The sequence below is a fragment of the Ovis canadensis genome, chromosome 3 (assembly GCF_042477335.2).
Source record: "Ovis canadensis isolate MfBH-ARS-UI-01 breed Bighorn chromosome 3, ARS-UI_OviCan_v2, whole genome shotgun sequence".
NCBI lineage: Eukaryota > Metazoa > Chordata > Mammalia > Artiodactyla > Bovidae > Ovis > Ovis canadensis.
In genome coordinates, this window is record NC_091247.1 from 198,786,258 (window position 1) to 198,930,436 (window position 144,179).

At 38.0% G+C, this 144,179-nt stretch overlaps 1 protein-coding gene across 1 annotated transcript; it reads right to left on the minus strand.

Annotated features, from left to right (window-relative positions):
- Positions 1–38,183: 38,183 nt before the first annotated feature.
- Positions 38,184–93,077, minus strand: ETNK1 (ethanolamine kinase 1). Its single transcript, XM_069581252.1, has 8 exons — positions 92,478–93,077; positions 78,372–78,631; positions 66,299–66,439; positions 61,459–61,601; positions 52,614–52,697; positions 50,650–50,810; positions 44,213–44,286; positions 38,184–43,895 (listed from the first exon to the last, which is right to left on the minus strand). Exons 1-8 carry the CDS (start codon positions 92,631–92,633, stop codon positions 43,823–43,825), a joined length of 1,092 nt encoding a protein of 363 aa, XP_069437353.1. The 5' UTR covers positions 92,634–93,077; the 3' UTR covers positions 38,184–43,822.
- Positions 93,078–144,179: the final 51,102 nt, after the last annotated feature.

Genomic DNA, 144,179 nt, shown 5'->3' on the forward strand with positions numbered 1-144,179 from the left:
AAGAGTTAGACGTGACTGAGCGACTAACACTTAATACTTAAAATTAGGTTGGTCAGATAAAATAAGCTAGTTCCAGGACATTTGGAGAAATCAGAGCTAAAATCCTGGTCTTCTAAAATCTTCCTGTCAATCACTTTAACTCCAGTATGTGTTTCCCATTTGGTAACATGAAGGTAGTGTAGCTAAGGTAGATTCAAGGTAGGTTGCCCTTGAACCTCACCCATGCTTAGGCTTTTATGTAAATGAACCTCTTAAAATAGTTGAAGAGTCAAACATCCATTTAGTTCAATTGAATTCTAGGACATTTTTTAAAAATCAGTACAAGCTACAATAATTCATGTTATTAATATTTGATCATTGTATCTTTTTTCTCATTCTTCCTTTTTTAAAGCAAATATTGAGATATAAAAGGATGCAATAAACACATTAAGTGTACAATGTGGCTAAGTTTTATCTATGTATAAACCCACAAAACCATTTTTACATTCAAGATGATGAGTTTTTTATTACCCCCCAAATATCCTCATGCCTTTTGTAATTCCTATCCCTTTCCCATCCCACCTACCCCTGCAGGCAAGATCTGCTCTGCTCTGTCAATATAGATAGTTTCTTATGCTCAAAGTTTTATCAAATTGACTCATATTATATGTACACAATATCTGGCCCCTTTCACTCAGCATAGCAATTTTGAGATGAATTCACGTTGTTAAATCTATTGCCCATTTCTAATCGGGTTATTTTCATATGATTGAGTTATGAGAATTTTTTATGTATTGTGGATACAGTGCTTTAGCAGCTATATGCTTTGTAATTATTTTCCTCCAGTCTGTGGCTTGTCTTTTCAAGCCAAGTGGATACTTTTAACAGTATCCTTCAGAGAGAAGGAGTTGTTCATTTTGATGAGGCTGAATGTATTAATATTTTATTTTACAAATCATATTTTTGACATATCTAAGAAATCTTTGTCTAACATAGTCTCACAAAGGTTTCTACTTATGTTTTCTTCTGGATGTTTTATAGTTTTAGGATTTACATTTACGTCTATAATCCATTTTGAGATTTTGAGCTAACTTACATATACACTACAAGGTTAAGACTGAAGTTTGTTTTGGTTTCTTTTACATATAGATATCCAATTATTACTATTATTATTTATTATTTTGCATATATGTTTCCAGTTATTCTAGCATCATTGTTGAAAAGACTATCCTTATCCATTGAATTATCTCTGCATCTTTTTCGAAAATCAATTGTCCACATGTGTGGGGGTCTATTTTTAGTTCCTTTTGTTTCATTGACCTTTTTTCCTATCCTTATGCTATTACCATCGTTTATTGGTTAATGTAACTTTATGTCTTGAAATTAGGTGATACTAGCCTTCTGATTTTGTTCTTCTTCTTCAAAGTCATTTTGGTTATTCTAGATTCTTGTATTTCCTTGCAAATTTTGGAGTTAGCTTGTCAATATCACACACACACACACACACACACACACACACTCACAGGCTCTGTGTGTGATATTGACAAGCTAACTCCAAAACTCACACACACACACACACACACACACACACACACACACACTCCAAACACTCACACAGAGCCTGTGAGTGTTTGATTGGGTTTGCATTGACACTATGGATTAGTTTGGAAAAAACTGACAACTATATTTCTATATACTTGCAACAAACATTCAAAATTTTAAAATGAAAGTTAATACCACAATAGCATCAAAATATTAAACACTTTAAATATGATAAAAGATGTGAAAGACCAGTTCACTGAAAAGCACAAGAATTGCTAAGAGAATCACAGACCTGAATAATCAGAACAATGTACCTTGTTCATAAGTCAGAAGACTCAACATTGGAATGATTTCTTCTTCCCTTTAATAATGGAAGCAACTGCATTTTTGCTTATCTTTGACTATGTTCTGCCTAAAAGAATCTGAGCAGAAAAACTATGTGTAACTTCTGAGTCATATCTTTTTTGATTTCCATTTTTTTCCTTCCTTTGGGTCAATGAGAATGAGGATAGAATTGAGGGCAGTGCCTCTGCAAATTTAGTCTTCTGACCAGCAGCATCAGCATTACCTGGGAGCTTTTTAGAAATTCAGGTTCTCTGTCCTCACCCCAGACATACTGAATCAGAAACCCTGGTGTTAGGGTTAAGCACTCCCTGTTTAAAAAAAAAACAAAAACAAAAACAAACCCAGGTGGGTCTAATGCAGGTTAACATTTGACAGCTACTGCCCCCTGGGAATGCAAAGCATCAAATAGGGTCTGACTGGCTGATATCTTCACTGAGCAGAGTTGCCCACTCTCCCTGGACCACCAGCCTATCTCCGTCCTCATATGTGATGGAGAAATAAACTTCTTTTGCTTGAGACATCTGTAAATTTTTGCTTGCTTTGTGTGTTTCTGAAATACCTTTTTATTGGAGTCTCACTGATGTAGGCATTTGTAATTTTTGTCTCTTTGTTATACCAATTTAACCCATCCCTAAGTAAGGCCCCTTCTTGCCTCCCTGTGATATTCTCCTGTCCTTGTGTCTGGGAAGTTTCTCTTTTAGGATACACTGTTTATCTAAATGCTATCAAGAGCATCACTTCATGTCAAGGATTGTATTTGCAAGGATTGTACACCAAAGAGTACATCATAATAATAGGCAGTGCCTTTCCTGTACACATCTTGACACTTGGAAAAGTTGGATAAATAATAAAGCTACATAAAATGTTATATTCAAAGATATAAATTATCACATTCAAGTCAATCTTAAAAATTTAAATATGAAACATGCATTTTCCTTTTTGCATAATTTCTTCTCTTTTTCTCTAACTTTGATGAGGAACTATGAGGTTTTTTGCTTTCCCTTCAAAGTATTAACTTTTTTTTCAATCCATTACTATCATGTAGGTACTTTAGTCATCACTAACAGCAAGAATTATCCTGAAGACTTGTTGGAAAGAATTGAGAAGGTATGAATAGCCCTAGTTGCTAAAAGTAAAAGAAAAACTCTTTAAATAATAGTCATACTTGACTGTTAATCAAATCTTCAAGCAGGAAAAGAAGAATTATGATGTGGAAAAAATTTTAGTATTATTTTAATCATTTAGGTAGGTAGGTGACAGGAAGATAGATATAAAGATAGACAGATAGATAACTTCCCAAAATATAGTGAAATACAGTCAATAACTTAATGGAAATTTTTCAATGATTCATCATGAAGCACTTCTTATGATGCTTGAAACAGCCTGTCAAACAACTTGAATACTTCCTGGTGACAGGAGATTCAAGTGTTCACAGCTCATTCAATATTCTACTTATTTGTGAAGCACCTACTCTGTACCATGCAGCCTCTTCAATTTTTGAACAGTTCTAATTGTTTTAAAGCTCTAACCCATACTGAGATGAAATCCTCCTGTAAAGAGCTTCAACACAGCTCCAGAGAAGAAACACACTCTGCTGGGTGTTGGAGAGAAAGACACAACTGCCTCCAGGGAGCTCAAAATGTCATGTGGGCAGGGGCTGGGGGTCGGACAGTGGAATAATAAACACTGAGTTATGTGGGGGTTCCCAGGTGTCTCAGCTGTAAAGAATCTGCCTGCCAGTGCAGGAGATCTGGGTTCGATCCCTGGGTCAGGAAGATCCCCTGGAGAAGGAAATGGCAATCCAGTCCAGTATTCTTGCCTGGGACATCCCATGGACGAAGGAGCCTGGTGGGCTGCAGTCCATGGAGTCACCAAAAAACCGGACATGACTGAGCGACTAAATGCAGATGTACAAAGTGCTCTGAGAAGCCAGATGCAAAAGCCACCACTTCTGCCAAGAGCGTGGTCAGAGGACTCCAGAGAAAGCATGGTATTAGAAAAGGGTGAATGGGACTCAAAAGAGAAAAAACATTCTAGTTCGAGGAAGAGTATGAATACAAGCATGGAAGCCTAAAAAAGCATGACTTACCTGAGAAACTTAGAGTGGCTCAGTAAGTCCGGAGTAAAAGTTTGTGGAGCAGAAGATAGGACTGACAAAAGTTGGTAAGAAGCAAGTCAGGAAAACACTTGTTCTTCATGATAAGAAGTTTGAATTCCAGGCTTTGAGGGAATCAGTAAAGAATGTTAAATGAGGTCTGTGACAACCTGGAGGGGTGAGGTGGGGAGGGAGGTGGGAGGGACGTCCAGGAGGGAGGGGACACGTGTATACCTATGGCCAATTCATGATGATATATGGCAAAAACCACCACAATATTGTAAAGTAATTATCCTCCAATTAAAATAAATAAATTGAATAATAAAAAAAGAATGTTAAATAAGGAAGTAACATGATTGGCTTTCATTTTTCTTTTTGAAGTTTTATTAATAAGCTTTATTTTAAGCAGATATGGTATATAATATCCTAGATTTTTTTTTTTAGTTTTTATTTTATATTGGAGTATAGTTGGTTTACAATGTTATGTTAGTTTCAGGTATACAGCAAAGTGGTTCAGGTATACATATATCTATCCTTATTCAAATTCTTTTCCCATTTAGGTTATTACAGAATAGTAAGTAGCGTCCCCTGTGCTATACAGTAGGTTCCTTTGTGGTTATCTTTTTTAAATATAGTAGGGTGTATATGTTGATCCCAGTCTCCTAATTTATCCCTCTCCCATACCTTTTCCTTTTGATAGCCATACGTTTGTTTTCTGATGTGAACAATTGCTCTGAAGCACAGGATGAATCTGAGAAAGGAGAAAACATAAGAATAGAGAAAAAGTACTGGGCTTCCTTGATGGCTGAAATGGTAACGAATCTGATGGCAATGCAGGAGACCCGGGTTAGATCCCTGGGTCCAGGAAAATCCCCTGGAGAAGGGAATAGCTACCCACTCTAGTATTCTTGCCTGGAGAATTCCATGGGCAGAAGAGCAATCTGAGAAAGGAGAAAACGTAAGCAGAGAGGAGACCTGTACATGGTTTGTTTCCTCCTCTTTCTCTCTCCGACCCTCTCTCTGTTCCTTTCTCCTGAAATAGTAAATATGTCTAAACCAAGGTCTACCAGTGAGGAGAGAGATGAACCAACAGAATTCAGAGATAAAATAAAATCATCATCAGTACTTTCCAACCAACCAGATATGGGGATTGAAGGAGTGGGCTCTAATTCTGCCCCCTGGAGCATCACAGAACTCTTCATCCATTTGAGAATAATTATCACCTTCTTTCCCTCATCTCTCAGACAAAGTGCTCCTTCTCTTTGACCCAAGAACGGTAAAATGCCATTCCCCAGTCTCACCATCCTCCAATGCTTGATTAGATAAAGAAGGTGCCTTTTCTGAAATTTCTCAACTCAACAATGTGCTCAAAACTCAGTGAACAAATTAATGCATTCTTCTTCAGCCTATAGGTATTTACACCAGCCAAAACATCTCCCTCGCTGTTCAGTTGTCAAGAAAATATACTAATGCTTCTAAATCGAGAACAAAAATAAAATCCCTCAGAAATAAAGTTTAACATTTCATATTTTTGGCACTTAAAACATTCTTCTATTTGTGCTATCCTGAACATATGACTTGCAAAGTGAAGTAGCCGTAAATCAGGCTACAGCACCCCTCCTCTCAGACATTTGTCAGGAAAAATAATTAATACGCTGGCTAAGAGAACACTAATAACAGTGCATTGCATTTGGTCCTTATTCAACAATGGCAAAGAGTTCCAAAGCAAAAGACAAAGAAAATTAAAATGATCATTATCCCATACCCTGTTCTACTGATGAAGCACATTCTTGATGCTGGCAAAACTCCTGGACCTGATCTTTATTTTTTAACCTACTGATTCTTTTCCATCAGTGACAGGTTTGTTCTGCCACAAGAGATGCATTTCCAAATTGGCCTGAGGGAGACATGTGGGTTAGAAACAATATTGTCATTGGCCTAGTTCTGGCAAGATGGGTGGAAAATCAGACAACTGTTATGTTTTGCAGTTGTGGGCTAATAGTGCCCTCTGTTTTCCATTTTTGCTCCCATCAACAGAATTACCAGATGGCTAAGAAGCCACTATAACAGAAGTAATGTTCCAATATAGTGGGGAAAGACCAGCCCAATAAATACCCTGACATTTATCTAGTTGCAATTAGCAATCTTTGTGTTTAAAGGTTTTTAAAAAGAATACATAACAGAAACCCTTGAAGCTTCACTCCTTTCACCAGAATACTTGTACGTTGTTTTTTTTTTTAGAGCAATAAATTCATTGCAGATTGCAGCATTCTCACCCATCCTCCCAAATGCCAAACCTTATAACCCAACAGACCACAGTCACTTAAAAGATTTGTAATACTCTTCAAAATGCCTCCAGAGATTCTGAGTCAGTGGATCTATGATGGAACATAAGAATCTGTAATTTCAAAAAATCTTTCCAGATGATAGGGAACCATTTTGAGAAGTCTAAGGTCTACCTGTGGGAGAAACTTTTAACTCAGGCTGCTGGCCAGGGAAGTAATCAGTTGGGTGATTTTCAGTTCAGACATCCTCTGATCCTACCTCCAGGTTTATTGGTGCCTCCTAGTGGATGGAGAGCAAAGTACCCATGGTGAGTGTGTTCCCTGAGAACCAATGATTTTTAGATGAAAGAGTCATGGAACTGCCCGGAGGAAAAATAAATAAAGCTTCCTCTCTTAAAATGTGAACATGTAAAACTAGTAGGACTCAGTTAATAAAACCACTGTTTTCTTCACCACCACCTTCGAGTTTGGTTCATTCCATCAGGTTAATGCTTCATCTGCTCCTGAAAGAAATTCTGGGAAGATGAAATTCATTCTTCCAGGCATCTTCAGATAAGGAAACCATTTTGTGTGAAAGAGTCTCATCTTTTAATTATAAGTCAAGGGGACTTCCTAGGTGATACAGTGGTTAAGACTTAGTCTTCCAATGCACTGGGTTCGGGTTTGATTCCTGGTTGGGAAGCTGAGATTCCACATGCCTCCGGACCAAAACCCCAAAATAGAATACAGAAGCAATATTGTAACAAGTTCAGTAAAGACTTTAAAGATGTCCACATCAAAAAATGAAAAAGTTAAGTCAAAAGTGCATAATTCAAAGCTAGAATGTTACTCCTCCCCAACTTGTACTGGTACTCCCAAATGAGGTCTGCACATTTAAACTTTTCTCAATATCTTCTCTTGTTTCTCCCCTTCCTCCACCTCATTCATTCAGCTTCCTCTGCCCCAGGCAAGACTACAGGTGGACTTGGGGTCAGAAGAGAGAAGGGAGAAGTAAGGACTCTAGAAAGTCTTGCCTGACTAAAACCATATCACCTGCCACTGGCTCCCTCTACTGGCTGCTGTGGAAAGCATGAAGGGTCTTTGTGGAGCTCCTGCTATCATTGAGAACTCTCACCTGCAGAACTAGAACAGATTTGTTCTGGTTCATGGCTCACAGGTCCTCCATCAGTTCCCGACTTCTTCTGCACAATTAAAGCCTTTCTTTTTTTTAGCTGACTATCTTTTGTTTTTGTTTTGATCGATTACCATAATAAGTTGATTTAACATTTATCATCTTATGCTGCTGCTGCTAAGTCACTTCAGTCATGTCTGACTCTGTGCGACCACATAGACGGCAGCCCAACAGGCCCCCCCATCCCTGCGATTCTCCAGGCAAGAACACTGGAGTGGGTTGCCATTTCCTTCTCCAATGCATGAAAGTGAAAAGTGAAAGTGAAGTCGCTCAGTCATGTCCGACTCTTCACTACCTCATGGACTGCAGCCTACCAGGCTCCTCTGTCCATGGGATTTTCCAGGCAAGAATACTAGAGTGGGATGCCATTGTCTTCTCCTATTATCTCATATATATGCCCAAAAATGAATATGTTTTTTCCTCATGATGAGAAGTCTTAAGATCTATTCTCTTAACAACTTTCAAATATACCATAAAGCGGTGTTGGGGCTTGCCTGGTGACTCAGGTGGCAAAGAATCTGCCTGTAATGTGTGAGACCTGGGTTCAATCCCTGGGTCGGGAAGATACCCTGGAGGAGGAAATGGCTACTCACCTCAGTATTCTTGCTTGGAGAATCCCATGGACAGAGGAGCCTGGTGAGTTCTAGTCCATGGGGTTGCAAAGAGTCAGACATGACTGAGCAACCCACACATTCATAAAGCAGTGTTAAGTATAGTTGTCGTGTTGTACATTATAGCCACAGAACTGGTTTACCTTTTAACTGGAAGTTTGTGTCTTTTGACCTTCATCCAATTCCTTTACCCAGCCCTGCCTCTGCTAACTGCAAAACTGTTCTCTTTTTCTAAGAAAAAATTTTTTTTCTTGTTTGTTTGTTTAGATCCCCCATACAAGCCAGAGCATACAATATTTATCTTTCCTGTCTGGCTTATGTCCAAGGTAAAAAGCCTCTTGATGAAAGTGAAAGAGGAGAGTGAAAAAGTTGGCTTCAAGCTCAACATTCAGAAAATGAAGATCATGGCATCCGGTCCCATCACTTCATGGGAAATAGATGGCGAAACAGTAGAAACAGTGTCAGACTTTATTTTTGGGGGCTCCAAAATCACTGCAGATGGTGACTGCAGCCATGAAATTAAAAGACGCATACTCCTTAGAAGAAAAGTTATGACCAACCTAGATAGTATATTCAAAAGCAGAGACATTACTTCGCCAACTAAGGGCCGTCTAGTTAAGGCTATGGTTTTTCCCGTGGTCATGTATGGATATGAGAGTTGGACTGTGAAGATGGCTGAGCGCCAAAGAATTGATGTGTTTGAACTGCGGTGTTGGAGAAGACTCTTGAGAGTCCCTTGGACTGCAAGGAGATCCAACCAGTCCATTCTGAAGGAGATCAACCCTGGGATTTCTTTGGAAGGAATGATGCTAAAGCTGAAACTCCAGTGCTTTGGCCACCTCATGAGAAGGGTTGACTCATTGGAAAAGACTCTGACGCTGGGAGGGATTGGAGGCAGGAGGAGAAGGGGACAACCGAGGATGAGATGGCTGGATGGCATCACGGACTCGATGGACATGAGTCTGAGTGAACTCTGGGAGGTGGTGATGGACAGGGAGGCCTGGTGTGCTGCAATTCATGGGGTCGCAAAGAGTCGGACACAACTGAGCAACTGAACTGAACTGAACTGAATACCCTCAAGGTCCATCCAAACTGTCACAAATGCAGATTTTCCTTTCCATGACTAAATAATATCCCATTGTATATTTAAGCCACAGATTCTTTATCCATGCGTCCACCAATGGACACTTAAGTTTTTCCATGCCTTGGATACTGTAAATGATTACAGCCTTTCCTGATGAGCTCTCTTGCTCTCCCTGCCCCTCAGAGCTTGGGCAGGATTCAAGGCAGTTCAAGGCCAGCTTTCTTTCTCACACATGGCCTACATCTGATCCCCTGAAGACTCCTGTGTCATTCGCTGTCCCACCATCAAAGCAGGCACATCGAACGAAAGAATCTTGCTTTTAGGTGCTTCAAGCACGTATCAGACATCAGTCAACCATGTTTCTCCAGCAACAGGAAAATAATGTATTCCTTTGAAGTGCATTTTGCTTGACATAAAGCAAAGAAGCCTTCCCTCTACTTCATCTGCATGAGGAAAGAGGATGGGCAGCATACGAAAACCCCCTCTAAAAATCCTCTTATCTCTATAACCAGCTCCTCTCAGTCTCTCCAGCTTCTTCCATAACCCAAGGTAGATGATCTGCAAAATCAGTCTATTGTTGTTATTCAGTTGCCAAGTCATGTCCGACTCTTTGCGACCCCATGGATTGCATAACTCAAGCTTCCTTGTTCTTAACACCTCCCGGAGTTTGCTCAAACTCATGTCTATTGAGTCAGTGATGCCATCCAACCATCTCATCCTCTGTTGCCCCCTTCCCCTCCTGCCTGCAATCTTTCTCAGCATCAGGGTCTTTGCCAATGACTCAGCCCTTCGCCTCAGGCGGCCAAAATATTGAAGCCTCAGCTTCAGCATCAGTCCTTCCAATGAATAATCAGGGTTGACTTCCTTTAGGATTGATTGGTTTGATCTCCTTGCTGTCCAAGGGACTCTCAACAGTCCAAAATGTGTTTAAGTGACCCTGCACCCCCCTCCTTGGCAGGCAGTATTTCTAATTGTCTTGAGTCCTCAGATGAAACAGCCATTTACAGAGTCCCCTTTTACATTTGGGCAGCTTAAATCTTAGTCTTTTAGACTGCAAAACTGAGAAGGGCAATGGATTTCCAATAGAAGATCTGAACATGCCCTGCATTCAGTTGGCTCTTTGACATTTGAAGTCTGGGCAGACTGGCAGGTCCCATTTGCCAAGGAGCAATTACTTCTGTAGTAATTAGGTCTGAAATCATGTTGCCTCTTTGAATCAAAAGCAGTTATCTGTGCAAGATAACATTCAACCAGTGCAAACAGAAGAGTAAACAAACAGCCAGTGTTTCCTCAACCAGACACAAAACTAAACTTCATAGCACATAGAGATTCTGAGAGTATTAAACAATACAAGACTATAATCCTAAGAATACCAAAGGGATTTATCGACCAAAGACAAAATCTAAAAATATAAACTGATTATTTCTATTATAATAGGAAAAGAACAGAGGGACAAAATAAGAGGAAAAGGAGAAAACTTAAGTAGTAAAGGGAAAGCAAAAATTTAGATGTATCAACTATTCTGAAGATCGACAGTTTGACTGTCTTGTTTTACATAAATAGTAGGGACTTCCCTGGTTAAGACTTCACCTTCCAATGCAGGGGGCCTGGGTTTGATACTGAATCGGGGAGCTAGATCCCATGTGCTGCAACTAAGACTTGGCACAGCTGAGATAAATAAATAAAAATAAATATTAAACATAAATTATTTAAAAAAAAAAAACAGCAATTCTGAATTGCTAAGAGAACTAAAAATTTCCCGCCTCCCTTTTCTATTTTTATTTTTGGTCTGTGTGAGATAAAGACAAACAAAAGGACAACTACAGTTTTCACTCAAGCAACAAGCATATCAGCTTAAAATGAACAAAGATAATGCAAATTGGCAAAAGCTTTTCATGCAAAATGAACCATCAAATCCCAGGACTAGAAGCATATAAACCCTTGGCATTATTCAATGGATGTTTATTGACTGTTCATGCAATATTAAGCTTAGGGCAAAGATGGCAGTGGGGAGTGGGTTCTTATGGAGTGGTTAAAAATAAAAGTATGAGAGAGATCTTCCCTTTAAACTTTTTATCCTCATTAAAAAGTAATTCTTACAGGTTCAAATCATTGCTTCAAATCCCAAGACATTCAGAACTGCATGTAAAGCCATAATTTGTTTCAGAAATAAATTTCAAGACTTCCCTCATGGTCTAGTGGTTAAGAATCTACCTGACAACGTAAGGGACATGGGTTCAATCCCTGATCTGGGAAAATTCCTCGTGCCACAGGGCAACTAGGGCCATATGCCACAATTACTGAGCCCGTGTCTTCAAACTGGTCCACAACTAAAGAGAAGCCACCACGACAAGAAACTCACACCACAGCGGAAAGTAGCCCCTGCTCGTCCAACTAAAGAAAAGCTCCCATGCAACAACAAAGACCAGAACAAGCAAAAATAAATTAGTTTAAAAGATTCACATCGTCCATAAAGTTTTTTTTAATAAATAAATTTCAAATTTGCTAACAAACAAAAACAGTTATCCCACCCCCAAATAAAACCCACAGCAAACATCAACACAATAATGAAAACTGTAAAGCATTAACTTTAAAATTAGAAAAAAGGCAAAATCCCTGATAGCACCAATTCTATTCACATCACACAGGATATTTGAACCAGTAAAACAATAAAGAGAAAAGATGTAAAAAACATGAGAACTGAACAGGGAAAATCAACAGCCAGTATATGCTTATATACATTTGTTGTTGCTGTTGTTGTTTTGTTCCTAAGTTGTGTCTGACTCTTTTGCAACCCCATGGACTATAACCTGCCAGGCTCCTCTGTCCATGGACTTCTCCAGGCAAGAATACTGAGTAGGTTGCCATTTCCTTCTCCAGGGGATCTTCCGAACCCAGGTGCAGTGAGGAGATCTTTTACCCTGAGCCACTTGGGAAGCCCAACACTTATATACATAGAAAACCAAAAAAAAAAAAAAAAAATATATATATATATAGCTAAACTGCTAGAAATATTAAGAGATTTTTAACAAGGTAGCTGGATATAGGATTATTAGTTTTTAAATCTATATTAAAAAGTCAATTGTACTTTTACACACCAGGAATAAACATTTACAATATATAACTTTAAAAGATATCACTTAAAAATCAACAATTAAAAAAAGTTGTATAAATAAATTTAACAAAATCTTTGCACAATCTCCAAGAAAAATATAATACTTTACATGAAAGATGACTTATGAGAGCTATACCATGTTCATGGGATACATGAACATAAATATACTGTAGCCATATCAGTTATCCTTAACTTATTCTGTATATTCAATTTTATTCTAATCATAGTTCAATAGGTTTTATGGAACATTAAAAGCTAATTTTTACTCATATGTAGATTGATGGGTAGATAGAGAGATAAAGTTATTTAACAAAGCAATATAGCAAAAATTTATTATAGAATCTAAGCAGTGCATAGTCCCTTAAGCTGCAAGGAGATCCAACCAGTCATCCTAAAGGAAATCAGTCCTGAGTATTCATTGGAAGGACTGATGCTGAAGCTGAAAATACAATACTTTGGCCACCTGATGCAAAGAACCAACTCGTTGGAAAGACCTTGATGCTGGGAAAGGTTGAAGGTGAGAGGAGAAGGGGATGACAGAGGATGAGATGGTTGGATGGCATCACCAACTCAATGGACATGAGTTTGAGTAGGCTCCAGGAGTTGGTGACAGACATGGAGGCCTAGTGTGCTGTAGTCGCTGGAGTCACAAACAGTTGGACACGACTGAGTGACTGAACTGAACTGAACTGAACTGAACTGAAGCAGTGTGTTTATGAGTGTTTGTTTGCTACAAAGCTCTTTCAACTTCTTTTCATTTTTGGAACTTTTCATAATAAAATGTTGGGAGAAAATCATATGTAAATGTCAACAGGTAAGAATAGCCCAGAGACTCCTAAAAAGGAAGAACCAGGTGCTTTAACACATAGGAAAAGTTTGAAAAGAAATTATAATAATTAAGAGAGTATGGCACCGGTGTGGAAATAGAAAAACAAATCAATAGAATAGAATAGAAATCAGGTATTTATGAAAACCTAATTTATTTCAGATCTGACCTTATAGATCACTGGGGAAAGGGTGGGTCATTCATTAAATGGTACAAGGAAAATTGGTAAGCATATAGAAAATAATTTAAATGTTAACAACAAAACTTTAAAACTTTTAGGAAAAAGTAAAGAGAATATCTTTAAATAGCTTTAAATTAGTGAAGGCAAAAAAGATGTATAAAAAAACCATTTGCAGAAAAGATTTAAAACAGATGTTAAATATATATATTTTATATATTATATATAATATAAAGGATACTAAAAGGATAAGCAAAACATTACTGTTATTGTTCAGTTGCCAAGTCATGTCCGACTCTTTGCAACCACATGGGCTGCAGCCCACCAGACTTCCCTGTCCTTCACCATCTCCCGGAGTTTTGCCCAAACTCATGTCCATTGAGTTGGTGATATCATCCAGCCATCTCATCTTCCATTGCCTCCTTCTCCTCCTGCCTTCAATCTTTCCCAGAACAAGGATCTTTTCCAATGAGTCAGCTCTTTACATCAGGTGGCCAAAGTATTGGAGTTTCAGCTTTAGCTTCAGTCCTTCCAATATTAAACATATAAAATTTATGAAATGTTTTTCTTTCTACGCCAATAGCTCTCTTGTGAACATGGTGAATATTTTTGAAATCCACCGGACTTTCTGTAAGAAGTGTGGGAACACCAATCTCACAAAATGACACAGTACAAGAAGGGCAAAGATCCTCTGTATGCCTGGGGAGAGCAGCCTTATAACAGGAATCAGAGTGGCTATGGTAAGCAAACTAAGCTGTTTTTCTGGAAAAAGGCTAAAACTACAAAGAAGATTGTGCTAAGGCTTAAATGTGTTGAGCCTAATGCAGATCTAAAAGAATGCTAGGGGACTTTCTGGCTGTCCAGTGGTTAAGACTTCACCTTCCAATACAGGGGAGACAGGTTCCACCCCTGGTCTGGGAGCTAAGATCCCACATGCCTCGGAGCCAAAAAACTAAAACATAAACAATATTGTAACAAATTCAATAAAGACTTTAAAAATGGCCCCCATCAAAACGAAAACTTAAAAAAATAAAAGAATGCTGGATATTCACAAATGCAAGATTTTTGAAGGGGGAGGAGATAAGAGGAATGGCCCAAGTGATCCAGATCTAAGCTCTATCTTTTATTATAGAGACAAAAACTATTGAGGTTATGCTCACTTCATTTGGTGGCTTTGCTCTTTGGGGAGGAAAATAGTGTCATAAACAAAGTTCTCCTTGTGAGGAAATTTATGTTTTAAAAAAGTATATGGAGTGGAGAGATGAAGATGAATTTTGGAATGAGCATATCAAAAGCCACAGATGTCATGGTAATGATCTATTTTTTTTTTATTGGGTGACATATACGAATATATGTATTCCAATACTTTGGCTTCCTGATACAAAGAACTGACTCATTGGAAAAGACCCTGATTCTGGGAAAACTTGAAGGAAGGAGGAGAAAGGGACAACAGAGGATGAGATGGTTGGATGGCATCACCAACTCAGTGGACATGAGTTTGAGCAAGCTCTAGGAGTTGGTGATGGACAGGGAAGCCTGGCATGCTGCAGTCCATGGGGTCACAAAGAGTCAAACACGACTGAGCAACTGAACTGATATATGAATATTTCTTTATATTTATAAAACTGGACACATACTATTTTATATATGATACAATATGCAAATTAAAGATTTTAAGTCAAATGCAGAATGCTAAAAAGCCTAATGTGTGCTGTGCTTAGTCGCTCAGTCCTGTCCGACTCTTTGCAACCCTATGGACTGTAGCCCACCTGGCTCCAGTGTCCGTGGGGATTCTCCAGGCAAGAATATTGGGTGGGTTGCCATGCCCTCCCTCCTCCAGGACATCTTCCCAACCCAGGGATTGAACCCAGGTCTCCTGCATTGCAGGTGGATTCTTTTACCATCTGAGCTACCAGGGAAGCCCAAAAGGTCTAATAGGAAAGTAAAAATCTAAAAAAGCTAGTCAAAATAGAAAGAGATCAGTAAACTCTTAAAATCCTAAGATTTTCATGTCTCTCAACTTTAAAGGAAATAAGCCAAAATAAAGGTGACGCTGGCTTATACTTTAGTAAATTTGGTAAAGCATCCATGAAATATAATCTAGAGATTTCAAAACCACACATGACTTCATGAAGTTCTTTTTTATTAGCCTTCTCAAAGTTTACGAATTGTAGCTAAGTATGTCTTTAGTGGAAATTATGACCAGATATCCATCCCTCCCTCCCTCCTTCCATCCTTTCTCTCTACTTCTGTATTAGTTTTGGTTTCCTAATACTATATAATAAATTACAAAAAGAAAAACCCCACAGAAGCTTAAAACAAGTTTATTATTTCACAGTTTTGGGTCAAGAACTTAGTCACAGGCCAACTCCTCTGCTCAGAGTCTTGCCAGGGCAAAAAAGCAAAGTGTGACAAGAGCTGTGCTTTCAGCTGTGACTGAGTCCTCTTCCCTGCACATTCAGATTGTTGGCAGAACTCAGCTGCTGTGGTTATACCACTGAGCTCTCAGTATTCTTGCTAAGTGCTGGCTCACGGTCATTCTCAGCTTCTAGACGCTGCCCTCTGGTCCTAGCTACACGGCATTTCTATAACTTGCAGCTTACTTTTCAAAGCCAGCAGGAGATATCTCTCTCATGCTTCAAATCTAACTTCTTTTAAGAGCATACCCAATTGAGCCAGGCCCTCCTGGGATAATCTCTCTTTTGTTTAATACAAATTCAACTGACTGGGGACGTTAATTACAGCTGGAAACCGCAAGTTGTTTAAGATGTCTGAAGCATAGAATGACAGGTGGCATTGAGTGGGATAAAATGAAAGAAAAAAGTTAAATCACTTAAGACATTTTAAACCAATTATGGAATGTGGTCCTTATCTTAGCAACAGTTAGAAACCATGAAAAGTGAGGGTTTTTAGGAGCAAAAATGTTAGACTGATGAGATCTGCAGTTTAGAAGAATGATTTTAGGGGGCAGTAATAATGATGTGCTTAGTGTCATGTCCGACTCTTTGGGACCCTATGGACTGTAGCCTGCCAGACTCCTTTATCCATGGGGATTCTCCAGGCAAGAATACTGGAGTGGGTTGTCAAGCCCTCCTTCAGGGGATCTTTCCAACCCAGGGATCGAACCCAGGTCTCCCGCACTGCAGGTGGATTCTTTACCATCTGAGCCACCAGAAAAACCCAAGAATACTGGAGTGGGTAGCCTATCCCTTCTCCAGGGGATCTTTCTGACCCAGGAATCAAACTGGGGTGTCCTGCGTTGCAGGTGGATTCTTTACCTGCTGAGCTTCCAGGGAAGCCCAGTAAGAATGATAAAGAGAACAATTCATTTGAGCAAGTATTTGTTTTGTGGCAAAAATAACTCTAGAAACTAAAATGAAATGCATGCTCTCAGAAATGCTTTAATTTGGAAAAAACAATTTATTATAACCAGAAAAAAAGTCACATGCCCTTCCTCCTCTAACCTACCACAAATATACACAATACGATTTTTGAAAAAATAGCTGAGAGACAGGAAAGCCAAAATGCAAAAAGAACAACCTTTAGGGGAGAAGCACACTGCAATCCATACTGTATCTTCATCTGCTGTTTCCAGGAAGGGTAAAATTTCATCCTTACATATCCTTGAAGTCAAAGGGATACAGAAAACTTGGCCAGTTACAAAAGTCATTGTGTTCACAGGATAAGTTGTTCAGGAGAAGGAATATGACTGATGGCAAGATTGAGTGAAACTTCCCCTCCCCCCATCCTTTGTTATTTTAAGTAATACACCAAGCGTTGGGAGAGGTCAAAACAGAGGCGTGGCCAGTGCACAGGTGAGCTTGCCGACAAACATCTCTTGATGAAGGGAGGAAAGAATATGGCTCTTCAGAGAGAAGGGGCACATCCTGGTCATAAATTTATCTCCATCCGTGGCATTCGATCACTTCTCAGTCAATGTGTCAAAGGGCTTATTTTGTGATTGGAGCATCCCACGTGTATGATAAATTGCCAGCATCAGCTCTTGACTGACTTGTAAATCTCAGTCCTTTTCGGGGATTAACGACTTGCTAAATTCATTTATCAAAATTAAAACTAGGTTTTCGGAATGTTGCCCTCCAAATCCCAAGAAACTATAAAAGATTAACCTTTTGCAGATCCTTCCAGACTGAACACCAGTGGGTAACATCAACGCAAGTGATTAATAGGAGCTTTCTAAGATCCGGGGGAGATGCTGACAGCCGTTTCCCTCACATGACAGCATAAGTCATCTCCTAATCAACCTATGAAAACACACACCCTGAAACTCTCCATACTAATGGAACACATCCAATTAATATTTAGAATGTCCATAGGAGATCTGCTTTGCATTAGTACCAGAGGTTTTTACAAGTGTATCAGACCTCCTCAAGGCTGTAAAACAGAATTCATTAACTCAGTCTCTTTCAATCACTCCAGAAGCAACAGTAGCCGCAGCAGAATGAAAGTCCAATCCAGAGTGAATTAGCTTCCAGAAGTCGTAGCTTCTCTGTGATGCTGTTGTTCGTTTTTAAGCTCATTAGTTACCACTTTTATCTCACTGACCCCTGCACCATCCAAGTTGCATACAGCCTGTATATTCGCCATGGAGAGGCACACTCCTCTTCGTCTTCTTTCTTCCTCGTGTGTTTACAGCCCGTGGTGCTATCTTGGGGCCTTAAAGGCATTTCATCCAAATATCCACATTTGCACAAAATGTTCCGACACCTTCCCAGTACAATCCGTGACATTTTCCCTCCTCTCCCTGAGAGGCGTGTGCTGTGAACCTGCTCCTCCTCGCGTGTGAAATGGCAGCTGGGCTTATTAATGGTTCCCTCAGATCCTCCACCTCCCTTATTCCTCAAAACAAACTATGGCTCAGTTCATAACGGGTCTGAGAACACCCTAAATAAAGTACCACGGAGACTTCGTTTCCCACTAAAGGGTACAGGTTAGACCCAGATGGAGGTATAAAACAGTATGTGTCCTATCAAAGTAGTCCCAGATTCCCTTAATTACACTTTATGGAGTTGTTCCCTTTGAATCCCCTAAACCAGTGGCAAGTGATCTTTTCCTTTTCCCTGGGGAGCTGCAAACTCACACTGTAATCATTTAAATGGGGATCATACAGGTTATGCTAAAGTCATTCATTTTATAAACATATGGTATACCTAGCAGTACTGAGCATGTATGGTAACCATGCACCGTGTGAAGCAATTTATATGCATTATTTCTACCAATCTTGACAATGATTTTGTTGGAGACTGAGGCACCGGGAGTGCCTGTAATGTGTCCAAAGTCACTTAAATAGAAAGTGGTTAGATCATGAGTCAGACTTGGTCCCAGAGCCCAGGCTGTACTTACTATTCTCCCTTTCGCCCTGAGCGAAGCTCTGAAGTAGGTCCTAGAGTCATCATATTGAATGCACGAGTCACATGGATGGTGAAGACAGTATTTCTGCCCCACCTCCACCTGGGGCTTAAAGTCCAAGAAAAACATGTCAAAATCTATTACAAAGTTAAGAACAGAATGGTGATCCAGCATGGAGAATGGAAAAGCCAACTTAGGCTAGAAGATTCCCCAGAGGAGTGGCATTCAAGCCGTAAACATGAAGTAGGATATCCATGGGTTCCATCCCTGGTCGGGGAGGATCCCATATGCTACAAAGTTAACTACGCGGTATACCACGACTACTGGAGCCTGCATTCCTACAGCCCGTGCTCCACGACAGGAGAAGCCACCGTAAAGCAAAGAGTGGCCCCCAATCACCACAAGCTCAGCAACAGAGACCCAGCCCAGCCAAAAGTAAATAGATAAAAAAACATTTAAAATTTGCACCAGAGCACATGGACTGGCAGGCCTAAAAACCTTTCCCCTTGAGTGGGGGATCTTTGCGTAGGACAAAACATACTCAGTACCATGAGGTGGTCCTTGCTAGGAATTAGGCAAGAAACTATTTCAGGATAGTGAGATTGGAAAGCAAAGACAAAGAGAATCAATTTATGATAACAGAAAAATAGTGAAGAACAAGGCAGAAGATGGAAAGAATCCACCTTAGATTTTAAGGATGATGGTAAAGCCTTGAAATGCAAAGAAAACTTGTTAGAGGCAAAAAAAGAGATGATCTGATCTGTACTGATAATTCACCTGAGGTTGTATACTAGCTCCACCAATTACACATTCGTAATTTTTGTGTGTAATTTTTTTCAACAGCGTTCAGATAGATGCTCAGTAACAGGAACAAAGAAAGCAAGTGGTTAGCTTCAACTTAAATTTTAGTAGAAAATTACATAATGCTCTACTACTCATTTTAAAAATTGAAAGTGATCACAAAAGTCTAGACTATAGGAAGGTATAGGAAAAATAAGTTTAGTTCCCCCAAGAAACAAATCATGAGTTGAAAAAGAAAGAGAGAAATAAAGCAGGAATCCATACAGTGAGAAAGTATAAAGAGAAAAGCAGCCATGACAATGTGCGATTTATTGGATACTGATTCCAACAGACAAATTATAAAGTTATATTTTATAATTGGCATGGGAGCATTGGAAATGTGAGCATTAACTGGATTTTGTAATATTAAGGAATTACTAACATTTGGGGAGTGATATTGGCACTGTGGTTTTGGTTAAGTGTCCTCAGGTTTGAGAGACAGATACAGACATACTTAACACAAGAATCTGGTATGAGACTAGAGCTTGCTTCAAAGTAACTTGGGAAGTGGGAGTGTGGGTGGGGATATGGGTAAAATAAGATTGGCTATGAACTGATAACTTTGCAGCTATATGATAGATACATAGGGATTCATTATACTATTCTGTGCATTTTCATATAAGTTTCAGGTTTTTTATAACAAATTTTGTTTAAGGACAAAACAAGATTCTATTCAATGAATAATGGGAAAATTGCATTGCTTCTGATGATGGTCAGTTAGGGAGATAATGAAAGGGAGGAAACAATTTTAAGGGGAGGATACACAAGTCAGAAAATGACCAAAAGATGAAAAGGACTGGAACTCAGAGACATGAAGGCATAAATACAAACAGAAAAAAAGGAAGCAACCAAGCCAAAAGACAGACTTGTGAAATGACATTACCACCTTGTGGTCTTTTAGGATATTGCTCCTAACTACTCCAGCCATGATGCTTTTTCATACTTTGTGGGGATGTCACACCTACACTTGTACCAGGTGTAACGGAGGTAACAGCCAAGCCTAAGCTTCGGTCTCGAGGTTTCTTATTTGTGACCAAATTTTGTTGACTCTCCTGATATTTTCAGGCCATATCTGACTTTTTATCACAAGGTTCCCACATTTGTTACGTTTTATTGTCCTAAGTTTCCCACTTTATTCATTCAGAGTTAGCACCTGATTTGGTATTTCCGACTTTGTAAACAAATCTTTGTTCACCTCATCCAAATCCTCTGCAGTTCGTTTTTGTTAAAAACAGCTTTATCGAGATTATAACTGATATCCAAAAAATTGGACATAATTAACATATATAATTTGATGAGTTTGCAGAGATGCATAAACCATCATAACAATCAAGGTGATAAACATAATCATCACCTCTGTTTATTACAGCATCTATTTGCTACTCTAACTCCAGCCTAATCTTACTTTTTTTTTTCAATATATAGTAACACAATCTTTTCTGGTTTTGTTTTTTAGTATTTATTTATTTGGCTGCTCCGAGGGCTCCAGAGGGAGACGGGCTCCTTAGCGGTGGAGCATAGGCTAATTGCTCCACAGCATGAGTGATCCTATTTCCCCAACCAGGGATCAAACCCGTGTCCCCTGCATTGGAAGATGAATTCTTAACCACTGAACCACCAGAGAAGTCCCTTAATCATACTTTCTAATGCCTCCATCTCCTTGAGCATCATACTCACCTTTCTCTCCCCTTTTCCAACTCCACAGAAGTTGTTTTTCTTGCAGTATGTGACAGAACAGCACAATGTAGTCATTGTGTGGGAGCAGCCCACAGACAAAGGAAAGCATTGGAAAATGTGGAAGCAAAGGGATTCTACAGCTAAAATGGCCCCATAATACAGCTATTTGACCCAAGGAAGAACGGTCCATCTCATACACAATAGCCAAATAGCCCCAATGCTATTACTATCACATGGTATTATGTTTTAAAATTTTCCCTCCTCTCCATCCACATTCCTCCTGTGTGAGCTCCTGCTGCTCTCCCTGGCATGGACTCTGCCAGCTTCCAAGCCAGCCTCCTTACTTCCACTAGCCCCTCCTGACCTTCCACACTGCCTCCAGTGACTTCTCCAAAATACAGGTTAATCCTGGACTCTCTGCTTAATACATCCCACTGTTTCCTAATGTCCACAAGAAAAGAATCCTAAGCTCAGACAGCCATGCTGTTTCTAACCTCATCCACTGCAGTGCCCTCAAGGCACACACACTGCCGCATTCATGCCAGATTGCTGGCTGTTCCCGACAAGGCCACTGTATATGTGACACTCCCTGTCTTGGCACTGACTGTTATCCTTGTCTGATAACCCATGTTTATGCCTGGTTAATTCCTAATCTTGATTTGTCTTCACTCAGACACTGAATTGGGCTTCCCAGGTGGCTCAGTGATAAAGAATCTGCCTGCCAGTGCAGGAGATATGGGTTCGATCCCTGGGTCAGGAAGATCCCCTGGAGGAGGAAATGGCAACCCACTCCTGTATTCTTGCCTGGAGAATCTCGTGGATAAAGAGCCTGGTGGGCTACAATCCATGGGGTCACAAAGAGTCAGATGCGACCAAGCACACGCGCACACACACACACAGACACTGAATTGAGACTCAGACCTAACACGGCTGACCTCACTTCCCAACTGAGTGCTCCTGTAGCATCTTCACACTATTATACTTAACTCACTATGTGGTGATGATGATGTGTTTATTGGTATCTCTACAGCCCTTCTCATTAGACTCAAGAGGAAGATAACTGGAACTGTGCTACATGAATATAAGCTTTCTTAGAACTTAGCACAGTGCCCTGCAAGGTGTGGGTATGCAATAAAGTTTGGCTGCCTTCTCCTCTGCAGCTCTCTGTGGGAATCTGATCTCTGAATATAGAGTGGGTGGCCAGAGCTTTAATGAAGAAAAGAGATACCACTGGGGACTTATCAGATTGGGTATTTTTTCATGATAATTAGCCAGTGTTGGAGAAGGAAATGGCAACCCACTCCAGTGTTCTTGCCTGGAGAATCCCAGGGACGGCGGAGCCTGGTGGGCTGCCATCTATGGGGTCGCACAGAGTCAGACACGACTGAAGCGACTTAGCAGCAGCAGCAGCAGCCAGTGTTAGTAAAGATTCTCTTAAAGTTCAGCTAGGAAGTAAAAAAATTTGTTCAAGCCTTGTAGAAGTAAATACAACAAACTATATCAAACTTGTGCATATCATTGCCACATGTAGGAACTGAAATTGACAATATGCACACAAAACTCCATACAAGAACGTTTGTCACAACAGTATTGATATAGCCTAAAAAAATCTGAGAATCCAAAATGTCAAAAATAGAAGCTTAACAAAGCAAACTGTGGTATAACCATATGATGGAGTTCTAGGCAGTGCTTGAAAATTATGTAATATGAAATTTACTCTTGAAAAGCAAAAAAAAAAATGCTAGTTATAAGACTGTGGTCAATTTTATAGTGCTTGCGTGCGTGTGTGTGTACATTTATGTGTGTATACGTATGTTTGTTTCTATCATTATTCATCATCAGTCATCACTCAGTCGTGTCTGACTCTTTGCAATACCATGGACTGTAGCCCACCAGTTTTGTCTTTTCACGGGACTCTCCAGGCAAGAACACTGGAATGGGTTGCCATGCCTTCCTCCAGGGGATCTTCCCAACCCAGGGATCAAACCCACATCTCCTTTGTCTCCTGCACTGGCAGGCAGATTCTTTACCGCTGAGTTACCCAATGCAATAGACATGGTACCTACATACATTTATACACAAACATAAGATAGCCATGCAGAGTGAAAGTTTGGAAAATATATATAACCAAAATGAAAATAGGTTTATAAGTACTTCTCTGTACTTTCTGATTTTTCTCCACTGAACAGGTATTGCCATTATAATAATACAGGGAAAATATAAAGTTGGTTTTCTTTTTAAGAGAAGAGGAAGAAGAAAGGAAAGGCAACTGAGTCCCTGAAGCCATCAGGAGGAAAACTGAGGAAGCTGACCTGAATGTAAAAGAGCATGTGAATCTTAATAACACAGAGACCAGTGAAATTTTACAGAAGGTTAAGCCAGTTGGTCATATGTGCCTTAGTGTCAAGTACTTAGATCAATATGTACTTGAGGTCAGTGTCAATGAATGAAAATATTGGAAGAGAAGGGAACTGGAAAGAGGAGGTGATATCTGTCAATATTCTGGGTCAGATTATTCACATAACCCTTCTTTCCTTGGTTGTCCCGGCCCACCTCTCCACTCCTCCTCTGTCCTTAACACAGAGACTTGGAAAATACTAGAAACTTCCTTTACTCATGAAGAACAGGCAGGATATCTGTGGAAGCAGCGAATCAAGAATATCTAGACCATATGCTTGCCCAGTCTACCCAGAGTTGCTTCACTAGACTTGGGCCTCTCACCGCTAACCCAGAGCTCAGTGGACACAGTTCAGTGCTTGGAAATTTATTTAAACTTAGGTTTCATCAAAAAGGCCACACTGTTTGATTTACATAGAAAACCAATAGAGAAAATCTCCTGTCTTGTTAGACTGGATACCAAGTATTCGTTTTGAACGGCTTCCCAGGTGACACCTGACAATGGAGGAGACAAGACAGACCTGGGTTCTATCCCTGGCTTGGGAAGGCCCCCTGGAGAAAGGCACAGCAATCCACTCCAGCATTCTTACCTGAAGAATGCCCACAGAGAGAGGAGTCTGGTGGGCTATCATCCATAAGGTTGCAGAGTTGGACACAACTGAAGCAACTCAGCAGGCACACACATTCATTTTGAAAACTCTTTAGTTTCTTTAAAAAAAAAAAATTAAAATCATACTAGATGAAACAGGAAGTTGAAGTTTGTCATGGTTAACTCTGTGTTAACCTGATTATGCCAAGGGATTCCCAGATAGCTGGTTAAACATTATTTCCATGTGTGTCTATGAGAGTGTTTCCAGAAGAGATTAATTAGCATTTGCACGGGTGGGCTGAGTACAGCAGATGGCCCTTCCCTATGTGGATGGGCCCCACCCGATTTGTTGAGGAAGGCAAAGGAAGGGAAGTTGTGTTCTCAGCTTGACCATTTCAGCTAAACCACCAATCTCTTTCTGCAGTCAGCTGTCCTGGTTCTCGGACCTCCAGACCCTAGATGGAAACTTCATCACTGACTCTCCCTCTCAAGCCTTTGAACTACACTATCAGCTTTCCTGGGCCTCCAGCTCATAGATAGCAGACCATAGGACTTCTCAGATATTGGTTCTGTTTCTCTGGAGAACTCTGACCACAGTCATTTCATAACAAGTATTTTGCTTTTCAAGAGAATAACTTTAAATTTCATGTTAAATATTTTTTAACAACTGCCTAGAATTCCATCACATGGTTATACCACAATTTGCTTTGCTAACTTCCTATTCTGGCCATTTTGGGTTTCCAGATACTTTTAGGCTATATCAATACTGCTGTCACAAATATTCTTCTGTTGAGATTTTTGTGCATATTATCAATTTCAGTTCCTACATGTGGGATTCTGGATTTAATGATATGTCTATGTTAAACAGATTTTTTTGTACTTACTTCTATAATGAGTTTCCCAGGTGGCTAAAGTGGTAAAGAATCTACCTACCAACGCAGGAAACTCAAGAGAGATAGGTTCAATCCCTGGGTCAGGAAGATCCTCTGGAGAAGGAAATGGCAACCCACTCCAGTATTCTTGCCTGGGAAATCCAATGGACAAAGGAGCCTGGTGGTCTATAGCCCATGGGGGTCACATAGAGTTGGACATGACTTAGCCACTAAACAGCTTCTGTAATATTTGAACAAATCTTTACTTCCTAGCTGAAGTTAGAATCCTTGCTAACACTGGCTGCTGCTAAGTCACTTCAGTCGTGTCCGACTCTGTGTGACCCCACAGATGGCAGCCCACCAGGCTCCCCCGTCCCTGGGATTCTCCAGGCAAGAACACCAGAGTGGGTTGCCATTTCCTTCTCCGATACATGAAAGTGAAAAGTGAAATTGAAATCATTCAGTCATGTCTGACTCTGTGTGACCCCATGGACTGCAGCCTACCAGGCTCCTCCATCCATGGGATTTTCCAGGTAAGAGTACTGGAGTGGGGTGCCATTGCCTTCTCCAGCTAATGATCATTAAAACACGTAGAGATAGCAAGGATACACTAATTTTAATGAACTTTGGCTGTGAAGTTGAAAGAGAAGGATGGAAGTAAAGGGGAATAGACATTGTTACTATTAGAGAGGAAATATTGAACAAAAGGAGAGGACACAGAGGGAGGCACTGGTATCCAATGAGACGGAGAGCATCAGAACATGTCCACTTGTGAGGCTGCAGAAAAGTAACTTATGAGAATGGGTAATATTTGTAGTTTTGAAGATAGAATGTGGTGGGACTTTTTATTTGATTCTGTAAAATTAGAGGCAAGGATCAACTGCTAGAGGGAAAGGAGTGTACAGGAGTGGAATAGCGGGTTGAAGCCTGGTATATTTTTGGCTAATGTCTTCTAGGAAAAGATATAACATCAAACATGGTGTTCTCTGGGAAGCAGACACTGGGACAGAGCTGGGAGTACAAAGGATCATCGGAAAGACACCAGTTAAAGAGCAAGGGTTTCATACCAGTGGCTCAGAGTTTTCTGTACTATTGCACATTCAGAGGAAGCAGATGCAACTTGGCAGGTAGTAATTCATGCTAGCAAGCCCACACATCACAGCCTTCATCACTGCTGATGTGGCCGCATCATCTTTGTGCCAATTGTGCTACCCTTAGGAAGGCCACTGACTCAAAACGCTAACATCAAATGGTCAAGCCATTTTAACTGCTTCGTGGTTTGGTGTTTCTCACATGGTGAATTCTACCTGGGGCATGGCTAATGTAAGGAAGATCTTTATATGTCATGTCCACTCCCATTTATCCACCCATATGACTCTTAGATCTTGTCACCAGTCTCCCAACATTTTTCCTTTCCATCTCTGCCCAGCTCATCACTGCCATTAGTCCTGATAGTGTAACTTCCTTCCACACAAAGTGGATGGCCTAATGTACCACCCACTGGGTTTTCCTCACCATAGTTTTTCAAGGCCACCTTGAGTGGAGCAGTAACTCAGCTGCTGCCCACATCCAGCTCACCTCTACAAACCATGCCAACCAGTCTACCAACCAAGCTGAGGCTTTTCCCCTTTCCTCCAGCTGTTTTACAGGTCCTCCCACAAGGCCATGGGTGTGCCCTGGAGGAAGGGCAATGGTGCAAACATGATGGGTAATGTAGAGGGTAGGTTATCAGCTCATTCATTCTGCTTAAATCTTTTTGGTACTGCTCATGTTTGGTTCAGACATATTGTTTTCAACCTACAAAGGAGTACCACTGGGTCCACCTGACTTTATAACCTAGTATGACCAACGGATCCAGATCATGATGGCTATTTTGAGATGCATGGTTCCTTGGGGTCCCATGTTCAACTATTCCATCTCTACTGAGGACCAGTAGCTCACTAACAGCTATTATCAAAAGGCAGTTAATTCTCTGCTGCACAGGGCAAGATTTTACTCCCAAACCTCTAGATCCCACTCTAGTAGAGGGCTCAAAATAATGCTTGTCTCCAGCTATCAGTGCCAAGGTGGACCCTATGTCCAACAGACATTCCAGGTATTCCTATTCCTCCTGAATACAGTCTCAAGGGCTGTCATTCCCTTTGAATAATGATTGGAGAATCATTGGTATTAATCATCTACTTACTATGGTGATGTAGTGACCTTCTCCCTGAGGCCTTGACCAACTCTTTTGTAAACAGAATCCAGATTTGAAAAGTGGCTGACTGAAAATTGAGCAGGAGTTTTATCCTGACTGCCATCACCCTTCTGTCCATCTGACTTTGCTTTTATTTACATATAGCTTGCTAATCTCTTTTGCCCTGAGGGATGCTGTTTTCTATTAACCATTTCCACCAGAGCCAATCCCTTATATGTTCAGGCCTTTGAGCAAATGTTTCTTAAGGACCTCTGTCTACATAAATTGTTGTTGTTTTTTCATCACTAAGTCGTGTCTGACTCTTTTGCCACCCCATGGACAGTAGCCCACCAGGCTTCTCTGTTCATGGGATTTCCCAGGCAATAATACTGGAATGGGTTGCCATTTCCTACTCCAGGGACTCTTCCCAACCCAGGGATCAAACCCACATGTCCTGTGTCTCCTGCACTGGCAGATTCTTTACCAGTGAGCCACTGGGGAAGCTAGGTTCCAACGGTATTACAAAATTCACAGGTCCATGTGAAGTACAGTGATATTAATGAAAATTTAGAATAATGGGTAGAGAAGAGGTAATTACATATTATTTTTCTATCCAATCAGCACATGTAATGATTCTTTGCGGTGTCCATAAATATCCTCCTTGCCTTTAGGTCCAGGAACCACCTTTTAATGTTCTTTATTGTCAAATGCACCACTACTGGCTAATTTCTTATCTCCCATGACAAGAAAAATGTAGCTCTTCAGAGTGCTTGGGAACCAAAAAGATATTCTTGCCTCTGCCTGCAGTTCCTCTAGACCATTTTTTAATGATGTTACATTAAATACTATTTATGGTACATACATACTGATGATGATTTTGCATCATTCTTTGTAGTTTCCATGAAGAGTGGCTTCCAGTGACTCTCTCAAAGTTGCTCTGTGCCTTTTTAAAAAATTATTCATTTATTTATTTATCTGGCTGTGCTGAGTCTTAGCTGTGGCATGTAGAGTCATAGTTGCAGCATGTGCAATCTAGTTCCCCGACCAGGGACTGATCTCCAGATCCCTGCAATGGGAGCATGTAATCTTAGCCACTGGACCACCAGGGAAGTCCCTCTTGTGCTTTTTGATGATAACCACAAATGCAAGTCTTGCTCATCTCATTGTATACAGGAAAATATCATTTGCTAAAGTTAAAGTTATCATTTGGAGTTTTATAGCCAAAATATAAAATAACATACCTTCAACCATGTCTTCTCTTGAATTCTCTAGGCTGGATTCCAAGAATATGGTTTCTTTTAATGTTGACCACACTACTGCCTTTCACACCCTACCACCAGCTGGGAGAATAGATGAGAGACCCACGGGTGAAGAAGGAAATGTCAACTCACTCTGGTATTCTTGCCTGGCAAATCCCATGGACAGAGGAGCCTGGTGGGCTACAGTCCATGGGGTCACAAAGAGGACTTATTGACTTATCGACTAAACAACAACAAAAGTGGGTAGAGTAAGGAAAATTGCCTTTTTTTTTTCTTATCTGCATGAGAGACGTCTGTCCTTCATCTGACATGATGTCATGTGACTCATGTTAATCAAAGACAAAAGGGGACTTCAATTAGATGTACTTATTTGCATCACAGAGCAATGGTCTTCAAAGAAAAGAGGCAGAGTGCAGTCAGGAGAACTAGGAGAACTGCCTGAGCCTAAGAAATGGAGTAACCACTCTGGGTATCAGTGGAAGAAGGGTATGCAGAGTAAAGAATGTTTAAAAACATGCTCACTGCCCTGGGGTACTGTAGACCAGAGCCAGTACCATGGTCAAAACATATAGCAAATCAAAGCATAATTCCACATGATCAATCCCAGGAGTCAGTAGTAGACCACTGGTAACCCAGAACCCTAAATTCATTCTGGTCATACTCAAATAAGAGTCATTTCCAAACCAGAATGTCAGATCTATTCAGGCAGTGTTCTTGAATGATCCATTGGTGTGCTACGTCTGACTGATACCAGAGAGTCAACTGTTAGCCTCTCTTCCCAGCTCTACACTTAGTGACATCATATTAGTAACCTAAAATTGACTGTGGAGAGCTTATCTATACCATGGGAGGCAGCAAACATTTCAGGGCTTTCTTGTGAGTTAGCTAGTTGTTAAACTGCTCTTAAAGGCCAAGCTACATTGGAGACTATGAGACTGTAGGAGCATTAACTAGCAAAATTGTATCCCCCAACAGGGCCAGCCCCAGAGGCAGGAGTGGATGAGACGGAATTGGATATATTGAAGCCTAAGGATTGGCTGGATGATGGTGGGAGAAAAACAGAGGTGGCCAGTAGGTGAGGATGCTGGTTGGAGGGCCTGAGGTGGCATGCCAGAGTCTAAGCTAGATAAAAGTAACAGGCCAGAAGAAGGACATTTGGACACAAAAGAGGTCCAAGTTCTGGAGGTTTTAATGAAGGAAGAGAAAAAGTAAGGTGGAAAAAAAAGAAATGAAAAAAGCTAGATAAATAAGAAAGTGCATTTTCAAATGATAAATTAGGCACAGCCCATGACCATCCAGATAGGATGCTGATATGAAATGGAAATGTTAAAATTTGAAAAGGCTAAAGAACTTTCAGCCTGGGTTGCTCAGGTGACATTCTCAGGTGCAGTTAAGTTCTGACAGCAGTGGAGATAAGAGAAAAGACTGTGACTGAGACCCTGAGGCCCCTATGTGAATATGCGGGTATGGCCAGAAGAATAGAAAATGACAGAAGGAGACAGTGAGTATGGCATAGTTTATGAACTTCACATAAGGCAAGTGTTTGCTGGAAAGAAACAGTAGTGGGAGGTTCAGGGCTCTAGCCACATAGATTCATGAAAGAATGGGCAACCTTTGCTGTGGGGACTTTAAGTGGTACCACAGATACCTTGTGCCACAGTGAACATTTTTATATACTTTTTCTAAACCCCACCCCAACATACCCACACCCATTAATACCTACTTGCCTTACCTACTTACAACATTAAAGCCTAAGATATCCTAAATTCCTGCCATCTGTACTAATCAGCTCAGGCTACCATGACAAAATACTGAACATGGATATATTCAAGTGGCTTAAACGATGTTCATTTTTTTCACAACTCTAGACCATGATCAAGGTGCCAGTTGATTAGGTTTCTAATGAGAGGTCTCTTCCTGGACAGTAAATGCTGTGTGCTCACAAACCCTTTCCTCAACGCATGAAGAGAGTAAGCAAGTTCTCTAGTGTCTCTTCCTATACAGAAGCTAATCCTCTCGGATCAGGGCCCCAGCCCCGTGAATTCATTTAACCTTAACTACTTCTTTTGAGGCTCTATTTCCATGAGGGGGGTTAGGATTTCAACATGTGAATTTGGGGAAAGGCATTCAGTCCTTAAAACCATTCAAACGCTAGGCAAAAATGACTTATTTGGCAAGAACCTATGTAATATCTCAGAAAGAAAAGACTCGAAGTGGCACTCAAAGCCTGAGACTTCCAAAGACAAGGTACCTCCTTGCAGTAGCCAGGAGGCTACAGGGAGATGAAGCTACAGGGAGAATAAGCCCCTGTACCAGCCGCAGTTCAAGTAGGGAGCACGGCACAGGAAGAGCAGGGATGTGCCACAGTGCAGAATGATACCGGAAAGCCCCAATTCCTCTATGTAAGCTTTTCAAACCATCAATCCTAAAGCAAATCAACCCTAAATATTCATTGGAAGGACTGATGCTGAGGCTGAAGCTCCAATACTTCTGCCACCTGATGCAAAGAGCTGACTCATTAGAAAAGACCCTATTGCTGGGAAAGATTGAGGGCAGGAGAAGTGGGTAACAGAGGATGAGAAGGATGGCATCATCAACTCAGTGGACATGAGTTTCTGAGAAAACTCCAGGAGCTAGTGAAGGACAGGGGAATCTGGAATGCTGCAGTCCAGGAGGTCACAAAGCACTGGACACGACTGAGCAACTGAATAACAAAATCTTTACCAAAGTATTTTGGTTATTGCATTCCAGTATTTTAGAATTAAAACAGACTCTAGAGGTAATCTTATTTAATCTGAGAAAAATGAGAAAATGAAGCCCATAAAACTCCTGGTCATTACTGGGAATTTCTGCCATGCAAACAGCATCTTTCCACCATGAAATACTTGCCCTCTAAGTTTCTGGTTGTCTCAAAAAAAAAAAAAAAAAAAAAGATACTCTGAGTTGACAAGAAAAAAGAACAATAACTAAACTCCACTCAACCTATCCCAAGACTGGCACTATTAGCAACACCCAGTAAACAATACCCACTTAGCAACACCCACTAAGTTTTTTAATGGCAAAAGATAAATGAGCTGTTGTAGTCAACACAATCTCAGGTAACATGAAGACAAAGAAAAAAAAAATACTCAGCTCCTCTAATCAAGAAGGAAACTCACTGGCTAATGTAGCCAAGTGGTTGTTTTCTTTCTTGTTGACTTTTTCTTTTGAGACTATTTCAAAGTTGGAACTCAGAGATCTTTTTTAGCAGGATTGCTTTAAGTTGTTAGGGATGTCACAAGACAGCCGTTTACAAGGCACCTACACAGCCTTCTGCTTCTATGTGAGAAAAAAAAAAAACTGCAAGAAGCACAATCAAATTTTAAGTTCTTTTCAAAGTGTTACAAAGAGGGAAAAAGACAACAGTTTTGAGTTAGATTCTTGAAATGCTGTGAGATTAAAAAGGCAATTCTTATTAACTAGATACTAAATATATATAGTTTATATAAAAGACTAAGTAATCTTCAATTATTATAAAGATTCACAATATAAAGAGCTGAGAAAGACCAATGAGAGAAACTGTAGTAGAAATTTGGATGTATGATTCATGAACATGTGTTAAAGTAATACAGGAAAGATACCTGATACATCAGTGTAGTTTTAGGTTCATTCCTCTTTTGTGATATTCTGGTTGTGCTAAGAAGGCAGAGGAGACAATCCAATGCAACTGCCCAATCTTTAGGAAAGAGTAGATGGCTCCCCACATAACAAATTATGAATGATGGATGCGTTAAAAAAATAAGGTTCTGGTGTAAGTCAATGTTTTACTGACATTTCTGTGATTTTATGAGAAAAATAATACAGATTCTGACTGAAACTCAGAGAGTGGAAAAAAATCTTTCACTGCTTGTTTTAATGTTATTGGACATGCATTTTTAAAAATACACACTGGGTGAGGGGGCTTAAACAGCTGGTGGGATGCTAGATTCTAAGAACATTGAATTCTGGTCATCTGTAGGAGAATCACAATCATTAACAAAATATTTCTCCAAACTGGGACTCAACTAAATAAAAAATTAAAACCAAGCCCTACAGAAGTATATATTTTTTTTAAAAAATGGATTTCTAACTTCCAAAGGAGTGAAGCACAGCTTCCCTAATGAATTGCTTTTCCGGTATCACATCAACTGAGAAAAAGCTATTCTGGAGAGCCATTTCCATGGCTAACCTCTCTCCAAAATCAAATACTGAGTTTTTATTTCACTTAGTATTTTTTGCTTAGAAATATTTCCTAATTATTCAATACTTTGATTCATTCATTCAAAAAATATAAATTGAAAGGTCCATATAGTCAAAGCTATGGTTTTTCCAGTAGCCATGTACAGACGTGAAAGTCAGACCATAAAGGCTGAGTGCCAAAGAATTGATGCTTTTGAATTGTAGTGCTGTGGAAGACTCCTGGAGTCCCTTGGACAGCAAGATCAAACCAGTCAATTCTACAGGAAATCAACCCTGAATATTCACTGCAAGGACTGATGCTATAGCTAAAGCTTCGATAATTTGGCCAACTGACGCAAAGAGCCGACTCATTGGAAAAGACTCTGATGCTGGGAAAGACTGAGGGCAAGAAAAGGGAACGACAGGATGAGATGGTTAGACAGCATCATTGACTCAGTGGACATGAGTCTGAGCAAATTCTGGGAGACAGTGAAGGACAGGGAAGTTGGGTGTGGTGCAGTCTATGCTGTCGCAAGTTGGATACAACTTACTGACTGAACAGCAAGAATAAGTCCCATTAACTACCTAGCACAATGTAAGGTTATACCATAAAGATAAATAAGGCTAAGGTTGTGAAGGCTTGTTAAATATACTCAGGAAGGCAAACACGTAACCAGACAATTATGGATACATTCACTAATAAGAGGTATTCTGGACAAAGCAGTGAGGTGGGCAAAAGGGCTAGAAGGGATGATTGCACAAGCATGGGGTGGCTTTCTGGAAGCGATACTTCCAAAGTAGTCTGCAAAGAGTTTTTAAAAGCTTTAATAAAGCCAAGCATTAACCTGGTAAGTGGACAAGCAGCACGGGGACAAATTCAGGGGTTTTTCAATAAGACTGTTATTCCCAGCACTATGAGCAGATAGATGGGTGCTGCCCTAAAAGTATAAGGCAAGAGGTGGGACGAATCTGAAGCTGAAGAGCTGAGACCAAACCAAGGAAGTCTTCAGCACTGTTTGGAGAGCCATTTTAAACAGTGAAATTGTCAACGAAATGCACAAAAATGTGAAAAATGTGGCACTAACCACATGACGAAAAGAACATTAACAGTATGAGGGCTGAAACAAAAGGCAGAGTATCAGCTTATTCTGCCTCAGCTGGGAATTCACGTGTCAGGGGAACTCAAACTTTTCATTACTCCGCACATGTCCACAGAAGACAATAAGAGCAGCCCGAGAATCACTGGGCATATAAACAAATTTTAACAAGTAAGCAAATTTGCCAATATGGAATCCAGGAATAATGAGGATAAATTGTATGCACACACACACATATATGTGCACATAAATACATATAGCTCTGTATAACACCACACACTGACAAGAGAATATATTAATACCTTCTTCAAGAACGTTTCCCACCCTGGTGGCTCAGACGATAAAGAATCTACCTGCAATGTAGGAGACCTGGGTTCAACCCCTGGATCAGGAAGATCCCCTAGAGAAGGGAATGGCAACCCACTCCAGTATTCTACTGAACAACTTCAAAACAGTCTAATCATGTGTAATCAGGGACCCATAAAGAGAAGATAGAACAGGTCTGAACTAATACTCAAAGAAATAATGGCTGAAACTTCCCCAAATTTGGTAAAAGACATAAATTTACAGATTCAAAATGGTCAAAACCCAAGCAGGATGATAAATAGAAAGAAAATCACATCAAAGTGCATTACAACCAAATTGCTAAAAACCAATTAAAAAGAGGTCTTGAAAGCAGCCAAAAAACAAAAAAGAAACATACTTTTTCTTCATTCATTTCAATGATGACTAACTCATCAGAGGTAAAATTAGTTTTCTTAGGAAATACAAGTATTGAAACATTGAGGGGTAAAGATTTGTGGGACTTCCCAGGTGGCACTAGTAGTAAATCAACCGCCTGCCAATGTAGATGTGAGACATGGGTTCAATCCCTGGGTTGGGAAGATACTCTGGAGGAAGGCAAGGCAATTCACTCCAGCATTCTTGCCTGGAGAAGCCCATAGAGAATGGAGCCTGGCGGGCTACAGTTCTTGAAGTCTCAGAGTCGAACATGAATGAGCGACTGAACACACACACAAGCAAAGATTTATGTGTGCAAATTACTCAACTAATTCACAAAAAGAAATACCACAGAAATAGGTACAGCAAAGGAAGTACAATATTAATAGGGGAACTCTGGAAAGGATGTATCAGAGCACACTAAACAATCGTCATGACTTTTCTGAAAAAAGCTAAGTGTTGCTCAGTCGTGTCCAACTCTTTGTGACGCCACGAACTGTAGCCTGCCAGGCTCCTCTGTCCATGGAAATCTTCAGGGAAGAATACTGGAGTGCGCTGTCATTCCCTTTTCTAGGGGATCTTCCCAACCCAGATATTGAACCCAGGTCTCCTGCACTACAGGGAGTTTCTTTACCGTTTGAGCCACCAGGGAAAGCACTATGACTTTGCTCAGTTCAGTTCAGTTCAGTTCAGTTCAGTCACTCAGTCATGTCCGACTCTTTGCGACCCCATGAATGGCAGCACGCCAGGCCTCCCTGTCCATCACCATCTCCCAGAGCTCACTCAGACTCACGTCCATCGAGTCCGTGATGCCATCCACCCATCTCATCCTCGGTCGTCCCCTTCTCCTCCTGCCCCCAATCCCTCCCAGCATCAGAGTCTTTTCCAATGAGTCAACTCTTTGCATGAGGTGGCCAAAGTACTGGAGCTTTAGCTTTAGCATCATTCCTTCCAAAGAAATCCCAGGGTTGATCTTCAGAATGGACTGGTTGGATCTCCTTGCACTCCAAGGGACTCTCAAGAGTCTTCTCCAACACCACAGTTCAAACGCATCAATTCTTTGGCGCTCAGCCTTCTTCACAGTTCAACTCTCACATCCATACATGACCACAGGAAAAACCATAGCCTTGACTTAGACGGACCTTAGTCGGCAAAGTAATGCCTCTGCTTTTGAATATACTATCTAGGTTGGTCATAACTTTTCTTCCAAGGAGTAAGCGTCTTTTAATTTCATGGCTGCAGTCACCATCTGCAGTGATTTTGGAGCCCAAAAAAATAAAGTCTGATGAGTTTGCTAGTATTTCCTAATTCTGTCCACTGATGGAATTTAGAAACAATAATGCCCCAAAATGGTAAAGGCCTTAATTTCTAAATATCCTCTAAAAATTAAAAAAATGTTAAGGCTCCTTAAGTATTTGAACTGAGGGTTGGGGCAGGTAAAGTACAAATCTAGCTTGGAACACCTTATATTGCCAGAAAAGGAAGTGCTCTAGAAATGATGTGGACAGTATTGAAAGAATACAGCCAATACAGTGAAGGAGCTCCCAATCACCAAGCTGAAACTAACTGAGCACTAGAACAACAACAACAAAAACTACAGCTCACAGAACATCCTTGTGTCCTTACTGGTTGGATAAATAAAAGTAAATAAACAAAGGTACTTCTTTCCCTTAAGAGTAAAATTCTAACTTATGAATGTAGAAGGAAAGAGGGCAACAGAAAAGCAACATCATGCAAATGTCACAATACTGTCTCAGGGCAAAAACTGCCCATGGATGCTAAAATTAATAGCAAAAAAACCCCAAAAAATCCTGCACAGCTTCAAAAACCTGGGAGACATTTTAATCAAGTAACTAAGATTAAAACCACTAGTAACATGCATATCAATATATTATACCTCACATAACTTCCCAGGAAGCTCAGTGGTAAAGAATCCATCTGCCAAAGCAAGAAACCCAGGTTCAAACCCAGGATTGGGAAGATTCCCTGGAGAAGGACATGGTAACCCTCTCCAGTATTCTTGCCTGGGAAATCCCATGGACAGAGGAGCCTGGCAGGCTACAGTCCATGGGGTGGCAAGAGTCGGATATGACTTAGCGACTATAACAACAACCTCATATGACACAATGAAAAGGATATGTTACTATGGTACTCTTAACAAAAATACATATCTATATTTTCAGAGTAAGGAAATAAGAAAAACAAATATGAAACATTTGTTTGGAGAGGCAAGGAAGAACTCTAGAAAGTTGAATCAGATATTGGAGCTATCAGTATGGATTCAATCCTAAAGGAAATTAACCCTGAATATTCACTGGAAGGACTGATGCTAAGTTGAAGCTCCAATATTTTGGCCATCTGATGTGAAGAGCCGACTCATTGGAAATGACTCTGATGCTGGGGAAGACTGAGGGCAAGAGAAGGGGGCAACAGAGGATGAGATGGCTGGAGAACATCATTGATTCAATGGACCTGGGTTTGAGCAAACTCTTTTAGGAAACAGTGAAGGACAGTGGGGACTGGAGTGCTGTGGTCCATGGGGTTACAAAGAGTTAGACACAACTGAGCAACTGACTGTGTGGATCACAATAAACTGTGGAAAATTCTGAAAGAGATGGGAATGCCAGACCACCTAACCTGCCTCTTGAGAAACCTGTATGCAGGTCAGGAAGCAACAGTTAGAACTGCTGTTAGAACAGCAGAACATGTTAGAAGAGTTAGAACATGGAACAACAGACTGGTTCCAAATAGGAAAAGGAGTACGTCAAGGCTGTATATTGTCACCCTGCTTATTTAATTTATATGCAGAGTACATCATGAGAAACGCTGGGCTGGAAGAAACACAAGCTGGAATCAAGATTGCTGGGAGAAATATCAATAACCTCATATATGCAGATGACACCACCCTTATGGCAGAAAGTGAAGAGGAGCTAAAAAGCCTCTTGATGAAAGTGAAAGAGGAGAGTGAAAAAGTTGGCTTAAAGCTCAACATTCAGAAAATCATGGCATCTGGTCCCATCACTTCATGGGAAATAGATGGGGAAACAGTAGAAACAGTGTCAGACTTTATTTTTTGGGGCTCCAAAATCACTGCAGATGGTGACTGCAGCCATGAAATTAAAAGACGCTTACTCCTTGGAAGAAAAGTTATGACCAACCTAGATAGTATATTCAAAAGCAGAGACATTACTTCGCCGACTAAGGTCCGTCTAGTCAAGGCTATGGTTTTTCCTGTGGTCATGTATGGATGTGAGAGTTGAACTGTGAAGGCAGAGCGCCAAAGAATTGATGCGTTTGAACTGTGGTGTTGGAAAAAACTCTTGAGGGTCCCTTGGACTGCAAGGAGACCCAACCAGTCCATTCTGAAGGAGATCAACCCTGGGATTTCTTTGGAAGGAATGATGCTAAAGCTAAAGCTCCAGTACTTTGGCCACCTCATGCAAAGAGTTGACTCATTGGAAAAGACTCTGATGCTGGGAAGGATTGGGGGCAGGAGGAGAAGGGGACGACCGAGGATGAGATGGGTGGATGGCATCACGGACTCAATGGACATGAGTCTGAGTGAACTCCGGGAGATGGTGATGGACAGGGAGGCCTGGCATGCTGCCATTCATGGGGTCGCAAAGAGTCGGACATGAGTGACTGACTTAACTGAACTGAACTGAACAACTGAACAACTTCAAATATACAAACAGTTATATGCGAACACAAAAGCTTTTGCTACAAAAGGAAAACTACAAAAATAAGCTGAAGTCACAAGATTTATGGATACAAGCAGTTAGAACCCAACTTTATTGTTACAACCAATTTTTATTTACAGATTATAAATCTCTTCAAAAAGATACATTCCTTCATTTAATCAATGGTAAAAGGCCTTATTAAATAGAAATAAAGCCTAAACATCACTTATATTTAAACAGAAATACAGATTCATTAAAAGTTTGTGAACATATAGCAAAAACGCATTTTTATTTAAGAAGTTACATGAATGAGGCTGTTTTTAATTTTATTCACTGGCAACCCCATTTTAACCACAGAACAAATTTTACTTAAATTAACAGCAGTAAAAATGTAAAAATTAAAATTGAAACATGAAAATGAGCAACAAAAAACAGGAAGTATCTTCATTACCAAACAGATTACAAGTTCTCAGACACTCAGATACTTTCTGAGGCATATCAAATACACCTACCTCAAACGTTGCATTCATTTGAGAGGTATCAATACATTTTCAGTGCTGAGACTATTTGTAGCACTTACAGTATTTACAGAGCAGCATTATACTACTATGTTTCACATTTAATAAACACAAATTTAACCTTTATGCCACAATTTCCCAATTCAACATACAGCTAATGCAATGACAGTTATTAATTTAGTTTTTTTCTTTTGAAACCGATAAGGACATTATCATTTAAGAACATGGAATAATGCCAGGTCTTCTTTCTTAAAATAATAGTATGTTTTAAAATCCAAATACTTCAAATCATGGAAACTTCACCCAGCTATACAAAGGCTCCTAAATAGAATAGAGTTTAAAACTCTCCTCTTTGCAAATTCCACCAATTTACAATTACTTTAGAACATGGAAGTAACAAGAAACTTCCTCAGATTACTGAACAATAAAAACGTCAGTGTGTCACTACATAAATTAGGTAGCAGCACACCACATCCATGCAAGTGCTCTTATTTCTGCCACTGCTTTTTTTGGGGGGTGGTCCTTCTCCAGTTCATAGGATCTAGCATTCATGGATATCATCAGATCTTGGTCTCTCTCCCAAAGTCCCTTCGTTAAGAGTTATGAAATTTAACTAATGGTACAATTCAAATTAGCCAGCTTTTTCTTACTCTTCATTAACTAGTTCAAATATAACACATAATGTTTTCAGTGTTTATAAACACCTTGTGTTTTGTCAAAATGAGTAATGGTAATTAATACCATTAATGGGCAGGATGTAAACAAAAATATCTCTACATTTAGGAATTAAGAATTTTACAGAGCAACTTTTTTCATAACTAGAAAAGTCATAGGATGCATAATGAACACAGATTTTAACTGGCTGTTTGATAACATCAGTAGCATAGTAAGTGCATTAAGTATAGGAAAGAAGAGAAAGCAGATTGTAGGATAGAACCCTACTAAAAACTTGACTTCTGAATACCTCAAACTCAAAAAGCTATTTTCTACAAGCACTACCATTATTTTTTCTATTCAAATGGTTGAAATCTGTCCATTTCAAATTACAATCCAGAAAGGAAAATTTTAGTGTAAAACCTGTTCAAAAAATCCAATTCATCATGTAATATATCTTATTAATTTCAGTTTTTCAAGTACTCAAGTAATGCAAACCCAAGCATTTTCTTTTAGAGCAATGCATTTACACACTAAACTTCCAAGATGGGGGGAAATTCATTTAAAATAATCACTACATTTTTCTGTCTGAAGACACCAAACCCAAGACAAAACACTGTAATCACACAAGTGGTATGTAACAGAAAAAAAGGCGGTTCCCTATAACTAATATCTTTTGTTTAAAAAAGAAACAAAAACAAATTGCCTTAATATGTAACTAAGTTTCCAGTCAAACATATTCTAAAATCTAACGAACTATATTAGAAAATTCAGAGCAAATCAATTTTGAAATAAGGATTAAAGTTGCTTTAGGACATCCTTATAATTCACTTTCCTTGGTACATAATAGTTACTAGCGTTTGCCTTTTGTGTTGAGTGATGCAAGTTGCCGTCAATAACAAAACTTTCCTCCTAGCATAAAGCATTGTTAACTCTATTAATTGAACGACTGACTAATATTAAAAGCTTGCCTATATCACTTTGGAACGCAGTATAAAATGCTTATTAAAAGCAATGTAAAGCAGAAAAGCAAAACGATAGTTTACTCATTTACATTATGAAGGATTTTGAAAATGGTACAGAAAATGTAAGAAAGAAATACCTATATAACTTTAAAAGTGGAGGTTTTTAACTTTTAATTCAGAGTGTTTAGGGGGAATTTTTCCTTTAAATCTGGAAGCTTTCATAATATGTTTATGAAGTTAAATACTCCTAGTTCCACAAAAATGGAATTAGCAGTCATTAAAAGAACAATTCTATCTTTTTCTGTATTTTACAATCCCCTAATGAACAATTTCATACTTAGAGAAGCCAACTGAGATATGCTTAAGTTGAACTAGAAGCTATTATTTATCATCTCCCTTGTACCTATGGGACTTAAGAATCATATTGAGATATATAATAATTGAAAGTGTTTTTTTTTGGTAGAGAAAAGTTAACAGCCTTGAAAATAGAAAAGGGTAATACTTCAGTTTGCAATCATTAAACTGCATTTTTAATTTGCTTTAGTTTAGAATCATGACTCAAAGAATGGAATTCTTACAGGGTATTAATTTAATGCTTGCAAGAATCTAACCTCCAAAAACTAATAGCCAAATAAAGAATGAAAAAAAGTCATATTAGGCACTGAGAGGCTAAACAAGTAAGTACTGACGTTAACAAAAATGGATAACCCTATTTCCAGTTCCTCTTGTTATCCCACTGTACCGCCCCATCTGTTGGTTATTTCCAGTCTAAACCAAAGAGCTGGATCATTCCCTTACAGAAAAATGTCTACAAAAGGAAAGAGAATGCAAAAACAATACACAATCTCATATGCAAGATACAATTCACACTAATTTACAAACTTTTATTTACACTGTTTTATATACATTCCAGGCAGACCTAGTTGATGAGTTTTGTGCTCATATTGATCTCAAATGATCACGTGAACAGTATGATTTACTACCACATCTCTTTAATTCCCAGAAAGTGGTGGTAGCATGGGGTCTGGAGGGAAAAAAGTCAAGTATTACTGGTCAGGTAAGATCACATAAGTAGGTAAGGAACAAAGAGGAAAAGAATTGTGGAATTCTGCTTGTTTAAGCATCCAGGCCACTATGGTCTACTGACTAACAATGAGTATACATGAATGCCACTTCTCTAACAACCATTTTCATATTTACAAAATGAGCTTACTATCAGTTATTAGGTAAGGCATTCAAATTCCTTAACATAAAAAGGCAAAAGACATCTCAGCAAGCCACAGGACAAATTTTAAAGGGATGTTTTCCCTTGAGAATCCCTTAAATGGTCAATTCAAAGGGAAGCAATTTTGAATTCAATTATTAGGCTGAAGTATGATCCCCAAAACCTGCAAAGGAAGTGAGAACATCATGATACCCCAAAGAGTGGGAGAAATATCTTAAATATCTTATTTTGTTCCCAAGATCCACTGCCTAGGGCTAAAGTGAGAGTCTTTATTCCCCTTTACATTCACTTCCTGAATCTCTCTGAACCACTTACAACGGTGTCACAGCAAGCAGCCATGCACAGTCTACCAGCAATGGCTCAGTGAATCTATTCAAAATAGTCTGAAGAATATGGAAGGAAGATAGAAAAATGATCTCCTCTCCGACTACTGTTCTCCAAGATATATACTGTTGCACTTTTAGGAAGTCAGAAAGCAAAAAAAACCTCGAGTCCTACATATTCTTCATTGTTCTAAGAAAATGTTCCAGCCACAGATGAAAATTCCACCAAAAACAATTTCTCAAGTTCACTCTTAACATTCTATAAAAAGCTATTAACTGTTTAACTGGTTCTTTTCCTTTAGTTAATTAGGTAAAATTGTACTGATCCAATGATAATACGGTTTATAAAAACAGAAATGAACATTTGCAACGTTGGGGAGGTAGGAAACAAATCGCAGCTAACACTGTTACAGATTCAGACAGATTTTAAGATTCTAATCATGTAACTAGAATTTACCATTTTCAATGCCTGTGTTTCTACTTACTTTATCAGTTTTAAACATCTTGAGCTAATCCAAGTATTTTAAAGCACTTATCTGAGAGTATAAGTCATTTGGAATAATACATCAGACTCCCCAGATTTCTCAGAGGATAAATTTGCAGTTGCATATTCTGAATATGCAGATTCATTAAGACAACTTTGTACATGGGCACTTATGTGACCAAAGTGTGCAAAGCTTCTCAGACTAATTTTCTAAGCAAAGTTAACCATGACTGCTCAACTCCACACAGCAGTCTTCAAAACTTGAAGTTTGCTTATCTATCCCAAAGACACAAGTTCCTTCCAAATAATAACTGTCATCCTCTTACAGACAAAACCAAACAAAATCAAAAGAAATCAAAACAAACAGAAGCCCTCCTACCATGAGTATTTTTGCTTAATTCACACTGTTATATCAGATTTTAAGTGTACAGGATTGATGTTCTAAATGTTCCTTATTTAATTCTTTTAACCACCTCAACTTATTTCTCTGAAACTACATGTTATCAAGTAATCATTTGCTATCATTCTAAAGACACAGAAGCGAAACTAAAACATAAAGCCACAGTGTAAGGAATGAATCTGGAGAAGTAAAAAAGAATTAATCTAAATGACATTTTCTTGTTCCCAAATATTATAAGCATTCTACCTTTGTTTCAAAAATTAGTAACTGCTGTACTAGCTACTATTTAATAACAAACAAAATACAGTATATCCCAATAAGTGAAACAAAATTTTTGGTTAGAAACAAATTGATACAGTAAAATTTTAAAAACAAACTGTACCTACAATGACCATACACAGTACATGGAAACATTATTTAATGCAGATTTTGGTAACAAAACCACCATATATCTATTCCAGGATTATATGGTAAATGTTAATATTTATTCTGCCAGACTATGTAAGAAGAGGGAAATTTAAATTCTAAGATGTTCCCCCCTCCAAAATGCTTTCCAATTCTTCAGAAAGTCAGAAAGATGTACCACTATCATAGACAGTGTATGTATTTCATTCTCCTAAACAGATATTTGTCTATGAACATTCTAAGTTATCTAAACCAGTGTCTGGCATTTCAAGAGTAAATGATTCATTTTACTTACAGTGTGTCAGAAAGGTTACTCTAAACATCAAAAATGTTTACTGAAATTAATCTTATTAAAGTAAAACATAACAAAAAAAATATTTTCTCTGGGAATTTTTCATTGCTTACACTAAACAAACAGATGAAACAGATGAAAGCAGTCACAAAATTCATGTTAAATTTATAATAAATAATTCACATATAACACAGATTAAATTATAAAAGGATTAAACTGACATCTTTGTATCTTTTTGCTGATTTAACAAACTTCTAACCCACCACATACTGAAAGCAGTAGGTATATTTCTTGACACCATTCAGACTATTTAAAAAATAAATTGGTTGTTAAGAGGCATAATTTGTAAAGCAAGAAAACCAAATTAAAAGAATTTTAACAAATATTGACTTTTTGGAATTTCTTAAAGATCCACAAGCACTGTTCAGCTACTTAAGAATAATTAAAGTCTTCTTTACTCAGGCACTTTTAATGCAGTAACCTCAGGCTTCATTTTAAAGTACTGGTTAAAACGAACAACTGCATACCTATCAAGAAAAGAGAGTAACAACAGAATTAGAGCTAAAAACCTTAATCCTTCATTTTCACTCACCCTTCTAAGTTGTTTTAAGTTTTAAAATCTAAAAGGACGTATTTTTAGTTTATTGCACCACCTACTGGACACTTTTCTAATACTGAGAACATTTAACAGATTAAACCAGATTTCCTTGCAAGCCAACTATTAAATGCATGCAACTCTTGTAACATCTGACTAAAAATAATAACTACATGTCCCTTATGGATTCTAAAATGAATCCAACTAGAGTAGAGACAAATGTGATGCATACAATAAAATTAAACTTACCCAAGGAAATCAAAATCAATAGTGGAGTATTTGGCTTGAATCAAAGCCCACAATCCCCAAAAGAAATGAGAAGCCTAAAAGAAGGAAAGAAAAATCAAGAATTATGATAATTGATTTCTTTTTAAAGAAAATATGAAATTCTAAGTTTTTCCTCTTTCATCAACTCCATGCATATTTTCTTGATGCCTTTTTAACACACAGTATCTACAACACAGGTAATACTGCAGTGCACAATTCTCTGCTGCTGCTGCTGCTGCTGCTGCTGCGTCGCTTCAGTCGTGTCCGACTCTGTGTGACCCCATAGATGGCAGCCCACCAGGCTCCCCCGTCCCTGGGATTCCCCAGGCAAGAATACTGGAGTGGGCTGCCATTTCCTTCTCCAAGGCATGAAAGTGAAAAGTGAAAGTGAAGTCACTCAGTTGTGTCTGACTCTTAGCGACCCCATGGACTGAAGCCTACCAGGCTCCTCCATCCATGGGATTTTCCAGGCAAGAGTACTGGATTGCCTTCTCCGGTATAATTAGGAGCTGCACAATAATTTTGTATTTATGCTTTACTAAAATCTATTTCACTATTCACTTAGTGAATCTAAGACTTCACTTCCCAAGAAATATTTTATTGTAACCAGAAATACTATAACTGGAAAAAAATTACTAGCTGTGTGGCTGTAAACAACTTAATTAACTCCTCTGTTTCCTCATCGGTAAAATGCAGGTGTGATCATTTATAATAAAAAATAAACATCTGATCTACATCCACTGTTTCTGACTTTCCTAAGCATAAAGCAACTGGGAGCATTTTTTATATAATATCTGGTCTTTTGTCGTTGGTTCCTAAAATAGTTCCAGAGCCATAAAAGTGAAAAGAATGTCTGGTTATTCTTAACAAGTCCCTTTCAACCACATGTTACTGAGGTATCGTTTGAAAAGATGCTAAACTTGAGGGCTGGTTGCCAGGGGGAACCAACCAGGTGATTAGATGGTTGGAACTTTCAACCCCATCACCTCCACACCTCAGGGGAGGGAAGAGGAGCTTGAAGGCTGAGATAAATCAATGCCCAACGATTTAATCAGTCTTGCCTCTGTAATGAAGCATCTATTAAAACCTAAAAGGAAGGGGTCTGGCAAGTTTCCTAATTTCACAAACCACAACCTATGCACATGCTTGGGAAGGGAGGGGGTGGTCTACCCTAAACTCCACGGAACAGAAGTTCCTGAACCCAGGACACTTCCAGATCTCACTCTACCACACTTCTTCATCGAGCTTTCTTCTGTATCCTTATAATATCCTTAATGATAAACTGGTGAACATATGCAAACATTTCTCTAAGGTCCATGAGCCACTCTGGCAAATTAATAGGCCCCAAGGAGGGAGTTGTGAAAACCTCCCATTTATAGCCAGTTGGTAAGAAGTACCAATAACACCCTAGACTTGCAAGTAGCATCCAAAGGGGTGAGGGCACAGTCTTGTGGGACTGAACCCTGAACTCACAGAATCTGACACTACCTCCAGGTGGACAGCATCAGACTTGAGTAGAATATGTAAGACACCCAATCACTGCCTGCTGAGAACTGGAGAACTGGAGGGGGTGGGTGGGTGGGTGTGTCTGTGTGTGTGTGTGTGTCTGTGTGTCTGTGTGTGTATCTGTGTGTGTGTCTGTGTCGTGTGTGTCTGTGTGTGTGAAGGGGAGAACTACCTCAGAGCAACTAACAATAGTATTTACACCTGGCATACAACAAACATCCAATAAAATGTTAACTATTATAATTACACAAAACCAGAATGACAAAAATGAGGAAGACTTTAAAAAAGTCTTTCTATCTAAGGATATGTCTCAGGTATTGAAAGGTGAATTATGAAATGCCCTCCTTTTGAAAGTCTAAGTCAGCGGTTCTCAAAGCAGTCCATGGGTCCATGGAAGATTCTGAGGCCCCAAGCTATTTTCACTATAATACTAACATGTTACTTGTCTTTATGATCCTGTTTACCTTTGCAGTAATGGAAAAGCAGTAATGGGTCACACTCCTGGTTCCTTAACATAAGCCAAGGCAGCGGTACACCAAACTGTACTAGTATAATGGTCTTACTCTACCACCACACACTCGCAGTACAAATACAGTCTCACTAAAGAATGTACTTTATGAAGCCATTAAAACTATTAATCTTATTACATCTCCACCCTTGAATACATGATATTCTGACATTCTGTGAGATGACACAGGAAGTACACACAAAGCACGGCTGATGCCTACCCAAAGTATGAAGGCTGTCTCAAGGTAACACACATATGATTGAGTTGTGACCTAAACTTGCACAATTTTAATGGAATACCATTTTTACTTGAAAGAACAACTGACATATGAACTACTTATTAGAACTGAGTATTTGGCAGACATTTCTCAAATACAAAAAAAGAGAACTTGTCATTTCAATGAAAATAACTGACAGTATTTGTTGCCAATGATAGACTTAAGACTATTCAACCTAAATTAGAACATTGGAAAATCTGTGTTCAATTCTGTGAGATTATCAGCTTCTCAATAAAGTGCTTATTATTTTTCTGATACTAGCAGTGACATAAATGTTATTTTTCAATATATAATGAGATGTATCAACTTTGAGAAGATTATACAACTTAATAAATCCATATTTTCCAATTAACTAATGAATGACATTAAAATTACAAAATCACACACTGGTATAAGAGGCATTCAAAGTGTAAGATAAACTAACCAAGTTTAATGTAATAGAGTAGAAAAGTTAACTGATATGCTCAGATTAAACATTACTACTAAACTTTAAGCAACTATTACTTATTGAATTTTGGTGAAGCATCAAAAAAAGAATATCCACAGTTCTCTGAAAAGGCAAAATACTTCTCTTTCCCCAAAACATATGTGTGTGAAACAGGACTATCTCCACACACTTCAGAGAAAACACATTATATGAGATGAAATGCAGAAGCAAATATGAGAGTCTAACTTTTGTTAAGCTAGACATCAGAGAAATTTGTGAAAGTATAAAATTATGTCATTCTTCTCACTGAAGTGTTTTTTGCTTTGGAAAATAGTTATTTTTAATTTTTAAAATGCTGTTTATGTTAATCTGAGCTTTTTAAAAATATATATATTTAGTAAATATTTTAAATTTGTTTTAATATCCAAGATGGTAAATATTGGTCACCTAAAAATAACATCAAAACAGCTCTCCCCAATGTTTCAAGCACTGTTATCAACCGTATTTCTCAATTTTTATTCATACAGTAATGTAAAATAACTAAATGATTCTATATTAGAGAAGCATTATACACAGAACCTCACTTATTTTGGTAGGTTAACACCTTTTACAGGCTGAAAATGAAAAAAATATATTTATATTAGTCTCTTATATGAATAAAAAGGAAAGTAAGGGAACAGTCCATTTATTATTTGCATTCTCAAAAATGGAGAAGTGAGAATACTGAAGTACAACTAATATAATAATCTACGATTCTATGATTTACTAATACTATTTGTCTCAGATTTGGAAGTTACAGATATGTACGTCTATCAGAGGGCATTTTAATTCCTAGGCTACCCACATCTGTTGCCAAGAAAAATTAGAAGCTTTATATAGTGAACAAATAAAATAAATTCTCAAACTCTTCTGAAAACCTCATATAATTTTAATATATTATATATAAATAATACATATGTATAAGTTTATAAATATATAATTATACAACATAACTTTACTTACAAAGAATCTGAAGTCTGCCAACAATGTGTCTAAAAACTCATCAGAGCTTAAAAAACCCAGATTAGCTATTTGGTTTTATAATGCAAATACCTACTTTTGTTTGTCATCATCTCAACATTAATTAATTACAGTAAACAATCAATAACAAGTGAAATCTTTTAATATTTAAAAGTCTGACCATGCCCTGAGGAATAAACATTTACCAACCATTTATTTCGGGGCTTCCCTGGTGACTTAGCTGGTAAAGGATCCGCCTGCAATGCGGGAGACCTGTTTGATCCCTGGGTTGGGAAGATCCCCTGGAGAAGGGAAAGGCTACCCACTCCAATATTCTGGCCTGAAGAATTCCATGGACTATATAGTCAATGGGGTTGCAAAGAATCAAACATGACTGAGTGACTTTCACATAACCATTCATTTATTTAAAACCTCTACACCTCGATCTTATTACTCAAACCTCTTTTCCTCCCTTATCAAAACAGCCTTACAATGCATGTCAGTGCTGTCTTCTTCATGACAAGTGATCAGGGAAGGAGAAGGAAAGAGTTTTTAAGACATATTCATAAAGAATAAGAGGAACTTGCCAGAAAATACAGGGAAAAGGGTATCCTAGGTAGAAAGAAGCATACAGGGTTAAAACACCTCGGAGTGTTTAGAAAACATGATGACTCTGCTAGAGGAGGAAGTGGGATGTGAGAAATACAGTGGGAAATACGAAAATCTGTAGATGCTATCATTTGTATGTCACTCTGTAAATCATAGGGAGCCATAGAGTACAGAAGTGACACAGATTCATAAATTAGATTCTAGTTATTAGAAAGATCACTTTTAAAATGTACTGTATGAATTACAGACAGAAAAAACCTAAAGGTGAAGAGACAAGTAAAGACTAACGTAGGTGAGAGATTAAGTCCTTAATCATAGGTCATGCAATTAAGGCGATAAGGGGTGGACTTCACAGAATTTCAGGAACCAAAAAAAAAAAAAAAAAGAACCTGAAAATAGAAAAGTGTGAGAAGAGGAACACTTGAAAGATAATTCCTTCTTTCCTGGTTTCAGAATACAACAGAATACACATCATTTTAATTAAGTCAAAACAGTACAATGAAGAATAAATAATGGGAAACAGGACAAGATGCTGAAAATAAAATTCAAGTTTGGACACATTGTGGTCAAATACTAATGAAACCCTGGAGAGATACAGTCCAGATCTGGAGCTTGACAGTGGGAGGAAACTCAACTTGGGATCATTAAAAGAAAGGGCAGTAAAAGCCAGGGAAATATATATAAAGTAGGGAATTCCCTGGTAGTCCAGTGACTAGGACTAGGCACTCTCACTGCTAAGGGCCGAGGTTCAATCCCTGGTCAGGGAACTAAGATCCCCACAAGCTGTGTGGCACTGCCAAAAAAAGAAAAAGAAAATGGGGCAGAGCCCAAAATCTGAACACTAGGAAACACTAGAATGCAAGAGAATTAGAGGAAGTATAAGAAGAAAGAAGAGCCAGAGAAGCAAACAAGCAGGAGAGCACAAAAGAGAAAAACCAAGGGAAAATGGTACCACAAAAATTAACAAATAAAAAACTGAAATCAATGGGAAAATATACTGTCAAATGCTATGGACAGATAAAGTAAGATAAAGACTTAAGAGTTTTAACTGGATTTAGCAATTATGCCATAATTGTTAAGAAAACCCTATATTCTCTACTTAAAGACCATGCTTAAAAAAGAACAAATAGAAACAGCAGGCATCCTAGGACCAAATGGAGAGCATGTCATTAATGTTCTAAAGCCATCAGAACAGTAGGTAAAGAAGTCACATTTCAGCACATCCTCTTAAAATGTATTGTGAATGGCTCTGAAGAAACGCTACTTTTAATACTATGGAAACAGTACACCCATGAGCCACCATTAGAGTCTATTTGTAAAGACTACATGGCAAATAATTCCCGTGTCAACTGTAGAGAATTGTATTAAAACTAAAAAGACACAGTAGCTAAAAGAACTGCAACCCAATATTCAATTTGTCTCAACACCTTAGCTGAAAGCTCATTCTAATGGCATCATGTCATTCTCAAAAGATAATTTAAATGAATTAAATTTTGAAAAAGTAGATGCATTTAGAGTAGAGAGGTGGGTCTTGAAAATAACAGAGCGTTAAAATACCAAAGATGTGGGAAATAACTGCTTATCAAAAGGTCATGAAGACACAATACTGTGCAGTTATGAACGCAGTTCTACTGGTTCTTCCAATCTACTTTTAATCATGCTAACATGAGAAGTTCATGTGATGATTACATGTATTCTGGAAATAACCTCATTTCTCATAAATCTATCCTTGATTATGTGTTTTAATAACATAAAGAAAGAGAATTCGGTATTTTTAAAAAGTGCTTCACACTTTAATCCTAACTCTATCTCAAATCCATTAACTGAACAAATAATTTTATTGAGCACTTAACCTGTAGTTTGGCATTGCTGTTCTAGGGGCTGGGGATACAGTAGTGAATGAAATAAAATCTTTGTCTTCAAAAGCATTACAGTGGGGGAATTTTAAACACTCTTGTTTTGTCATTATTTTAAACAATTAAAAAGTTCAAAAAACTCAAAATAGGAACTGCTTAAAAAATGATGGAAAACTTTTCTTAAGCTATTAACATTGTATTAAGAACCTTTCATTAATTTCTTAAATTTAAACTTACCAAAGCAAACTGATTGACTTGAATGAAGAGTATTTCTACTTCCTTTTCAGTAACTTCAGTCCCAAAACCCTTATATTCTTTGTAGGCTTCAAGATAAGAACGCAGCCACTGGCCCTGTAGTTCTCTACCTGGATAAAGACTATAGTCTACATCACTCACACCTAAAATAGAAAAATACAGTGAGGTTTTTTAAAACACATGACATATCTTTTACTTTAATAATGTGCACCATCTACCTATTTTTTTCAGAAAAAAATTATTAAATGTCTCCATTTTTTGCTGAAACACTAGATATCATTAAGTAAATACCATTTATTAAGTAAACCAATCATAACATATTTCTAATTAAATTCTAATACACCATAATCAATTTTCACTGCCTCAATTTTTCCTCAAAATGTGAAGCCTGAACCAACTACCATTAGGTGTCACAAATCTTCATTTACCTCAGTACCTCAGGAGATTCTTATGATTCTTATGCACACTAGCATCTAGAGCATTTTCTAGAACTGTGGCTTTAAAGCGTCTTTAACCATTACTTCCAAAGTAACAAATATTTAAGTGGATAGACCTTTATATTTTTTGTTTTTTGGCCACGCAGCATGTGGGCTCTTAGTTCCCCAACCAAGCATTGAACCTGCACCCCCTACATTGGAAGCATGGAGTCCTACCTACTGGACCACTAGTGAAAACCATAAATACATGTTTATATTGAAGCCTTACACATGCACCTGATACTGTATTTCATGAAACAATATTTACCCTAACTACACCTTCCAATTCTGATATTTTCTATTTCTTTTGCATTCTTTGCTTTAATTAATTCCCCTACACATCTGATCTCATGATGTGCAGTTTGAAAAATACTCATCAAGTTCCTAGTATTTTGCCTACCATTCAAGTTGATCCTAAGTTGATCCAAACTTACTTTTCTGGTCTTATGACACTGTATTCTCCTTCATGGATTTTATATCCTACAGGAATAGGTATATTCACCTTGAAGATTTCTTCCTTCTTCCTGCAGTGCCCTCCTTTCTATTTGCATATCAAAATTCTATCTTTTTCAATTTTTTTCTACACAAAATCATAATAAGATCACTGAAGCTTCCTCTTTTGTATCCTCACCAGTGAAGCATATTCATGGTGATAACTCTTTTTATGCACAACTACTCTCCCTTCCTATAGATAAAGAAATAAATTCTTGAGCTTTTTAGTTAGATGACATTCAAAAAGCCCAGGTATACAATGGAAAGTCAAAGTCATTCAGCTATATCCAACTGTTTAGGACCCCATGGACTGTAGCCTGCCAGGCGCCTCTGACCATGGAATTCTCCACTTGGGCTTCCCTGGCGGTTGGCTCAGCTGGTAAAGGATCCGCCTGCAATGTGGGAGACCTGTGTTTGATCCCTGGGTTGGGAAGATCCCCTGGAGAAGGGAATGGCTACCCACTCCAGTATTCTGGCCTGGAGAATTCCATGGACTGTATAGGCCATGGAGTTGCAAAGAGTTGGACACGACTGAGCGACTTTCACTCACACACAACGGAAACAGCAAAGGCCTTTAAATGATTAAAAAAAAAAAAAAAGAGTTGGTTTCAAATCTTAGTTCTCTGCATTTTACCATGACCTTGGTGAATTACTTTACTCATCTGTAAATTGAGAACATGGATTGTGTGTAGAAAAAATTAGATGAGATTTATAAAGCAACTATGTCAATTCTTAAAAAAAAAAAAGTAAAAGCCACAATTATTATTTTTCTCTTATTTTCCTTAAGAAATTAAGGAAGAGGTCATCATCGCTTTCCTCCAATAATAAAGAAAAACCATAATGGTCATGAAGAAAATTAAAATTGTTGCTCCTACCCCCAAGTTGATCTTCTGTAAAGAACAAAAAATTCTAAAAAGCATCCTTTCAAAGTTTTATATGCTACCTCACTAGAGGAACATGTTCTCTGCTGGATTTTACCTGCAAATTCATTGAAATGGTTTCCAATATCATATGCCAGGTAGTTGTATCCAGAATATTCATAATCAATGAACTGTACATCACCTATGTGAGACACAAAAACGAAGACATAAGAAACCACATACAGGATACGAAAATCCCTATGCTATTTATAACTAAATAGCTTCCGATATTTTGTCTCATTGTACGTGCTTGGTTACATGCACTTCTGAGACAATACAGGGTAAGGCTGTGAATTTTATGGCAATGAGCTTTACAAAATTCCAATTATGTACATAGGTCAACAGCTTCTTTGTGGACATCAATGTCCACTATACTAAATAAAAGTCAAAAAATACAGTAATTCTCCACATTCAAACAAAAGCAAATATGTATTTAACCACATGGGGGCATCAGTTACTTAAAAATTCAAGTTTAGTTAGAAATGAAAACTACCTTCGGAAACAATAATTTATGCAACTTTCTCAAAAGATTAATATATATTCCAACAGTGAGTTTACCGATGGAAAAAATACATAGACTTTCAAAGGTTTGAATTCTGTGAGTCCTGCACTTAAGCTATAACACTTGCTGATTAACAGAACCTCTTTAAGGTAAGATAGTTGCTATCAAACTCTTAAATATTCTTGAAATGCTACATAATTAAGGTTTCCAATAGCTTACTTGAGCAGCATTAAGGTGGTCATTTTATCATTTAAAAGAACAAAGGTAAGCTATTTTTTCTTTTTGAGAAATTTTTATATATATAAACTAAAAAAATTCCTATTCTAAATTAGTGCTTTATATATATATATGCAAATTTTATTATAATTCTTCAGACTATCCTGTTCCATTTGCCCAAGGGACAAACTCTTGCTTTGGAAGCTTCATCTTTGAATATTTAGTTAGAAGATTTGGCTCAACACAGATATAGGTCCTATTCAAATGAGGAAAAGACAGGGAGGGAGGGAGAGAGAGAGAAACATTACGAAAAAAACATCAAAATGGGTCACTGTCTACACCAGGGGATCACAAACTCAAAAGGCTCAACAGTTAAAATGGACACATGAACACAGATGTAAGGCTGTTAAGAATAGTTTCTAAGCTGCTGATATTGAGAAAATACAGAGCTATGTCTAGTTACACTATCTTTTAAAACATCAAGCTGAGGTAATAAACTTCTGGTTTAAACACACTGGCTTTTCCCAGAAGAAAGAGCCTTTTAACTATCATGTGTTGCTATAAATTTATATGTTTAATCTTGGACTGTATGTTGATCATATTCCAACCCAAAAAAGAGTATTATATGACCAAAAAAATGTAATAGCAAGTGGAGTATTTTACACAAAAGCAAAAAATATATATATAATTGCATTTAATATATAATTCAAAACTTTCATAATAGTCAAGTCTAGAGTAAAATAAGTGAGATCATCAAAGTATTAAAGTCCACTTACCAAAATCTATATGCATATTGACAAAATAAGGTTTCTAAGAGCTGGTGACTACATAAACCACTGCAACACAACCAATTCATATTCTTGGAGAAGCAAAAACTATCCCACAGAAAGTCTTAAAGTTAACCAAAGCACTTCACTAACCAGCAGAATGGGAGGACAGAACAAGCTTTAACCAAATCACTTCACCAATAAGTTGCAAAATGAAAAGTCAGAATATATTTAAAAATTTTCTTCTAGGTACCCTTGGGAATGACAGGGTAAAGACCACCATGATGACAAAATACTTTGCAGCCATGATAAAAATTTCATTTTCAAAAGTTATTTAATGGCCAGGAGAATTACAAATGTTATATGAAAAAAGATACAAAATAGTAAATACAGTGATCCAAATTATTAAAATATGCCTGAAGAGAGAAGGAAAAAAAAGAAACATAATACATAGGGGGGAAAAGATGGTGGAAATAAACCAAAACATTTTTATTGGTTTCATTTCAGATGGTAGACAAGTGACCTTTTTTCCTTTATTCTTTACAATAAACATTACTTTAAGGAGAAAAAAAATGATAGTTTAAAAAGATTAGGATGAAAGAGACTAAATATAATGATTTGGGAAATACCTATCTACCCACCCAGACTTCAAAATATGAGGATTCCAGAGGATTTACCAAGTTGTCTCACTGAGTCAACCAAACAATTTTAATAAACAATTTTTCAAATTACAGCTGTTGATTGTTTTAGCTCTTTAAATACAAATTCTTGTAGAGCTCATACAAACTGTTACATGCCAATAAAAATACACAGCCCAGTCCCGAAGCTTACTTTAGCCACATAAACAAAAGCTTCAATTTCAATTTTCAAAATCATATTTAGAATTTGGCAAATATAAATAAAACAGCAGGTAAACCATGCCTGCTTATAGAGTATATACAATTTAAATAAAGCATAGATCATTTTAACAAAAGTTAAAATCTGTTTCAGTATGAAAATTTTAGCAATGACTTTTTGTAGTAGCATTAATTCATTAAAACTAGCCTTTATTTTTAAATGCTATGTTGAGTTTATAAATAATGAAATTTTAAAAATAAGAAAATGAAGCTAACAAGATACAGATGAGGCTGTTACCAGGCTCCGTGCATGTGAACAAGTGATGCGATAAACCTCCAGTCAGTGCGTTTAAGAAGCACGGGTGCGCCGCCACATGGCAGCAACAATGGCATACCTAATCTGTAGCAGATGAAGAAAATTTGGCAAACTCACATTTTACAAGACACAAAGCTTAAAAGGAAAAAAAAATTTTTTTTAATCTGCATTAACTATTCTTTTCAAACTACTGCAAACAAAGTGGAACTCAACCTTAAATTTAATCTTCTGCAACAAAGTAGAATTAAAGAGGCCTGCTTTCCTTATTTTGGGTGCCAGAAAAATCAAATTACTGGAAAATGCTTTCCTACAAGAAAAAAAACATACCCTGAACTTTTTTCCTCTACAAATTTAACTTCTGAATTCTAAAATTTCCAATTTATTTAGAGAAACATCCACATCACTATTAAAAACTAACAGCTCATATGGCATGACTATCTTGTTTTCTCAAAAGCTTTTTCTTTTATTACTATGTTTCTTTATCTTCACAGTAATGAAGTCCACTCTTACTGAGTTAAATAAATTGTTCAAATCTCAGTACAGTTTAAACAATATTTAAAGTACTTTAAAACCAAAAAAACGTTAATTAACTAAGGCTATATAATTCACACAATCCATTCATTTGGACTCCTTTACTTGTTGTTGTTAAGGAAAAAAGGATTAAAAGCAAAATAACCAATATGAGAACCTGAAAATGGTTCCAATTCACCCTACTTGCTCTACAGAGTTATGTAAGACAGGAAGAGAAGAGAGAAAAAGTAACCACGATTACACTCGAGTTGGCAAAATGTTTTCTCTCTTAGGCAGAAAAAGGAAGTATTCTATTCTGGGAAAGTTTCCTTTCATCTCTTTCTCTGAAGTCCAGTAACTTTACCCTGGACATGCACACCTTCACCACAGCACTCATCGTTCTGAATGCAAACATCCGTTTTCTTATCTGACTCCTCCATCGTTTCCTGGAGGGGCAGTTGGAGGGGCAGCAGGTCCCTTCCACCTTTCTTCATGCAATCCACAGAGCAAACCCTAGCACACAGGAAGTAGTCAAATGCTAGTGAAATATTAATAAATGGAAGTTTTGCAGAGAATGCTCAGACACAGTGATAACACATGTTTAAATGGGAGCAGGGGAGATAAGTATGAAACACTAAGGAACAAAGTATGGCATTTCTGACATTCTTATTCAAGTATATGGTTGAACATATAGCGGAAGTGAATGTATGAGTAAAGAAAAAAATCTAAACTAGTAACTATTTTAAGTAGCTCTTCCTTAATAGTTCAAGTTTTTACAGTCCATTTAAGTTTTTTATTAGGTGAATTAGGGATATTTTACTTTTTGCTAAATAGTGATTTAGACTACAAGGTTTAAAACAAAGTTAAGACTATCCTTCATAATAATTCTACCCTGGAAAATATACGCTAACAAATACGGTAACAAATTTTAATTTAAAAATAAAACAAAAAAAACACTTTTGTTAAAAATCAATAAAATAACCACAACAATGCTTTTTCATGAATAATAATAAAGTGAGTAAGAGTTAGAGTCAATCAACTCTAGAGTCGATCAATGGGTGGGTGAATGGTAACTCACCCATTTTCTAATTATATTGTTTAAAACTCTGAAGAAGAATCTAGCTTACTCTGTAATTGCCCAAGAAAGCTTTGTTTCCTAAATAGTTATACATTAGCTTCCTGCATTTGCTGACAGAAAAAAATAATCAATGGCAGCCATTTAAAGTTACATATTAGGTCTTAAGCTTTTTATGAAGTTTTTATGAACGGGGGGCTTCCCTGGTGGCTCAGCTAGTAAAGAATCCACCTGCAATGCAGAAGACCTGGGTATGATCTCTGGGTTGGGAAGATCCCCTGGATAAAGGAAAGGCTACCCACTCCAGTATTCTTGCCTGAAGAATTCCATGGACTCTTATAGTCCATGGGGTCCCAAAGAATCAGACATGACTGAGCAAATTTCACTTTATGAATCAGGGAAAAGAAGAAACAAAACAGCCACCAGTAAACATTCTGACAGAGGATTAAGACATGAGACGACAAACTCAAAAGCTTTAGCGATTACTTCTGTCAGCAGCTAAAGGATTAGTTGAAATTAAAATACGAGATTTGAAGTCTGTTAATAAGCAATATTGAAATTTGTTCCACTTAGTATAAATTATTTTTAATTAATTGCTGATTAACTTAAAAGAAGACTGATAAGTCTTATCATACAGTTCTGGAGCAAGAGTCACTGCTTTTGGTTTTATCATTATATAACAAATTCTATCATCATATCATTAAGTATACTTTTCTTACCTTTTTAAGATGTCATTTCACTGAAGCCAAGGAATGGGACGCTGTTTTACCAACCACCTAATTCCTGGCACTGACTAACATTTCAAAAATCTTGACAACTACCATCAACTTCAGAAAGGAAGCTTACTCTTCTCCCATATTCCTGAGTCCTGTCAACTGACATGATGAAAACAAGTAGAAGCAGGATTTCTTCTGTGATGCCTACCAGTTCCTGTAACATTCACAGGTGAAAATGCCTACAAACTGCAGAGTACTCATAGTCTGTGTTTGTGTGGATATAAGTACAGCACACATATATATACACATTTTTAACTTTAAATTAATCACTCGAATTATAGTTAAGATAAAATCTGTAAATTGCATTTAAAGACAATCTGAATTGTCATCTTATACTACTAAGCCATAAATCCTTCTGGCTTACAGTTACCATTTTTACTTTTTCAGAATCAGATACACTTTGTATAATACATCTCCTATGAACATAATACAGGGGTTGGCAAACAATGTGTCCTCAAGCCAAATTCAACCCAGTGCCTAACAATATATGGCTGTGTTTGTGCCACAACACAGAGCTTAATAGTGGAAACAGAGACTATAATAGGGGATGAAAAGTCTGAAGTATGTACTACATAGCTCCTTACAGAAAGCTCCTTACAGTTTGCCAACTCTTATCACAGTATAATAGTTGCAACTGAGAGCTGTTAAGCACCTAGTCTGGTGCAATATGTGTTATATGCCTCATCTAAAATCTTGTCAGGAAGCATCTGGAGTAGCTATTATCTCTAGTCTCAAACAGAGCAAATAAAAGTTCTAGACTATCAACAGTATAAGCAGCACTTCCTAGAGTCTTAAGCCCATCCATGAAAATTTTTGTTCAGATGGTCTTGGATGGAGCCCAGATACCTACATTTTCCCCAAGTATCCTAGGAGATTCTGGTGCAGACAGTAAAGGATTAAATATAAACACTTAATGAAGATAAAGACGACTTCTTTAACACCACCTACTTCCATATGTGATTGAGCAGGGATCTGTACACAAGAGTGTTTGGTTCCAAAATCTATATTCCTTTTGACTTCTCTTTAAAGTTACTTAAGAGTCTGATTACTCTTTTAAGAGTAATGTATCTGCTGATAAGAGTTACTTAAGAGATTTTTAATCTAGTTATACGATATAAAAATCTAAGTTATTATAGCTGAAAAGTACATGCAGAGACCAACATGATCCAATATACATTCATAAAGTTTAAAATTTGTACTTTCAAGAAATTAAGAGTCTGAAATACACTATATCTTATTACTTTATATATATCATAGGTGGGTACAAAATGGTGAAGCCCTGAGCTCAAATCACATGAATGACTTATCAAGTGATAACAAATCAAACACATTTGTGAACATACTATGTAACTTAATCATTTATTCTATGTAGAAACCATTTTAATTCTAAAAGACTTAAAACTTGGAATTTCAGATGCTACAAGGCAGTAAGGTAAAGAACTCTGCAGTCCATGCTTCTAATTTCAATGAGCCTCCTGATGGTACAAGTTTAAGTACTAATGATATGCTACTGCTCAAATACATATATTCTTTGCTTATTAAATTCACTAAATTTATATAATTTACCTTTTTTAAAAGTATGAGGCAAGTTACTTCTCCTTATAACTAAAGACAATATGTCATAACCACATTACTTCAAAACCATTAGCTCCTAATTAAAAACAAGTAAGATAATAGCAGGATAAGATAATAAAAAATAAAAACAAGCTTCTTGCCACATTTTCATGAGTTTCAGATTTTACCTGAACAACATTCCAAACATGTTTTCTTAATGCTTATGTATCAACTAATCACATAGAAATTGATTTTTTTAATGGATGCCGCAAAGTCCAAAGTAGCCTTCCTAATGAACAGTATAAAACCATTGATAAGAAAAAAAAAAAAATTGTAAGAAAATATAACAGAATATTTTCATAACTAACACACAAACATAACCACAAAGACAAGAAGAAACAAATGGTACATAATAGACTCCTATGACGAAGCGCAAACTCTAAAAACTGTATCAACGTATTTACACTTGTTAAACTGTGAGCTTTATTCTTCAATGTAGGGAAGAAAAATTAGACACAAAAGTATGATTTAGGTAACTCCTGGTAAAACAAAAAATAAGAAGTTTGAACTTTTAAAGCCAGGATGAAGCATAAATATTTTATTTGAAAATAGGATAACTTTTCATATCACTAATCAGCAGTTTAGATAGCCAACTAGTTAAATAAAAAAGCAAAAATTCATGTTTTATACCTAAAACATAGTAATCTGATTTTTTTGGTCCCTTTTATTTTAGATATCAATTAAGTTTGTTTGGTGAAATGAATATGCAAAAGAAACTTATAAAATAAAAATGTGAAAAGTTAAAATTATATTCCAAAGGAAATAAGAGATTCTCTTAATTAACTTGCAGTTAAAAATAAAGCTGAGTGTCCACTTCAAATGTCAGATGAAGGCCCTTACTTGAAATTCCATTATATAATATAATGTGTTATTAGGTCTTGCACTGAACTTAAAAGATAATACATCACTTTAATGAATAACTAATATTCTTGTTTCACAAATGGCATTGAGATTTGGTTACTATTATACAATGTAGTACATATATACTGTAACAATTATAGGTAATAAATGGATAACAGTAAATTAAAGGACACTGTCAAGTACTTAATGTTTTAGGGTACACTGGAAGTTTTTAAAAAATATTATTCCATAGACTTCAAGACATTCAAAACAGAGATGTTAGCTCAAAATTTTTTTAGACTCTCTAATCCAGATTAAAATATCAAATATAAAAGGGACTTAAGCATGTTTTGAAAATATTGGCTTCAGTCTACCATCCTTGACAGTGTTCTTTTTCAAGCTGAAGTCAGTTATAAATATTACAAGCTTTTGCATTAGAACACTCAACTTATAATTAGATAAGAATGGTCACAAATAGTAATTTGACATAATATGACCACTTAATCAGAATTGTTTGGCTTCAGTATCTTCAAAAAGCACACTTATAATTCAAAATAATCTTCCAACTGTAATATTTATCTTCAAAACTGGTTTCCTACAAAATGCAATAGCTTCAAAGTTTCAGACAGACTTTTTGAATTAACACTAATCTTTCAACCAAAATTGTATCTTTTAAATTTCAGTGTAGTATATTGAAGGGCATCTACCATTTTAGCAACCAAACCTCAAACCACTTTATCCAATATTATACAATCATGTGTTTCTTAAATATGAAAACATAAGAGAATTTGAATACAGCAAGATAAAAACAATCCCCAAAAACATTTCACCAAAATGTATCACTGTCCTCCTCAAAAACTGTTAAGACAATTTACTAAAGTGTCTTGATTATTACTTCAGTAGATAAAATTTCAGCAACTACAAAAAAAAATTTCCTCCATCTGTGGCTTATTTCCTTAGCATCAAAATATCTAACAAGTCAGTAAAATAAACAGGTAATAGGAAACCTGGATACATTTATTTTTAATACTCTATCCACCCCCAACACTCAGAATATTTCTATATTTATAAAACAGTGCAATGTCAGTTGTTTTTCAATAACCCTCATTACAAGCAGGTGCATTTTCAAACCACAAATTACCAAATATTTACAATTAAATTTATAAACAGTCGTGTCATCATTTTTCACTTAAAACTCTAACAGAAACCAAAAACTATTTCTAATAAACCAATTCTAAGAAACATATTTTATACAACTATGCAGAAAATATATATTCCTAATATAGCACAGTTACCATGACTTTGTAACCAAAAGAAAACACTTCAGTCTTCATACATGTTTTTAACCCTTACATTTGAATTAAATTTATTGATTGATACCAAGATCAAAGGACTGTTATAAACACAAAGGAAAAAAAAAACTTTACTTACTGCTAAAGTCAGATACCTACCTTGTTTCTCATTGTAGATTATATTCTTACACAACAGGTCATTATGGCAAAGCACAACAGGTGAGCCCAGGTTGGAAAGAATCTTCTTCATCCAAGTCATTTCTTCCTGAAGAATCTGAGAGCTTGGGATATCACTTAAGAACCTTTCAGTTAAAAAAAAAAAAAAAGTTACATCTTGTTTATATTAATGACAACATGTTTTTTTAAGCTTCCCTAAGCAACTCCGGGAGTTGGTGATGGACAGGGAGGCCTGGCGATTCACAGGGTTGCAAAGAGTTGGAAACGACTGAGCGACTGAACTGAACTGAACTGAAGGAATAAAACCTTTTATTTTCTTTTTGGTCACATACAACTTTTTTCCTTTCAGTTTTAAGATATAATTGACACACACAGCCCTATTGAAGGTGTACAAAATAAAATTTGACTTACCTACATAATGAAATGATTACTACAATAAGGTTAGTTAAGTATCCATCATCTCATACAGACACAAAATAAAAAGAAATATTTTTCTCTTGTAATGAGAACTCATGTTCTTAACAACTTTCATATATAACAATGTAACAATATAACAAAAGTTGTTACAACAATATAACAACTTTCATAAATAACACAGCAATGTTACTTTACCATGTTGTATATTGCATCCCTAGTGCTTATTTATTTTATATCTGGAAGTTTGAACCTTTTGCCTACTTTCATGCAATTCCCCCTTCCCCACACCCCATCTTTGGTAACCACAGATCTGATCTCTTTTTGTCTGAGTGAGTTTGTTTGTTTTTGAAATATAAATGACCTACAATACTGTTACTTACTGGTGTACGACACAGTAATTTGGTATTTCAATACATAACAAAAAATCTATTTTTAATAAGTTCTTTCTGTTTAAATGTAGACTTCTGAATTAAAACAGGCCAATTATTCTAAGATTGGAATAAAGAAAATCCATTATAAACAACTTTACTATGAATAAAAAGAAACTGAACAAGACACCTAAAATGCAGGGCATAAAAGTAAAAAGTACATCAATACAAAACAGGGCAGGGAAGAATATACATGTCTAACAGCTGACATTTACCAACACTATTCTTCTCAATGTTTTATATTTATCTCCACTCTACAGATGGGGGAAACCAAGACACACAGTTTAATAAAAAAAGTTTAAGTATTTAAAGTCACAAAGATAACCTATTAAAGAACTAAAACATCTATCTCAAGCTTGGAAGGGTGAATGTCATATAAATTAGTTAAAGTCACATTTTAAAGTCAACAGATATATTTGGGCTTCCAGGTGGCTCAGCAGTAAAGAATCCACCTGCAGTGCAAGAGCTGCAGACTTGGGAAGATCCCCTGGAGGAAGAAATGGCAGCCCTCTCCAGTATTCTTGCCTGGAGAATTCCATGGAGAGAGGAGCCTGGCGGGCTACAGTCTACAGCGTTGCAAAGAGAGACATGACTGAAGTGACTTTGCATGCACGCATGCAGATATTATCTATTGCTGACAAATCAACTCATTATTATATGATAATCATCAACCATATAAACATTATGATACTATCATATGATAACCATATCATAGAATATTCATCTTTACAGAGAATTGCCTCAGTAGTTAGACTGTGAAGGATGAGAGTTTGACAAGAAGGATTGGTGATTATGGCTTTTTATCCTGTACTCTTTTCTGTACTATATATTGTGCCATATTTGTAATAATAAAAATACAATGGAACAAAAATAGTGTGCTGCTATTAATTCCTCAATAGCACCATCAGGCTTACAAAATTGCTGTTCCTCCTCTTCTTCCCTAAAGCTTCAAGACAAGTTCTCTTCATTCTTTCTCTATACAGTCTCTCAGATTACCCCTTTCATTTTACAATACAATAAACAATCTGTATCAGAGTTTACTTTAATGAATCTGCCTATTCACTGTTCTCCCAACTGCTGCATTCTCTTCTACACATAGCTTCCAACAGAGATCCGTAAAATGGTGTAATTTTTCAAGAATTTACTTTAAAAGTACCGAGTTGAATGGAAATAATAGGACTCAAAGGATTATTAATAATCACAATCATGTACAGACAAAAAGGAATGAAAGGAAATATGAAAAATATTTTTAATATTAATTATTTTTAATACTTTAGTTGTGTATTTTCTATTGGGGCAAGGATCTTTCGTTATCTACCATAGGGCATCTCCAGATTTATCACTAACCTCAAGAATTTAAAGTAACCTCTGAATAATAAATTTTTAAAATAGCAGCTAACATTTATTTAGCACTTAAATGCACAAGCACTGTTCTAAGATATGTGTATATACTGACTCAATCCTCACAAAATCTCTAAAACGTAAACATCCTACCCTTGTTATTTCCATTTTACAAAAAAGGAAACAGGTAACGTGTCCAGGGTTACACAGCAGAACTGAGATTTGATCCCAGGCAGTCTGGCTCCAGAGTCTTGTACTCTTAATCCATACAATATCATACTCCCTCTCAACACTGCACCACTGCCAGCTTCATTATTTTAAAGTGACTTTTTTCCTGAAATCTTTCAATAAAATTGTTATTTCAAAGGTGGATTTTTTTTGTTTGTTTTTATGTGATCATTTTCTGAATATCCAGCACCAAGGACAAACTTTCAGATGTCTGTCTCTCCCAGTTTACAGGGTACAATATCCCTGTCCATTCAGAGTCTGACAAACTGTGTGCAAACAAAGCACACACAGAGTGGGCCAAACTAATCTTTTGAAATAATCAACTTTAATTTTTTCCTAATGAATTATAAAAAATAAAACAAAACAAGGGAAAAAAAATCCATAGGTCCTGCTTACCTCTTCGTTCTTAAAGACTTCCTGAATACAAAAGTGGAAGTCTTCAGGTACATTTTAGATACAAAGACAAAGTAAGATTTGCAATTTCTCTACTAGTATTAATAGCATTATGTAAAAACATGCTCGGTGTAGTTTCTGAGGCATGTGTCACAGGTTATTTCAGAGGGTCCCAGCAGGACTGTGCTCTCTTTGTTAGGAGCAGTCAAGATGGTAAGTAGGAAGACTGAGCTCACCTGCTCCAGCAGACACATCAAAATTACAACTACCGACAGAGGTACTAATGAGGAGAAAGACCAGAAGACTAGCACAGAAGACTTTTTAAAGGTAGAATGGAGAAGTCACAGTAAGACAAGTAGAAGGGGCAGAGATGCAGTACAGTGAAGACCCACACCCCTGGGTGGGCAACCTACAAATGAGAGTATAATTACAACTGCAGAGGTTCTCCACATGGAGAGACAACAAGCCGCATCTCTGGCTCCCTAGCCCAGGAATCCTACACTGGGAAGGCTGGCTCCTAGAACATTTGGCTTTTTAAGGGCACACTTTCAGGAGAACCAGAGGGCTGTGGGAAACAGACTCCCCTCTTAAAGGGCAGATACAATATCCCACATACTCTGGGATCCAGGGCAGAAGCAGTAATCTGAAAGGAGCCTGGGTCACACCCACCTGCTGATCCTCAAGAACCTCCTGATAAGGCAAGAGGCAAATGAAGCTCCCCTGGGCTCACAGGCACTGGCAGCAGCCATTCTGAGAGCTCATTCTACCAGGAGGACACTGGTCCTGGCAACCACCACTGTGGAATCCTCCCTCTAGCTCAATGGCACCAGGACCCAGCCCCGCTCTAGCTGATAAAGTTTTAGGACACCCTGGGCCCCTACCGCAGCCATCCAGGGATCTTGCCCCACCCACCAGCAAGCTGATACCAGCTTCCAGGACACCCTGGACCCCAAAGCCAGCTGTGCTTGAATCAGCCCTGCCCACTGGAGGTCTGATACCTACTTGGAGGAACCTCAGGGCTGTGCAGCCAGAGACCCTGGGACCTGACTCCACCCAACAGCAGACCAGCTCTAGGCCCAGGAAGCTCCAGGACCTGGGCCCTGTCCACCAGAGGCCCACACTAGACTGAGGATCTGTAGCCCCACAACCACCGACCCCAGACCCAGTTCTGCCCACCAGAGAGCCAGCCTGGCCCCCTTAACACTGCTGTACATTATACATGAAAAGTTAAGAGAGTAAAACCTAAGAGTTCTCATCACAAGGAAAAAAAAAATTTTTCTATGTCTTTATTATGAGATGACAGATGGTCACTAAACTTATTGCAGTAATAATTTCGTAACATATAGAAATCAAACCATTATGCTGTGTATCTCAAACTTACTCAGTGCTGTGTGTCAATTATATCTCAATAAAACTGGAAGAAAAAAAAACTTGTTTAGATTCTAAATTCTGATTTACATTTATCTTTATAGGAAATGAAATATCTTAGTTACTTTGAACCTGAAGTCCTACAAAATCTGAGACTCCAGTAAAAGAACTTTCAATCTCATTATATGAGATTTTAAAAGTCACAATAAACTAAGACAACCCAAACCTTTTCACACTTCAATGACTACACTGCCCCAATGTAGATCTCTAGGCCCATTCAAAGCAGCCTTCCTTTGGACAGAAAGAATTGCTTTAAAAAGGTCTCTATGGTCAATTCACACTAATATACCCAATAACAGTAACCTTTATATTATGTTTACTGCCAAATAAATGTTCTATATTTGTTTCTCGGCTCCCCACTTCCCCAGTTTTATAGGGACTGATTTTTTTTTTTTTTGAGCTGACTGGGGAAGAAAGCAGATTTCTGTAGTGCCTTCTGAGAGTTAAATGAATTATTGCTTATTTTACTTAAATGCAAAGAGATAAACAAAATCAGATTTTACACACCTTACAGTTATCTTCGAAACCCTATATATATATAGCAAAACAATGTAAAACATAATTTCAAATGAAAAAAGTAATTCTACCTTTTATTAATGTCTTCATCTGCAAATCCTGTGGGAATGAGAGAAAAATATTTTCCCATCTTTAGCCACAGGTTAGATTTGGGAATCCAGCCATTGTGTGCATGAATAGCATGGATTTTAGCAAGCTGACGAGCTATTAGCCTGTTTAAAAACAAAACAGCATAAAAAGGAAAGTGTTATGCACCATACAGTTCATATTTACTCAAACTAAAATAATTAGGGTGCTTTTATCATATAACATGATATCTTTTTACCTTACATAAGATTCAAAATAATATGGCAAGTCAACTCTCACTAGAAAAGGTAAACATTTAAAATATAAGTAGGAAGAAATACCTAAAATTAATATAGCAATTATAGTTCAAAAGGGATTGAGTGGCAGACTATTTTGATTATACAATGTCGGCAACCAGCAGAAGAATACACAACTATAAATGATTTCAAGGCACACATTAGACATTAATTACCAATACATTTAAATTACACTGAGTCATATTAATTTTGAGCCTTTGAAGTCACTGAAGTTAAAGGGCAAAGAGGACTAAAAGGTAAATGGGCAGGCAAAAAGGTTCTATGAGTTAATTTCTGAAGGGGGGTGTTAACAAATTCTCTGAACAAATGTTAGGATTTTATGATGTCAATTAATCTTGATATAATGAAAAAATAATGTGAAGCTGTGTATATTTATGTCCACACTATCTTTTTATCTGTAGAACCTAGTACAGCAAATGCTAATGGAGGAATAAGCATACTACATAGAAATAAGAACTAAATTAATATTCAGTCCATAGAACTGTAGGTAAAAAAGTGACAATAATCTATAAAAAAAGAACTTAAAACTGGCAAATCTTCAACATTACAATCTAATGTAACATCCCTCAAAGTAAAGTCCTAGGTCTTAAAATACAGCACCATCAAGGAATTTCTGAAGTTCTACCTTGCATCTACTGAATCACAAACTCTAGGGGTAGGCCCTAGCACTCTGCATTTTAAACAAGATTTCCAGGTGATTCCAATTCACTGTGTAATTTGAGAAGTACTGACCTAATGTTCCAATTCTGCTTTTGAAGTCACTGAGGTTAAACAGCAAAAGAGACTAAGGTAAAAAGGTAAGTGGTCAGATTAACAGGTTCTGTCACTTAATTTCTATATCTTATGTTAACAAACATTAGCTGGACTATGTACTAAAATTGATCTTTGGAAACTTAAAGAAAAAAGAAAAAAAAGCCTGGGTATTACCCCAGAAATTAAATGGTTTGGGGTGCAGCCACGGCATCAAGGTATTTTAAAAGCTTCTCAGATGACGTGAATACGCAAAAATCACTTTAAGCACACAGGGAATCTAGTATTGTAGTTATCGCTCACCAATCTGTGATAAAATAACAGTTTTATTATGTTTTCATACTATAGTGAATATTCTTATCTACTTAGTTTTTAATAAGATTCCTGATTTACCTTTGGAAAACCTTCCATCCCTCTTACTTTTAGTTCATGTGGTTCCTTCAGAGCTGATCTCCATCCTAACCCCCTATCCCAGCTGCACCACTAACTTCAGGAGTGAAGAGATATCAGACTTGCCCAAAGCACTCCATCCTGCATGCCAGAGTGATTGGTTCAGGGTATTTTACCCAAGCTCAGGCTAAAAGGATTTGATCCGAAAACTTCTACTGAAGCTACTGACTTTGGGTGAAGCCAGCAGAAAAAGAGGAACACACCCTCACACACGCATACACGCACACTGCGCAAATTGATTAGATAAGTCTGCAACTGCTAGTAATTATAACTGTCACTCTTCAGAAAAGTTTGCCAGAAAAAAAAAGCTAACATACAATAAAATAGACAGCAACACTCCTCATGACAGACACTATTAGAGCCCCTGGATCCACCCATACTTGAATTTAGTATTCTCAGATATAGACACCAACAAATTCCTTCTTTGAGCCAGTCTGAATTTTCATATTATTATCCTCAATAAGAGTCCTGATGCGGCTCAGAAGTGTTTAGTCATTACTGCAAGTGAGTTCTAGTTTTACTACAAGAAATATTCAATGCTTTGTTTGAAAGAACATAGCATTAAAGAACCAACCAATTGACTAATATTCTTCATCTTTCCATTTAGATGATTTAATTCAGCTGATTTTTGATGTTTGACGATCTGAAAAATATTTCACAGTGGGGGTAATGCTTAATGCTTGTAAGAAGTAGACAATTGTTACTGGTCTGACAGTACTTGAAGCAACAAAATGAGGCTTATGGGACATAGCCCTCACAGATCTGTCTTTGATGCACAATGCTGTAACTGAATTCACTGTTTCCCTATTGATTCTCCCCTGTACCCAGATAGAGAAATTGGTCAGTTTCGCTTGTCTTCAGAGCACTACTGGACTTTACTATCGAATTAAAAATGAGTAACAAAGTATTTGTAATGCTGTTCTTTAACCTACCTAAATTTTTAAAGAGAAACCTCCTAATATTGTTACTCTTAAGCTTAAAGATTACATGTAGATCATATCCAGCCAGTTCTTCAGCCTAAAGACGCTGCAAGTGTCATGTCTGACACATTCAATATTTTTCTTCTCGTGAGACATTCAATATTTTTCTCCTTCTACTGTTTTCTATTTTGAAAAAATAAGTATGATGAGGTTTCACTGTAACTGAGTAATATTTGCTTTTGGCCTTTATTTTGATGATTAAGTTATGATTCTACCTATGGATGTTGAAGTTATTTAAAAGGAGAGGCAAAAGGTATCTTATCTGAGAATATCTTTTGCCTTTAAGGCACTGCATTCTTGTCTAAAATGGAAAACTTTGCTAATTTGAGAATAAAACTAAGTATGCAACCATGTGAAGAATAAATCGCATTTTGATAAAAAAAAAAAAAAAAGAATCCTAATGCATTACCAAAACATTAAATCCATGATCTTTTTAGGTATGTGCGTTTTGGTTCATACCTCTCAAATTACCAAATAATCATTTTTTATAAATAATTATTGCTTGAATGACCTTAAGACCACATATTCTATAAGAATACAGAATAAAAAAATCTATTTTTATTATCAATCTCTCATACAGTATTTGCATTAAAAAGCTAGACCCCCTAAAAGTGCTATAAATAAACATACAGCACTTTAAGCACTAAGAAACTTCATTAAAAAGACTAAGTGATAATTAAAGTGCAAATAAACACACATATATATTTATATACACGTGCACACAGGTATATGTATACATAAACTGGTTTTAAACTTTAAGCGAGGGAGTTGGGACAAGAGGTCTGAAGAAAAGTAATCCATGTTACACAAAACTCAAGGAGAAATCTATATCAACAGAACATTATGACCTAAAACTGTTTACCCAACAAATGAGACCAATGATTTCGGAGAAGGGTCAGGTATTAGAATAGATACTTAAATTTTTATTTGCTGTTTTAAAAATAAATAATAATGTCATTTTTCATTGTTTTACCCCAGAGTTTATATGAGACTGATTTGAAAACCAAAAAACGCAGTTTTCATAAGTTCTCCAAATATAAGTTATTCAGCTACGAGTAACTGAAATGACAATTCTACGGTAAATAGAATGGTCATAACTCCAAAGGGCTCTTACATGTTAACAGAATCTGTTGAATAGCTGCTATGAGAAAAGCACCTACTAATTTGAGAATCTTGACTTTTTGGGCAGAAAGATGGCTAACTAGAGCTGGGCCAGGATTTGAACTGATTATGTGATGCAAAGGCCACGGTCTTTCCACCACAGTATACTGCAATAACACTGCACAGAATTAGCAAATCACTGCATTTCTGAGTCTCTGGCTTCTAACAAGGAAAGCCAAATTACTCATGTAATCTTAAAATCTCTCCTTCATATCTAAGAAGGGATTTCTGTAAATAAAAGAAAAAAATTTATATAAACATCCACTCAGTTTAGAGATTTAAGTTCAATAATGACAATAGGAATTTCACATTTTTATTCATATACAAGGCTCCTATAAACTAACTTCCCATCTAATATCAATTTCCTACTAGTCATAATAGAAATATTAAATATACATGATCTATGGACTAAAAGAGGCAAAGTTTTCCAAATGATACTGATTTTTATCAAAAATCAGCAACTATTTTCATCTTTGAGTAAATTTCTGAAATTACAAGTGAAATTATAAAAATTATTTTATGTGAAATTTTAAAAATACTGTTAGATAATGAGATACATATCTACCCAAATGGAAAACAAACTATTAATTACCAACATACAAGAGCAAAATTAGTATTTTCAAAAAAAGCTATATCAAAACTTGAGAGCTAATGATTAGTATCTTCTAAAGTAAATTATAGATATCTTTGTCCTTTCTAAAGGTGCACTGTCAAAATAGTATTTGATTATATAAGGGACGATGTTAATATTAAATGATAACATCATGCTTATATAACAGGTAAAAATATATTCAGAATATTATTTAAATGTTTTATAGCATTTTCCTATGTAATTTTTTAAAAATAGCAGCAAATAATAATACTATAGTTGAGATTGCTTTATTAATACTACTGATCAATACCATCACTAGGTTATCCTACAAGAGGCAAACACCATGCCTTATTCTTCTCTCTTAGCATTCAGCACTAAAAGGAGGTACTTAATAGATACTTGATGAATAAGAATCATCATCTTGGTAACAGATTCAGGGTACATTTAGAAACTTACCACAGGATTCTACCAATATTGGAGTTATCCTCAGGTGGATTAAAATCTATCCTGGATTTTTTTTTAATCTCATATAATAACAGTGGTGCCGAAATTAACGCAGAGCTACAGAAAGACAAAGTGACCATCCATTTGAAACACTGCCTGTTCTTTGACAAGACGTAACTTGTATAATAAGTCTTTTTTTTTTTCCTCAAAATTTAGAATTCAAGCTAATTTCTACAGGTCTTAGAACTACTGGTCTATCATCTCTGTAGCAAAATTAACAAGGAAAGGAAGAAAATCTATTATACAAATATCCTCATGGAAATAACAAACATAGTTGAACTGCAAGCACAGCAACTACATACTTAAAAACCAGGCTTTGCTAAGAGGTTTTAAAAATTAAATAAGTCCTATTTACAAGCTCCATACTCATCCGAAATTTTTAATAAATTGGGTCTTGAAAAAAAAACCAACATGCAATTTGTGAAGGATGGCTTTGTTAGGAAAATTTATGGTTCTTCACCTGTAACTGAATTCAACACATTTGCAGAACACAAAATCAACACATAAAATATGCTGCAAATCTACATTATCAATGAACAACATTCTTCTCAAAAAGGAGATTAAGCAAAACAACTCCATTTACAATAGCATCAAAAATAAAATGCTTAAAAATAAATTTATCCAAGGAGGCAAAAAAAGTTCTATACAAAACATTGCTGAAAAAAATTAAATACAGAATTAAATGGAAAGATATCCCGTTTGTGGACTAGAAGACTTAAAATTGCTATAATGTCAATACTAGCCAAAGTGATTTATAAATTCAATACTATCCCTACCAAAATCCTAACAGAATTTTTTACATTAAACAGAAAAAAAAAAAAAAAACCTAAAATTCAAATGTAATTTTAAGGAATCCCAGACAGATTAAAATCAAGTTAAAGAAAAAATAATAAAGTTAGAGGTCTCACATTTCCTGATTTCAATACTTATTACAAAGCTACAGTTATCAAAACAGAGTGGTACTGGCATATCACCAGACACACAGAGCAACGGAATAGAGCCCAAAACGAAACCCCCCAGTTTATGAGCAAATGATTTTCAATAAGGATGCCAAGACTATTCAATGGCAGAGGACAGTTTTCTCAACAGATGGTGCTAGAAAAACAGAATATCCACATGTAAAAGACAGAATTCCTTAATCCTTTCCTTAAATCATACATAAAAATTAACCTGAAGTGGATCAAAAAAATAAATGTAAGAGCTAAAACTATAGAACTTTTAGAAGAAAATACAAGGGAAAAGCTTCATGACGCTGGACTTGCTAACAATTTCCTGGATATGACACCAATAGCACAGATGACAAAAGTAAAAACAAACGAACTGGCCTACATACATCAATTTTTTTTTCCCCCAGACGGGCAGGTGGCAGGTTAAGTGAGCAAGAGAACTTACATATAAGGCTTGTCTTGGGTAGCTGCAGGAGAAATACATCTACCTGCCTGCCAGAATCATAGACGTTTATACAGAAGTCTTAACGGAGTTCAGTAATGTATGCCATCCAGACAGTCTCAACAACACCCCATTCTCTCAAGGCTCTAGCCTCGAAAATAGCTTCCACTGGGGGAACAGTGAGCAGAGGACACATTCCAAGGGCAGGGGAGGGGGTGCTGCTGCTAAGTCACTTCAGTCGTGCCCGACTCTGTGCGACCCCATAGACGGCAGCCCACCAGGCTCCCCCGTCCCTGGGATTCTCCAGGCAAAAACACTGGAGTGGGTTGCCATTTCCTTCTCCAATGCATGAAAGTGAAGAGTGAAAGTGAAGTCGCTCAGTCATGCCTGACTCTTCACGACCCCATGGACTGCAGCCCACCACGCTCCTCCGTCCATGGGATTTTCCAGGCAAGAGTACTGGAGTAGGGTGCCATCGCCTTCTCCAGGGAGGGGGTGAGGAACCTCCTACTGTGTGAGTACAGCCCAGGGGGTCAACTGGTGGTCACATCCCCTTGATGACCTCTTCCAACAATTGCAGAGGTTGTTAGTGATCAACAAAACAATCCACGTACATCCAAATTTAAAACTGTGCATTAAAGGGCAAAATCAACAGAGTGAAGAGGCAACCCATAGAATTAAATAAAGTATTTTTAAGTCATATATATGATATGGGGTTAATATTCAGATTATCTAAGTACTCTTACATCTCGACAACAAAAAAATAATCCAATTAGAAAACTGGAAGAGGACCTGAATTGACATTTCCCCCAAGAAGATACACAAATGGCCAACAGGCATAAGAAAAGATGCTAAATGTGACTAATTTTTAGGGAAATAGAGATCAGAATCACAATGAGATACCATCTCCTTATAATTGGGATGGCTACTATCAAAATAATAATAATATGTCAGCAAGGACTTGGAAAAACTGGACCCTGTGCACTCCTGGTGAGAATGGAAATTGGTATAGGTGCTATGGAAAACAGTATAGCAGTTTCAAAAAAAATTAAAAATAGAATGACTGTATGATCAAGCAATTCTGATAATATATCCTAAAGAACTGAAAACAGGGTCTAAAAAAGCGTTTGCTCACCCACATTCGTAAGAACATTATACATAACAGCAAAAAAAGTAGTAATAACCCAATGCTCATCCATGAATTAGTGAGTAAACAAAACATAGCCTACACATACAATGGAATATTATTCAGCCTGTAAAACAAGGAAGGAAACTCTGATACATGCTACAACATGGATGAAGACATTAAGCTAAGTGAAATAAGCCAGTCACAAAAAGACAGAAGTAACACTAATATAAGGTATCCAGAGCAGTCAAATTCATACAGACAAAAAGTAGTATGGCTGCCAAGGGGGCAGTAGGGGAGAATGGGAAGTTGTTGCTTTTGTATATAAAATTTTAGTTTTGCCAGACAAAAAGAACTGTGGAGACCGTTTGCAAAACAATGTGAATGTACTTAACACTATGCAACTGCATACTTCAAAATTAAGATGGCAAATTATGTTACATGTATTTTATTACAATTTAAAATAAAAATGTTAAATAATATAAATGGTCATAAAAAAGAATACAGTTCTTAAAAAGACTTGATTAGAACTCAATTATTTTCTATTGGCTAATTTTATATACAAAAAGAAAAACAATTAGGTAATAAAAAATTAAGATTTCTTATTTTCACTATGAGAGATGGTCCTTCTATGTAGTCTCAATAAGATAAGGTTTTATTGCACTAACATCAAGGCAAATGCTACTTTAAATTCCATACTCAATAAACCCAAATGTTTGAAAACCTCAAGGCTGCAGAGAATTTCTTCAAATACCTACTAATACTCACTAGTTGCTCCTTTCTTGGAAGCTTTTTAAAAACTGTAACAATAACAGGCATTTTTTGAAATTGAAAAAACAGATCCCCAATCCTACCTTCCCAACAGAATTTATTTTTTAAAAACTCCTTTCAGTTTTTTACATAAACAAATTACTGATTGTAGCCACAGTTTAACTAGTAAGCTGATTTTTTCTTAGTCCTACATCAGACACTTTGTATGTTTTAGACAACATTCAATACTAACATAACATTTATTTGTGCTAATGTACCTTTGTTATATTCAAATATGAGTTGTTATCACATAACCAAGCCATATGACTTTCTTTTATGACTTACTATATATTGCCCTACGGATTTCCAAAAGAGAACATTACCAATTCTATTTGCAACCCACAGTTTACCATTTTCACTACAATATGCTCAGCACTGGAAGTTGGTATTTTTTAGTTATGTTTATTGATAAATGTGCAATAACTCATTTTAAACTGCACTTCTCCCTGTATGTCTGATGCTGAGTGGTTTTAATTACACTTCAGCCAGTATTCCCAGCAAGAGGTAAATTTTAGAGAAATACCAGGTAAGAAAATTCCTAAACACTTTAGAATTTAAAAAATAATAATAATAATTAAAGATTTCTGCAATATTTGACTGCTATAGAGAAATTCAAATAAAAAAGGTCATGACAAACTTGCATAGGCTGAGTTACTAGTTGAGTATTAGCATGATGTAATTCGTCTTTACCTGTCATCCCCCTCAGACTCCTCCATGTTCTGCATCACCTTTAAGGTCCAATTCAAATATCATCTTAGTTAAACACTGCTTATTTCCCAACTATGCCACAGTAAATTAGTTGTACTTTTTTAAAAACCTTTTCTACTCCTCTGTGTATACTATTTAGCTTATTTTTCCCCCCAAGGCTATTGTCTATCACAGACTGTATTACTAGTAGAGCAGCTGACTAAATTACTTTTCCTCCCCTAGGTTAGATTAAATATAAATATATTCCAGTGCCCGGTATATCCAAAGTAGATTCTCTTTATTATAATCATAATACAGGCAAGTAGATACGTCTGGAGAAGTCAAAGCAAGGGAATACTGTGGACTTTGATCTATGGCTCAAGACCCTTTCAGGAAAAGGTTTGCTGAGATTAAAACTATTTTCATCAAGTGTTATTTACCTTTTTTGTTCTTTTCTAAATGGGTGTAGAGAACAATATTGAAAAGTTACATGAAATGGTCTGATGTTGTCATCATGTTGACTGACAGCTAAAAGAATATGCACTTTGGTAATCTTCCATTCTAAAAACTTTGTTTTAATTTCTAACATAGTTCAGTCCAGTTCAGTCACTCAGTCGTGTCCGACTCTTTGCGACCTCATGAACCATAGCACGCCAGGCCTCCCAGTCCATCACCAAATCCTGCAGTCCACCCAAACCCATGTCCATTGAATTGCCACCCAACCATCTCATCCTCTGTTGTCCCCTTCTCCTGCCCTCAAACTTTCCCAGCATCAGGGTCTTTTTCAAAAGAGTCAGCTCTTTGCATCAGGTAGCCAAAGTATTCGAGTTTCAGCTTCAGCATCAGTCCTTCCAGTGAACACCCAGGACTGATCTCCTTTAGAATGGACTGGTTAGATCCCCTTGCAGTCCAAGGGACTCTCAAGAGTCTTCTCCAACACCACAGTTCAAAAGCATCAAGTCTTCTGTGCTCAGTTTGCTTTATAGTCCAAGTATCACATCCATACATGACCACTGGAAAAGCCATAGTCTTGACTAGATGGACCTTTGTTGGCAAAGTAATGCCTCTGCTTTTTAATATGTTGTCTAGGTTGGTCATAACTTTCCTTCCAAGGAGTAAGCATCTTTTAATTTCATGGCTGCAATCACCATCTGTAGTGATTTTGGAGCCCCCAAAAGTAAAGTCAGCCATTGTTACCACTGTTTCCCCATCTATTTGCCATGAAGTGATGGGACGGATGCCATGATCTTGGTTTTCTGAATGTTGAGCTTTAAACCAACTTTTTCACTCTCCTCTTTCACTTTCATCAAGAGGCTCTTTAGTTCTTCTTCACTTTCTGCCATAAGGGTGGTGTTATCTGCATATCTGAGATTACTGATATTTCTCCCAGCAATCTTGATTCCAGCTTGTGCTTCCTCCAGCCCAGCGTTTCTCATGATGTACTCTGCATGTAAGTTAAATAAGCAGGGCGACAATATACAGCCTTGACGTACTCCTTTTTCAATTTGGAACCAGTCTGTTGTTCCATGTCCAGTTCTAACTGTTGCTTCCTGACCTGCATACAGGTCATACCTGCCTCTCAGGAGGCAGGTCAGGTGGTCTGGTATTCCCATCTCTTGAAGAACTTTCCACAGATCCACAGAGTCAAAGACTTTGGTGTAATAAATAAAATAGACATAGATGTTTTTCTGGAATTCTCTTGCTTTTTCAATGATCCAACGAATGTTGGCAATTTGATCTCTGGTTCCTGTGCCTTTCCTAAAACCAACTTGAACATGAGGAAGTTCACGGTTCACATATTGCTGAAGCCTGGCTTGGAGAATTTTGAGCATTACTTTACTAGCATGTGAGATGAGTCCAATTATGCAGTAGTTTGAGCATTCCTTGGCATTACCCTTGGGATTGCAATGCAAACTGACCTTTTCCAGTCCTGTGGCCACCGCAGAGTTATCCAAATTTGTTGACATATTGAGTGCAGCACTTCCACAGCATCATCTTTCAGGATTTAAAATAGCTCAACTGGAATTCCATCACCTCTGCTAGCTTTGTTCATAGTGATACTTCCTAAGGCCCACTTGACTTCACATTCCAGGATGTCCGGCTCTAGGTGAGTGTGAGTGATCACACCATCGTGATTACCTGGGTCATGAAGATCTTTTTTGTACAGTTCTCCTGTGTATTCCTGCCACTTCTTAATATCTTCTGCTTCTGTTAGATCCATACCATTTCTGTCCTTTATCGAGCCCATCTTTGCATGAAATGCTCCCTTGGTATGTCTAATTTTCTTGAAGAGATCTCTAATCTTTCCCATTCTGTTGTTTTCCTCTATTTCTTTGCATTGATCACTGAGGAAGGCTTTCTTATCTCTCCTTGCTATTCTTTGGAACTCTACATTCAGATGCTTATATCTTCTTTCCTCTTCTCCTTTGCTTTTTGCTTGCCTTCTTTTCACAGCTATTTGTAAGGCCTCCTCAGACAGCCATTTTGCTTTACTGCATTTGTTTTTCTTGGGGATGGTCTTGATTCCTGTCTCCTGTACAATGTCACGAACCTCCATCCATAGTTCATCAGGCACTATGTCTATCAGATCTAGTCCCTTAAATCTGTTTCTCACTTCCACTGTATAGTCATAAGGGATTTGATTTAGGTCATACCTGAATGGTCTAACATAGTAAATACTGATAAATATAATTCACAATAACAAAAACTCTTTAGGTGCTCAGTAAACTTTAAAAGTTGTAAAACAGTCTTGGGACCAAACTGTTTGAGAAGTTTAGATCTAAACTGTAAATGAACTTGCAGTTTTCAAATCAAGCCCATTTATTACAGTTTTCAAGAGCAGAAAAGAAAATTTTATCAATTTTATATTTTTAGAGCATTTCCTTATAAAAATACAATACACTGAATTAAATACTAGAAGTTTAAAGAGTAACAAAGAAGTGTTAACAGTATTAAAAGGATCTTAGTGAGCAATAACTCTGAAACTATGAGCAACTGAGTGACAAAGCTTAATAAGAAATGTGTTATGATTTGATTCAAGCACTATTTTTAAAAAATTAAGGCAAAACTTTGACCTTCTATAGCAAGCTAATCTAAAACCTCACACTCTTATTTCTTTTGCAGAGTTAACTATCAGAATTCAGATAAAAAGGAATGCTTTTTCTTTAGCAAAAACAAAACAAAATCCGAACAAGAGAAAGTTGCTAAATTAACCAAATAGTTGCTTAAAGAAAGAAAAGGCAGTTTCAAAAAACATTTCCTTAGTGCACTTAAGTTTTCAAAAGGATAAATTACTTAGGAAAAGAAATGTACCTGAAAATGGCAGGGTTGCAGACATGCTTTGGATCCAACGCTTCTCCCTGTATAAATTCATAGCACAGTCCATTATTGAAGGTACAGTAGAGCTGTGGTGCACAGCCATGAGCCTGCAACACTCGGAAACTCTTCACTTCCTCATCACGGTCGACTAACAGCTCAGTCTTATTGCCATAAATTCGCACCAGGACGACATCCTCCATTGTATTACCCACATAACAGCCAATAAGTTTATTTGTGATTCCATCAGTGAAAAGCTGCCCCCAAAAAAAGAAAAAAAAAAGGAAAAACAATTATTCACTTTTAAGGAAGGATTAGGAGATAATTTGAAAAACATTAAATACTAATTGAAAGAAAATGTCTACTTAATTTTTGAATATAATTTTGCCTAACATGTCTATAACTTTAATTCTAGATGTAAACAAACTGGAATGCTGCTGTTTAATATGTTGTGTGGTACAACACACACATTCTTTCTCTCTCCTATGTCTAACAGATTGGAAAATCTCTGAAGATAGGGAAAGTGGCTTTCTTGCTAGCGTAATATATGATATAAAAAAGTCTTCAATAATGTTCACAAGTTTAAAATTACAAACATAATGTACCATAATTTTTATTATGGTAAATCTCCAATTTATAAAAAACTTAATTTTAAATGCTATTTTCAAAGATTACTTAACATAATATACACTATAAATTCTTCTAAGTATTCAGGTTATAATAATTTAAACTTGAATGCTACAGCTAAACAAGCAGCAGCAGCACAATCTTAATTAGATGAAGATAGAGAAGTAACTAGAGATTTCACAGATATTTTCTAAAAGGGAGGTCGGGGACTTTCCAAGATTTTTTTTTTTTGCTGCACCGTGAGGCATGAGGGATCTTAGTTCCCCAACCAGGGACTGAACCCATGCCCCCTGCCATGGAAGGGCAAAGTCTTAACCAACAGACCACTAGGGAAGTCCCCTCAGGAGTTTTAAAGTCCTTTTTCAGATCTGAGTATAATATTATATTAAAAAGCAAACAGATGATTAGCAATATTAGTTCTCTAAGTCTATTCAAAAACTGCAACTTTTGTCTTCCTCTACATTAATTTGACACTCAGTTCAGTTCAGTTGCTCAGTCGTGTCTGACTCTCTGCAACCCCATGGACTATAGCACACCAGGCTTCCCTGTCCATCACCAACTCCTGCAGCTTGCTCAAACTCATGTCGATCAAGTCAGTGATGCCATCCAACCATCTTACCCTCTGTCATCCCCTTCTCCTAAAATTGACACTAAAACTTTCTATTTACCCAATTATAACTCAGAGCTTTTGGAGGCTCTCGGGTGGAATAAAGGAATAAAAGTGAAAGCAAGTGTTAAGGACATTTTTCCCAAGACAACTGGGAAAGAACAAGAATAATGAACAAAGGATAAGTTTTAAATGTATACACATTCAACTAATGCCTGAGAAAGACGGTAATCATTTTTATTTTGATAAGACTGTTGTAATGATAAATGATACCTGAAAAGGCTTAAAGATCTTCAGGTGAAATTTGAAAGAAGTATTTACTTATCCTTATTCACCTAATGTAGGTAAATTTAATGAGCTAATGTGAAAAGATTTATTTTGAATATCTATGTTTTGAGGGTATGCAGAGACATACAAACTGCTTTCCACCTAGATTTCAAAAAGCTGGTAGGTAGGGAAATAATGACAAGAAGCATATGCCCTTATACTAAATTCCAATCATCATTTTCTTAAAAACTATGTTGCAAGTTTGTTAAAACTATCAACTGGCACCCTACCCCAGTACTCTTGCCTGGAAAATCCCATGGATGGAGGAGCCTGGTGGGCTGCAGTCCATGGGGTCGCTAAGAGTCGGACACCACTGAGCGACTTCACTTTCACTTTTCACTTTCATGCATGGGAGAAGGAAATGGCAACCCACTCCAGTGTTCTTGCCTGGAGAATCCCAGGGATGGGGGAGCCTGGTGGGCTGCCATCTATGGGGTCGCACAGAGTTGGACACAACTGAAGCGACTTAGCAGCAGCACACATATTACTCTGTAACTCCTCCAAATATCATATAGAAATAAAATATTTCAATTATTGAAATAATTAATGTTCTGAAATGCTTATGATGAATGACACTCCATACTTCTCAAAAGCCAGGAGTAAACTCTATGTTTTCCACATCCTCCCAACAAATACTTAGTAAGGACTTAAATACTGGCTTCCCTGGTGGCTCAAGCTTCTGCCTGCAATGCGGGAGACCTGGGTTCGATCCCTGGAGAAGGAAACGGCAACGCACTCCAGTATTCTCTCCTGGAAAATCCCATGGATGGAGGAGCCTGGCAGGCTACAGTCCACGGGGTCACAAAGAGTCGGACATGACTGAGCAACTTCACTTTCACTTTAAATACTAGCTTGTCTTATCGATCTGCTACTGCTAAGTTGCTTCAGTCGTGTCTGACTCTGTGTGACCCCATAGACGGCAGCCCACCAGATTGCCCAGTCCCTGGGATTCTCCAGGCAAGAACACTAGAGTGGGTTGCCATTTCCTTCTCCAATGCATGAAAGTGAAAAGTGAAAGTGAAGTCGCTCAGTGGTGTCCAACCCTTAGCGACCCCATGGACTGCAGCCTACCAGGCTCCTCCGTCCATGGGATTTTCCAGGCAAGAGTACTGGAGTGGGGTGCCATATTTATTCTTTCACTCTTGCCTATAATAAATTTCTTTAATTGTGCATGCTATATTGTATATTTATGTGTACACACAGAAATACACATTTAAGATGTACGCACTTAAAAGGGCTAGAAGTGGATAACATTACGGATAAGATTATTGAACAATATACACACATTTAGAAGGATGACATTGAGTCACAACTCCAATGACACTAACCCTAACATACTCTACTGTACAAAATAGCTACAAATTTACAATAAAATGATAGTCACAATAAATTCCTGGGGCAAAAAAACATTACTTCATTTATAAGAGTATTTTGCTTCCCTGATGGCTCAGCTGGTAAAGAATCCACCTGCAATGTGGGAGCCCTGGGTTCAATCCTTGGGTTGGGAAGATTCCCTGGAGAAAGGAACGGCTACCCACTCCAATATTCTGGCCTGGAGAATTCCATGAACTGTACAGACACAACTAAGCGACTTTTACTTCACTTCTTAAGAGTATTTTATGTAAAGTATCACTTAATTTATATTTATGTATAAATAAGGATAGAAATGTCTACAAAAATATCCAACACAAATATTAGGTAGTTTAAATCCTGTCTCTTGTTTCCCTGTTTTAAACTTTTTTCTTTTGGATTATGCGTGTTTTCTTTTTTTTTTTCCTTCCACAATCAATCCAGTTTAAATGTGAAAAAGTTAAATTAGTGAGAAAAACAAAAGGAGCCCAATAGCTAGGAACAGACCCAGTACATACAGCAAGGCCTTGAGATTCAGTTGAACATAAGTAATTTCACAGAACATCGGTATCAGATGAGACCACTCTGTGACCATAATGCATCAAGACAAAAACAAAGCCACTCTGTAATCATGTGTGAACACAGATAAAACTATGAATTTTTTCCAAACCACAGAAATCACCAAACATCCCCCTGCTCTGGCTAATATGAGGAAATGCTGTTCCTTTTCTAGTCACAGTTCTGACCCTGCTTCATTCCTCCAGTCCTCTAGGTAAGGTAAGTTACCCACAGTTATAGACTTGCCCCACTTCCTTTCTGACAGCACCCAATCCACAGGAAAGCCTTGCTTCCTTGAAAGTGAAAGTCATTCAGTCATGTCCAACTCTTTGCGACCCCATGGACCATATACTCCATGGAATTCTCCAGGCCAGAATACTGGAGTGAGTAGCCTTTCCCTTCTCCAGGGGATCTTCCCAACCCAGGGATTGAACCCAGGTATCCTAGGTTGCAGGTGGATTCTTTACCAGCTAAGCCACAAGGAAAGTCCAAGAATACTGGAGTGGGTAGCCTATCCCTTCTCCAGGGGATCTTCCCAACCCAGGAATCAAACAAGGGTCTCCTGCATTGCAGGTGGATTCTTTACCAACTGAGCTATCAGGGAAGCTTCCTTGACCCCTCTCCTAAATTTTTATGCTAAGTCCTTTCTAACACCCACATAGCAAGAGCCCCACCATTACTCATGGAATAAGTCTTCCTCGAGTGCAAGGAGTAATAAATCTAATTTGTTCAGCTATTCAAATGACCTCTTGATGGAGATATCTGGCTTTAAAGATGTATGGATGATGCTTTTTCACTCTTGGATGGTTCCTACCTCATGCATAAATCAACAATTAATTCAAGGTACTTCAGCTTTCCAAAACAGACAAAAATATACTAGGTATATGCTAGGTATGAGCACTATATCAGATATATACTAGAAATGTAAAATTCCACCTCATTGGAGGGGGTACAAAAACAATAGAAATCTCATGGAGCTCCTTTTCACAGGGTTTATCCTACACTATTTGTCAAGTATTTAAGATAGTACTAGTTCAGAGAATGAGATTGGAGCAAGACTGCTCTACTTGACTGTAAATTCTAGATGTGTCAGTCTATAAGTTGAGTAATCTTGGGCAAGTCACTTAACTTGTATCTGCTTTATTCATCTCATGTTTAATATAAGCAATTAGAATCTACTTTATAGTTTTAGTTTTTGTTTTTTAATTAATATGTTTTTATGAGAATTAATAGCTTCTCTTGTGGCTCAGCTGATAAAGAATCCGCCTGCAATACGGGTTCAATCCCTGGGTTGGGACGATCCCCTGGAGAAGGAAAAGGCTTCCCACTCTAGTATTCTAGCCTGGAAAATTCCATGGACTGTATAGTCCATGGGATCGCAAAGAGTTGGACACGACTGAACAACTTTCACTCATGAGAATTAATGACTTAACATATACAAAAGCACACACAACAGTTTCTGACACAAACTAAGCTCTTATCAAGTATGCAGATAACCACATATTTAAATTTCAACACAAGACAGCAAAATGATTCATAATGAGATCATAAAAGTTAATAATTATGACAACATCTATGTTACAGATTAGCCCCTAGACTCTATGCTGCTGTACTGCCCAAACCTGTACAGGTTGCCATTTGAAGTAACACAGAAAACCTGTTGGTGAAAAGAAATTACAGTTTAATGACACCTTAGAAGTTAAAGTGACTATCAATGAACCTGAAGACCTTCTTTAGACCCCCAAAACATAATCCAATGCCTCCTTTCAGTGCGTGACACTATCTTGCAATGAAAAACTCTTTATCTTAGCTACCACGAAATTTCTTTAGTCCCTAAGATGATTAAGAAATCAAGCAGAGTTCTGATATTTATTTATGGTTTAAAATGACCAATTAATACTAAATTCAAATGAATAAGCTTCCACAGGCCAAGATAATGGGAAAGACAAGTTTCAATTATTCTTTAAGATAATGACTACTACACAAGACCAGAAATTTAGAAAGATGGAATTAATTTGTGTCAGTTCACTGTTTTGTAGAAGAAACTATTGTGATTCCACCATCTTCCAAAATGACAGAATTAAAAGCAATGCAAAAAGAAAACAAAATACCATTTTCATGGATCTAACTGGCAAAAAATTTTTTAATTTAATATCAGAGATTGGAGAAGATATACAGAAAAAGATACTTTACAATACTTTTTGAGGAATAAAAAATTACATAAAGTGAGAAATACCATGACAGTTTTATGTCAACTTGGATTGGCTATAATGCCCAGTCATTCAATCTAACATTAATTTAGACGCAGCTCTGTAGGTATTTCGCAGACTTATTAACCAGATAACTTCAAGTAAAAGATCAATCCCCATAAGTCAGCCTCATTCGATCAGGTGACGGGCTGTTAAAGCAAAACTTAGGTTTTCCTGAAGATACTCTGCCTTAAGGCTACAGCATCAATTCCTGTCTTAAGAGTTTACAGCTTACCAGACAATGCCATACAAATTTCAGATTTACCAACCTCTACAACTGTGTGAGCCAGTTCCTTGAAGTAGATTTTATACACACACACACACACACACACACACACACATATGTGTGTGTGTATGTTTTTTTTCTTTAAATTTCACTAAGAATTTATGGATATACTTAAAGAAGTTACCCAAAATATATGCATAAAAGTAGTTCACTGCAATACTGATTTTAATATCTAAAAAATAAAAACAAAATTTAAAAAAGATTACATACACTGACATAGAGATATTGAAGATATATTATTTTAAAAGCACCATATGGAATAATTTAATTATATTTACTATATTTATAAATGAAGGTAGATAATGTATGCTGGTAAATCCATACATAAATTATTTATGCTGGTAAATAATCTGACAATTTTACATAAGTCAAAAAAAACTGTTCACAAAATTATCTTTGAGGAGAAGGACTTAGTGTTGAGGGATTTAAGTTTTTTACTTTCCATTTTATAGCCTTATTTATGTTTTAAATATTTTATTAACAGCATGAACCATTTGTATTTATTAAACAAAATCAACAGGGTTAGATAGTATTCTTTTATGAATGTGATGAATGCCTGTGTGTGTGTGTAGTCCGCTCAGTCATGTCCAACTCTTTGCAACCCTATGTACTATGGTTCGCCAGGCTTGTCTGTCCATGGAGTTCTCCAGGCAAGAATACTGCAGTGGGTTGTCAATTCCTCCTCCAGGGGATCTTCCCAACCAAGAGATCAAGCTATATCCTGTGTCTCCTGCAAAGCAGGCAGATTCTTTATCTGCTGAGCCTTTCTAATTTTCCTCTTTATACTCTTTAGAATTCTTTTTAAAACCTCACTTTAATAGTAATTAAGTCACATGATCAAATATTATGTTTCTAGCTATCAAAAATTGTGGTCAATACCATAAAAACATGAAAATATTTACAACGGACATGGGTTTGAGCAAGCTCCAGGAGTTGGTGATGGACAGGGAAGCCCGTAGTCCATGGGGTCACAAAGAGTTGGACATGACAGAGCAACTGAACTGAACTGATATGAAGAACAGGAATATAAAAGTGTACATAAGATTCAATAAAACAACTATGTAAAATATTTAAGGGAGAAGTAGATGGTAATAAACAAAATAGAACAGTTGATTGTTTAATAAAATATGAATAGGAAGTGGGGGTTTTTTGCTACTCAAAGTTAATATTGTGTTACATCTTTTCAGTAAAACTAAATTATTTCATGATTATACAGTTCTTTATTTAAAAAATTTACACATACAGTATATTTTCTCAGAGTACTAGAAAAAATGACTAATTCAATTCAAAAATATTGTCCTGTTAACTTTTTTTAAACTGTTATTGTGATTACCACTAGAGGGAGGGAAAAGTTAGGAGCAGAAAGGGAAGTGGGAGATATTCTGGGTTACTGGTTAATATTTTCTCTTTCCCTGAGCTAGGGCTACAAAGGTATTTGTTCTACAATAATTTACGTTTCATTTTTTCCTGTAGGCTTGTTGTATCTCACAATTTTTAAAAGGGTGACAAAATTTTATCTATAGCCCATAAGATGTATCAGAGTAAAACAACTTCTAAGAAAAAACTCGGGGGACTTCCCCTGGTGGTCCAGTGTAAGATTCTGTGCTTCTACGGCAGAGGGTTCAGGTTCAATCCCTGGCCAAGGAACTAAAATCCCACCTGTCACATGGCAAGGCCAAAAGATAAAAAACAGTGACAGAATCCTGAAAAATACAACCTGATTCCTTACATAAAGGCCTTTCATTACTGCCCTATCTTTGTCAGCCACAAAAAGAAACACGAAACAAAACAAAGCCCTTAAGCTTCCCACTTCCTCCCGGACCTGCAAGCAATTAACAAGCCCTGCACATTTATTTTCTGAAATGTCAAATCTATTCCTTATTTCCAGCTTCAAGGCCACTGTCCTAATTTGGATCCCTGCACCACTTATCTATACTAACATAACAGTCTCTTCTCAGTTGTCTTTCACATTTTTTAACGCAACACACGGGAAAAAAACGTATTTATGGCTTAATTCAACGCATATATTTTATGTAAAACTAAAACAAGCTTCACAAGAAATATTTACCCATATTACTTGCAATGCTCTCTGATCTATCCTATCACATCTTAACTCATCTTTTTAAACTGTAGTTGTTTCAATCCACTATACTAATTTAGCATCCTCTTAGTAAGCAACACCAAGAGTTTCAAAAATAATATCCTTTCTAAGTGATCTGCTGCTGCTGCTAAGTTGCTTCAACCATGTCCGACTCTGTGCGACCCCATAGAGGGCAGCCCACCAGGCTCCCCCGTCCCTGGGATTCTCCAGGCAAGAACACCGGAGTAGGTTGCCATTTCCTTCTCTAATGCATGAAAGTGAAAAGTGAAAGTGAAAAGTGAAAGTGAAGTCGCTCAGTCGTGTCCGTCTACCAGGCTCCTCCATCCACGTGATTTTCCAGGCAAGAGTACTGGAGTAGGGTGCCACTGCCTTCTCCGTTCTAAGTGATCACTCACTTTCCAATTCAAAACATTTTCTTCAATGGATGCTGCCTAAATAGTAATCTGCCACTTAATATGTAACATACTGCTTAAAAACATTCACCAACTTCCCATTACGTCCTAGATAATAAAATACCACCCCCTAATGAGGCATAAATACTTCATATTTAACCTCTGCCTTATTTGGAAATCACTTTGTACACCATTCTACCCAAGACACTCATAGTCCACAAAACACTCATAGTTTACGAAAGTGGTTTTTCTTTGCCCAGAAATACTTCCCCATTCCATCTCCTATCTTTCCTTCCAAGCTCAAGTCAAGGTACCCCTTGAAGCCTTTCTGTGAAGCCTTTCCTTCTCCATTCTCCCATGCCTACCTCTGCTACAAGAAATGCTGCTAAAAATTAGCATTATGCCAGCACAAAAAAATACATGTCAAAATTACTGAATTTTAGGAGCTTACAATTCTTTTATAACAACTTTCTACTTACAAAGGCTGGGGGGGGGGTGAGCCGGGGATGGGGGGACAGGGTGAAGTAATAAAACTGTTTATAATTTTTTACCTATTTCATTTAATTCTCCTGATACTCTACTCTTAGTAGTAAAGTAGTAAAAGTAGTAAACGAATAGTAATTAAAATTACTATTTGTTGTAGTGTAGTAGTTAAAAGTGAAAGAGGAGAGTGAAAAAGTTGGCTTAAAACTCAACATTCAGAAAACTAAGATCAAGGCATCTGGTTCCATCACTTCATGGCAAATAGATGGGGAAACAATGGAAAGAGTGTCAGACTTTATTTTGGGGGGCTCAAAAGTCACAGCAGATGGTGATTGCAACCATGAAATTAAAAGACACTTGCTCCTTGAAAGAAAAGTTATGACCAACCTAGACAGCATATTAAAAAGCGAAGACATTACTGTGCCAACAAGCATCCGTCTAGTCAAAGCTATGGTTTTTCTGGTGGTCATCTATGGATGTGAGAGTTGAACTATAAAGAAAGCTGAGCGCCGAAGACTGATGTTTTTGAACTGTGGTGTTGGAGAAGACTCTTGAGAGTCTCTTGGACTGCAAGGAGATCCAACAAGTCCATTCTAAAGGAAACCAGTCCTGAATATTCATTGGAAGGACTGATGCTGAAGCTGAAATTCCAATACTTTGGCCACCTGATGAGAAGGACTGACTCATTTGAAAAGACCCTGATGCTGGGAAATATTGAAGGCAGGAGGAGAAGGGGATGTCAGAGGATGAGATAGTTGGAGGTATCACCAACTCAACGGACATGAGTTTGAGTAAACTCTGGGAGTTGGTGATGGACAGGAAGGCCTGGCGAGCTTCAGTCCATGGGTTGCAACACGAATGAGCAACTGAACTGAACTGATAGTAGTTAAATTCTGTTTTGTACTATGCTACTATTTTCCAAGGCAGATAATAATTTCTTTTTATAGAGATTTTTAAACTTGCCAAAGGTGGTAAATGGCTGACATCAGGATTTGAAACCATCCTCTTTCCACTACACTACACTGAGGCCTCAAAGAGTGGTGAAATGGTTGCTCAGTCCAAGACATATAGCTATTAATACCTGAAAGTGAACTAGCACATTAGACCCCTGACTTTGTGGTCACACATTATCAAAATACATGGGAGCCTATCAAACATTACACATCCTTCACAGGAGCCTATTAAACATCCCATCTCTCTTAGTCATAGTTAAAATACTCTTAGGTGTTATCACCCACTCAAATACTTTCCTATTAGATAGTAATGATTTTAAAAGAAAGCAGAAGTGAATCCCTTTTCCAGAATAATGTCACATGTGAAAAAAGTAATGAAATTATATTTGTAAGGAACTTAAGACAAAATCTTTCTATGAACCAAAGATTTAATTTTTAAACAAATTACTAATATTGCAGAGAAATGGCTTCCCTGTCTAAATCATAATATACAAACTGCAGTCCATGGGGTGACAAGGAGTCAGACGCGACTGAACTGAACAAACATAAACTTTTATCAAAGAGCAATAATTTCTGAGTACTCATCCCAGATCTGGAAAAGGCAGTGGCACTCCACTCCAGTACTCTTGCCTGGAAAATGCCATGGATAGAGGAGCCTGGTGGGCTGCAGTCCATGGGGTCGCTGAGAGTCGGACATCACTGAGCAGTTTCACTTTCACTCTTCACTTTCATGCATTGGAGAAGGAAATGGCAACCCACTCTAGTGTTCTTGCCTAGAGAATCCCAGGGACGGGGGAGCCTGGTGGGCTGCCGTCTATGGGGTCGCAGAGTCGGACACGACTGAAGCGACTTAGCAGCAGCAGCAGCATCCCAGATCTGCCAGTACTAACTTCAAATTCAGTATCATGTAACTGTAAAATACATATTAGTCTACATCTATCTCACAGGATTGCTGGGAGAGTGTATGCCAAAGTGCTTTCTTTACAAACAGTAAAATATTATTAAATAAAAAACTCTGGTGTATTGTTTTAGACCCACTCTGCCTACTCTAACATACTACACTCCACAAAGCTCACCACTCCTTTTATACCGCATTCTTTTAATTTGGCAGAGACAGGGAAAAATAATTCAACTTTTTAAAGCTCTAGCTAAAATGAGACATATTATCCCATATGTCCATAAGTTGTGAGCAAAGATGGGACCCTCTATCATTTTGAATGTACTAACATCTTTTTTTGTCTGCTTCTGGATTTTGTAACGTGCTCTCAAAGTTCAGCTGGCAAGACTAAGTGCCAGGTAAATAAGTATTATTAGAGTAAGCTTCTAAGGTATGTTTAAATAATATTTTATATCACATAAGAATTTGAGAAAAAATCTTTTAAAAAATATGTGCTATTATTATTGATACTTGTTTTACTCTTTTAACTATATGTGAGGTATGACTTTTATCTTTATACTTCAAAGGAAATAAAAGCAAATCTCAAAAGAAAATATTTCTGTCCATATTTACTATAATGACCTAGAATTTGGGAGTCAGATCTACTAAACTGAGAGATGAATAACCATCAACTCAGCTTAGCAGTTGTCCCAGCTTCTGGATCAAAAGCTTTGCTTGCACATGGAGGGATTAGATTTCTAAATAACAATCATCATAAGAGCAAAACAAATGGTAGTATTTACCTTCATTTACAAATAAGCACATTGGAAGTTTGGATAATGAGTACAAAGGTCTCAAAGTCAAAAGTTGATACACGGGTTTCAGGTAAGGCTCAATCTCAAGTACTTTCAACAATCAGAAACAGTCTACATGTTAATACATTTTATCCTTTTTTTCAACCTATATCCTGGCTTTACTTCAAAGCTGCTAATTCGCTTCAGTCGTGTCCGACTCTGTGCAACCCCATAGACGGCAGCCCACCAGGCTCCCCCATCCCTGGGATTCTCTAGGCAAGAATACTGGAGTGGGTTGCCATTTCCTTCTCCAATGCATGAAAGTGAAAAGTCAAAGTGAAGTCGCTCAGTCATGTCCGACTCTTTGCAACCCCATGGACTGCAGCCAACCAGGCTCCTCCGTCCATGGGATTTTCCAAGCAAGAGTACGGGAGTGGGGTGCCATTGCCTTCTCCACTGAGCTATATCTAAAAAAATGATAGTACCCATCTTAAATGGTTGTCTGAGGGATTAAATGATTTTAAAAAAACACCTCATGTACCTCTGAAACTCCAGTCATCAAAGCTTCAAACTCTTAAGTCTCTGCTTAAAAAGTAATACAGCTTGTCAGAACCAGAGTTTACCAGAAAACGGCAATGTCTTTAATTAATATGTTTAATTAATAATTGACGGCCAGAACATAACTTATTTTAATAAATGCAAAAAACTAGAATAAGTTAATAAATAATTAAAGAAGTGTAGAGTTTCAACTTGGAAGTTTCAATTAAACTAATTTTCCTTAAAGAAAATATGCTGTTATTGTTCAGTCACTAAGTTGTGTCGGACTCTGCAACCCCATGGACTGCAGCACGCCAGGCTTCCCTGTTCTTCACTATCTCCCAGTTTGCTTAAATTCATGTCCCTTGAATCGGTAATGGGATCTAACCATCTCATCCTCTGCACCCCACTCCATCCTCCTTTTACCATCAATCTTTCTCAGCATCCAGGGTCTTTCCAATGAGTCAGTTTTTCAAATCAGGCAGCCTAAGTATTGGAACTTCAGCATAAGTCCTTCCAATGAATATTCAGGACTGATTTCCTTCAGGATTGACTGGTTTGATCTCCTTTCAGTCCAAGGGACTCTCAGGAGCCTTCTCCAACACCGCAATTCAAAAGCATCAATTCTCCGGTGCTCATCCTTCTTTATGGTCCAACTCTATTTTTTTTTTATTACACATGAAAATCACTTTTGATTCACTATGTCCTACATATCTGGCTAACAAACACCCCCTTAAATTTTCAAAATTTTTGTCTGATAACTTGTTTTCAAAACATATGGGTCCTTTTAATCTGCTCAAAACTCTTCCAGACAGTAAGAACTGAAGCCAACATTTATGAAACTGAAGTGTCAAGGACTGTTCTGGGCCCTAGGGCATTATTCATGTTTTATTCATTTTTGTATAGGTGACTACTTTAGCAAAGCACCTGAGATACTATTAAGTTAACTTTGCTGAAATAGTCAACAAAATAAGGCAGATGATCTGGCTACTTCAACTGAATACTCTTATATTATTGCTCAGATTTGAAACAAACCTTAAATATGCCAGCCTTTAAAATTACTTTGTGTTTGCAAGGGAAAAGGAGGTTCATTTTCGTATATAGTACCTAAAACTGCAAAAGTTAAAAAGAAATGTGCTCAAAATACATTTCCTGTATGCTGCATCATAACTTATTAAAAATAAGTTATTCAAAAACGCATAGGTTCTCCAGGACTTTTTCTCCCAATTTCTATGAATACAGTGGCTCCGAGAAAAGAAATATTCACAAGCCACCTATCATTCCAACATCAGATATTGTTAGGTTCACTCACATGGTTAAAACCTTTACAGAAATACTGATACAAACAAAATAACGTGTGCAGGGCCACCTAAGAACCCAATCTGATAATGCATGATGACCATGGTCATTACTTTGGGAAACAGGGCTGTCGCCAATCCCAGGATTTGAGAAGATAAAACGCAGGGTGAGCATCAATGGGTTACACCGACGGGGGGAGGGTTGGGAAGGGAAAGGAAAAGATCAGAGAAAATTAATTACTGCATTATTTGTGAAACGAGAGGCGACAGCGGCTTAGGCCGACGGGCGAGGACCCCTTGCAAGGGGAGTGGAAGGGGTTCATTCCGCAGTCTTCTAGGATAGGCGAGGGGGAGGAGGGGCGAGAAACAACAAGGACCTTCCTGAGGTGCAAGGGGTGCGTCACTAACGTAGCCGCTTCGGGAAAAAGGAAATCTGCCCTCAGGACAGCCTCAGTAGGCAATGATGAAAGGGGGAGTGACCTTCCTAGGTGTGACGGAGGAAACACACGGTCACTTCCCAAAGAACGGAACGAGAAGACGTTCCCGGAGATCCTCCTGGGGCCCCAGGGACCGTAAAGGATGGTGAGGAGGAAACCCCCCACTCCCATCCCCCCTGGGCCGCGTCAAGGTCGGGAGAGACCCGGGGCTAAGGTGTGGGCGTTACCTGCAGAGTCACCTCCTGAGGGTCCCAGTGCGGCCGGAGGTGTTGCAGGAGGCTCAGGGCCCCCTCCCGGCAGCGCTGCTCCTCCTGATCTTGCACCGTGACGTCCAGCTTGGGGACCTCCGGGGAGCCGGGCGGGACGTGGATGTAATTGGCCATGGCCCAGGCGACGGCAGAGACTACCACAACGACGACGGCGACGGCGACCACGAGAACGGCGGGCGCCGACAGGCTGCTGGATCCTTCCGTCCCGGGGCGCCCTCGCGGGAGGGCTGGGGGCGTTCAGACTGACAGCCGAGCGGTAGGAGAACCGGTGGAGGCGGCACTCTCGCCGACCCGGGTCTGGACAGCGGCTGAACTGAGCGGGGAATGCTCACGGGAAAAAAATTCCTCTCGTCTGCGCTCGGCCGCCGGCGGGCGCGGAGCATGCCGGGACTGGCCTGACGCTGGCGTCACGCGCGGGGCGGGGCCTCGGCTGCGTCAGGCTCAAGGCCCCGTGTCTAGCTCTGAGGCACAATGGGCCTGGTTCCCAGGGCTCGGTTTCTCGGCCTTTATCAGACTCTTCCTGGCGTGCTGTTACTCGGAAACACGCGGGGCTCGCCTTCTGGAATGAGGCTGAGCCCTGCCAAGCCCCGGACGAAATGCACTGAAGCTTTAGCTCACCTTTTTTGGGGAAGGGGTGGGTCTTGGTATCTGGGTTTGAGGTAGAGTTGACTTTTTCTGGAATGCCAGGGACGCGTCCTGAAATAACCCCAGGGTCAGCCTCTGAGTTTGGCCTGAGTTTGGGCAAGCTGAATTAACTGGGTCGCCTTGATCTCGGAGCTGCTGTGTACTGAGGTCCACATAGTTGGGTTGACAACTAACTTACCATCAGCAGTATACTGAGCTCATGGTATACTGGGACAGTTAAGATAATTGGGTAAAACGGAGACTGCACGTCAAGATGTATTTTTAAAGGTCGGTTATTTGACCGTACTGAGAATTATTTAGAGTCAGGAGGAACAGGTTATAGTCTAAGATGAAGATGGAAGGGAAGTAATTCTGAGGCTCAGCGATGGAGTGCTGGGTGGGCCTGTTAGTCTCCTGGTCTTATATCAGCTAATACCATTGCTAAGAGAATACTGGAAACTGGGTAATCCACAAGTAATTTACTGGGACTTCCTAATTTTCCTTATAATGTGAGGAAATTGGGTTTAGATTTGACCTCTTAATCTTAATCTGTATTCTCTGCAACACTTGGTAAATGGTGAATATACTTGTTAGTGGTGAATTACATCACTAACAACTCAGCTTAACAGTCAAAATGTTTAATTATCTGATTAACATCAGTTTACATTCTGATATTTCAGAACCCACTTACCTTTGTAAATCACAAAATAGCTTACTTTCAGTAAGGGGGCGGGGGGGGGGGGGGAGGCCGGGGGGGGGGGGGGGGGGGGGGCTTGTGCGCGTGCCAAACTTCATAAACTAAAAACAAGAAAAAGAGTTTTATAGACAACAAGAAAGTTGATTCAGCATATTCCAAACTTAGTCTTTTTTAAATCATATATTGCAAGAAACGCTAAATTACATGTTCTTCTTGTTTGGGTGGAAATAATATACTAATAATTTCACATTTCAAGTAGAATCTATTTTATTTTTGTATAATTCGTACTTTTATTAAACAGTTGGAATTTTAAGAATTTTGAAACTGTTCTGAATTATGAAATGATTTTAAAAATTATTTCTGGAATCACACAAGTTTGTAATTTTAAAGAAACATCTGTTAATAAGTAGACCCCCCCCCCAAAAAAAAAACTATTAGATGCCCAAGAATAAAACTAACAAAATATGTGTAATACCTTATGGGTGAAATTATACTAATGGAGACATGAACCACATCCATGAATAAGAAAACATAATTATTATAAAGAACTCAGTTTTCACTGAACTAATCAATAAGTATAGTGCAATTACAATTAAAATCTCAACTGAGTTTTTCACAAAACTTGTTAAAGTGACATTAAAATTCACACCAAAAGTTAAGGTCGAACAAAAGCTGCTATGTTTCTTTGTGGGAGAGGGAGATTGGAGAATAAGTTGGGAGAACACATGCTACCAAGATTTATTATATAACAGTTTGCTGCTGCTGCTGCCAAGTCACTTCAGTTGTGTCCAACTCTATGCGACTCCATAGATGGCAGCCCACCAGGCTCCCCCATCCCTGGGATTCTCCAGGCAAGAACACTGGAGCGGGTTGCCATTTCCTTCTCCAATGCATGAAAGTGAAAAGTGAAAGTTAAGTCGCTCAGTTGTGTCTGTCTCTTCACGAACTCATGGACTGCAGCCTACCAGGCTCCTCCATCCATGGGATTTTCCAGGCAAGAGTACTGGAGTGGGGTGCCATTGCCTTCTCCGATATAACAGTTTAGGAGTGGGCAAACAAACCAGTAGAACAAATAAAGATTCCAGAAAAAGATCTACACATTTATAAGATCTTTGAATATAATGAAAGTGGCATTAAAAATTAGGAAAGCATGGATAAATAGTACTGGAGTAATTGCTATTTGTATGGGAAACTTTTTGATCCCATTGTTACCCCAAAACTGTGTTTGCCACTTCATGAATGTTGAGCCAAAAGATACAACCAAGGCAAAGATCTGGACAAGGTAATATTTATTACTTGCAGCAAGTGAAGAGACACCAGGGAACATCTAAGCAACATCTCCTAGAACAGCAAAATTGGAGAAGTTTTAAGCTAAAGGAGCATGCATATTCATGAAGTGAATTGGGAGGAATATGCATATTTATGAAGGAACTTGAATAGAGGATAATTCAGCATATTACTGGGGCAAAGGTCAGCAGAGTCCAAGCTTTAGTTGATGGAAGTCATGAGGGTCAGAAAAGGTCAGCATCTTCATTCCTTAGGTTGTGACCAGTCTGGGTCTTCCACCTGGGTGAGGGGACTTACCACGTGTAGAACAGTTCAAGAATTTGTGTCAAATTATATAGATAGATATATAGCTATACCTTGAGAAAGAACTAGGACTACTTTATAGCTTAACTGTTGTTTCTTGACTGCTTTTCTTCTGTTTCTAGACTCCTTTGTTCCCTTAAGATCATTAATTACTGAGATCTGTACAGGGTAAGCATTGCAGCCAAGCTCAGATCACAAAATGGCTTAGGCCAAAAATGGCTTCTCTTATGTCAAGAAAGCCATGCCTGCTTTTCTTTCTCTGGAGACCCTCTATACTATCTGCTTACAGGCTTAATTAAAATTAAAAATTTCTGCTCTGTGAAAAACATCTCTGTATTTAAGAGACTGCAAGTCCAAGACACAGACTGGGAGAAAATATTTGCACAACATATATCTGATAAAAGATTTGTATCCAAAATGTGCAAATAACTTTTAAAACTTACTAATGGAAAACAAACAATCCAATTTAAAAATGGGCAAAGGATCAGAACAGTGACTTAACCCCAATTCCATACACAGACAGCAAACAAGCATATGAAAACATTCAACATCATATCATTAGGAAATTGCAACTTTATACAACAATGTGATATGACTACACACTTATTAGAATAGCTGAAATCCAAAATACAAAAAATGCTGTTGAAGATGTAGAGAAACAGGAACTCTTACTACTGACAGAGTGATAATGGTATAGTCACTTTGGAAGAGAGTTGGGGAGATTCTTACAAAGGTAAACGTTGTCTTACCATAAAATCAGTAATCATGGTCCTTGATCTTTACCCAAATGAGTTGAAAACTTACATCCACACAAAAAAAAACTTGCATAAGAATATTTATAGAATTTTTATTCATTTATAGCATTTTTATTCATAATTGACAAAACTTGGAAACAACCAAGATATCAGTGAAAAGGTGAATAGATTTAATAGATGAATAGATGGCATCCAGTCCCATCACTTCATGGCAAATAGATGGGGAAATAATGGAAACAGTGGCAGACTTTATTTTTGGGGGCTCCAAAATCACTGCAGATGGTGACTGCAGCTATGAAATTAAAAGACACTTACTCCTTGGAAGGAAAGTTATGACCAACCTAGACAATACATATTAAAAAGCAGAGACATTACTTTGCCAACAAAGGTCCATCTTGTCAAGGCTATGGTTTTTCCAGTAGTCATGTATGGATGTGAGAGTCGGACTATAAAGAAAGCTGAGCACCAAAGAATTGATGCTTTTGACCTGTGGTGTTAGAGAAAACTCTTGAGAGTCTCTTGGACTGCAAGGAGATCCAACCAGTCCATCCTGAAGGAGATAAGCCCTGAATACTCATTGGAAAGACTGATGCTGAAGCTGAAACTCCAATACTTTGGCCACCTGATGTGAAAAACTGACTCATTTGAAAAACCCTGATGCTGGGAAAAATTGAAGGCAGAAGAAGGGGACGACAGAGGATAAAATGGTTGGATGGCATCACCAACTCAATGGACATGAGTTTGAGTAAACTCTGGTGGTTGGCAATATACAGGGAGGCCTGGCATGCTGCAGCCCATGGGGTCGCAAAGAGCCGGACACAACTGAGCGACTGAACGGAATAGATGTAAAAATAACAACGACAGAAACCACCAGGACATGTATCCAATGGAATATTATTCAGCAATAATAAGAAACAAGGGATAAATCCACCAAAAAAAATGAAAGAAACTTTAATGCATATTGCTAAGTCAAGTCTGCCGATTTGAAAAGGCTATAAAATGATCCCAACTGTATGCCATTCTAGAAGAAGCAAAATAATAATAGAGACAGTGTAAAGATCAATAGTGACCAAGTGTTCAGCCAGAGGAAAGGAAGGATGAATAGATTGCTCACAGGAAGTTTTAGAGCAGTGCAACTATTCTGTATGTATGATACTGTAATGTGGCTACAAGACTTGAACTTTTCAAAACCTGTAGAACTGTACAACACAAAGACTGAACCCTAATGTAAACTAGGGACTTTAGTTCAGACTTATGTCTTTGGCAAGGCAGTAGTTATTTTAACAATGTAAATGAATGAATGGAAAAATTGTAGAAGAAAACATAGGATCAATTTTGCAAGTTAAGGAAAGATTTCCTAAAGAAGTTTCATAAAGCACACACCGCAAAGGAAAAAGATTGAAAATTTTGAAAATATTAAAATTTAAAACTTTATGAAATTAATTGGCTAGCCATAAAAAAGACATATTAATTGACAACACATAAAAAAGATAAAAGATAATTGTGACATATATTCTCAAAAAGGACTAATATTCTGAATACCACTAATCAACAAGAAAGTCAAGTCACTCAAGAGGAAATGAATAAGAATATTAATTTTCAGAAAAGAAAATACAAACAGGAAATAAACATCAAAATATAGTTCTATAACTAATAAGCAATGCAAGTTAAAACTACGAGACATTTTATTTCCATCCATTAGACTGGGAAAATTTTTCAATTCTTACAGTGCCAAGTGTACATTACTGATAAGAAGGTGAAATATTAGAAAAATGAAAACTATGGAGAGCAATTTTTCAGTATTTATTAAGATAATATAAACATTCTTTGCCATCCACCAACTTCAATTCCAGATACATACAAAAATCTCACATATGTGTATGAGAAAGTGTGTAAAGAATATACATGCAAGTATGCCAAGTCACTTTAGTTGTGTGACTCTGTGACTCTGGGCTGTAGCCTGCCAGGTTCCTCTGTTCATGAGATTCTCCAGGCAGGAATACTGGAGTGGGTTGCCATCCCCTCCTCCAGGGGAGTTTTCTGACCTAGGGATCAAACCCACATCTCCTGCACTGGCAGTTCTTTACCACTAGTGCCACCTTTGAAGCCCAAAGAATGTGCACTGCAGTATTAATTATAATAGCTTATAACTGATAACAACCAAGCTGTCCCTCAGTCAACAAACAATTGGATAAATGATACATAGATGGATAAATAGACAAGTAGAAATATCCTACAGCAGAATAATGACAGCAGGTGGAACACATCCATCTACTCATACATACATTAGGAGACAACAATGTCCATAGAAGTCAGAGGTCACGCTGCAGCTTGGAGGACCCAACAGCAACAGTGCCTCTGGATAGTTTTCAAATAGCTGACTTCTCTGTCTCCTCTCTTCCCCTGTTTTTATCTCTGCTGCTGCTGCTGCAAGTCGCTTCAGTTGTGTCCGACTCTGTGCGACCCCATAGACAGCAGCCCACCAGGCTCCCCCGTCCCTGGGATTCTCAAGGCAAGAACACTGGAGTGGGTTGCCATTTCCTTCTCCAATGCATGAAAGTGAAGAGTGAAAGTGAAGTCGCTCAGTCGTGTCCGACTCTTAGCAACCCCATGGACTGCAGCCCACCAGGCTCCTCCGTCCATGGGATTTTCCAGGCAAGAGTAATGGAGTGGGGTGCCATTGCCTTCTCTGGTTTTTATCTCTAGTCTGCTTCTAATTGTCTGTTTTGGCTTTCTTGTGATTTCTCCCTACTGGTTTCTTTCCATGGTCCCTATCACTCAGAGCTTACTCAAAAGTTGTTCCCCAAAACGTCTTTCCATTGGTTCCTTTATCACAATAACCTGTTTGATTTTTTTATATATAACTTGTCACTATGTAAATTATCTCAAAATCAATGTATTAACTTTTTTAGTAGCTACCTTTGTAGACACAGTGTTAGCCCTAAAAGAGCAAAGCCACAGTCTGTCTTGTCTACTGCCCCTTCCACTACCTAGAATAGTGCCTAGAAAATAAAAGGTACTTAATGAACAAATGCTTCAGTTCACCTCATTAGCTCCTGAAACAGCCAGTCACAGATAAGAATAGCATTAGCCAGGGGCTGAATTAGTTGGAGTTGGTGATGGACACGGAAGCCTGGCTGTGCTGCAGTTCATGGGGTTCCAAAGAATCAGACACGACTGAGCAACTGAACTGAACTCATAGAGTACTCTGATCATGCTGAGCTATGGATCTATGGTTTTTCCAGTGGTCATGTATGGATGTGAGAGTTGGACTATAAAGATAGCTGAATGCCGAAGAATTGATGGTTTTGAACTGTGGTGTTGGAGAAGACTCTTGAGAGTCCCTTGGACTGCAAGGAGTTCCAACCAGTCCATACGAAAGGAAAGCAGTCCTGAATATTCATCGGAAGGACTGATGTTGAAGCTGAAACTCCAACACTTTGGCCACCTGATGCGAAGAACTGACACCTTGGAAAAGACCCTGTTGCTGGGAAAGATTAAAGGAGAGAGGAGAAGGGGACAACAGAGGATGAGATGGTTGGATGGCATCACCGACTCAATGGATATGAATTTGAGTAAACTCCAGGAGTTGGTGATGGACAGGGGGGCCTAGTGTGCTGCAATCCATGGGGTCTCAAAGAGTCAGACACAACTGAGCAACTGAACTGAACTGAACTGATCACACTGAACTTTCCTGTCTCTGACCTCTTCCTAGGTCATAGGCCAGCCCATAAATTATCTTTGGCTTTGGAAAAATTCCTTAGCTTCAGGGCATCATTAAAATTGTTCAGCATCTTGCTTGTAAAAGAGAAGTGAAGGTATAACAGCAATATAACATTCCAACAGACTTTAGTCCCCTCCCAGTATTTAGCATTATGTTGTGGCCCTCCAGTACTTGGGAAGATCTGTCTTCTATCTCTGCTTCTTGAAATTGGATTCATTCTTCAGAGCTTACTCTCCAGCAACCATCTTCACAGAGTTTAGCTAGATTTTCCCAATCTAATTTTACTTTTATCCCTTTTATGCATCTATTTAGTTCAGTTCAGTTCAGTCGCTCAGTTGTGTCTGACTCTTTGCGACCCCATGAATCGCAGCACGCCAGCATCTATTAGAACACTTTAAAAATTCTGCCTTGTGCCACCTGTATTGTAGACTTAAGCCATAAAGATTATGCAACACATAAAAGACTAGTAAAATATTTATAACTTGCTACATAATAAACATTTTGTATGAGGGAATAAAAGGACCACTGAATATACATCCAGAGGATCTAGTCATAAATATTTTAATTACAATGGAGTTAACCTTAGTTACCAGAGTAATGGGTTCAATCCCAGGGTTGCAAAGATCTCCCGGAGGAGGAAATGGCAACCCATTCCAGTACTCTTGCCTGGAAAATCCCATGAACGGAGGAGCCTGGTAGGCTACAGTCCATGGGATTGCAGAGAGTGAGACACGACTGAGCAACTTCAGTTCATCAGAGTAATAACACAAAGAATTCACAGAAGAAAATATTCTGTGAAACAAGATTATGTGGGCATATCTAATAGCTAAATCATTCATCAGATTCAACACGTGTTTAAGAAGAAATCGCTCTTGTACACCTACCAGAGAATCAGTATTCATTAATGCTATCATAGACTGAACTGAAAATTCAGAAATCCAAAACATCTGTGACCCCTCCTTCATGTTCAAGGACATGCATGCTCCACACACCTGCTCCCTCTCTTTAAAAAAAAAAAAGAAGGAAAGAAAGAAAAACAAGACCCTCTAGGTGTTTAGATTTTCAGATGCTGCATAAAAATGAAGCTGCCCCTGTTCTTCACTTTACAACTTTAAGATAGCCTAAGGGAGCTGGCCATCTATAAAACCACTGCAACAATCACATGTGTGCTCAGTTTTAATAGCTAATAAATATTTAACTCTATAAAACATGTCTATTGGTGCTTGTTCTAGCTTGCTTCTTTCTCCTGTTTCTAGAATCGGATTATAACTATTCCATATAATAGGTTAATTCCTTAATAGCAAGAATTCTATCGTTTTCCTCTTAATAGCCTCGATGGTGTCAAGGGTGTCCTGGATACTGTACATTACTATTGAGGATTTAGTAGAACAGAGAAATATTTCAAATGATTCTGAATTATAAGAATCTAAAATATGTAAGTGGGGAAAATATTGTTAAGGATATATGGGTAATGAGAGGGAATGCACCTTACCAAATATTGAATCATATTATAAAGCTGTAAGTTGTGAGGCTGGCACTGGAATAAACAGATCCAAAAAAGAAAAATCCATGTGTAAATGGATATTTAGATATAATAAACTTTAATAGTTTAAATCAGTGGGAGAAGGCAGAGTAATTAAAAAATAATGTTGAGATCATATTTTTCACAGAATTTGTTAAAAGTCTGTGTCTATTATTTTTATTTATTTATTTCCTTTTGGATTTTTTTGGCCATGCAGTGTGGCTTGCAGGATTTTAGCTGCCCCATCAGGCCTTGAACCTGGGCCCTTGACAGTGAAAGCATGGAGCCCTAACCACTGGACACTCAGGGAGTTCCCTATTATTGTTATTTAAGCGATATTAATTAAAAGTTCATAAGTACTGATCAATATTTCATTTTTGTTGTTATCGTTCAGTCACCAAGTAGTGTCAGACTCTTTGTGACTCGCATGGACGGCAGTGCACCAGGCTTCCCTTTCATCTTTAATTCTATATAAATCACAGCCAAGAACATCATTTTAAAAATGAAAAAACAGGGAATTCCCTGGGACACCAGAGTTTCATTGCCGTTGGACCAGACAGGGAACTACAAGATCCCACATGCCATGTGATGAGACCCAAAAAAAAAGGAGAAACATATTTAGCTTAATTAAATCCTGTGGTTTTTTTTAATCCATTTTTCCAGGACTTTGCTGATGATTGCCATTTAACAGTCACTTAATTATTTCTTGAATAATAAAATGGGTGACAGGCTAAATATGTTCTGCATTATAATTTAAAACAATTTTTTCAGACCCCTAAGGTACACCGAATCACTCTATATTGTTGTCAGTACCATTCCAACTTTCTCCCAAATGCACCCAAGAGTTTAAATATCAATTCCCAAATTAAACATTTAATATCTCTATTTTCATGCTTATTCAGTCCTTATAAGAAGTGTTTGAAACTGTGTTTTAATAGTTGGAAATCAGGATTTCAGAGCAATCATGTATGCACACAAACTCAGTTCAGTTCAGTTCAGTCATTCAGTCGTGTCTGACTCTTTGCAACCCCATGAACCGCAGCACACCAGGCCTCCCTGTCCATCACCAACTCCCGGAGTCCACCCAAACCCATGTCCATTGAGTCGGTGATGCCATCCAACCACCTCATCCTCTGTCGTCCCCTTCTCCTGCCCTCAATCTTTCCCAGCATCAGGGTCTTTTCAAATGAGTCAGCTCTTTGCATCAGGTGGCCAAAGTATTGGAGTTTCAGCTTCAACATCAGTCTTTCCAATGAATACCCTACAAAGGTCTAATGTCTACTACTTGTGGGGCTACAGCATTTGAAAAATACAGCAAGTAAGAACCAGTCTCTCCAAGTTCAAATTCTACTCTTGTTCCAAAGGATGAAACTTTGCTTTCTAGCTCTTAAAGTATATTATACAGATACTGGAGACATATCGAAGGGGCTGAAAGGATTTGAACTTTGCAGCTAGATGATCCTACTGCCGAATTTGAGCAATGTATTTAATCTCCTTTAATCTCATTTTTCCCATCTGCAAAACAGTGATAATAACAGAGATGCCAAAAAGATGTAAATAGATGATTATACAATCTTCAGGATAATGCCTGGTCCCATTAAGGGCTCAAATATGTGTTGAGCCCTTATTTTAAGTTTTTTATCTGGACTGAATGAAGACTCAATGGACATCAGGTTGAGCACACTCTGGGAGGGAGGGAAACCTGGTATGCTTGCAGTCCATGGGATTGTGAAGAGACACACATGACTCAGAGACTATACAACAACATAATAATTAGCTATTATTAAATGAAATGGTGCTATTATTATTTGACTATAAAAGGTAAACGACCTTCTTAACTTAGTCCAGGAACATTGTCACAATGCTTAAACCTTAGTTCAGTAAAGGGATTTCAAAATCTGAAACTAAGTTATGGTTTGGAGGTCTGCCTAAATTAATGAAATCTCTTTTCTTTCCTTGGGAGAGATGTATCATGCGCTAGAGGAGAATATTCTGGGGGAAGGGTAAGGAGAGTATCAAGGACCTACTTTCTCTGGCCCTTTGTAATCCACGAGGTCTGCTCAGGTTACTCGCCTTTTCTTCCCTTTGTATATTTTAAAGCTGCTCTGAGTAACAGGACCCGGAAAGGGAGCACAATAGCCGGGAATGAGGCGTGATGCAGTAACTGGCGGCTCACTGATAACGTTTCCCACGCTCCTAAGACCTGAGCGGAGCGATGGGGCCATTATTTTGCAGGACTGAAAGGTAACGACAGAGGATGAGAGGCTTAGATGGCATCACCGATTCAATGGACATGAGTTTGGGTAAATTCCGGAAGTTGGTGATGGACAGGGAGGCCTGGAGTGCTGCGGTTCATGGGGTTGCAAAGAGTCAGACACGACTGAGCGACTGGACTGAACTGAACTGAACTAATGGGTAACGAAAATTCTGAAGACTGCTGAAGAGTTAAGTGAAATACGAGCCTTTTAAAGGAAGGTGGGCAGAATGTCACCCTATTAATGGTAAACTGGTGAGATAAACCAGCATTCCTAGGTAACTACTAAATAACAGATTATTAAACCATCCAAAAATAGACATCTGGAAGAGCCTTAATAGGAAAGGCAAAATTCTGATGGCTCAAAGAGAACATAGCCTACTGTCCTAATTAATTAACTTTAATGATGGGGTCAGGACATAATGAGGAAACACTGAATTTCACCTATTTGGAATTTGGGAAGATGTGGTTCTTTCTTCTTATCAACACCTTAGGATCATATAGATCCAGTCCTTTAAATTCAGTATTATAAATTAGAAAACATTTTGACTGAAAATCTTACCCAAGTGGTTAAAAGTACCACGGATGGTGAAATGTGCCAGGTGGGCTACTTGAGGATCATTTCTAGAGTTCTGTTTGTTTTTTTTTAAATGCACTTACACATGACAAGTCTTGTAGAAAACCAGTAGGAATTTCTACCCACTCCCATACCCTTGAGTTAGTGCTCAGTGATAATAATAGCCAAACCAAGGTACAAATGGGGCTTCCCTGATGGCTCAGTGGTAAAGAATGTGCCTGCCAATGCAGGAGATTCGGGGTCAATCCCTGAAAGATCACCTAGAGAAGGAAATGGCAACCCACTCCAGTATGAGAAATCCCATGGGCAAAGGAGCCTGGCAGGGCTACTGTCCATGAGGTAGCAAATTAATGAAACAACAAGTACAATAAGGTACAAATATATTAGAGATGGCTAATACACAGACATTCATACAGAAGAAATAAAAATCTGGGTTAGGGAGAAAAGAGGAAGGAGCAAAATGTATTTTTAAAAAGTCCAAATAATGTAAAGTGTTCTAATTGGGCATAATGAGAACATGAAATATGTATTTATTTAGGTACAAATTAAAAAAAGAAAAAAGTTTTTAAAAATATTTATTAACTTATTGTTTGGCTGCACGGGGTCCTCACTGTTGTGTTCAGGCTTTCTTTATTTGCAGCGAGTGGGGGCTACACTCTAGCGGTATGGCTTCTCTTGTTGCAGAGTGTGGTCTCAGTAGTTGCAGTGCACGGGCTTAGTTGCTCTGAGGCATGTGTATCTTCCAGGACCAGGAATTGAACCCCAGTCCCCAGCACTGGCAGGCAGATTCCTATCCACTATACCACCTGGGAAGTCCCAAATTATTTTTCAATATTAATTATATCTTGAGTTGTTTACAAAATAATAAACATTAAAGCAGGATGCATGCCAAATCATACAAAATCAAAATCTTTAGCCTGAGATTAAAAAGAAGGGCCCAACATTAAGAGGCAAATGAATATTCTTCCAAACGAAAACTAAGTCAAAAAGGAACTTAAAAATACAGTAACAATATTTGGGAAATAATTGATATGAAAACAGTGTTGCAAGATAGACCTCTGCTAAATCAGAACTCGGACTTGTAAGTTAATTTATGCTTTTGTGTTTTATCATCAAAATTAAAAAAGAGAGAATAAGCACTGTAGTTTTCATTTAAAAAATACCCCAAGAAGGGGAAGGTGAGGGGTGGGCACATACCGCATAAAATCAACCTCTCTTTCAGCTCAGCCAAAGCTATCTTAGGTGTAATAGAATATGTAAATATAAATGGGATTCTTAGGTACATCCAATAACTAGTTTGGGAGGAAAAAAAATGTTTAAATTGTATTGGCAAGTCAGACAAAAGAATAAATTATCCAGGAATAAAGATGTGTAAGAAAGCTTTTCCTATAGTGCATACTTACTTTTTTAAACTATAAAATATTAACATGTATAAAGGAAAATCCAGTATTTTTTTTCTCAATAAGAGTAAAACATCTTCAGTAATTATCAATAACATAATCAGATAGCTTTAACTCTAATACCAATAGCTCCAGATTTTTTGTTAAAAGTAATTTAATCAACATGGCAATTGAGGGATTTTCCAGGGATCCAGTACTTAGGACTAAACACTTTCACTATCAAAGACCCAGGCTCAATCTCTGGTTGGGGAACTAAGATCCCACAAGTAACAAAACCAAACCAAAGAAAACAAAACAGCAACTGAGCAGAATGACAAAGTGGTCAAAACATATTTCCAGTAACTTTAAATTTCACACACGTGATGCCCTGTTTCACAATGTCTTCATACTTTCATACATCTTTAAAAATTTTTGCCTGTTTCAGGATTTTTTCAGATTATTTTTGCTTTTCTTCCTAAGTATTTACAGCGAATTATACTACTCTGAGCTATTTAAAATAATGAAGTTTGAAAGTAACCTAAATATTCAAAACTAGGTTTGAATATGCCTGTGTAGCATAAATTTATGCAATCATAAATTAAAATGTAGTTTCAAAATTTTACATTTTGAGGGACTTCCTTGGTGGTCTAGTGGCTAAGACTCCACACTTCCAATGCAGGAGACCCAGGGTCAATCCCTTGTTAGGATCTAGATTCCACATGCCACAACTAAGATTCAGCACAGCCAAGTAAATAAATTAATTAAAATAATTTTTTAAGTTTACATTTTGAAATGAAAGACAAAATGTAATGTATGGAATGTGTTTTCAAGGTAAAGAATTGGGTGGGTGTGTGTGTGTGTGTCTTTGCAGGAGCAGAAAAGGAATTAGGAAGATAGATGCCGTTGCCTTAACAGGTTTCCCAGGTGGTGCAGTGGTCAAGAATCCGCCTGCCAATGCAGGAGGTGCAGGTTTGATCCCTGGGTCTGAAAGATCCACTGGAGAAGGAAATGGCAACCCACTCCAATATTCTTGCCTGAACAATTCCATGGACAGAGGAGCCTGGCCGGCCATAGTCCATGGGGTCACAAAGAGTCTAACGTGACTGAGAGACGGAGCACACACACAGAGCCCCTGGATAAATGTGTAACTATATGGTGCTGTCCTGTTAGCTGTGTGCACATTGCTGTACAGCATATTTCTAGAGTTTTTTCATCTTTCAGGACTGGAATTCTGTTGAATAGAAACCTCTCATTGTCCCCTTACCCTCATCAACTCCTGTCACCCTACTTTTTGCTTCTATGAATCTGACTGCTTTAGATGCTTTATTTAAGTGAATCCAAGTATTTGTCCTTTAGTGATTGGCTTATTTCACTCAACATAATGTCCTCTAAATTCACGTGTTGTAGCATATGACAGAATTTCCTTTTTTTTTTTTAAAGTCTTTATTGAATTTGTTACAATATTGCTTTCATGTTTTGGCATGTGGGATTTTAGCAACCCAACCAGGGATTGAAACTACATCCCCTGCATTGGAAGGTAAGTCTTAACAACCAGAACACCAGAGAAGTCTCCAGAATTTCCTTTTTTTTAAGACAATAATATTCCATTGTTTGGCTATACATCATTTTCTTTATCCATTCATTCATCTGTGGACTTTTAGGTTTTTTCCTATTTCTTCACTATTTGTGAATAATACTGCAATGAACATAGTGGCACAAATATCTCTATGAGATCCTGTTTTCAATTCTTTTGAGTAAATCCCCAGATAAGATTTCTGAGGGACATCCATGCCATTTTCCATAGTGATTCTACCATTTTACATTCCCACCAACAGTGTACAAATATTCCAATTTCTTCACATCTTTACCAACATTTTTTTTTTATAATGGCCATACTAACAAGTGTAAGGTGACATCTCATTGTAGTTTTGATGGCATTTCCTTGAAGATTAGTGATGCTGAACATACTTTTATCCACTCATAGATGATTTTTATGTATTCCCTGGAGAAATATCTATTTATTAACTCCTTCACCCATTTTTAAGTTGGATTATTTGGGGTTTTGCTATTGACATGTAGGGGTTTTTCTTTTATTTTGGATATCATTTCCTTTTCAGATATGTGGTTTGCAAATATTTTCTCTCAGTCCATAGGTTACTTATCACTCTGCTGATTGTTTGCGGCACAAAAGCTTTCTATTTTGATGTGCCCCCGTTCGTCTGTTTTTGCTTTTGTTTTCTATGCTTTTAGTGACATATCCAAGAAGTTATTGTCAAGACCAGTGTTAGAAAGTTTCCCCCCGAAGTTTTCTCCCAGCAATTTTATTTCATTTCAAGTCTTATGTTTAAGTCTTTAACTCATTTTGTATTGATCTTTGTGGGTGTAAGTTAGGGGCCCAGCTTCAATTTTTCACATGTCCGTATCCAGTTTTCTCATCATTTTTTGCATAGACTATCTTTTCCCCATTATGTACCATATGTCTTGGCACCTCTGCCAGAGTTGATTTCAATGTAAATACATGAGTTTATTTCTGAGTTCTCTATTCTATTCAGCTGGTCTATATGCCTTTCTTTATGCCAATACCATGCTATTTTGATTATTGTATTAATATTAATAGCTTTATAATATGTTTTGAAATGAAATGTGGGGTCTCCAGCTTTGTTCTTCTTTATCAAGATTGTTTCTGGCAATTTAGAGTCCTTTATGGTTCCATGTCAATTTCAAGATTTTTTTCAATTTTACTAAATAAATTGAATTTGTTGAGTCTGAAAGGAAGGACTTTTTAGGTCACCTTAAATGACAGAAATAAAGTATAATTGCAGCATATGCTATTTTGTGTCATTTTCTCACACCACTAAACCTGTGGCAATTTTTTAATTAATTTCTATTGAAATAAAATGAAAAATAAAATTATAAGCTATTTATAAGAGTACAACATGATGATTTGATATAGTCATTGACATTTTGGTAGGGACTGCACTGAATCTGTAGCTTGCTTTGGGTAGTATGGACATTTTAACCCTATTCATTCTTCCAATTCATGAAGCCAGGATATATTTTGGTTTATTTTTGTCTAACTTGTTTCAGCATTGTGTCATAATTTATTTATTTATTGTATTTCAGTAGGTTTTTTATTCCAGATGCCTTGTTGTAATGAAAATTTTTAGTAACATCTTTCTGCATGTATTTTTTCTTTAATTTCTGATTACTTTTTATGATAGATTAAAAAATAAAGATGATTGTGTCAAAGGCTATAACTATATTTAAGATTTGATTAATAATGCCATATTGCTTTCCCAAAAGTCTTTTTCAAACTACATTTCTATAAGTTAAGTACATGTTCATCTGCCTGTATTGTTTAAGCCATGGAGTTTTGAGGAACTGTATGTTGTTGTTTAGTCACCAAGTCACGTCCAATTCTTTTGCAACCCCATGGACTATATAACCTGCCAGGCTCCTCACTCCTTGGGATTTCCCAGGCAGAAATACTGGAGTACATTGCCATTTCCTACTCCAGGGGATCTTCCCGACCTAGGGATACAACCTGTGTCTCCTGCTTTGACAGGCAGATTATTCACCATTTGTCACCAGGGAAACCTGGACTGTATGTTAACTGCAATAAAACCTAGTATATCCTAAATATTGCTATGATTTACAAAGTTTTCTGATTACAGCACCAAAATGATTAAAATTTGGGAAGCTTTTACATGATTTTGAAACTTTATGGCATAAGATAAAATCCAAATGTGAATCAGAAGCTTTGTATTGGAGAGCTAGCAGAAATTTTATAAAGATTTCAAATGTCTTTTGGGAATTCTGAAATGGAAACTCAGGAGACTTTTTGTGCAGCAGATGAAATGAAATTGGTTATGTCAAACAATATCACTGAGTGTTAAATTCTGCCAAGTAACTGGAAGGGAGGATTTACATGAAAAATATTATTTTGAATCCCATTTGAAATTCTAGAGCCTGAAGTAAAGATGATTCTGATTATTATGGGGTAGGCAGTATAACTTAATTGTTAATAATAGGCCCTTTACCAAAATTCTCAAATCCCAAAGTTTCTAAAAACCAAAAATACTATTTTACATTTGCCCTAAACTAATTGGGTAACAAATTCAGACTTGAAGTGAAATCAAACTACCTAAAGTCCTCATTTGTTCCACTCCATGTGAAGTAATAAATTTAAATCATATATATTTATTTCTTTGCTTATGGGGAGGTATCCAGACTCTGCTGAAAATGTTCTACAAATTTTGGTGAAGGGTCTCATTTACTTTTCTAAAATCTGAGTGATTCTGAATTATAAAGTGTATCAAACCTCATGAATTTCTGGTGAAGTATTACAGACTTGTGATAGTTAGGATTTTTTTTTAAATCTATATATTGTATGCCTCGTGGCTCGGTGGTAAATAATCCGCCTGCCAATGCAGGAAAGGAAATTTCAATCCCTGGGTGGGAAAGATCCCCTGGAGAAGGGCCAGGGGAGCTTGGCAGGCAAAAGTCCACGGGGTGGCAAAAGAATCAGACACAACTTAGTGACTAAATGATAAACACCACCACTTTGTGCAGATTATACTAAGTGCTTTATCTTATCTTATAAAACTTATGATAAAGATATAGTGGTTATTTCCATTTTACAGATGAGAAAACAGACACAGAAAGGTGAAACAACTTACAAAGGGTCGAGCCTAAATCCATGTCACGGCTCCAGTCAGACGGCTGGACAAGCTCAGCTGGTTTTTCAATCAGAGTGCAAGGCTTACTTAGTACTAAAATCAGGCTAGTTTAATAACCACTCACTCTCAGTTTTGTCATTGCAGAATAAGAATAATATGACTGACTAGTCATATACCTGATTAGTACCTAGATTAAATAAAACATGTGAATCACTTAAGACAGTGGCACATAATACCTACTCAATATACTCAATATATGTGTGCTATTGTGGTATGTGTTGGTCACTGTAAACCAACCTGAACTATCAATCACGATGGGGACCTTGAAATACTTAGAAACAACTTAGAATTTGCATCAATAAAAAAGAAAATATCTATTTGGACTACCTAGGAAGACATCTTAAAAACATATAGTATATCCCTACAGTAGAAACTAACACAACATTGTAAAGCAACTATAGGTTTAGTCACTAAATCACGTCCGACTTTTGTGACCCCGTGGACTGTAGCCTGCCAGGCTCCTCTGTCTGGGCTATGGTCTGACCTGTAGAACAGTATTTGACCCAAAGCGGGTAATCAATAAATATTTCCTGAAAGAACAAGGTTGTAAAGCTGTAAAGAGGCAACCACATGCTTCACACTATGAAATGTTGATATATTATATGATGGTAGACAATAAAAATGTTAATGGGTTTATTGCCTTCCTGTAAACAAACAGTTAAGTCCGCAGTCTATATGTTATTAGTTTTGTGCTGAAGATCCTCCCATGCTTGTCTGGCAAGATGTCTGATAACGAATAAAAGAACTGAGTTTTACTTCTATTTCAATCCCTAGCTGACAGACTAGCCAATGTAGGGGAAGAGGGGCACTTAGGTGAGCAGAAATTGGTCAAATGAGGCTGGATTTTAAAGCTGATTTAAAGCTGATTGGAAAGCTCTGGGGTCTGACTAGGTTGTCCTTAAGAGATGAGTCAGGGGAATTTGATAGAAGAGTTGAAGTCATCTAGAAAACTCTAAGCTTTATGTTTATGCTGTGTTGAAGGGAGACTGCTGAAAAGTAGTTATGCATGTTTTTTGGATAAAAGGACCTTGAAAAACTTTGAACCTTTAGAATTTAAGAAACCATAAGCTACTTAAGAAATAATTGATAATATATATGAATCATCTGATATTAGCATTAGTAACAAGTAGTATACCAAAACTGTAACATTATTTGTTTCACTTAATTTTATTGTGCTAGAAATATCACTTGTGGATTGTGATTAAAGATTTATAATAAAATTAGTATAGCTTTCCCTCCCTGAGAGCTATTTGCCCACCTCAGGCCACATCAATTTCTTTATCATTATCAATAGATTTATTGACAGCAAATAAATAGCCCATTTGGGGCGGGGGGGGGGGGGGAGCAATAGTAGAACACCCGAAGTATGTCCTTCCAGTCCATGCCTGAAAAAGCTACTTATATTTCAAGACGAGTATAGATCAACAAAATGAAAAGGTAACTTATAGAATGGGAGAAAATATTTGCAGACCAATATCTTATAAATGATTAATATCCAAAATATGTAAGGAACTCATACGACACAAAAAAAAAAAACAAGAAAATATCTGATTTTAAAACAAGCGAAGGACATAAATATATATTTTTCCAAAGAAGACATACACATGGTCAATGGTATAAGTAGAGATACTTAACATCATTAATCATCAGAAAAATGCAAATCAAAGCCACATTGAGCTATCACCTCACACCTCTTAGAATGGCTATTATCAAAAAGAGAAGTGACAATAAATGCAAATGAAGGTGTGGAGAAAGGGGCACATTTGTGCATTGGTGGCAGAAATGTGAATTGGTGCAGCTACTATAGAAAACAGTATGGAGGGTCCTCAAAAACTTAAAAATAAAACTACCATATGATCCAGTAATGCCACATCTGTGTATTTATCTGAAAAAAAAAAATGAAAACACTAAGTTGAAAAGATATATGCATCCCCATGTTTATTGTGGCTTCCCTGATAGCTTGGGTGGTAAAGAATCCATCTGCAATGCAGGAGACTCCGGTTCGATCCCTGGGTAGGGAAGATGCCCCTAGAGAAGGGATAGGCTACCCACTCCAATATTCTTGGTCTTCCCTTGTGGCTCAGCTGATAAATAAGCTGCCTGCAATGTGGGAGACCTAGGTTCAATCCCTGGATTAGGAAGATGCCCTGGAGAAGGGAAAGGCTACCCAATTCAGTATTCTGGCCCAGAGAATTCCATGGACCCTGAGAGTCAGACACAACTGAGTGACTTTCACTTCACTTCACTTCATGTTTACTGTAGTATTGCTTACTATAGGATGCATGGATGAAGAAAAATTTTTATACATATCTCATATATCATAAAAAAGAAAGAGATCATCCCATTTGCTACAACATAGATGGACCTAGAGGACATTATGAAATGTGAGATAAGACAAAGACATATTGTATAATCTCACTTAAATGTGGAATCTAAAAAAAAAACCACCTCACAGAAACAGAAGATTGGTCATGGGGGATTGATGAGAGAAAGGAATGAGTGAAGATAAAGAGTACAAACTTCCAGTTATATTGATAAGATAAATAAATTCTGAGGATCTAACGTACAGCTTGGTGAGTATAGTGAAAAATACTGATTGTATACAATTGCTGAACGTGAAACCTGCATCACACAAGGAAAAATGGTAACTATGTGAGGTGATAGATCTGAGCTACTAGGGAAGCCCAAGAATACTGAAGTGGGTAGCTTATTCATTCTCCAGGGGGATCTTCTCAACCCAGGAACTGAACAGGGGTCTCCTGCATTGCGGGCAGATTCTTTACCAGCTGAGCTACCAGGTAAGCCTATTCTTAAGGATCAGTTCAGTTCAGTCACTCAGTCATGTCTGACTCCTTGTGACCCCATGGACTGCAGCACACAGGAACTACATTTTATTTGCTTTTTATTCCTTACCTAGCTTTGCACTTCAAACAGTAGGCATTTAAGAAATGACTGAGGTAATTACTGAATTAACTCACACATATTTCTCAGAACTGAAAAACTAGAGTAAGTTTTGGATAACTAGCACATTTTGGAAAAATTACAGATATTCATGATCATGAAGCGCTGAATGTACTAAGACCTTTTTCTTAAGATTACAGGAGATTTACCTAACAGAGCTGATAATTGACTTTATCATCACCCAACTGCTGACACTAACACAGCTCTTAAAATTATGAAAAGCATCTAAGTTTTGTTGGTGTTTTAAAGATCACTTTGTTTACTTCAGGCTCTGATGAACTTTTAAGTCAATGAACAGCTCTAAGAGATCTTAATTTTCCAGTAACGTGAGAGTGAGCTGGATGGTGGAATATGACCTAAGGTTTGCAATTCTACACTAGAGTTTAACTTCTTCAAGTAACTCATTAACTATTTGAATTGCAAATAGAAGGGGCATGATGCTGCTGAAAGAACTCAGCAGACTGATAAACATTTCTGGAAATGGGAAATCTTTTACATTTTTGCAGTGTTCTAGGGCTACACAGCTTGTGAGTTGTCTTTCATTCACTGAGACATTCCCTCAAATTTTGTATTATATGTGTAACTATCCCAGCTTCAAACGTGGTGCAGTTAGGGTTGTGAACACTTCCTTTGAACTTTGTTTTGTGACTCATTTCTCATAACAAGGAAATTCCAACTTGGCACATAGTCAAATATGTGCAGAGAGATAATTCTTTAAAGAAATATACATGGTGACACAGTGATGATTTGAAAAAAAATTCTATTTTTTAAAAAGCTAATTTAATATTGTTTTGTGCAGATTCTTATACATGGTTGTATATCTTTTAGATTCTAACTAAAAGTGACATTGGTATTAATGTGGCTATTATCTCAGTTTTACAAGTTTGGTTACAGGTATCTTCATATCTGTTGACTTTGGTAACATGTCTAATGGAAATATAAAATTTCCTAAAATAAAAGAGAAATATTTTCAGAAGCAGTACTAAGTGAAAACTGAGCTAAGCAACAATTAAGGCATTTATGCCTGTCTTGTTCATCATTTGTTTTCCTGGCAAAAAAAATCCCCTACAGAAACCTAATTATTATTTTATATTTTAAGAGTACTTAAAGTCTGGGTGTTAGTTTCTAGGTCATGTCCAACTCTGCAAACCCCCTGGACTGTAGCCTTCCAGGCTCCTCTGTCCATGGGATCTTCTAGGAAAGAATACTGGAGTGGGTTGCCATTTCCTTCTTTTCGGGATCTTCCCAACCCAAGGACTGAACCTGGGTCTCCAGTACTACAGCCAAACTGTTTACCATCTGAGCCACCAGGAAAGCCCAACTTAGATGCAGTTAAAGAATTTTCTTTCTCTTTGGTATATGACTGTTTTTCACACAATGATGGGTGTCTTGAACAAGGAAAGTGTTAGTTCCACTGAACTGAGTGCAAATGAAACTTTTATAGGATTGTTGCTAATTCATAATGCCATCAAAATAAAGAAAAAAGAATAATAGTCTTTCTTGTATATTAGCTCATTTGTTTTTTTATTTAAAATTTCTTTAATTTTTAATCAAAAGGTAACTGCTTTACAGAATTGTGTTGGTTTCTGCCAGTCAAATAACACTTTTTAAATGAGTATGGATAAACATGAACAGAAAATCTAGGTTGATTATATCTGTGCTTCCTGGGAGCTAATGTAATACAGTGGTCACTAATATTGAACTAACATTCATTGACCATTACTCTATGCCAGCCAGGGGTCTGCACACTTCGTGAATATCATTAACCTTCACAAACACTATGAAAGAGAACCATGATGAGACATGAGCTCTTAGGGGAACAGACGCAAGACAAGAAAGGGAATAAAGTTTTAAACAGCGAGGTTAGTCATAAACTTAGCAAGAGAGCTGTTTTAGGGGGACTCGAAGCAATAAGTACAAATATATTCACCCCAGTGGTTTTTAAATAGTAGAAAAATAGAAATAATATAAATCCAATTACAAAAGAATGACACATTAACCACAGTATTTTCACTGGACAGAGCCTTATGCTATCATCAAAAATTTGTTTCAAATAATGTGTACTAGTATGGACATTCCATTTATCAACAAACGAGAACACTTTTGATAAATGGAAACACTCTCAAAGAAATATTGTTCAGATATTTTTAAAGGAATTCTTTCTTAAAAAAAAAAAAGGAATTCTTTCTTAAAAAATTTATTTGGCTGCACTGGGTCTTAGTTTTGGCAAGCAGGATCATCAATCTTCGTTACAGCAGGCAGGATTGTTTTGTGGCATGTGGAATCTAAAGCCCTGACCAGGGATTGAATCCAGGGACCTTGCACTGGAAGTGTGCAGTCTTAGCTACTGGACCACCAAGCAAGTCCCATTAAGGAATTCTAATAATTTCCATGACTCTCTTATACAGTCAGTAAAAACAACTGGGAGCTGACTGTGGCTCATATCATGAACTCTTTATTGCAAAATCCAAACTTAAATTGAAGAAAGTAGGGAAAACTTCTAGACCATTCAGGTATGACGTGAATCAAATCCCTTATGATTATACAGTGGAAGTGACAAATAGATTCAAGGGATTATATCTGATAGACAAAGTGCCTGAAAAGCCATGGATGGGGTTTCGTGAATTGTACAGGAGGTGGTGATTAAGACCATCCCCAAGAAAAAGAAATGCAAAAAGGCAAAACGGTTGTCTGAGGAGACCTTAAAATAGCTGAGAAAAGAAGAGAAGCTAAAGGTAAAGGAGAAAAGGAAAGATATACCCATCTGAATGCAGAGCTCCAAAGAATAGCAAGGAGAGATAAGAAAGTCTTCCTCAGCGATCAATGAAAATAAATAGAGAAAAGCAATAGAAAGGGAAAGACTAGAAATCTCTTCAAGAAAGTGAGATACCAAGGGAACATTTCATGCAAAGATGGGCACAAGAAAGGACAGAAACAGTACAGACTTAACAGAAGCAGAAGATATTAAGAAGAGGTGGCAAGAATACATGGAAGAACTATACAAAAAAGATTTTAATGATCCAGATAATCACAATGGTGTGATCACTCACCTAGAGCCAGGCATCCTAGAGTGCAAAGTCAAATGGGCCTTAGAAAGCATCACTATGAACAAAGCTAGTGGAGGTGATGGAATTCCAGTTGAGCTATTTCAAATCCTGAAAGATGACGCTGTGAAAGTGCTGCACTCAATATGCCAGCAAATTTGGAAAACTCAGCAGTGGCCACAGGACTGGAAAAGGTAGGCTTTTATTTCAACCCCAAAGAAAGGCAATGCCAAAGAATGTTCAAACTACTGAACAATTGCACTCATCTCACATGCTAGTAAAGTAATGCTCAAAATTCTCCAAGCAAGGCTTCAACAGTACTTGAACCAAAAACTTTCAGATGTTTAAGCTGGATTTAGAAAAGGTAGAGAAATCAGAGATCAAATTGCCAACATCTGTTGGATCATCGAAAAAGCAAGAGTTTGAGAAAAACATCTACTTCTTCTTTACACTACACTAAAGCCTTTAACTGTGTAGGTCACAATAAACTGTGGAAAATTCTTCAAGAGATGGGACTACCAGACCACCTGACTTCCTCCTGAGAAATCTGTATGCAGGTCAAGAAGCAACAGTTAGAACTGGACGTGGAACAACAGACTAGTTCCAAGTAGGGGAAGGAGTACGTCAAGGCTGTATATTGTCACCCTGTTTATTTAACTTATATGCAGAGTACATCATGAGAAATGCTGGGCTGGAAGAAGCACAAGCTGGAATCAAGATGGCCAGGAGAAATATCAAAAACCTCAGATATGCAGATGACACCACCCTTATGGCAGAAAGCAAAGAATTAAACAGCCTCTTGATGAAAGTGAAAGAGGACAGTGAAAAAGTTGGTTTCAAACTCAACATTCAGAAAACTAAGATTATGGCATCTGATCCCATCACTTCATGGCAAATAGATGGGGAAACAATGGAACCAGTGACAGACTTTATTTTCTTGGGCTCCAGAATCATTGCAGATGGTGATTGCAGCCATGAAATTAAAAGACACTTGCTCTGGAAGAAAAGCTAGACAGCATATTCAAAAGCAGACATTACTTTGCTAACAAAGGCCCATCTAGTCAAAGCTATGGTTTTTCCAGTAGTCATGTATGGATGTGAGAAATGGACCATAATGAAAGCTGAGCACTGAAGAACTGATTCTTTTGAACTGTGGTGTTGGAGAAGACTCTTGAGAGTCCTGTAGACGTCAAGGAGATCAAAACCAGTCAATCCTAAAGGAAATCAATCCTGAATATTCATTGGAAGGATTGATGCTGAAGCTGAAGCTCCAATATTTTGGCTACCTGATGTGAAGAACTGACTTATTAGAAAAGACTTTGATGCTGGGAGAGATTGAAGGCAGGAGGAGAAAGGGACAACAGAGAATGAGATGGTTGGATGGCATCACCGACTCAAGGGACATGAGTTTGAACAAGCTCTGAGAGTTGGTGTTGGACAGGGAAGCCTGGCATGCTGCAGTCCATGGGGTCCCAAAGAATCAAGCATGACTGAGTGACTGGGCTTAACCGAACTTGGCTCTCCTCTAAAGCTGTTAACACTCCAGTAACACTTCCTACATCTCTTTTTTCTCTCCTTTCCAATTTTCTGTAAACTCATATTACTCTGGAGCCTCTTAACTACAAGGGGTTTCCCAGGTAGCTCAGTGGTGAAGAATTTGCCTGCCAATGCAGGAGACACAAGAGATAGGGGTTTGATCCCTGGGTGGAGATGATCCCCTAGAGTAGCAAATGGCAACCCACTCCAGTACTTGTGTGGAAAATTTCATGCACAGAGGAGCCTGGCAGGAGCCTCTTTGTTATAAGCCACACTCCAATATTTTCTCAACTCTTTTCCCTTTCTGTCCACCCCTCTTCATTACTGGTTTTATTCTCTTCTTCCCACCTCTTCCTAATTTGGAACCGTGCATCTCAAAAGTCCCTCAATCCATCCTGGCAGAGGGACCTTTTCTCTGGAGGAAAAGATGGGATGCTGGAATAAAGCAAAACAGAAAGTCAGCATTATCTCTTTCAGCGGAGGAAGTGTCATTTCCACATTAAGAATTTTTTATCCTGCTTAGTTATGAAGAGGCTAACAGAATTTAAGATACCAAATATTAAAACTTGCTATCAAGTTCCAAGTTCAATATTTAAACTTGGTATTCAAGTATGATTATCAAACTGGCTTTTTTTTTTGGTTTAATTTTAAGTGTGACAACTTGTAAATACTCCCACCAGAAATTCATCATATAAACCTCTATGACATATTTTACTTCTTTGTGTGTTTTTTCATGTAAATCTAGGAAAATTTATCTTAAAATACTGATAAATACACAGTAACAACAATAGTAACATCAACAGAAGAGCTAAAATATAAAGCATTAGAAAGCTCTCTCAGTCAGAAGGGCAAGGGTTTTGCTGTACAAAATAAAAACTTTTATTGGAATTATGTCCTAGGATTCTGCCAACCCCTTGCTGAGCCACATAAATATGATTTACATATAACTTTTGTTTACCCTGAGAGGTCAGAGCCCTCAGAAGTAGCCAGTTGTTAACAGGGAATATGTCAAGAGGAAGTAAAGTAGAAGTGAGGGCTTAAAAATACTTTAAATTGCTTCCTTGTTTTTGATTTTTTTTTTAAATTTCCATTTCTAAACATAATTGATATTACTAGAGCCCTGCTGCTCTCTTTGATTAAATGAGAAAAGATTAATTGCTGTACTTTGCAGCTCAGTAGATACTTCCTGTAATATCCTGTTTTCTGTTAACTACTTAATCAATAATTCAGTTAAAACTCAGAAGACTTATAAGTAGATGGGATGAAGTTTCATGAGGTCTTGGATTTACTTTAAAATATTTTAGTAATAAGAAAAAAAAAGGAAGGTAGATGCAGTTAGTATGGCTAATACTGATAAGCTTTTAAAGCTCTGAGCTGCATGGATTGTGCTGTGCTGTGCTAAGTTGCTTCAGTTGTGTCCCGCTCTCTGAGACCCCATGGACTGTAGCCCACCAGGCTGCTTTGTCCATGGGATTCTCCAGCAAGAATACTAGAGTGGGTTGTTGTGCCCTCCTCCAGGGGATCTTCCCGACTCAGGGATTGAACCCACATCTCTTAGGTCTCCTGCAGTGGCAGGTGGATATTCTTTACCACTTGCACCACCTACTTTAAAATATTTTAGTAATAAAAAGAAAGAAAAAGAGGGTAGATGAAGCCAGTATGGCTAATACTAATAAACTTTTAAATCTCTGAGTTGCGTGTATTAGGGTTCATTATACTACTAGTCTCTCCACCTTTGTGAGTGTTTGCAATTTTTCATAATAAGATTAAAATCAGTAGTTACATTGAAGGCAATTTCTAGCTCTTAGCTTTAAAGAATAAAGTTTCACATTCCACCAATGAAGTTTTTTTGGTTACATCTTGATTTGTGCAGAATAGTATTAAAAATTTCTGATATAAAAAGTGTTCTAAATATCCAAGGATGACAGAAACATATATAAACAATAAATATCAGATTTAAGACATTTTGACATTAAAAGTAACACCAACTCGCATTTCTCGTCTCAAGTAGGAAATCCAATTGCTTCTTCAACCAAGATTCTTCTCCAGCTCTCTGCCACCTCCCACATCACTCCTCTCCTTGCCCTTGTACTTCTGGAAATTAAGCTTTCAATTATTTTTTTTTAGCAACATTCTTCTACTTTCTTTGGAAAATCACCTTTGTATAAAATAGTGTTGTTTATATTTTAAAATTAAAAATAATTTAGAGTCAGTTTTAGCAGATGAGGCAGGATTGATTTCCCACTGCAAGCCCCATTTTTGCCTTGAAATTTCACCAAGCATCTGGCTTCACAAAGCTGTGTTTCTGAATTCCTCTGAATTACTATCATATTTACTATTCATGTTCGGGCTCTTCTCTATTATTACATGTAAGTATATGAACTAAAATGGAACTCATTTAAGAGCAGTGACTCTTTTCTAGATCTCTCTGGACTCTCAAGGGGCTGAATGTGATGTTTTATTTGTAGGCTGAACATTGAACTAAAACTCTGCTTTGGTCCGAGCACATGCATCTTTCCCTTACCTCTCGTTGGTTCCTTTCAGCTTAGTAACCGTCATGGACAATTGAATGTGAATCTTGGGGCTGTTACTGGTTTACCTAGCAACCGGGAGGGTTCCCAAGGATACAAACCCTGAAGACAGATCCTTTTGATATGGTAATGAATGAAACAAAGGAGGGAGCCCTAAAACAGTGCAGTTCCATACAAACTGAAATCATATGTCAATATTAGAATTACTGTGTAATTAACTGTGGTCACAGAAGGAGCCATTATTGCCCTTTCTATAATCAAGCATTTTATTTCAGTCGCATCAAACAAATAGGTCTAACTTTTAAAAACTGAAATGAGGACATATAGAAGAGTAGTAAGAACAATATTACAGATAGCCATATTCATATAAGTGAGATTTAGCAAATATTAGCATTCATTTTTCCTGTGAAATAAAAAATTATTGAGTAGAATCCCTCTTACCTCTTTTTCTTTTCTCTTTCCCCAGAAGAACAGCTATCCTGAAGTTGATATGTATATTCTCATGCATGTTTTTATATTTTTAGCATATGTATTGTTTATATTCATTATATACTATGTAGTATTATTCTGTATATTTACAAATGTTACATTATATGCGAGCTTCCCTGGTGGCTCAGCTGGCAAAGAACCTGTCTGCCAATGCAGGAAATGCAAGAGATGGGGGTTCAATCCCTGAGTCAGAAAGATCCCCCTGCCTGGAAAATTCCAAGGACAGAGAAGTCTGGTGGGCTGCAGTCCCTGGGGTCACAAAGAGTCAGACAGGACTGAGCACTCACACATCCCCTTGCAAACTGCTTTTATAAAGTTAACTTTTGTTAGACTATAGTTGATTGACAACATCAGCATTAGTTTCTGCTGTAGAGCAAAGTGAATCTGTTATGCATATACATATTGAATTGGCTAAAAAATTCCTTCAGGTTTTTTTCTTAACATCATAAAGAAAAATCCAAATGAACTTTCTGATTGCCCCAATATATCCACTCTTTTTCATACTCTATTCCCATATAAGTCATTACAGAGTATTGGTAGAATTGGTAGAATTCCCTGTACTATACAGTAGATTTTTATTACTTATCTATCATATATGTAGTAGTGTGTATATGTCAATCCATGTTCCAATTTATCTCACCTCACACCCCTTGGTAATCATAAGTTTGTTCTCTACATCTGTGACTCTATTTCTGTTTTGTAAATAGGTTCAATTCTACATATAAGCGATATCATATAATATTGGTTCTTCTCTGTCTGACTTAATTCACTAAGCATGGCAATCTCTAGGCCCACCATGTTGCTGCAAACGGCAAACTGCTTTTTCATTAAAAATTATTCACAGGTTTCTCCTGCAATCTGAAAGTTCATGGAGCATTCCTATGGTATTTTCCTAAGCCAAAGCTGTGGAGAGCAAAGAAACAATTTCCTTTAGGGCTGCTGCGGCTGCTGCTGCTAAGTCACTTCAGTCGTCCGACTCTGTGCGACCCCATAGACTGCAGCCCACCAGGCTCCCCCGTCCCTGGGATTCTCCAGGCAAGGACACTGCAGTGGGTTGCCATTTTCTTCTCCAATTCATGAAAGTGAAAAGTGAAAGTGAAGTCATTCAGTCGTGTCCGACTCTAGCAAACCCATGGACTGCAGCCTACGAGGCTCATCTGTCCATGGGATTTTCCAGGCAAGAGTACTGGAGTGTGGTGCCATTTCTTTCTCCGTCCTTCAGGGCACATCCTGCTAAAAGGATTCACAAAGTAAGTCAAGATAAAGCACAGGTGCTTGGGATTCAAAGCTATGGCGGCTTGAGTGTAAATCCCAGGAAAGGAGCTTGGTGTTGCCCCTGTCACTCTCTGGCACACACGGCCTCTATAATCATGGGCTGCAAAACAAATGTGGTCATTGTCAACGTTAGCCCACCAGGTGTCCATGGAAATTTCCAAGCAAGGATACTGGAGTGGGTTGTCATTTCCTCCTCCGGGGATCTTTCCAACCCAGGAATTGAACCTGCCATCTCTTGTTTCTCCAGGTGGATTCTTTACCACTGAGCTATCAGGGAATTCTGCAAAAACAAATGCTGAAGACTATTTTACTTTTTGCCATTTTCCTAAGCACAGAAGCTCTCAGATTTGCTAACCAGATTTCATTTGGTTAGCAAAAGCACACACTAGTGTAGGTCTTTGGTAGAAAGGGAAGTGACATAAAGCAAATATTTGGAAACTGAAGGATACTTGTGTTGAAGATTGTTGCATGCAGATACATGTAATGAATTCATTTTAATTGCTGCATAGGATTCCAGAGTGAATAACATACAATTTGTTTACATACATATTTTCTTATGGAAAAGCATAAAAATTATAATCTCCAATTTGAGGGGAAATTACACCAAAAAAAGTCACTGTAAAAAACTTTTGCATGATGACATATGTGAGAATCTCTTTAGTATAAACATTTGAACCTGAAAAAAATATTAATATGATAAATTGTTACAGATTTTCTGCCTTTGGACCATGCTTATATTCATGGAATAAACCTTATTTGGTCATAACTTTTTTCAGTTAGTAGATTATTCAAAGCACATTTTATATATGATCTTTGGCTCTACGTTCACAATTGAGGCTTGTCTATAATGTTATTTTCTTATAGGACACAATTAATTTTATTTATTTACTTATCTTTTGACACAATTAATTTTAGTACCAAGGTTGCTGTGCTGTGCTTAGTAGCTCAGTCGTGTCCAACTCTTTGTGACTCCATGAACTGTAGCCTGCCAGGCTCCTCTGTCCATGGGATTCTCCAGGCAAGAATACTGGAGTGGTTGCCATACCTGCCTTCAGGTGATCTTCCCAACCCAGGGATCGAACCCAGGTCTCCTGCATTACAGGTGGATTCTTTATTGTTTAAGCCACCAGGGAAGCCCAAGAATACTGAAGTAGGCAGCCTATCCTTTCTCCAAGGGATCTTCCCTTCCCAGGAATAGAACCCAGGTCTCCTGCATTGCAGACGAATTCTTTATTAGCTGAGATACAAGAGAAGCCCAAATATATATATATGTATATATAATCATTTTGTTGTATACCTGAAACTACAAAATATTGTAATTCAATATTGTAATTCAGTTTTTTTGTATTTCAATTTTATACTAGAACATTCAAACACAGGCCTTAAGAGGCTTCTTCTTTTGGAGCTCCAGCAGCAGTATAAATAAACTTGGACTAGACTATTGAATAGGGCTTCCCTATTGACTCAGATAGTAAAGAATCTGCCTGCAATGCAGGATACCCCAGTTCAATCCTTGGGTCAGGAGACTTTTGAATAGCGGAGAGACGATAGACTTCCAAAGAAAAAACTTTGGCTTCCAGTGCTCCCTGCTAAGGCCTTAGACTTAGGAAGGAAATGATCTTGGATATTTCCATGCATCAGCTCTTAGATGCATGAACAACTTCAGATAGCACCATATCAGACAGAGATAAGTCATGCCCCTGACCCCTGCTCAAACTGCAGAATCATGAACAAATAAATGATTGCTTTTCAGTTCAGTTCAGTTCAGTTGCTCAGTCGTGTCTGACTCTTTGTGACCCCATGAATTGCAACACACCAGGCCTCCCTGTCCATCACCAACTCCCAGAGTTCACTCAGACTCACGTTCATCGAGTCAGTGATGCCATCCAGCCATCTCATCCTCGGTCGTCCCCTTCTCCTCCTGCCCCCAATCCCTCCCAGCAGCAGAGTCTTTTCCAATGAGTCAACTCTTCGCATGAGGTGGCCAAAGTATCGGAGTTTCAGCTTCAGCATCAGTCCTTCCAGTGAACACCCAGGATTGATCTCCTTTAGAATGGACTGGTTGGATCTCCTTGCAGTCCAAGGGACTCTCAAGAGTCTTCTCCAACACCACAGTACAAAAGCATTAATTCTTTGGTGCTCAGCTTTCTTCCACAGTCCAACTTTCACATCCATACATGACCACTGGAAAAACCATAACCTTGACTAGACAGACCTTTGTTGGCAAAGTAATGTCTCTGCTTTTGAAAATACTATCTAGGTTGGTCATAACTTTCCTTCCAAGGAGCAAGCGTCTTTTAATTTCATGGCTGCAGCCACCATCTGCAGTGATTTTGGAGCCCCCAAAAATAAAGTCTGACACTGTTTCCACTGTTTGCCTATCTATTTGCCATGAAGTGATGGGACCAGATGCCATGATCCTTGTTTTCTGAATGTTGAGCTTTAAGCCAACTTTTTCACTCTCCTCTTTCAATTTCATCAAGAGGCTTTTTAGTTCCTCTTCCCTTTCTGCCATAAGGGTGGTGTCATCTGCATATCTGAGGTTATTGCTCTTTTTCCCGGCAATCTTGATTCCAGCTTATGCTTCTTCCAGCCCAGTGTTTCTCATGATGTACTCTGCATATAAGTTAAATAAGCAGGGTGACAATATACAGCCTTGACATACTCCTTTTCCTATTTGGAACTAGTCTGTTGTTCCATGTCCAGTTCTAACTTTGCTTCCTGACCTGCATAGAGGTTTCTCAAGAGGCAGGCCAGGTGTTCTGGTATTCCCATCTCTTTCAGAAGTCAAGAAACACCTGGAGTAACAGGCAAATTTGGCCTTGGAGTAAGGAATGAAACAGGGCAAAGGCTAATAAGAGTTTTGCCAAGAAAATGCACAGGTCATAGCAAACACCCTCTTCCAACAACACAAGAGAAGACTCTACACATGGACATCACCAGATGGTCAACACCAAAATCACATTGATTGTATTCTTTGCAGCGAAAGATGGAGAAGCTCTATACACTCAGCAAAAACAAGATTGGGAGCTGACTGTGGCTCAGATCATGAACTCCTTATTACCAAATTCAGACTTAAATTGAAGAAAGTGGAGAAAACAACTAGACCATTCAGGCATGACCTAAATCAAATCCCTTATGATTATACAGTGGAAGTCAGAAATAGATTTAAGGGGCTAGATCTGATAGAGTGCCTGATGAACTATGGACGGAGGTTTGTGACATTGTACAGAAGACAGGGATCAAGACCATCCCTATGGAAAAGAAATGCAAAAAAGCAAAATGGCTGTCTGGGGAGGCCTTACTAATAGCTGTGAAAAGAAGAGAAGCGAAAAGTAAAGGAGTAAAGGAAATATATAAGCATCTGAATGCAGAGTTCCAAAGAATAGCAAGGAGAGAGAAGAAAGCCTTCCTCAGTGATCAGTGCAAAGAAATAGAGGAAAAGAACAGAATAGGAAAGACTAGAGATCTCTTCAAGAAAATCAGAGATACCAAGGGAACATTTCATGCAAAGATGGGCTCGATAAAGGACAGAAATGGTATGGACCATACAGATGCAGAAATATTAAGAAGAGGTGGCAAAAATACACAGAACTGTACAAAAAAGATCTTCACGACCCAGATAATCACGATGGTATGATTACTCACCTAGAGCCAGACATCCTGGAATGTGAAGTTAAGTGGGCCTTAGAAAGCATCACTACGAACAAAGCTAGTGGAGGTGATGGAATTTCAGTTGAGCTCTTTCAAATCCTGAAAGATGATTCTGTGAAAGTGCTGCACTCAATATGCCACCAAATTTGGAAAACTCAGCAGCAGCCACAGGACTGGAAAAAGTCAGTTTTCATTCCAATCCCTAAGAAAGGCAATGCCAAAGAATGCTCAAACTACCACACAATTGCACTCATCTCACATGCTAGTAAAGTAATGCTCAAAATTCTCCAAGCCAGGTACATGAACCATGAACTTCCAGATGTTCAAGCTGGTTTGAGAAAAGGCAGAGGAACCAGAGATCAAATTGCCAACATCCGCTGGATCATTGAAAAAGCAAGAGAGTTCCAGAAAAACATCTACTTTTGCTTTATTGACTATGCCAAAGCCTTTGACTGTGTGGATCACAATAAACTGTGGAAAATTCTGATTGTTTTTAAAAGCCACTAAATTATTGGGCTGGTTTGTTATGCAACAATAAATAACTAAAACAAGGTGCTTGAGACCATTTTGGGGAGGATGGTGGAACACATTTATGGAAACAGATAATTAGGGATTTAAATATGTTGAATTTGAGATCAGAGTGGGAAATACATATCAAAATGTTCTGCTGTCAAATATATAACATCTTAAAGAAGAGTAATAATATTATCTGGTGGCTCAGATGGTTAAGTATCTGCCTGCAATGCGGAGTTCAGTTTATTTCAGTTCAGTCTCTCAGTCATGGACTGCAGGACACCAGGCTTCCTGTCCATCACCAACTCCCAAATTTTACTCAAACTCATGTCCATTGAGTTGGTGATGCCATCCAACCATCTCATCCTCTGTCGTCCCCTTCTCCTCTCACCTTCAATCTTTCCCACCATCAGGGTCTTTTCAAATGAGTTAGTTCCTCACATTAGGTGGCCAAAGTGTTGGAGTTTCAGCTTCAGCATCAGTCCTTCCAATGAATATTCAGGACTAATTTCCTTTAGGATGGACTGGTTTGATCTCCTTGTAGTCCAAGAGACTTTCAAGAGTCTTCTCCAACACCACAGTTCAAAAGCATCAATTCTTCTGCATTCAGCTTTCTTTATAGTCCAATTCTCACATCCATACATGACTGCTGGAAAACCCAGGACACCTGGGTTCAATCCCTGGGTTGGGAAGATCCCCTGGAAGGGGGCATGGCAACCCACTCCATTATTCTTGCTTGGAGAATCCCCATGGACTGGCGAGCTACAGTCCATGGAGTCACAAAGAGTAGGGCATGACTGAGTGACTAAGCACACGCAAAGAAGAGTACAGAGAAAGAAATGGCAACCAGTCCAGTATCCTTGCCTGAAAAATCTCATGGAATGAGGAGCTTGGCAGGCTACAGTCCATGGGGCTGCCAAATAGTCGGACATGACTTAGCGACTAAACAACAAGAGAAGAATAAAACAGGAGTATATATTTATAAAACAATTTAAGCACTGATTGGTTGAACAAGTATTTACTAATAATCTATCATGTTTCAGGCATTCTGCTAAGGGTTGAAAGACAATGTAAATGTTTCAAAATGTCTTAGGTTAACTTAGCCAGTTAACAATTTTCAGAATATTTTTGTATGTACTGGTAGCTTCTAGCAAAGATAGACTGGCCTATTTCTCTAGTCCCCTCTACCTTCATTCCCAACAGCCTTGATATCCATAGTATCTTGCAATAAAGAAAAGCCATAGGCCAATTCTAGTAAGTGTACAATGTTTATTAGAATATCACTTATATACATATATATAAATTATGGGCCTTCCACATTAAGAAAGAAAAACCCCATTTAAGAAATGCATATTAAAGTGATGAAGGAAACCAAAATTACAGTATTAATATTGTCATGGTAGGTTTGGGAATTAGCTGTTTGCCATTTTAATGTTTTACGGTTTGGTGCTTTAAGTATTTGACATATTTAATATTTTACAGATTATCCTCATGATATTCTCATTTTTCAATATAAAAAGTTATGTCAATTTATGTTTGCAATTTTAAGTTGAAAGACATAAGACAGTGTCATTAAGTTTTATAAATAATATTATAACTTTTAAAATAGCTTGAGATTCAACATAAATATATTTACATATTTAATTTTCTAGATTTAGGAGTTATTCAAAGACTTGGGAAGTTTTGCTGATCAGACAGTTGAATTATTTAACTAAAACCATACACAAGACTAAATATTAATCAAAAGCCTCTTAAAAGTAATTGTTAAATTTTTTCAGATTTTAAATTAATAATTTGATTGATAAGTGAAGTTAAAAGCTTAAGAAGAAATGAGCTTTTTAACTTATAACGTTAATAAATCAAATATTAATTTTAATAACCTCAAAAGTAATCTTTTCCCAAGTCATTGTCAAGGACACCCAAATATTCTCACTTAAATAATGTAAATTAAGGGTTCATCAATGTTAGGTGCAGCTTTTGTTGAAAAGGAATAAATGCTACCATGTGTGTGTGTTCTCCTGCTTTGTTTCTCTATTTGTTTAATAGCTAAAATTTACATTTCTAAAATTTAACTTGAGTGTTTAAATATTTCAAATAGTAAACTGCTAAGAAAGACATTTCTTTTCTTTCTTTCTTTTTTTTTTTTTTTTTTGAGTACTGCTCTATAAGGAGCAGCTTTGTTCAAAAATGGCCCAGAGAACTTATTGCAGGTTTCCCAGACAATAAGCAGCTGTCTCTCAGGGGGAGGGGCTGCCTTTGAACTCAGCTATCCACCAGCTGGTGGCTTCTTCTACCTACCAGGAGGATTACAATTTTTCATGGATTGAAAGAGCTCCAGAAAGGGTTGAATCTTGGATATGTGGAGCTTAAAATTTATAGTCTCCGTTTGCTAAACTTTCAGTTTTGTTTCCCCAATAAATCTTATTCCTTAAGCATATCTTGTGACATTGCAGAATTCACTTTGACCCTCTTCTTAAGTTCTGCTGTTTGTATGCTGATTCAGTGCTATTACTTTACATCCCTTTCACATGCAGCAATGGAAGAAATTAATTAGAAATTTTATCCTGCTCAAATACAAAGGAAGTGTAAGATATACCCTTGCAGTCACAATTACTTGCAAGTGGAATGGAAGAAAGCTTAGAAAGACACTTGTAATAATTAAATTAGAAATGGTCATTCCTTTGAGCAAATTGAGACAGATGTGAAAAATATTTTAGGAATAAAAATGGATATTGCTGTAAATTATGTGTTGTTGCACCATATAACCCATTTTCATCACTGCAGATAATTTGCCTTTGTAGTAAATCCAAGATCTTCAAGAGCAGATCTATCTTGAGCTGGAAAGAAACCACCTAAGTATATGAACTTCGGTGTCTACAAATGCTACCAAGTGATGAGTTATTTTGGTCCTGGCTCTGCCTTTTTTTGCAATGTGACTTCATTCAAGATCATATATAAAGCAGAGAACATACAGCTTACTCTGCCAATGTGATAGTTAAGTTGTTTTTTAGCTAAGTGGATGTGAAAGGATCTTGAAAATTCAGAAAAGAGGCGCTACCACACCCAGCACTTAGCCACTGCTCCATATTCCTGAGCACACAGCTTCCTGGTGCTTAGAAGACACAATTTTCCCCTCTTCGTGTTCTGAACAGGTATGTCCCTTTAAGTCCATGTTCAATAGCTATCACCTCCTAGTGCTTTTATGGAAATGTTCAACCTCATCTGAATTCTTCTTTAGTCTTAAAGCTTTTACTGATCATAGAATTATTTGGCTCATACGTTTTGTTATTTGCTTGGATCAGTTGTATTTTGTTTAATTTGGTCACACTGTAAGACTTGCAGAATCTTAATCCCCCGAGCAGGGATTGAAGCCATCAAGTGAAAGTGCTGAGTCCTAACCACTGGACCATCAGGAAATTTGCAATTGTATTTTTATAATGGAGTGTAATGTTGCATATTGAAAGTAGGAAGGGGATAGTATCCAAAAGTATTCACAGTCTGAGCAGATGTCTGCGTAGTTTTTGCTGGGCTGTGTGGGGACTCCAAGGTGATCATTCTTGTTTCTAGGAGTATCATAATGTAGTAGTAGACTTGAAACATTCTTCTTATTAAATATTCATAGTCATTACCATTAAGCACCATAAAATCATTATCATCTCGACAGTATATGAAGCCCTAAGAGTAAAGGAGCTTGATCTAAAGAGATTTGAGAGAAAAGACAACTTATGGCAGAGGCTCAGAGATTCAGTGCATAAGAGATTCAGGAAAGGAGGCTGAGAGTCCAGGAAAGGCTGTGAGCCTAAAACTGCTTTTTAAAAAATTACATTTGAAAAAACTGAGCACTAAAAAAATGTTCAATCTGGAATGACAGAAATACAAATTAAAACCATAATAAGACACCACTCCCCATCCACTAGAGTGGTTAAAATTTAAAAGACTGACAACGTTTAGTGTTGGAGAATATGAAGCAACCGGTACATAGAGACTGCTGAGGGAAATCCAAATTGTCTGGCCATATTGGAAAGCAATTCGGCTGTTTCCTATAAAGTTCAGTTCAGTTCAGTTCAGTCAATCAGTCGTGTCCGACTCTTTGCAACCCCATGAATCGCAGCACACCAAGCCTCCCTGTCCATCACCAACTCCCGGAGTTCACTCAGACTCACGTCCATCGAATTTGTGATGCCTCCCAGCCATCTCATCCTCGGTCATCCCCTTCTCCTCCTGCCCCCAATCCCTCCCAACATCAGAGTCTTTTCCAATGAGTCAACTCTTCGCATGAGGTGGCCAAAGTACTGGAGTTTCAGCTACATACAATTAAAACACAGTCTAGCAATTCCACTCTTCAACATTTATTCATAGAGAATGAAAATATATGTCTCCATAAAGACTTGGTCTTAAATATTATGAGCAATTTTATGCATAATAGCACAAAACTGAATTCAATCCAAATGTGGTTAATGAATAAGCAAGAATGTCTCCTTTTATTACTAAGTAATATTGGATTTTAAAAGACACTTACTCCTTGGAAGAAAACTTATGACCAACCTAGATAGCATATTAAAAAGCAGAGACATTACTTTGCCAACAAAGGCCCGTCTAATCAAGGCTATGGTTTTTCCAGTGGTCACGTATGGATGCGAGAGTTGGACTGTGAAGAAAGCTGAGCACTGAAGAATTGTTGCTTTTGAACTGTGGTGTTGGAGAAGACTCTTGAGAGTCCCTTGGACTGCAAGGAGATCCAACCAGGCCATTCTGAAGGAGATCAGCCCTGGGATTTCTTTGGAAGGAATGATGCTAAAGCTGAAACTCCAATACTTTGGCCACCTCATGCGAAGACCTGACTCATTGGAAAAGACTTTGATGCTGGGAGGGATTGGGGGCAGGAGGAGAAGGGGACGACAGAGGATGAGATGGCTGGATGGCATCATGAACTCGATGGACATGAGTCTGAGAGAACTCTGGGAGTTGGTGATGGACAGGGAGGCCTGGCGTGCTGCGATTCATGGGGTCACAAGGAGTTGGACACGACTGAGCGACTGAACTGAACTGAATATTGGATTTTATGGGTGGGTGTATTTTTTTTTTTTTATTCACTAGCGGATGGACATGGGTTGTTTCTAATTTAGGGTTATAAATATTTAGGTATAAGTGTTTCTATAGACTTCAGTTTTTATTTCTCCTGGGTAAATGCCTAAGAGTGGAATTGCTATACTGTATGCCAAAGTTATATTTTGGGAATTCCCTGGTGGTCTGTTGGTTAGGACTCTGAGCTCCCAAAGCAGAGGATACAGGCTTGATCCCTGGTCAGGGAACTAAGATCCTGCAAATTGTGTGATGCAGGCCCCCAAAAATGCATGTTTCAGTTTATAAAAATCTATCAACGTGTTTCTACAATGGCTACACAAATTGAATTCCCACCAGCAATGTATGATAGTCCCAGTTGCTCTGCATCCTAGCCAGCATTTGGTACTATCATTAAAAATATTAACGTTTCTAATATTATGAATTGAATTGTGTTCCCCCCCCCCCATTCTATGTTGAAACCCTAACCTCTGAGTATAACTGTATTTGGAGACAGTCTTTAAAGCTAAATGAAGTTATAGAGTGGAGGCTTAATTCAATAGGACTGGTGTCCTTATAAGAAGAGGAAGAGAAACCAGAGGTACACAGCACAAAAAAAGGCCAAATGAGGACACAGCAATATGGCAGCAATCTACAAGCCAGGAAAAGAGGTTGCACCAGAAACTCACCCTGCCAACACCTTGATCTCAGACTTCCAGCCTCCAGAACTGTGAGAAGATTAATTTCTGTCAGTTAAGTCACCTAGTCAGAGGTATTCTCTTATGGCAGCTAGCACAGACTGCTACAAGTATATAGTGGAAACTCATATGGTTTTAATTTGCGTTTCCTGAGTGATTAGTGATATTGAACCTCTTTTCATGTACTTATGTGACATCTCTAGGTCTTCTTGTGAAGTATACATTTCCATACAATTATGAATATTAAACCTCCAATACTTTGGCCACCTGATCCAAAGAGCTGATTCATTGGAAAAGACCCTAATGCTGGCAAAGACTGAAGGCAGGAGGAGAAAGGGATGAGAGAGGATGAGATGACTGGATGGCATCACCAACTTGATGGACATGAGTTTGAACAAGCTCCCAGTTGGTGATGGATAGGGAAGCTTGGTGTGCTGCAGTCCATGGGGTCACAAAGATTTGGATATGACTGAGTGACTAAACTGAACTGATGAGTATTGTATCAAAACTAATTTTTGTTCCAGATTTCTTAATTTATTAGATCATTGTTTTTATCATAATACTGTGATTCATCAGTATTTTGTATTTGAATAAACTTTGCAAAAATGAGGTTTCAATGCTGATATCTTTACAGTAAACTTCACAATAATGTTAAATGTTTAGATGTTTTACCTTAGAATGACCTTTCAAAAACTCAATTTTGATTCCATGAATTGTATTAAAAGCTACTGAAATGAGCTGATTTTTTATTTGAAGATCTGATAACACTGATATAAAAGCAGACACCATTTAACTATTTACAAACTACTTGTTCTGCTAATGGACCCAACACAGTAACAGCCCTTGCTCTACTTTTTATAAGAGTGCAAAAAACATTCAATAAAAAATGAGTAAAATTAATTGAAACCATCCTATGACCAATGCATCACAATGTGGTATGTTAAGGCTTTCTACAACTGCACATGTTAAATTTTTGGTTTGAGGGCATAGTCTTTTTCAAAGAAGTGCTTACTTTTGAAGTATATATCGCTTCTTCAACTAATTTTTCTTTTCTGGATTTTTAGCAGTCATTTAGTAGCCATTACTGTTATCCCCATGGTGGATTTAAATCGGAGCAAATATATTGTGCAAGTAATATTATATCATCACTATTAAGAAATGGAAACACGGTGCTTAATTTTTCACTAAACACACATGTTATGGATTAAATTGTGCTGTGTTTCCCTTTAACATTCATGTATTGCTAAGTCCTAATCCCTCTGGAGACTGTATTGGAGACAGGGACTTTACAGAGCTATAAAATCTTGAGATCAATGAGAGCAAAAGGGTGGGGTTCTGATCCAATAGAATTAGTATCCTTGTAAGAAGAGGTGTCAGGGAGCATGCATACTCTTTCTCCAACATGTGGGGACACAATGAGAGGTAGCTGTCACCAACAAGCTCTCACCAGAAACCAGTTATATTGGGACTGCAATCTTGGACTTCTAGTCTTCTGAACTGTGAAAAAATAAACTTATGTTTTTTAAGCCACCCAGTCTATAATATTTTGTTAAGATTGCCTAAGCTAAAACATACAAGAGGTCAGTAGAAGCTTTTGAGTCAAACAGTGACATAATCTAATTCTTCATAGGAATTATTCTGGCTGCTGTGTTGAGAAAACCTAGACAACCATGAGTAGCTAAGGGAAGAAACAGGAAGACCAGTTAGAAAGTTGGTGAAATAATAATATACATGAGATGTGATGATGGTTTGAACCACTTCAGTTCAGTTCAGTTCAGTCACTCAGTCGTGTCCGAATCTTTGGGACCCCATGACTTACAGCACGCCAGGCCTCCCTGTCCATCACCAACTCCCAGAGTTCACTCAGACTCACGTCCATCGAGTCAGTGATGCCATCCAGCCATCTCATCCTCGGTCATCCCCTTCTCCTCCTGCCCCCAATCCCTCCCAGCATCAGAGTCTTTTCCAATGAGTCAACTCTTCTCATGAGGTGGCCAAAGTATTGGAGTTTCAGCTTTAGCATCATTCCTTCCAAAGAAATCCCAGGGTTGATCTCCTTCAGAATGGATTGGTTGGATCTCCTTGCAGTCCAAGGGACTCTCAAGAGCCTTCTCCAACACCACAGTTCAAAAGCATCAATTCTTCAGCGCTCAGCTTTCTTCACAGTACAACTCTCACATCCATACATGACCATAGGAAAAACCATAGCCTTGACTAGATGGACCTTTGTTGGCAAAGTTAGTAGTTAAACATATAGTGAGAAATGATAAGAATCTAGTTTCAGAAGCTGCAAACAAAATTGCTAAAAAATGTGAGGTACAAAATAAAGAGGAAGGAGAACCTCCCTGATGGCCCACAGGTTAAGACTGCCCTTCTAATCCAAGGGGCAGAGGTTTGATCCCTGCCTTGGGAACTAAGATCCTTGGTTGGGCCACTAAGATCCCATCTGCTGCATGGTGGCTGCAAGGATGGCTCAAAGGTTTTTTGCCTCAGACAGTTGATATGATGAGAACAATTAATGCGATAGGGAAGAATGAAGATAGTAATTTAGGGGAAGACTTACTAGTAAGATCTGGAATTCTATTTGAGAATGTTAAGTTTGAAACACCAATGCACATCCAATCTGTAGGAGAATGATTCAGGCTGCAGATTAAAATTTAGTGGTTGTGAGCATTTAAATGATTTATAAAGTCATGATGTAACAGAGAAGAACAAACCTGACTCCATATTGAACCTATTGTTTGAGCTCTAAACTTTGTGCTTTGTTGCCTGTGCTTAGTCATGCTGGGGGTTCCCAGGTGGTGCTAGTGGCAAAGAATCTACCTGCTAATGCAGAAGACATAAGAGATGGGTTCGATCACTGGGCGGGGAAGATCTCCTGGAGAAGAACATGGCAACACAATCCAGTATTCTGGCCTGGAGAATCCCATGGACAGAGGAGCCTGGAGGCCTACAGAATCACACAGAGTTGGACACAACTGAAGTGACTTAGCATGGTCATGCTAACTCTACACCTTTTGTAAAAGAATGTTGCTTATAGGCTGAAATATACAGATAGTCCATTGTCAAGGTTCTGACCTTTAGAGGTATAAGACATTTCCATGCATATAGAGATGAAAAGACACAGAACAAAGAATAGTATTTGTCTTGCTGGAGGTTTGTGAGAACATTGTGATCAACCTTATAAGGACAACTGCAAAAACAAAAGATTCCGGCACCAAGAAATTTGCAACAACCAGTCACATTCCCTCCTTTTTTGGTATAAAAGAAGCTTGAATGCTAACTCAGGTAAGATGGTTCTTTGGAACACTAGTTCACCATCTCCTCAGTTTGCTGGCTTTCTTAATAAAGTTGCTATTCTTTGATCCGACAACTAGTCTCTAATTCATTGGCCTGTTGTGTGGTGAACAGTATGAGCTTAGACTTGATAACTCTTCAACCAAAAGAACATAATTCCAATAGATTGAGTAAGAAGCAGAAATCATAATCTAGCTGGTTTCTATTAAATGAGACCAATTTGACCAGGAATAGGCAAACTTTTTCTATAAAAGTCCGGATAGTTAATATTTTAGGATTTGTAGGCCATACAGTCTCTATCACAAAAATACAATTTTTCACTGTAGTGGGAAAACTGCCATAAACAGTATGAAAATGAATAAGCATGGCTATGTTCCAATAAATTTGTATTTACAAAAATAGGCAGTTGGCTGAATTTGATCTGTAGGCCATTATTTGTGGACTTCTGGGCCTCTAAACTGGATAGTAAAGAGATTTTCAAAACGGTAAAACAATGTCAGTTTTCTCACTAATTTGTTTTGAAGAATGCAGTGTTTGTTTGTTTGTTTGTTTATTTTCCTAAAAAGTACCCTCATCCACTGTTGAAAGTCGCTCAGTAGTGTCTCCAGGCCAGAATACTGGAGAGGGTAGCCTTTCCCTTCTCCAGGGAATCTTCCCAACCCAGGGATCAAACCCAGGTCTCCTGAATTGAAGGCAGACTCTTTATCAGCTGAGCCACAAGGGAAGCCCAAGAATAATGGAGTGGGTATTCCACTCTATCCCTTCTCCATGGGATCTTCCTGATCCACGAATAGAACCAGGGTCTCCTGCATTACAGGTGGATTCTTTACCAACTGAGCTATCAGGGAAGTGCACTGTTGTTGGGATTATGAATTGGTGAAGTCACTATGGGAAACAGTATGATGTGATCCAGAAATATCACTTCCAGGTATTTATCTGAAGAAAATGTAAACACTAGCTTGAAGGCCATATCATCACCATGTTCACTGCCACATTATTTATAATGGCCAAGACATGGAAACTATCTAAGTGTCCACTGATGGAAAAATGAATCATCAAGATATGAAGATGTGTCTATATATAGAGAAACTCACACACACAATGAAATATGATTCAACCATAAGAAAGGAGATCTCACCAGCACGAATTGCCCTTGAGGGCATTATATTAAGTGGAATAAGTCAGACAAAGAAAGACAGATACTATATAATCTCACATGTATGTGGAATTTAAAAAAACAATGAGTCATAGATACAGAAAATAAATTGGTGGTTGCCAGAGGCAGGGGATGGAAGTTAGTGAAATGAGTCATTAAAATAAATGTCATGGGGATGTAATGTACAGCATGGCAACTATAGTTAATAATAATGGCATTGCATATTTCAAAGTTGCTAAGACAGTAGATCTTAAAAGCTCTCTTCACAAGAAAAGAGTTTTTGTTAAGTATGTGAGGTTACATACCTAGTAACCAGTCTTACTGTGGTGCTCATTTTACAATATATACAAATATTAAATCATTACATTGTACATTTGAAACTAATATGTGTTTTATGTCAATTATACATCAACAAAAATTTTAATGAAAACAATTTTAAGTATTTATGTCAACATGTAATGAACTTATAATTGTCATTTTTAAATGAGTGGGTAGAGTTTTTACATGTGTTAGTCACTCAGTCACATCTGACTCTTTGTGATACTAAGGACTGTAGCCTACCAGGCTCCTCTATCCATGGAATTCTCCAGGCAAGAATACTGGAATGGATAGCAATTCCCTTCTCCAGGGGATCTTCCTGATCCAGGGATGAAACCTGGATCTCCTGGCATTGCAGGCGATTCTTTACCATCTGAGCCACCAGGGAAGCTGAATTTTTAGTGGAGTAAATATCAAGAGATATAAGCCACATAACCAAAGCTCTTTGAGATTCTCAATAATTTCTAAGAGTATAAAGGGAGTCCAAAATGTTTGACTAAACCACTGGTTTAGAAGTTGGGGACATAGGACAGAATCAGAAAATGAGACAGAAGAGGACCAGCTTATGAGGAAAGAGGAAAACCAGAAATGTGATGTCCTGGAAGCCAAATGAAGAAATTGTTTCAAGGAGGAGGGTCAGGTTAAATGTGCCAACTAATACAGAATTGTCAAATTGCTAATGATAAGGACCCAATAGACATGGAGCTTCAGGGGAGAGAAGGGCTAATCATTTGTGTTAGAACGCTGAAGGTGATGACATCTGGAGCAATGGTTGAAGAATTTGCCGTAAATGAGGGACAAGTTTCCACTTCAACCTAAAACAAGAGGCAGTGAATGAAGGATGAGGGCTGCTGCTGCTGCTGCTAAGTCGCTTCAGTCGTGTCCGACTCTGTGCGACCCCATAGACGGCAGCCCACCAGGCTCCACCGCCCCTGGGATTCTCCAGGCAAGAACACTGGAGTGAGTTGCCGTTGCCTTCTCCAATGCATGGAAGTGAAAAGTGAAAGTGAAGTCGCTCAGTCGTGTTTGACTCTTCGTGACCCCATGGACTGTAGCCCACCAGGCTCCTCTGCCCATGGGATTTTCCAGGCAAGAGTCCTGGAGTGGGGTGCCATTGCACTTACAGGCAAATTTGCAGGTACAGGAACAGGAAACTCAGGGGTGCCAATGTGATGGCTCTGTTTTCACCTAGTAGTAGGAAGTGAGGCATTGTCAGGATAAGGATGCAACATGTTTGGAGGCTTAGAAGAGTAGAAAAAGCGACAGGTGAGGAGAGAAAGCTGGCTAGAGAAATGAGATGGCTAAGCAGGTAGTGTTTCCAGGTGGGGTTAGAGATCATGAATAATCATCCAATTTACCAGTTGACGTAACTGAAGGATTTTTTTCTCTAACAAATATGTAACATCCCAGCTGTTGGGACAGAGAAGACAGACAGCAGAACTGCTGGGACAGCAATAGGTAGACTTTTTCCACAAACAGCATAATGGTACCTATTTTAGGAGGTAAGGCCATCACAGTTATTCAGCTCTGTTTTTGTAGTATGAAATCTGTCATAGGCAATATAAAAATGAAAAGAATCACTGTATTCCAATAAGACTTTATTTACGGACATTGAAATTTGAATTTAATACAGTTTTTCTCTTTATATATATTTACTTTATTTATACATATCACAAATTATTATACTTCTTTTGATTTTTTTTCAACTGCTCTAAATTTTACACGTAAATATTAACTTGTGGGCCATACAAAAACAGGCAACAAGTGGCTTTGGTCTGTGGAGACCAAAACTTGTGAGCCTCTATACTAGACAATGACAGATCAGAAAAAAGTTACAACCTTGAAGAAGAACTACCCCAGAACTCTGCACAGAGCTGGGGTTGCCTTCCATTTGTAGGATGCACTTGTGCAGTGCACAATAAGCACCTATGTATATGAGGGTCCTCACAGAATTAAAGTCTATCACATGATATGACAACAGGAAGAAAAGCACAGGAATTGAGAATATTGGCAGAAAAATGGCTGAAGTTATGAGCCACTGCAGTGTAAGCTGGACAGGAATGGAAGCGGAGGTAGAAAGGGGCTGATAGACATCCAGATAAGTGGGTCAAGGGCCATTAAGACTTGATGAACCCAAGGAACTGATATAATAGGAATGGTGAAGGGAAGAGTTGGAAGGAAGATGAAAGTCCTAGAGTGGTATGATTTTAGAGTAAAATGTTTTCAGATAATGGCAGTGTGTGTGTTTCTCATTCAGGGATCAAAGTCTGTGATGAGAGAGAAAGAATGACCAAACTGTCAATAAGTGACTGTACCAACAAAGGTTAAAGGTTGACATAGCTGATGACATGAATCACAGAGGAACAGTGAGGATGAAAGCATAATGATTTGAAAATGTTTCAGGACCGGAGGGGAGATCCATCAATCGCTCTAATATATGCCAAATAGTCCCTAATCATCTCCCTTCCAAAAATTAGCTACCAACCTTTTGTTCTTGCATCCCAAGGAATTAGGTCCTTTAAGATCCTTTTCTTTTCTCTCCAAGAACTGGTCTGGCAGAGAAACAGTAGTAAAGACTAAGAAAATAGTAGGTGAGGGAGAAGGAAAGCTGGGCGACATTTTTTTTTTTTCCGCTTCATTATATTCATATATTTAAGTTGCCTACTGGCTCTCCAGTTGAAAATACCACAGGCTTCTTAGACTCAGCATGCCCAAATAGAACTTGATTTTCTCCTTGACACACTCTCCCACTTGCCCCATCTAAACATTTGCCTCCTCTTGAGTATACTGTACTAGTGAAAGACATCATCAACCCTCCCCTGCCACAGCTCTTCTCTTTGTTCTTCCTAATCCATCCAAGTGTGTTGAGACCCAGTACTCCTCTTCTGCATTCGGTGCTCATCACATCTTTTTAATGATTTCCCTAATAACCTGGCATTTATTTAAAATTTTCATAAGTTGTTCATCATGGATTTTTACATTAATTTTTATTTTTGAAAATAATGCATTAAAATACCATTTATCTTATTTACTAGGTCTCTGGGGGCCTTCTTAAGTGGTACACACAAAGCAAGTGCTTCACTCAGTTCATCCTCGTCCCACATTCTGTGTGTCCTCAGTCACATCTGACTCTTTGCCACCCCATAGATTATAGCCCATCAGGCTCTTCTGTCCATGGGATTTTCCAGACAGGAATACTGGAGTGGGTTGTCATTTCCTTCTCCAGGGATCTTCCCAACCCAGCGATCAAATCCATGTGTCTCGCATCTCCTGAATTGGTAGGTGAATTCTTTACCACTGAAACACCAGGAAGCCCAAGATCTACTTTCTAAACAATTTTCAAATATGCAATACTGTATTATTAACTATAGTTATCATGTTGTAAAAATGCATACTGCTTTAAGGTATTAAGGTACTAAGTTACTAACAATCGTGTGGCAATTTGTTAAATCAGCAATAGGGCACACTTCCTGAGAGAAGCCTTTTCTGATGCCCCCAAACTGAGTTCAATGTTCCTCCTCAATGTTGCCTCATTTCCCTGACCTTGCCTTCCTCACAGTACATGCCTTACTGCATTGCACATCTGGGCTAGGACCAAGATTTGTCACTCCCAAATGTCTCTTTGGTAAGTGGATTATTTTGAGCTGAAAGCAATCAAGGCCCGAAAGACTCAGGAAGAAACTTTGACCTTCACCTTCAGTTCAGTTCAATTCAGTCACTCAGTCGTGTCCAACTCTTTGCAACCCCATGGACTGCAGCAAGCCAGGCTTCCCTGTCCATCACCACTCCCAGAGTTTGCTCAAACTGATGTCCATCAAGTCTGTGATGCCATCCAACCATCTCACCCTCTGTTGTCCCCTTCTCCTCCTGCCTTCAATCTTTCCCAGCATCAGGGTCTTTTTCAATGAGTCAGTTCTTCATGTCAGGTGGCCAAAATATTGGAGCTTCAGCTTCGGTATCAGTCCTTCCAATGAATATTCGGGACTGATCTCCTTTAAGATGGACTGGTTGGATCTCCTTGCAGTCCAAGGGACTCTCAAGAGTCTTCTCCAACACTACAGTTCAAAAGCATCAATTCTTCAGTGCTCAGCTTTCTTTATGGTCCAACTCTCACATGCATACATGACTACTGGAAAAATCATAGCTTTGACTAGATGGACTTTAGTTAGCAAAGTAATGTCTCTGCTTTTTTTTTTTATTATTGTATAGCAGAGTTTTATTAAGGTGAAAAGGGACAGAGAAATCTTCTGACATAGACATCAGAAGGGGGATGGAGAGTGCCCCCTCACTAGTCTATGCAAGGGAGTTATATAATTTTTTAATTGGTTATTACAATAAATCAAAAGAATGTCTCAAGGTTGTAAAGATATTACTAGACCCACTCCCACAATTTTAAGATGACAGGATTAGAACTAACAACAGAAAGATCTAACCAGGCCCACTCCCATAATATACATTTTAAGATAACAGTATTAATCAGAAGATTTTCAAGGAGAAACTGTCCTTAAGCAGGATACGTGGTTTTTATATGATCCTTACTAAGGAATGTAGGAGAAAAAGTTTGTCCTTTCCTCCTCCTTGAGAATTCCAGACCCCTATCTCCCCTTCGAGAGCCCCAGGCCCCTTTCTCCTTCTCGGGGACCCTGGACTTCTTATCAACCTGCCTAGGAATTGACTCTCTCTTTCTCCCCTTTTCTTTCAGGAGAATTATGTTGCCAAGGGAAAGGGGAATCATTTTCATTCCATAACTACTTCCTGCTGTTGAGAGGCATCATCCCTAAATTATTAAGGGATCATATTCTCCTAACTCTCATATTGAGGGTCTCTGATACAGGGGCCCCAGGTAATAGTTGGAGGAGGTTGTGGCACTCATAGGAGCTTGAACAACCATTTGTAACCTAAAAGCTTTCAGACGGTTAGAAACAAATCCAGTTACACAGTTATAGATGCAGGGAGTAAAAAGTAAAAACGGAACAATTAGAATTATTACAACTAAGATAGTTTTTCACCATGAGGAGCTACTTAACATTTCCTAAAGTGAGGTGACTGAAGCTTCAGGAGAATCCATAGCCTGAATCATCTTGTTCATGTATTTAATAAAGTGAGTAACATTAGTACTCATATCTGGTATATATGTACATTGGGTATGAATAATAGCACAAGTTCCTCCTTGTGCAGCTGTTAGAGTATCTAAGGCCATTCTGATTTGTAAAATCACCTTTCTACTATGTGTTTATTCAGCATTAAGGGCTGAAATAGCTTTTTGAGAATCTTGTAAAGCCTGTTGAGTAAAGTTAGTCAGAACATCAACTTGTAGCATAACACTATAGTTCCCAGAGAGATAATCATACCAGTGAAATACAGACCTTGCCCAATGAGTCTTAAGGTGTGGCAGATTAGCAGGCTTCTCTGGAAATTCTGAAAATATGAAGCCATGAGTAAAAGCTACACCTAGGGTGCATCTCCCTATCCAGCCAGGGGGAAGTCACACCCATAGGTAAGAGCCACATATACAGTAGGTCCATTTTAGAGCAAGCCAGCATGACTGAGGGATCCAGTCCCAATCAGTGCCTGGCCAGGCAAAAAGGAGGACCTGAACTTCTTATGTGCAGCAAAATAGTCATTAAACCGAGTTAAAATATAATCAAAATTAAAAGTCACATTATGTCCATAGTTACATCCGTTTATCTTAGGATTGTTAGATGTCATCGCAGAGTTGAGGAAAGCCCTTTCTTTGAACTGGAGAAACCCACCCTGGGAAGCCTTCAGTTGAGGAGGAGGTTGAAAAGCTGAAAGCTGAGTCACGTAGTTAATTCTAAGGCTTCAGGATCTATGACAATATCTGTGCACAAAAACTGTCATTGAGATAATCCCTTCTTCTCAGGGTCAGTTAAGCCCTCATTAAAAATATGCGTCAAGCTTTAAACCAACTGTCTTGTGTTTCCTGAGTTAGCTTACACAGATGTCTCTTAATAATGTCATTAGCCTTTTCAATTTTTCTGACATTGGGGTCTCCAGGAACAGGGTAAGTGACATTCTATTCCTCGAGTTTTTGACACCCTCGAGTTACAGCAGCTTTGAAGGTGGAGAACTGTTGCTCTGAACTTCAGAGTTTGAGATCCCACTTACATCATGAGAAGTCAGTACAGTAAGATTTTGCCAATTCAGTTAACCTTGGGCTTTAGTGGATACTGCTTTTGATGTGAAAATAGGTGAGGGTCATTGAGCTTGATAATGACAGGAACAGTATTTTGTGCTCAACTCATAGTTTTTCCATCAGTCCACACTCAAGAATTTACATTTTGTTAAATTAATGGGAGAGAAAGAGCAAGCTCCATATTCATGAAAACAGAGGCCTGGGCCTCATTCAGTATATCCTTCCTTAGAAGGGATGAGCGAGACTCTGGCAAGATCAGAAACTCATGAGAAAACAGCACAGAGTCCCAGTTGCAGCTTAAAGGATGACTGAAATAATAGCTTTGGCTCATCCTGACAGCCCCATTACAGTAGTGGATTGGGAGAAAAGTGGACCAGGGGCTTCAGTGAGCACAGAGAAAGTTTCCTTGGTGTCCAAAAGGAATCGACTGATTGGCCCCCCACAGTTATTAATACCTGGGGTTCCTCGGGTATTATTAGGATGGCAGCTTGTGTGGGGACCCCCAGGCACCTTCGGTCCTGATTGTCTTGAGAGTCTGTCTTGAGCCTACACCTCAGAGGGCAGTCTCTTCTCCAGTATGGTCCTTTGCAGACCAGACATGGAGCTGGGGGCAGCTTAGATGCCTGAGGGCATTCCTCCTTGAGATGCCCTTTCTTTCCACGGTAATAACAAGTCCATCCCTTTTCACCTGGGTCCCTCTGGGTATTTTTCTCAGGCTGTTTCAGAGCAGGTTTAACAACCATTGTTGGGGCTTCAGTCTTATGCCTGATTTTTCCCCCTCTCTTCCTCTTCATATTCTCTACCATAATATCTGAGCCGTCTGTAACAGTTTTTCAAAAGACTGATTTGGTCCAAACGCCTGTTTTCGTAACGTATGGCGGATATCTGGAGCTGACTGAGTGAGAAATCTATTGTTTAATATTACTCCTCCTCTGAACTTTCGGAATGAACGTCAGTAAACTTGTGGAGAGCCTTCCGTAGTCTATCTAGGAATTTACCAGGAGTTTCCTTCTCTCCCTGTTCTATGTCAGCCAACTTAATATAATTTAAAGTCTCAATGTGTGCTTGCTTAAGACCATCAAGTATACATCCGGCAAAGCAGCTCTGTT

Bases quoted from the DNA above. Each gene is read 5' to 3' on its own strand.
- ETNK1 (XM_069581252.1), bottom strand. From the start codon at position 92,633: ATGGCCAATTACATCCACGTCCCGCCCGGCTCCCCGGAGGTCCCCAAG. The intron at 52,698-61,458 runs GTAGGTATCTGA...TGTCTCACATAG, and splicing joins AATCTACAATGAGAAACAAG to GTGATGTACAGTTCATTGAT. The intron at 50,811-52,613 runs GTAAAATCCAGC...TTTCTATTTTAG, and splicing joins CCATTTCAATGAATTTGCAG to GTGTGAGTGATGTAGACTAT.